General features: G+C 41.5%; 3 protein-coding genes across 5 annotated transcripts in view; all 3 read left to right on the top strand.

The window, feature by feature from the left end:
- The first annotated feature begins 23,233 nt into the window (after positions 1-23,233).
- LNP1 (leukemia NUP98 fusion partner 1) lies at positions 23,234-65,649 on the top strand. 2 transcript variants are annotated; one of them, XM_075594084.1, is made up of 4 exons: positions 23,234-23,534; positions 47,948-48,208; positions 63,255-63,335; positions 65,271-65,649. In XM_075594084.1, exons 1-4 carry the CDS (start codon positions 23,385-23,387, stop codon positions 65,376-65,378), a joined length of 600 nt encoding a protein of 199 aa, XP_075450199.1. In that variant the 5' UTR covers positions 23,234-23,384; the 3' UTR covers positions 65,379-65,649. The 2 variants fall into 2 exon arrangements, with proteins under 2 accessions (XP_075450199.1, XP_075450200.1); XM_075594085.1 differs by lacking the exons at positions 63,255-63,335; positions 65,271-65,649 and adding an exon at positions 56,009-59,684.
- Positions 65,650-69,197: 3,548 nt separating this feature from the next.
- On the top strand, positions 69,198-95,352 carry TMEM45A (transmembrane protein 45A). 2 transcript variants are annotated; one of them, XM_075594087.1, is made up of 8 exons: positions 69,198-69,419; positions 69,794-69,839; positions 70,620-70,782; positions 82,119-82,330; positions 83,732-83,944; positions 85,317-85,501; positions 90,463-90,608; positions 92,735-95,352. In XM_075594087.1, the coding sequence occupies exons 4-8, from the start codon at positions 82,141-82,143 to the stop codon at positions 92,826-92,828; spliced, it is 828 nt and encodes a 275-aa protein (XP_075450202.1). In that variant the 5' UTR covers positions 69,198-69,419; positions 69,794-69,839; positions 70,620-70,782; positions 82,119-82,140; the 3' UTR covers positions 92,829-95,352. The 2 variants fall into 2 exon arrangements, with proteins under 2 accessions (XP_075450202.1, XP_075450203.1); XM_075594088.1 differs by lacking the exons at positions 69,198-69,419; positions 69,794-69,839 and adding an exon at positions 69,991-70,133.
- Positions 95,353-100,638: 5,286 nt separating this feature from the next.
- The window catches only part of ADGRG7 (adhesion G protein-coupled receptor G7), a 76,529-nt gene continuing 32,988 nt past the window's right edge, over positions 100,639-144,179 (top strand). The window contains exons 1-5 of the mRNA XM_075594089.1: positions 100,639-100,754; positions 130,590-130,709; positions 131,522-131,641; positions 141,905-142,014; positions 142,281-142,442. Coding sequence (XP_075450204.1) covers positions 100,643-100,754; positions 130,590-130,709; positions 131,522-131,641; positions 141,905-142,014; positions 142,281-142,442 — 624 coding nt within the window. The 5' untranslated portion in view covers positions 100,639-100,642. The remainder of the gene's footprint in view (positions 100,755-130,589; positions 130,710-131,521; positions 131,642-141,904; positions 142,015-142,280; positions 142,443-144,179) is intronic.

Raw genomic sequence — 144,179 nt, forward strand, 5'->3', positions numbered from 1 at the left:
CCTTTTCAGCTTTGAAGCACTTTCCAAGTACCTGATAAAGGTCATCCAGCCCTGGAAAAATCCCTGAAGGATCTTCAGCTGGAATACATGGATCTGTTCATCATCCACTCTCCCATTGAGTTTAAGGTCAGTTTATCCAATAATTGGGTTATTTAAAAGCCTAAAACTGGAATGCAGATGCTAATGCCAATTACTGACTATAGAGATATAGTGTATGGTACAGCACCCTAAATTCCACTTGGCAAACGTAACATTCTATAAAATTCAATTTGACGTTTTTTCTTTTGTAACCACAACACACAACATTGGACTAGGTTTGCTTTCCCTTGTGTCCAGAAGCAACATACATTTTTCCTGTGTAGCCATGGCTGGTTCTGGCTACTCATCTGCCCTCCCTGACACGTAAGTCCGGGTAGCTGAAGGCAGTGTCAGGCCCAATCTTGGGTTTGCCCCCACAAGCAGCTTCCCTGAGTGACAGGGGTGGAGGCGGGACATGGTCTATGTGCGGCTCAAACCTGGGTGCAAACCTTGTACCTTCCCCCTCTGTACTTGGGAAGAGGCAATCCTAAATTGAGTAGTTGAGCTCTGAGGAGTGAGGGTGTCTCTCCCTGCGGGGTGGGACTGTATGATCAGTCCCCTAAAGAGACTGTGATTAAGCAAAGGAGGAGAGATAAGGCTTCAAGCCTACCATCTGACACAGGGACCATCCAGAGGTCTGGATGTAGTAACATGCTGTTAGCAGTGGATGCTAAAAATAGACGCTCCTGTTTCAATATACTCCTGGCTTGAGTCTGCAGTCAATCAGGGGGAGTATGGACTGGTTCTACCATAGGGGCTGCCTTCTGCAATTCTGGAACCTGCGGGGGATGAAGGGGCTAGCACCCAGAGACCGAACCAAGCATCTACCACAAAAGCCTGTCCTGTTTCCCCAACAACACCGGCGAAGCCTCAGCTCTCCTGCAAACCAACAGGTATCAAGCACCATTACACACTGGGTAGCAGGCAGATCTCCCAGAGGGTGGGAAGTACTGGGAAGCAGCGCTACATTTGGAGGTGCTGCCAAGATGCTAGCAGGACAGGCTTTCAGCACAGCACAGCAGCATGATGCAGGAGAAAGGGAGGGGGACCTCTCTGTGAGACTACACAAGGGAGGGTGTTGCCTAAAAACCCTTATTACAAAAGCAGTTGGGACAGGGCCTCTGAGGCGACACCAGAGACTCCGTTGTACCCTTTCCATCACAATGATGAAGCAAGGGAGGGACCTCTCTATGAGCCTACTCCAGGGAGGGGATTGCCTACAAACCCTTGTTAAAGAAAACCGTTGGGGGAAGGGCCTCTGATGCAACACCAGGGAACCCTACACACCCATACACAATCTGCTGAAGCTGGGGGGGGGGGGGGGAAATGTCCTTGAGGCGACGCCAAGGAACTTGTTGCGCACCCCATACTACCTGACGAAGAAGGTGGGGGCAGTTCCCTGAGGCGCCTCCAGGGAAACTGCTACCTAAACCATTGGTGCTAAAGGGAGGTGGGGGCCCTTCACTGAATTGTCACTGGAAGACGATTGCCTACCCACCCTTCTCCTCCATTCCTTGGTGACACTATCTGTATGTGTTGTCATGTAATGCCTGAAGTTTAATCAGTAAGTGTTAGAATCTGCGAATTTGGGCATGCCTTGATGTGGCTTGCAAGCTTATATGCTTTGGCCAAAGGGTTAACTAAATTACCCTTTTTCAAGAGATATATAGGTATTTCACTGTGTATTTTTGTCACATTGGATGTTGCTCTGGACTGCTTTGTTTCTTGTTGTATACATGTAGCCACGCCCAGTAGCATTCCTTTTGACACTTATATTCATATTTCTATTTTTTGTGGTCATTTTGGGGGGTTTCTTAGTGCTTGCTGGATATCTGCGTGTTTATTAACTTTGTCCAGCTGGTCTCAGCTGTTTTGGAGGTCAGTGGCTCCTCCCTCCCAGGGTTTAAGCTCGCCCCTCCCCACTTTCCAAGTAAGGAGTTTTTCTTTTCATGCAGCTGGTTGTGACAGGTTCAATGCTAGGACCATTCTTCCTCTATTAATAGAGGTAAATAAGAATTGTAATCAGTTAGTGTTAGAACCTGCGAATTTGGTCATGCCTTGATGTGGCCCGCAGGCTTATACGCTTTTGTCAAAGGGTTAACTAAATTACCCTTTTCAAGAGATAGATAGGTATTTCACTGTGTATTTTTGTCACATTGAATGTTGCTCTGGACTTCTTTGTTTCTTGTTGAATGCCTGCTGTTTCACTCAAAATGGTGGTTCCTGTCCTAGGAAACGCACCATATGGACTGTGCAACCTAAATGGGGATGCCTGCAAAAGTTGCAAGCCCTTTTTCTGCAAAAGAGTTGCAAGAGCTCGGCGCCAAGGCAGGAGGCGCGCTCCATTCACTGTGACTGGCTCAGCCTGGCGCAAAGTCACACCCTGTTCCTTTGTGCCCCAACTCTAAATTCCACCAGAGGGAGGGGGCACAGTGGGAGCCAATCACAACAGACTGTTGCTATCTGGGGAGGAGCCAGATGCAAGCTGCCACACCTCAGTTCCACAGAGCTACACTACTGAGAGGAGCTGCCGCAATACTTCTGCAATATCCTGCTCTTTCAATCTGCCTAAGAGAACAATGTCTACTTTCAAAATATCTTCCTACCACCTACCAGTAGGCTACTTGGTGGTTGAGGTAGATGGACGGTGCTTCCTGCAATGCTTATGCCCACAATGTAGGCTCCCTGGAGGCGAAGCCAACCGCACTGCCATGTGTCCGCAGTGCGGGGTCTACTACATGCGGCCTGCGAGCCCTGGGCCAGCCGAAACTATTTCACCAGAAGACCAGGTCATCATACTCATACATGCGGCTTCTCCAGACTTCAATGACGCAGACACAACCATGGGCCATGTGCCCTAGTCAACGCTTCCGGGGCCCCGAGTGGTCCAGAGTCAGTGCCAATGGCGGTGCTCGAGTCGGTTCTCGGACCGGAACCCTCGCCAACCGACCAGCAGGGTAAGCGGACTGCCCAAGGAGAGTCGGGTGGGCTTCCCCTGGTGGCGCAGGAGAACTCCATGCCGATAGCCACCAGGGAACACTGGGTGCAGATGCCGTACCCCTGAGGAGGTGTCCCTGCCCTCATCCGAGAGCGGTGCCAGCAGTCAGGAGTCTGTGGAGCGGCGCCTGACCAAACCACGATCCAGCACTCCTGTGAAAGGAACATCACCTACCGGGAGAGCAGATTGGCGGCGGAGTCCGGATCCCGAGATGTCCCTTCGGCAAGTGACGGTGCGTCCGGGGCCCCAGAGGTCTCCCACAACAGTGGAGACTCTCAGCGAGGAGAAAGACATGCCAGCAGCAGATCCGGAGGAGCCTGCGACCATCCCCGACCATCGGAGCAATGAGGCACCACCCCCTTACTCCCTCCAGGTTCCTGCTGGGGCCTACGCCGATGAGGTACCAGTCAGTACCTTGTTTGGCGTGAGGAGCAATGACGCACATCTGGCGGTGCCGCATGCAGACCAACTTCCGGTGCAGGACCAGCTCCACTATCTAGATCTCGCGAAACCTGGTCCCAAAGATGACGTCTTTGGAACAGCGACTCGTGGGACTGATGGACGCAGAGCGGAACCCATCTTTGTGAGTACCTCTTTGTCCCCAGCTGACATGCAGAGGTACTTGGCCTGACCCAAGGGAAGGCGTCACAGGATCCCTGCGGCCACTGACACCACCCCTTCACCAACACCAGTGGGCCATGGTAGGCACAAATCTCCGGGACTTTTGCAGGACATTGTTTGGCCTATTCCACCTGCACCATATACCCCCTGTGTCCCTGCTAAGCCTCTCCTATTCAGAACACTGCTCTCAGGCCTATACCATCAGCTCGTGCTGCTGATGCACTTTCTGCAACTGTTGGACCAAAAGATGCCTCTTCAAGGAGTGGAGGCTGTAGTAAATCCCCTGCATTTTCTACTGATTTGAGAGACTGGGATTTTGGGGATTTTCAGAATCTGTCAGATGCAGATACAGAGGGGGAAATACCTGCATCTAGCAGGATACCTGCTGTGGGCTCTCAATGTTCATTCACATATTTTAGAGGGTTTTCATTGCCCCAGATGTCTTAAACTTCTTGGGTGTCCTCTCGGATGGACACTAGGTCCTAAACATGTAGACACACTGGGGAAGACCCTTAAGTGGTGGGATCCCATGTTTCAGGGGTACGCTCCCACTATGCAGAGAACCCAGTTCTTATTAGTCGACTTTAGACCATTTGTGGGAAGAAGGGGAATTCTCCCCAGAGGAAATGGCAGAAGCTCTATGAGAAAGGGTGGAGGAAATTCGGTTGGGTGTAGTGAAACCCATGGGTCCAGCTATTCTCTTCTTTGAGGTGGCCCCTCAAGAGCCTCAATTTTGAGTCTTGCCAGGCAAGGCTGGTAGCCGCAAGTTGCTGAAATTAAGTAGGGCTGATAGAGCCATTGTTCATCGCTACCGTCAATCTCATGGGTATGAGTACCCCTATGTATCAGAGCCAATTATGCAAGAGATAGAGGATAATAGGTCCACTTGGCTATGGCAGGCAGTGCTGGATCTTCAATACAAAACCAGCCGCAACAAGTTCTGCACTGAATCCAAGATATGTGCGATCATGGGGGAATGGAGAGTGGGCCACAGTATATATAAAGATCGTATAGAACTTTGTCACGAGAGTGGTCCCCTAAGGGTACACTTTGTATGGGCCACTGACTTCGGTGGGCGGGTACTTAAGAAGCCTGACCCTAAGTTTTATAAGTAAATCTATAGACTTCTTCCCGTTGGAAGTGGTTCAGATGTTCTGTTTCATCGCTGTAATCAGTGTATGAACTAATGCTATCGATGTTAATGTACTGCATTGGTAGTTGTTTAATGTGTGATGTAACCACTGTCATTATATTTCAGGTTCTATGCTGGCGGATGGTCCTACTAAATTGGTTCCAAGTGGGGACCATTGGATTACCCAGAGGGGGAGTGTAGTCATGGCTAGTTCTGGCTATATGTTTGCCCTCCCTGACATGCACGTTCTGGTAGGTGCAGGCAGTATTAGGCCCATCATGGCTTTACCCCTCCCATATGTAGCTTTCTTGAGTGGCGGGAGTGGAGGTGGGACATGGTATGTGTGCTGCCCAATCATGGGTGCAGACCTTGTGCCGTCCCCTTCTGCACTAAAGAAGAGACGGCTCTAAATTTAGTCAGTCCTGAGTACTCTAGCTATGGAGTGAGTACTATGTGTGTGTCTCACCCTAGGGGACTGTGAATAAGGTCTAAAGCAAGATCTGACACAGGGACCATCCAGATGTCTGGGACCTGAGAGAGAGAAAGCAGTATTCGCTGTACGATCATGATGTATGCAGTGGATGCTAAATAAAGAGCTCCTGTTTCAATATACTCCTGACTTGAGTCTGCAGTCAATCAGGGGGAGCATGGACTAGTTCTACCATAGGGGCTGCCTTCAGCAATCCTGGAGCCTGCGGTGGATGGAGGCGCTAGCACCCAGAGACTGAACCAAACATCTACCTCAAAAGCCTGTCCTGTTTCCCCAATACCATCGGCGGAACCTCAGCTCGCCTGCAAACCAACAGATATGGCGCACCACAACACACTCAGTAGCAAGCAGATCTCCCAGAGGGTGGGGAAGCAGCGCTACACACAGATGACACCATCATTCTAGACTAGGCCCCTGAGGCTGAGGACCCGCTGCGAACGGCCACGCGCGCAGCCGCGTGTGCACGGGCCACCAGCCACTTACCTCCTGCCTGTCTGTGCCCGTGGCCTCCTTCCGATGAGGCTCACTACGCGCTGTGACACGTCAGCCGCCAGGGGATGCAAGAGAATTGCGATCCCGAGCGGTGACGCGTCACGTGGTGCGCGGGTGAGCCTATCAGCGCCGGGGGCTGGAGTGAGCTTCCTCCACCTCCAAAAGGTAGGGTGGGGGGGAAGTGTGTATGCGTGTATGTATGTATGTGTGTATGTGTGTGTGTTGTGTGTGGGGGGGGGACCGACGGGGGGGGGCGGACGAACGGACCCTCCGCTCAAACCACGCCCCCCCTTGCTCCAGCTCCCCCTCGCGCTCCCTACAGACTGCAGGTAGCGGTCAATTGCCTCTCAGCACGCCGCCTGCATGCAGCCTGAGATGGAAGTAGCAGCTGCACTATCCAGCATAATAATAATTAGTTTAGCATTATCTTGGACACAATCAAATATCGGGTATAAAAATTCTCTCCCAGAATGTAAAGGGACTTAAACACCCCTCAAAATAGCAAAAAAGCCTCGAAGGATTACAAGAAAGTAGAACTTGATATATTACAACAACAACCCTACTTTAGCAGGGGAAGGCTACTCCATTTTTTTACAAGAAATATTTGCAAGTATATATTAGCATTGATGCAGACTAAAAAAGGGGGAGTAGCACTTCTTATACACAATACAATATCATTTCATTTAGGCAAGAAGATTTTAGCCACTGTGTACTGAATGCTCCTAATGAAATTATTAGACCCTTCTTTGAGAAGTTCTTCGACAAACTGCATCAGAAAAATAAAGAAAAGTAAATTGGTCATAGGTGACTTCAATATGACTATAGATTAGGGATAAGTCAAATTCTGAACACAATGAGTCCTTGCAGTATAGTAATAGATCAGCCCCTAAATACTTTATTTAGAGGTTAAAGCTAAACTTTTTGGTTGATGCATGGAGAAGTATTTTCCCTTCTCATAAAAACATTACCCTTTTCTCTCTCCCACATCAGACATATTCTAGAATACACTACCTGTTCATAGATCACAGTCTTCTGACACATCTTAAATCAGCAAAAATCAATTATATTACTTTGTCAGATCATGAGAGTATTGAAATGACCTTAAAAGTCCTATGTTGTAACAATGGAACGAGAGGGAATAGGTGGCATAATACCTTTTATTGGGCCAACATGTAGTTGATATGTTACAAGCTTTTGAATCTCTCAGTGTCGTTCATAGGGTATGGCCAAAATGGCCTAGTGACCCCTCCCTTCCCCTTTTCTTGGAAATTGAATAACTCATTGCTCAACATACCAGACATCGCATCATATCTGGCGGCAGATATTAGTTCATTCTTTGAAATAAATCATGAAGATAGGACGATTTCAAGCCTAAATAATAAAGATGTTATATTGTCTATATCCATATATATTCAGTGTGTAACTAGTTAAAATAAGTAATTTAGTATTGGGCTAAAAATTATATTGGAAAATTATTAGGTGCCTCAGCAAAGATAAGAAGATAAATCAGTCTGAAGACAGGCAGGTGTAGAAATGCTTTATGTGATTTAAGACACTTGGTATATTTAATGTCTGTTGAGTTGAATAGTATTTGGTATTGAGTTTGGAATCAAAGGTTAGTTAAATAGTTAGCAAGAAGAGAGGTGAAGATGTGTAGCACTGCCGCAGTTTCCAACTCCCAGTGAGACCGGAAAAAATGATAAGGTAAGCACTCAATTGAGCAAGTGACCTTGATAAAGTGCCTAGTGCACGAAACGCGTAGGTGCGTTCGGGTTGCTCTGCTGTCCTTTTTGCTGCACCACCCTGCAATAAAACCTGACCTGTTGCTCAATTGAGTGCTTACCTTATCATTTTTTCCGGTCTCACTGGGAGTTGGAAACTGCGGCAGTGCTATACATCTTCACCTCTCTTCTTGCTGGCTACTTACCTGGATGAATTGCACGCCCTGGATATCTAGAAGTCCTGCAAGCACTAAGGTAAAGGGCCATAGTGCCCCCACATATATTCATATGGTTACCGGTGCCTCTGTTTATTTCTTATTGGTTACTAGGGGGGGCTGTTATGGGGCTTCAGTTGTGGAGGTCAAGTGGACCCCACTAGACTCCTAGCCCTTACCTGATAAATTGCCATATTACTCATGGACTTTCTAATGTTATCCAGTATTATTTATACATGTCATGGAGGAATTTTGACCAATTCTGATGCATCACAATTATCCTGTTCTAGTTAAATAGTTAGTAAGACAATACAATAGAGATGGGAAGACTTAAAAGATTAGGAATATAGGATTAACTATAGTTACTTAGCGACAGAACAAAGAAGGGTCTTCTAAATCAAAGTAAATATTGCTAAATGAAGAAACTGTGTTCTAATGTTGATGATTGACTAATAACATTTTGAGCTGATAGTGAGAAAAACAGGTGATTGCTATGTTAAGGAAATGTATGTAACAGGTACTTCCCTTATCCCAATCACAGATATAGTGTGTGTGAGGGGAAACCTACGTGTTACCAGGTGTGGTGCGTATATCTGTAGGTTCACAAGAGGCCTGAGCCTCCGCTTACTGGGAACCTGGGGTGAGTCTTCTGAAGCAATCTGGTTTGCAGTGCCTCCACCTGTGTAGGGTTCTAGGAATGTAGAAGGTTGCCTACACAGGACCCACATACACAATAAGTACATACACAGAGATATATATAACCAGTTTACTGTATATGCAGAATAACCGTAACACTTTCCATCAGTATCAGCAACAACCATGGTGTATTTTATAATACTACTCCCCCTAGGGGGTAACTCCACAACATGTAACGTAGTCCCAAGTGTCATTCACTCCACCAGGAGTGTACCTTGCACCCACCACCGTGTACCCCCACACCGTGTCCACAGTCTAACCCCTTTGTCCCGTGGTCAGCGCTGCCACTATGTGAGAATATATATATGGATTTGTTGGTGCACTTATAAAGGTACCTGCGGAGTGCTCCTGCACTCGGGCCTGCAAGAAACTTCGAAAAGGATCCGCCGCTTGGTGATCCCATCTGCGGTCCGGCCCTACCTTGCACGAGGGTCCACCAGGGGCGATCCCACCGTGGAGATAGGGGCGTAGGCTTGAGCCCAAGCCTCTTCTTGGGGAGCACAGCGTCCGCTGTGCCCTAACTAACGCTGGTACTAATGTGGCAGGGTCCCTAACCTAGGGCCTGTCCCTGTAGTACCACAAGCTGTGAGGGGCTCAGGACCTAACTGGGGCCTAACGGGCTGCTTGCCTAATGCAGTGGGTCACAGACCCCTGCACTCACCTCCTTCCCCTAGCTCTTCCTGGTCCTGACTGACTAGCGTGGTCTCCAGCGTGCGAAATGTATCTAAATCTCCTCTGCAGGGACATCCTACAGCCCTATTGGCTCCCTGGTGTCACGTGGGGTCTCCTAAGGCTCATGGGACTCGTAGTCCCTGTTTAGAGCCCTCTCCTGGTAGGCTAGTATGCGCGCGCGCTATCATTGCGCATGCGCAATGCCTTCCGACTGGCCACCGCACTGAAACCCTACTGCGCATGCATGCGCAACCTAAGATGGCGGCGCCCTGCTTCGAGAGCCGCCGGGAACCTCCGGAGCGCCGAAGCGCTCCCTGCATGGCCCCCTTCCTCCAGAAGTGCCGGCGGGTCTGTCAATTGACCCCCGGCAGCGGAGGTAATGAGGGGGGGGGGGTCGCGGGCACAGGGGACCTGGCTACATGTATAAAGAGTGTATTTGAATTTATAGCATTCAGAATCACATAACACCACCAAGCTAAGAATAACCAAGCTAAAGTTTCTCCACTCTATAACTAAATGCTATATGACTGAATGATGTAGGACTGAAATGATGCTGTAAAATATGTTTTCTATTGTCTCTGAATAAATTGAGAAAAGAACCGTACCGTGGACTATTTGATAGAAATTGAAAGGTGGGACATTTATTTGCACCCATCTAATGAGCAAATGTTCAAATAAAATTCTGTGAATCTCCCCTGCAACACTCTGGGTAACATATAAGGCCTTCATAAGAGTGTCTCTGATAAAGTATGCATCACATAGGGAAAAAACAGGCAGGCAAAAATAGATGATTTCTCAATGACACTATCTGATCTGGAAGATATTAACAAACTGAAATACTCACCTCAGCTAACAAACAAAATCACTACGGTTAGTCATGAACTAAATGTATGTCTTACGGATTGGGCAGAAAAGGCTTTGAGACAGATGGGTCAATGCTTCAATGAGAGGAGGAAAAAAATGATACCCTTCTGGCTAATAAGTAAAAAAATAGACATGGGTTAAGCAGTATATTTGCAATTCGTCCTAAATCTGCCCAAATCACAAATCATCCAGTTGATATAATGTCAGCATTGTATCAGTATTACACGAGTCTAGAAGATGGCAAAAAGTGGTACAATCAGATACTAGAGCCAAGGATTTTCGTGATTTCTTAACGGCCTATATACTATCTCAATTGAACTGAATGGCACTAGATAAACTAAACAAGAACACCATTAAAGAGGAGGTAGAAATAGCAATCAAGTCATTAAAAGGTCTCCACAGCTCCAGGTCATGATGGATTCACGATTATATTACAAAAAAATTCGAAACTAATAAGCCCATATCTCGTTGATCTATTTAATATAGTAATTCAGCAAAAGGCAATGACTTCCCCACGAGATGCTACAGGCAAATATAGCAGGATATCCTCTCCATGGGAAAGTAATCAGCGGGCACTACTTGGACAAAAAATGGCAAGAAGGCTGGACTGTGCAAAAAATATAAAAGCCTTTATTGGTTCCCGGCAAACATGGATAAAAAAGGGGAGAAGGAGTCCCCACTCAGCGCTCTGACGCGTTTCGTCAGCACAGTCCGGGGCTGATTACTTTCCCGGGGCTGATTACTTTCCTATGGAGAGGATATCCTGCTACTTTATTGCTCACAAGCCTGGAGCACGCCAACTGGAACAGACCAATGAAAGAACTGAGTAAGTTTATTTCTTATTCTTAAGCACCCCAGGGGAACAGCCACTTTTAGTGCACTATTTATACATTTGAGGTGTCCCTAGCAGGTTACTTAACCTACTGGGTAAACCCTCTGTATGTTGCTGCTCCCATACTAAGGGAGAGTCAGTAGACTCATTTGCTGTTCATCATATGTGTTAACCCCTTATGGTCTGTTATCATGTTGCTGATTTAAATGGACTTCATATACCTGGAGTGAATCTCTGCAGCACAAGGAAATTTGATGGTGCTCTACCCGTTCATGAGTGTTTCTGTTACAGGCAAATATAGTACTTATCCCTAAAATGGGAAAGGACCTATTAGACTGTCGGAACAACAGTATAGACTCATCTTTTTGATCAACATAGATATAAATCTATTGTCAAAAGTGCTAGCTACTAGAATAAACATCATTTTACCTCAACTAGTCCACTCCGATCAGATGGGATTTGTCCTGAGTAGACAAGCTCCTGATAACATATGTAGAGTGGTGAACTTAATAAATATAACACAGTTGCGTAAGATCCCAATGATGCTACTTCTATCAGATGTTGAAAACGCTTTTGATAGGGTCGACTGGAAGTATTTATTTATAACCCTGAAACCATATGGCTTCAAAAAGCAATTTCTAGCCCTTATCTGTCTCTCTATCAGTCTCCATCAGAAATCATTCAAAGTTTTGCTCTCACCTCTAAACCCATCTTAATTAAGAGCAGTACGAGGCACGAATGTCTTCTGTCCCCCTTGTTATTTGTTGTTTCTATAAAACTCCTCGCAATAGCAATCATAGAGTACATGTACATCGCAGGAGTGAAAATCAAAGGTAATGATTAAAAACGAAGCGTGTTTGCTGATGACATTTTAAGGACCCCCACTAGACCCCTAACTAGAGATAGGCACATTTTTTTTTAACAATTTTGAATTCACCTCGGAACGGCCAGTTCCTTTAAGCTGTGTATTTCATCAGCTGGTTTAGTTCACATTGCTAGAGCTGCTGCCTAAAATAGCAGTGGTTGTGAGTTCTAATCATATTGGGTCTGACGCCAGTACATCATTCCAGTCAATATGGTGCCTTAGGCTTATATCTGTAGATAATTGGCATAGAAATCCTTTTATGAAGTGTGGGATATGACTCATTAAATTTAGTTTGCATACTCGGCATTCCTTCTGTAACACTGCTATATCTTGCTGTACAGTATAATGATTTGCTGCAATAGCAGCTATGTCCTAATGAACAGTAGGCGGCAGTGTGAGTATGATAGAGTTCTCAGTATCCAGGTCACACTCTTCAGCAGTGCTGTTTATAATGATCCTGTTATATGGTGCTGTAGACTTCTTACAATTGTTGGCTAAGGAAAGATAATAAACTACATCTTTCCTTCTCTATCACAATATACAGTGAAGCTACGTCCAAGGAATATATTTAAATGGTACTTGATATTTACTTTAAACTAGAAAACATTGTAATTGTCGTGGACTTTATTCAGTCTAACTGGCATCAAATAGACAAAGGTGTTAGATATAGAATACAATTGAATGCAAACGTGCATATCAGTGTCCACAGGGGTATCTCACCTTCTTCAATAGCCACATTGTTTTGTTAAGAAAACCATTTCTACCTGAGCCCTTATCTGTTTATATGCCCATGAAGAGGGCCCTCTCAATCCCCATGCTTTAGGTATAATCTATCTGATTCTGACTTCATTAGAATTACTGCTTATTCCATGGCAGTGTTTCTTTTATACCATTATTATTGGTTATTTGTAAAGCGACAACATATTCAGGCAGCGTGGTCTCATGGGGTATAGAGCTACGTATATTACATAAACCGAATGACATACCAAATAAAGACAAACAAGCGCAGACAGACACAAAAGGTAACGAGGGCCCTGCTCCTGAAAGCTTACAATCATTCTTGTAAAGTGCTGCATGCATCAGTACTAAATAATAGAAAAAAAGACAAATACGAACGACTGACATTTTACTACCACTATTGTTACTTCTAGTTAGAATTTTCATCAGCGAAAAATAGTAACATTGATAAAAAGTTGACTGTTAGTTCATCAAGATCAGTCTATGGGGTTGTCAGGAATATCCTGACAGTTTAGGAGTTCTCCTGTTCTGTTCCTTGTCTGTCCACCGGGTATGCTGAAGTTTCTGGCTGCTCTGGGTTTTCCTCTGTTTGTCTCCTCTTGGGTGCTCCTGTCTTCTGTCTCTGCCTGCTTTATAGTTTCCCGTTTCCTGCACCTCCTTGCCTTTGCTTTGTTTGCGTCCAGACTCCTTCTGCTTCTGCCCCTGATCTGTTTCCGTTTTGTTCCTGTGGAGTTCTGGTAACATTATTAAAGGCCCTTGCTATTGAACTAGCTTGCACCTGTCTGTTTCCTGCTCACTGGTCCCAGTTCCTGCTCCCCTGCCTGTTCCTGCCTTCCTGCTGCCGACCCCTGCCTGGACTCCGACGATGCTGCTTACTGTCTGCCACCGAAACCTGCCTGTGATCTCGACAATCCTTGCCTGCCGCCTGCAACTGACCTCAGCCTGTGACCCCAACAATCCTTGCCTGCTCCCGAACCTTCCCTGTGACCCCGACAATCCTTGCTTTCCCTGCTGTTTCGGCCATCGAGTTCCCCTCTGCTCCTGGAGTCCCGTGACAGGGGTTTGCATTATATAAAAAAGTGTTCTATGGAGCAAGCATGTCCCTTCATTGGCTGGGAAGCCTGTAATATTGTTGCAAAGCATGATGAAGGCTCATCTGGCAGCAAACTAAAAGGGGATAAGAGTTGAACATCTGAGAATTTTAACCACAAGAGAAAAGAATGGGAATACTCAGCATTCAACTTAATCAATATAAATATTCCTTAAGACTAATGTAGATTATGCCTGATCAATCAAATGGGAGATTTTACTTTACTGGTCTGTTGAACAGACTGGTACAGAATAACTCTACAGTGCATTTATTGAAATCAGGTTACTATTAATACAGTACATTTCCATGCTGAAATGTTGTACTTATTATGGTTATCCAGAACTCTACTTGGTAAATCTCACTTACCTCATGCACAAAGAAGTGTGTTTGTTGGCATTGCTATGGAGTTTACATGACATTTTAACCCACATTCCCGTCTCTGTAACCATGTTCTAATTAGAAATGTATTTCTGCTTTGATTTTTTTTTCTTTCTTGTACAATATTTGGAATGTCTACACATTAATATGTGTTTCCATAAATGTAATCTGCACAAGGTGACATTCTTAACATTTTAATTTTAAATATTGTTTAAATACTCTGTTCGTATAACAGGTATAAAATACGGAACGGAAATATGGCAATTAATTGCAAGCAGAGGTCAAGCTCCGCTCTACCTGATTTTAACATACACCCTATTTGTTTATTCACCATGTCAACAAGTCTTTTTGATCTTTCCATACATATTCCATATTTTTACATTTATTGTTGTTGGCTTCCTCCCCTCTAAATATATCAATGGTTTGTGGGATCTTGTTGTATAATTTTTAGGGGTTTTAGGAAAAGAAACTATGGCCATGATTCATCAAGCAGGGATGCGGGATATCACACAACAATCCGCCAGTAACTGCCATTGAGTTGAATAGCCGTTATTGTTGGATGGTGCGATAACCTGCATTGCGGCTTGATGAGTCGCAGCCTATTTGCTGAATATAAAAAGATTTCTTATACTTCCTAGATTTTTCCCAAATCCACTCATCAGCAATTTATTCCAGTTAACAAACAACACATAAAGCTTGGAAGGCATTAGCCAGAACATTTACCCAATAGAGATGTGCAAAACGTTTACCCAAGGTCAGGATCCTGGCCCTTTTTCAGCCACAAAAAATATTTACCCTAAACAGTAATCAAACTTACTTTAGAAGTGGCCGGCGGTGGGGATTCCAGCGGCGTAGTGGCTGCGGTGGTGGGGTGAGTCCCGGCGAAGCACCAGCAGCCATGTGGTTGCGGCAATACGGCTGTGACCAAATTTTCCATTACGATCTAGCCCTGCCACCGAGCAATTTAATTTCATGTTAATTTTTTTAATTAAAAGGGAAATATACATACTATTCTACCTAACTAAAATAACATTCAATTATAAATTGCTCATTGTTTTGTAACATTACTACAATGGAAAGGACACTAACTACTTTTCATTCTCTCTCATGCAATCTTTATCAGCTCCTTCACAATTCCCTTATAAATGTGGCCAGGTCCCCCTGGGTTCTTGTTCGTCCCTGCGACTGGCAGCGGAGGCTTGGGAGATTGCGGGGAGGGATGCAGTGGTGTACGAACCATTGGGAAGACGAGTGCATCGCCGGAGCTATGCGGTGGAGCGAGTACCCAGGGCGCCTCCATCTTGCTTGTGCACGCATGTGCAGTCAACATTGCACATGCATGGATAGGTCTCCGGTGCGGCGGCCATTACACAGAGGCACACGCATGCACAGTAGGGGTATAGGAGCCATGTTAGGTAAAGCCCCGCAAGGGAACTACAATCCCCAGCAGCCCCTGGGGCTGTTAGATCAGGTGCTACACAGCAGCCAATTGTGCAGCCGGATATCTCTGCACTTAGTGGATACATCTGGTGCACCAGAGTCCATGCCAGTCGGAGCTGGGACGTGGAAGGGTGAGGGTGTTGGTGCAGGGTGTCAGTGGCTCCTGCACTAGGCCAGAGACCCCCATAGGCCCTATCTAGGCACGACTCCCCTGTATAGTTTATGGTTGCTACAGGGACAGTCCCCTAGGCAGGGAGACTGCCCCATTACCTCCTTAGTGTCAGGGACAAAGTAAGGGACGCCGCACAGCAGATGCGGCTTGTGGTCTGGGACCAGACCACCAACGAATAAAGAGACTGTTAAGGTGGGACCCGTCAGCTGGATACCACCCCACGTGGAGGCAGACTCATCGCTGTTGATGACGGTATGGGACCAGATGGCCCCTCTTGTCTTCAGTCGGTGCTACCAGGCGCTGGAGCACCCGGCAGGTATCACCACATCTCCAAGTGCACCAACAAATCACACTTTAGTTATGGGCAGTGCTGTCGCACACATTGGGTGGGTTGACTCTTGTGGAAACCAGGGTGGTTGGGCACCTCAGTACTTTGGAGGGATATCCCATCAGAGTGTGGACACTGTGTTAGAGGGCACTGTGGGGTTACGGCCATGCGTGGCCAATTTGGTGCGGGTGTTACATTGTTATTCCTATTATTATCTGCATGTAAACTGTTATCTATACCATTGGAGATACTGGCACTCCATAACAGGGCCTGTATTTTGGGAAGCAGGGGGTCCCCGGACCTCAAATAAATGCATTTCTGCTCCGGAGACCCCCTGCTCCTCTACACTAGTATTAAAATTGATATTAAAATCTTGCGATCGCTGGCGAGATATGGGCAGGGATGGGTAGCTCTCTCTGTGCAGCTCTCTCTGCAGCTGGAACAAATCGCCTGGTGAGCCCTTTTGAGAGAGGCGATCATCACATCGCCGGCTACTCACCCGTTTAGGGAATTTTGCTATCACAGGTAATCGAGGCTTTCTGAATACCGTGATAGCAACGCTCCAAAAACTGACTGCGTAAACGGCCCGGCGATTTCTTTTTATGAAGGCTTATAGAACAGGCCCCTATATGTCTGCAAAATAGTTTGAAGCATAAGGAGTTGCTTGAAAAATATAACAGGGATTATGATGGGTGTTATTGAGAAATTTAAGATGACTACATTAATATCAATTATTTGACTTCATCCAATGACAAGAAAGCATGAATCTTGACATTTTTATTTGGTTCAGTAGAAAAAAGCCGCATTTTTATTTTATGCTTAGATAATGACACATAAATAACTTTCGGCACATAATTCATTTAGAGATGGACACAGTGTTCTTGCTGCTATCTGGACGTAGTGACTGCAGCGTATCCTGGTGCTGGAAACAGTAGTCTTTGCTACATTCTCTATGTACTGTATCACCACCAGTATTTAAACTTAAGGTCATTATTTTGTTGCATCTCAGGCTAAAATAAACCTATGACAGGCTGCGACTACGTAATCTATTATGTGACATGTTTATGTATATCTGCGTCAGTCTATGAGGAGATGAGGGATTTATGAAATAAGTGAGAGGCGCTTTGGGTGGAGTTACATTTGGATCTTCACACAGGTCTATGTATTAAGCTTAACTTGCTTTTCTTAAAGGGTTTCTGCGTTTGTTTTCTCTGTCACCTTAATGGTGACGTACTGTAAGTCCTTAGCGCAGAATACTATGCTCAGCATGCGCCAAATTCTACAAGAGTAGAAACACTCTTAATATATATATTGCGTTTCAGATAGAAAATATGGTAAAAAAAACCTTTTTTGCGCAAATGCATTAGCGCTTAAGTTATGTGCAAAGGTGTGTTATATAAAGGGTCATATGACCTGAATCTAGGGTCATATAACTTGCACATTGACGTTTAATAGTTCATTTTTATTTATTTTGGGTGAATTTTGCCATTTTGCAAACCTATTTAAACAAAACAAGTTGGTAACATTTGTCTGGTTTGCAAATTGTATTGACTATTTCACACATCTCTAGTCAGCGCAGACCACATTCTTGATACATAGACCTCATTGTGAGTCTTAGTATGATAATGTTGACAATGTTGGTCACGACTCATCCATTCAACATACACATCCATTCAACATACACTGTTGTCAATTCCATCTCAGTTATACAATGCTTATTATTTCTACAGTTATTAGAAATAGATGGCAAGTATGATATGGAAGGTTAGTCATTCACAAGTATACATTTCTGCTGATACAGTACTTGCCATTTCTAGCCATGTGGTTATTTTTGTAGCCCAAATGCTAGGGACTACTATTAGTTAAGGGGTTAAGGACCCTATATGGTTAGCTGTCAATATGTAGTGTTTCTGCACAAAAGTGGCGCGAAAGCATAGCCATGCCAGTTTTGGACTGTTCTATGAAAATCACATGAAAAGAGCCATGTCCGCCATTAATAGTCTCGATTGGGAAGGAACTATTTCACATCACGTGTGGGTAAGTGTGATAAGAAGACACACCCTGTTGAGTGCTCTAAACTGGACTGTTTAGTTGCTCTATGTTACTGCTGTGTTCACTCAGTATTCAACCCAAGCTCTTGATTACCCATAATTTTATACCTCAGTTTAAGATGGAACCTAGTGTGTCCGCTGTGACTGTAGAAAACTATGAAATCCCGGCCAGTTTCTTTGTGATATCTGCACAGGTTAAAGTATTCTTCCAGGCAGTGTGTGCCATCTGTAGGTGCCCAGAAGGAGAATTGTCAACAAGGTGTCATCAGCAATGTGTGATGAATGTGGTACGCGATACATACAGGACACGAAGCCTAGCTATTTCAGCTCCCTCCTTGATGCTGCTTCTGCTACATTAGACAGCGGAAGTTCCAGTGAGATGGATGTCTCAACCCGTTTGCCAGGAGCTGATATTCTCTGTATTGCCGGGGAGCTGTGACTGCAGAGGAGATAAAGAGCACCCCGGATGTTCACAGCAGGGAAGACAGGAGAACGAGCCCCATGATGTCCCCTAAAGAGGAACGAGCCATGGAAATGGCTCCAGAAAAGGTACCTACAGAAGCAACGGCTTCTGAGGTGAATGAGAACGTTAGGGCAGTTCCGTCCCCAGAGAAGCTCAGCGACCTGTACCTACAAACGTCTTGGATTATACAGCTCCTACAGTCAGTTTTGAGGTTGTTCTGGCTAATAACCCCCGCACAGTGCAGTTGAGGGTTTGCCATGATGTGGATGCTAAGCTTGCGTATGGTGATGATGATGGAAATAACTGACCTTCACTTGTGGACCTTGGATCCACCATTTCATTCTCCGTCTTGAATGATGTGGTGATAAAGAAGTCACCACAAATCAAACTGACCCAAATGAAGGACTAAGGTCGAGCATTGGTGGGAGGGCCCATTAACTCCTCAGGAAGAGAATGTGGCCTAAAGAAGTGGCCAAATGTCATAGATGACTGCTGGTGATTATGCGCAATGGAACATGGCTTTAGCTAAGGTACCTAAAGAGCAACTTTTAGTTTGGCTTCTAATGGCACTTCTTTCGGAAGACACTTAACCCGGCTGAGTTGAGCCGATAAAATGGTGCGGGACAGAGTACAGGGTTATGAATATCCTTATGTACCTGTCGTGGTTATGGACATGTAGGCCGCAGTATATGATGGCAAGGAGGAGTGCAGAGAAAACGGGATTCTGTCCACTATTACTAAAGTTAGTTCTCTGGTCTATAGCAGCCCGTGTCCTGTCCCGTGCCCAGGGCCCCTTCTTTAGTGTTAAAATCATGTTATGTTACCCAGACATTGTCTATCCTCATCCATCGGTAGCCCATAGCATTGCTCTGGCCCTGCGTATACATGTATATTGGGTCTAAAAAGAAAGAAAAAATTGTGTTGTGTCTATGATGGGTGCAATTAAGTATTCTAGTATTACTCACATTATATACGAAGTACTGTACTACACTGTGCAGATGTTGTTCTGGATTGTATTATGCTAGTCAGAGAATAATATTGAATTAAAGGTTAATTGTACCTATGTACACAACTCCAGAGAGTTTACTAGTTATCCTGAAAGAGTATGGGTTGTATATTACTATTTTTCTGTATCTGCTGTATAACAAATAATGTATATGGTTTCAATTGTATGTTTATAGAATGCCATAATGAGTCTTATAGGATGCGCACAAGAGATATGTGTCTGACTGAAACAACATATGTAGGATATGTGTGTGGCAAGCGTGCAAGTATACAGATGAGAGTTAGATCCTGTTTAGTCTTATAAAATGCTATAAGTGGTCATCACAAAAGATATGTATTTAACCGTCACAGCGAGTTGTATACTGTGAGAACAGCGTGTAAAACTGCGTAGCTAATGTTATGCCTTAATTAGTCTTACAAAGATCTATAAGTGGTCGATACAACAAGATATCTATCTGACTGTCACAGTAAGCAATATTCTGTGTGAACGGAGTAAAACAGTAAATTGTGGTGTTATGCCATAAATTGTCTTAGAGAGATGCTCTAAGTATAGACTTAAAGAAAGTATGTGTTCTACCCAGTGAGGTAGCTGCTATATACCCAGAATGTATATGGCTCAGGTATTGTTTTTAAATATTGTCCTAATAAGTATGTGAAGTGTTTATTACTATTTGCTAGGTATTATGCCAGTATATTTATAGTAGTGATACTACCAGTATGTATATTGAAAGAAATGTATAGTATTGTCATGTTATATTCGTAGGATGTGGGAGGCAACATTCCATTTTTGTTAGAGGAGAGTTTAGCCCCTGTGCTAGGGAGTACTAGTAGCTAAGGGGTTAAGGACCCTAGAGGGTTAACTGGTGTGGTGTCACACAGAGTAACTTCCCTCCCAATAATGTGATACAGTATGACTTGTAGAAAGGATAGCCACTCTCCAGTAGGTCTTGGGACTGGTGAGGTCACCATTGAGAGATGGGATATATATAACTAACTAACTTTATATATATAATATATAGTGTCTTGGAATCAGGTTCCTGAAGGAGTGACAGTGGAGGAGCCTCACTGTAAGTTATCTTCAACTGTATAGTAATTGTACTAAGGATGTCTTATCACCTTTATTGTTTTCAATTAAGGAACATGCCATTTATAGTTAGAGCCCTTAGTAATAAACAAAGGTTGTTCTCTGACCAGAAGTGGAGCAGGCGAGTGTTCAGCAAGGAGTTCTCGAAGTAGAAACTCCAGAACATAGTTGGATCGGAACAACCGGAAGGTCCCTGGTGAAGTCCCAATCCAATAGGCATGGATGAGATGGGCACTATACAGAATGATGGGATTCAGATTCCAGAGGATATAGTATGTTCCCACCGACAGGTCTTCTGTAAACTGATCTGATAAGTAAAGAGGAAGAATGCCATCCACAGTAATGGGATACTGATCCCGAGAATAGAGTATTCCAACCAGGGTCCACCAAATACAGGGTATTGAGGAAGCTATACAAGAAAATGCATATCTAACATTACTAAAGGATACAAGTATAAGTACCTCTCTAAGCGTATGAGTGAGAGGTACCAAGAGACACACAACCCCCGCAAGCTCAGAACCCAAACCCAACACATCATATGTATTTGTGTCAAAAGGAGTGCTACTGGGATTGTGACCTCATGTATATAACAAAAGACAGAAAGCCCCAGTGCTACATCCAATATGACAAATGATATAGTTAAACACTTATCTGTTTTTCTTTTCATATGTGAGGTGTAAGAGATGTGTGCAGAGATACATTTAATGGCGACTGATTAGGGTGAAGTTATATTTTGGCTTTATTGTGCCTGTTCCTTTATCCAGGCAAAACATAAAAAAACCAACAAAATAACAACCCCCCCTTCCTTTGTAAAGTCTAACTTACTTTCCCAGACCCTATTTGCAGGACTGGAGGGATATTCCCATTACCGGCCTATCACCCCAAAGTCTCAGGAAGTACCTTAAGCAGGTGGCCCTCCATGTCAGTCTCTGGCAGGTTCCTGGGTCCTCTGTGTCCAGGAAATATAGGTGTTTGGATGGCTTGATCTCAGCACATCCTTTGTGCTCAAGACAGTGTCTGTGTGCAGGCTTCTCGGCTCTCCTTCTGTCAGTCCAAATGTGAGCTAAGGAATCTCTGTCCTGTTTCTCACATCAGGCTTTTTCTAAGAGTCATAATCAGCCAGGTAGAGTCTGGTTGATTGCCTGTGTGCAATTACCCAGCACACTGCTAGAGGCAGTTTATCCACTAAAACAACACTGACATTAGAGTGTTTTATATATATATCAATGAACACCCTTTGTGAGAGCGCTGAAGTCATGACATTAAGAGGTTAATTCCAATACTGATTTATAATGTTGCTGCATTCTCTATATTCTCTGTTTTAGATTGATACCTAAGTTCTCTATATATGTTGTGAACTTTGTATTCTTTTCTCGCACGAGTAATTACTATTGACTTTTGCTTAACCAATAAGATGAGGGAGGTGCCTATATATAGATAGGGACAGACATGCCAACATTAACCCCCTGAAGAAGCCGTATCTGGTGAAACGTTGGGTGATTACTGTTGGTGGCGACACAGTGAGAGGCGAGACGTGGAGAGAGACCCAGCTGAGGAGTTCCCTTGGATGACATCAGCTCCAGAGCGAGTGAGCAGAGTTGGCGAAATTTCGCGAGACTTGCAGCAGAGCAAGTGACGCGGAAGTGTGCGGTGATCAGACGCCGGTACACGGAGCAAAACGGTGTGGAAAGGACTCCAAATCAGGTCTATACTATTGGACATCAGCGGGTCGGGGCACAAACTGAATGTGAGAGACTCATTTTGGTTAAAACCTCTCCAATTGCCCGTTTTTATACTTACATAGTGTGAGTATTTTATTCATGTGTGTTTTTTAGGTTTTTTAATAAAACTGTGTTGCACTATATATGTTCCCTCTCTATAATCATGATATGGTATTCATCTGAGATCAAAATTCAATCAAGAAAGAAGGCAACTGACATCTCTGCAAGAGTTAACTCCAAAGTTCCAGATCCCAATTGTGTGGATAAAGGCTTATATTTACCACCTACGGGTGAGTGTATCTCTCACCATCTGTTTGTGACGCTTGATTAGACATACTACCCTATGTTTTCTTTCCTCCCTCTACCTTGTTCTTTCATTTGCGCCTAGGTCATTCTTCCATACACTTTTCTACTCAGCACTTTGTGGGGTCGTGGACCTTGTCGGCTGTATTTGTTTTAGGGACAGGTAATTTTGGGTGCACCTCCCCTTTATCTATTTGACATTGGTTGATGTTGTATGTAATTGATAATTATACACTGTGGTTATACGCACAATAGGTAATTTTCACTGTAGCGCTTAAAGTTCTTTTTTCGTGTATATATATATATTTATATATAGATAGATAGATAGATAGGAGAAGAAGGGAAATTGACTCTTTGTCACAGTATAGCACATTTCCCATGCAGTTTTATTTAGAACTTAAGTAACAGCTTTAGCAGCGGCTGAGAGCTCATCTTGTGCCTGTTAAACCCCCATAACAATTCTGCCAGTTTCTGGCAATTGTCAATACGTCCATTCCAATTTTCAAAGCTGCAGCCTCTTTCAAATCATAGCACATACTGTACCTTGAAGGCATGTTCTTGTCTGCTAGACTTGACAGATATTGACAGTTAGATGCATTGGACAGCAGGAAAGCTGGACCAAGCAATGCACTTGCAGCTAGAACCCTTTAGGCTGTGTGACTTTGGCATCAATGTAATGGAAAGATTAAAAGACCCCCCCTCCCGGCCCCCTGATAAATAGATTACAAGGGATTGGCTTATATAAAGACTGTGGCTCGAGCTGCTGCTTTGTCGCCCCCCCCCCCCTTAAAGTCAGCTTAAGAGGGGGTGGTTTAGAAACTATCTAAACCTTTCACCAGCAGATCAGCCCTTGAGTTCTCAGTGGCATTGCACAACTTATCCTGTCTTTTCCTGCTCCTGTGGTGGGAGATCTCCCCAGCTTGGCCTTGCTGTACATGGAATACGAAGAAGATAATGATGACATCCTCTTTGCAAAATGGATGAGTAGCTTTTGGGGCCACAGTGGGATTGAGAAGGATGCCAGAAGCCACAGAAAGCGCCAGTCACGTGCCCTGTCAGAAAGGAGAGCTTCCCTTCCCTGCCCGGTATGTAGTTTAAAGCAGCAATTCTACATCCCCACCCCCTTTTTTCCCCTTATTTTATATGTAAAGCATGTGACAATGTATAATTCTACATTCTTACCTAAGTTGGCAATCAATTGGTGCTTCTGCTATAAGTCTGTAAAAATCCTGATTGTGTGACTAACATAATGGCTGCTTCAGTCAGTGTAACTCAGCAGCTACAATGTATCCTTATATGACTTAGGTAACATTATCTACTGTTGCAGTTTACAGCTCAAACTGCTGGGAATATTGGCAACAAATTATTCCAAACAGGAAAGTGTTACAAAGATCTTGCACAGTTTGGGAGGTGGGCTAAAGCCTGCTATAGAAATCAAAGGATGATCTAAAGCTCATTAGAAATGGCATTAAAAGTTGAATAAAAAAATACAGTATTATCTAATACTACAGAACTAATTTATTAAAAAAGAAACCCATAACATGTCACATGTTTTGCTGCTTTAAGGTGTATCAGACAGTTTTTCTAGAGGTTTGGTTGTCTTTAATGCTACATTACATCTGTATAGCTACACAGAGAGATCCGTCTGTGATCCATCTCTACAAAAGAAATGAACACTATATGCTTGTAAGTAAATAAAAATGGGTGAGTGTGGTACTCAATTGAATCATCATACTCCAGTCACTTCTCCACAGCTAAACACAAGTGAAGCCATTCATGTTATGGTTTCACATTAAGAATAATACAAAAAAATAAGAAAAACAGTTCCCACATCTATCTCTAAGGGGTTAAGATTAGAGAAAATGATCAATCAATTTCTCAAAAAGAGTTTGTTTGGCAGAGAGTGGTACTCAAACGGTAATCTCTCAATACTAACATCAAAAACAAGAGTCCAAAAACTGAAAAATCAAGAAACATCATATTGTTGATGCAAAAAAGTGTTGTATTTAGATGTACAATATCATCTCACAATAGGACTAAAGAGTTCTGGATAGAATAAAAAATGTATGCTGATGAAATGCAGAAAATATAGCCAATAATAAATTAATATTGGACTAAGCAAAAAATCTATAGGCGTCAATTTAGAGAGGGCGTTCCAATGAGTATATCTAAATACTATTTTCCATCAACAATTAGTTGTTACTGTCTCTTGTTTTTTCATAAGAATAATACAACACCAAGATGTTTTTACAAAATCCAAACACCAGTACGTTCCTAACTATTGGGCAGACTACTTTGTGAAATGATAAAATTGATGATGCATCTCTGTCCTTTCATTTATGGATTGCCTTCCTTACATTGAGGGTACAAAATATTTTGTGTTTTTAGACATGCCAGATATTCAGAATGTCAAAACCGCTATCCGTCATGTTATCTTGATGTAGGGATAATGTTTCTGTACAGGGTTAAGCTTCTCAGTGGATTGTATAACTTTTAATCTAAACTATTAATCTCATTGTGTTTCCTGCAGGATCTTACAGAAACAATGTTTTAAGCTATGTAAAAATAATTATCACCCTCTCTTTAGCTACAGCAGAGTCTGAAGTTATATAAACATTCTTTTGGCATTATTTGGTTTATACAATTAAGCAGTAGACTCCTCTACTGTAGAGATATGTGCTCTCCCACTCTCTAATAATATATATTTTTTGGAGGTATGTATTTCTAACTTGCATTTTATTGCAAACAATATTTAGATTTTTTTTAAATACACTTCTTTATGTGACGAGGTACTCGGTTATTACAGTAGGAAGAACATGCAGACAGTGGGAGGGTATTCCAGTAAGTGTGTTTGCAAGGGGCCAAGGTCAATGTACAGTAGGCATGTAGCGTATCAGCCATGGAGCTACCTATATGCTCCATTAAGGAGGTGGGTTTTATGATGGGACTTAAAGGTGGAGAGAGCGGGTGCTAGGGATGAGATTTCTGAGCCACAGTCATTCCGTAGAATAAGAGTAGACAGAGAAAGTAGTGTGCACTCGTGAGTCTAAGACGTATGTTTGTAAAAGTATAATGCTAAGGATAAATGGACTGGTGAATACCAGCTTGTACAGGGTTCAACTATTGGGGGTACTAGTCGGATATGGAGGGGAAGGGCATTCTATAGGTGTGGGGCAGTGAGTGAGAGGTTTTAGGCGGCAGAGAGCTTTGGATACAAAAGGGGTAGAGAGAAGACATGCTGGAGCAGAACGCAAGAGTCGGAAGGTGTATTTCGAGAAATTAGGGCTTAGATATAAGGAGGGACAGAAGAGTGTAAAGTTTTAAAAATGAGGAGGAAATTTTGTGTGTGATACTGTATTTGAAAGGAAGCCAGGAGAAGGATTTCAGCAGGAGAGACGCGGAGACAGATTATGGAAGGAGTAAAGTGAGTCTAGCAACAGCATTTAGGATCGATTGAAGGGGAGACATGTGAGAGGCAGGAAGGCCGGACAGCAGAAGGTTACAATAGATAGTAGAGGCGGACGAGAATGAGAGCCTGCATTAGAGTTTCAGCAGGAGAGCAACAGAGGAAAGGGTGTATAAGCCTAAGAACATCCAATCTAAGCAATGAAAAAATAAGTCTGTAACATAGTATTACTATATAATTATACTAGATGGAATAGAGATAGAAATTGCATGAAAGCTCAGTAGACATGAAAATCTAGTTTAATTGTTATGGCAGCATTTTCAGTTTCAAACCACATAGTAGTGATCACACTTTATACCAGTATGTGAAATAACTACCAGGGACTTTACTATGCAGAGTAATGCGTTACTGGCTCCCCTAGTACTTCACAGGTTAATTATAGCATATTCTGCTTGCTGATGTAAGCATATTATCCTAACCTGCATATCTTTTGATGCTCTTCTGGGGTCAAATTAATGGACCGTAGGGTTTCTTCCAGCGCGTGTTTCATGGTATAGCGTGTTTCATGGTTTCCAGCGTGTTTCATGGTATAGCACCACTTGGTAAATATGGGCCTTAATCACTGTGGCAGCTACAGATCTTATTGCTAATATTTAGCCCCTTAACACAATTTGTTGATGCTTGAAGTTTTCCCTTTTGAAGTAAAGTGAAGAAACGACTCAGAATCTCACATTGGCACAGATAATATCACATTCACAAAAAGGCTATGGGGGCGAGTCACAAAGCAGTGATAAAATCAGTGCATTTGCGCCCGACTATGCATTTATTTATCGCGCGCTAAGACATGAGGCCAAAAATGGTATTCACTAAGAATGAACGCCATTTTTTTAAGGCCGATAAAAAAATGTACTATCGTCCAACCTGTTTTTTGTATCAGTGCTATCGCGCTATAGTCCTATAACTCCTATTGTGCGATAACTGATAGTACAATTTGCAGCCTGGAATAGCTGCATGGAGACGCTGCGTCACCATGCACGGCTCTTACAGGCGATTGTGCAATAAAAAAATTGATTTTGATAATAGTGTGTGGGAGTAGGGGGTCTCCTGAGCTGAACCGCATTGATTTCAGCCTCGGCGACCCCATACTTCACGAGATACAGGCCCTGTTATGGAGTAAAAAACAGAGAAAATACTGTGCGCTACTATCTAACCCAAAATTTAGAATATAAATATAGTGCAGTGACTAAACCACATAAATAAGTGACCAAGAAATAAATCACAATAACCACAGTGAGGGTGTATATATGAAGAAATTATATCACATAACCGTGTATTTGTAGAGGCGTCTGCTGCTATAAACACAGGGGGTGGCTCAGCACCCCCCACACTCTAAGAAATGGAAACAAAAGAAACAGCGCACAACGCCAAATAGTGAAGCAAGTAATGCTATATATTAGTAATTACAGGGTAATAAATCTGCGTACATCAAAACAGTGGAATAGGTACATTTAGTGTGTTTCACACAAGTTACCACTCAGCAACTGTTGTCAGAAGAGTCTGCAGCTTGCTTCTCTCAGCGGGGGCGCTACGTTGGTTCAGGAGCAGGATTAATGTCCAAAACCCCTCATCCCGCAGTACATCGCTCCCAAGGGGATTTCCCTTTACAGCAACCACGCTCCGTTGCAGGTATTGGTGCTTGGTGGGACCGCTCGCGCTTCCAAGCCGTCTGGTGCAGCTCGTGTGGCTCAGCGAGCAGATCCACTGTACGGGGGTAAGACCTCAGCTCTGCAAGGGTACACTCGGCGTGCCACGTTGTCGCTCCGTCACGGGATACTGCGTGATGACGTCACAGTCTCCGCAGCAGCGAGGGAACCGGCAGGGAGGCAGTCAAAGTCTCTCAAAGTCTCTCAGAGTCTCTCATAAGCCCAAAATTCCCGGTGGCACGCCGAGTGTACCCTTGCAGAGCTGAGGTCTCACCCCCGTACAGTGGATCTGCTCGCTGAGTTACACGAGCTGCACCAGACGGCTTGGAAGCGCGAGCGGTCCCACCAAGCACCAATACCTGCAACGGAGCGTGGTTGCTGTAAAGGGAAATCCCCTTGGGAGCGATGTACTGCGGGATGAGGGGTTTTGGACATTAATCCTGCTCCTGAACCAACGTAGCGCCCCCGCTGAGAGAAGCAAGCTGCAGACTCTTCTGACAACAGTTGCTGAGTGGTAACTTGTGTGAAACACACTAAATGCACCTATTCCACTGTTTTGATGTACGCAGATTTATTACCCTGTAATTACTAATATATAGCATTACTTGCTTCAATATTTCTCGTTGTGCGCTGTTTCTTTTGTTTCCTGTTATGGAGTGCCGGTATCCCTTGGCTTTTAAATCCCCCATGTCATGTGAACTTGGGATTTAAATCCTGCACTGGGATACCCGCACCCCACGAGGCAGAAATCAATGCGGAGACCCCTACTCCCGCACACTAGTATCAAAACTCCCATAACATTTTTTTTTTAAATTGTTACCGTAGCGGCTATCCGCTATGGTAATGAAGTGTGCTCTACGGAGGTAAAGTGGATGTGGAATATTGAGTAAGGACAAAAATAATTTGATGGGACTGAAATAATAAAGTCTTGATGGTGGAGTATGCCAAAAATGTGATGGGAGAATGCCAAGTCACAAGGAATGAATCCACAAGGTGTCTCCCTAGTAGGGGATAATAATGATGAACTCCACCTCTCCGTGTCTGGATCCAGTACTGTAAGAATAATGTCTTGTGCACTTATCCTACCAATGATACACGGTATATACAGAGGTGTGGGGAGAAGGAGAAGGACAGGAAAAGGGAAGGGAAGGGGAAGGGGAGGAGGGGGGGGGGAGAGAGGGAGACACCTGTCTGAATAGCCGATGAAAGCTTCTCCTCGTGATGAGTGAAGTGGAGCTGTAACATCTCTAGCCTCTGGTTACTCACGGGACTTCTTGCGCTGAATACTTCACCCCCTGGTGTGCTCACGGGGGGTATGAGCGCTGTGCCGATGTCCCTGAACCTTGGCTAAGAAACTCCTCACGCCGGCAGGTTTCCTTCAGTTAGACGCAGTAGTTTTTTTTAGCAGACTTCCCAGCAGTGCAACATTTTTGCAACACTTTCCTGCTTGTGATCATTTGATGTCAGGATACATTGTAGCTGCTGAGTTACACTGACGGAAGGATTGTTTGACAGTGAAAGGCAGCCATTTAGTGAACGCTGGGAAGCAGGGTCATTGCTGATCGATCTCGGAAGAATGAATTAATCAGCAGTTTAGATCATTAGTTTTCAATAAAGGTAGTCAAAGGCTGCATATATTAATATATATATATATATATATATATATTAGTGATGCCCACACCACGTTGCAGTCTCTTTTATCCCAAATAAGGCCGGAAACACTGTATTTCTATTTACGTGGGTTTTTTTTTTACAGGGTTTAAGTAACGTATTAGCAGGCCCACCATCCCTTTAAGAAAACCAAACAAAAATCAAAAACATAAATAAATACCTATCCCTGTCAGGGAACTAACTGACTTATTCAGGCTCTTACTATCAGCCTGAATTACTGATTAACACAGCAAGGGGTCAGAAGGGCTCAGGGGTTCACTAAATAGCTGTCAGTGCAGCAGAAGAGGACCAAAGATGCAAAGTTCTGTGGGGAAGATCATGTGACCAGGCAGTCACAAGATACAATTGGTGCACTGCTAAAACAAAAATGGGTGTGCTAGAGTCTGTTACAGAAGAGGAAGGGGATGTGGCTTTGTAAATGGTTGCTATCCATTTCTCATAGTACAGAATTGATTTATTTAAAAAAAACACACATGTACGATAGTGCTTAGTCTACAGCTTTAACAGAGTTAGTATTAGTGAATAATTATTATTTAACCTAATTGTAATACAATATAGAATAACAAACTTTATTCTGAATGATATATTTTTAATGGGAGTAAATCCTGGATAACATCATGTCATTTGCTTTAGTGAACACTGTGTTATGATTAACAGCAACTGATTTAAGTTGACATCGCCTTAGGCTGCGTCTATACTATGGCAGATGGAGCGGAACGGAGGGGAGGTGCACACACTCTGCAAAACTCTTGCTAAAGCCTGAGCTTTTTCATGGCTTTGCAGGGTATGCAGCAGGCGGGATTTGGGGGCGTGGCAATGAATATTTGGAGGCGTGGCAATGACGTTCCGGTGCAGACGTCACTTCCCTACCTCACATCCCGATCCACGGGCATTTCTTCAGATGCAGCATCTGAAGCACTGTGCAGACAAGTTCACTTTCCCCCGGTATGGAAATTAACTTTAATTTTGTGTGTGTTGTGTATGTTGTTTGTGTTGTGTGTGTTTACCACCGGCATACAAAAAAGAAAAATGGCGTCACTTTGAAAATGTAATTTCACTTTGATTGGAGAAGACAGGTCACGTGATCATGCCATTGCGCAAAAAATCACTTGGCTCTGTCTCCTTCAATTTCGCGCCTTTGCCAGCTCTGTCTGACGTGCGTGCTGGCACCATCTATAGGCATCCTCAAAGAGGACCATAGATGTGAACGCACAGCGGGCGCGCGCCTCCCCTCCGTTCTGCACCATCTGCTATAGTATAGACGCAGCCTTAGATAGACTAACGGAACTTAGAGAATCTGGACCTTGAACTCTAATCAGTTAGCATTTTTAAAGAGTTTCAACTTTAATACATTCATGCTGGTCTTATGGCCAATTTGGTTTGTGATATTATGGCTTTTATATACATAGACATGCTGGGCATACTTCCTTCCAGAAATATGTAAAACAAATATTATGAATTCTATTGAATACTGCAGGTCAGTTCAATAAAAAGTATGTGACTAATGTACTTAATATTCCGAAATAACATTTTTTAAATAAAAAGTAACATTTCACATGAAGGGACACTTTCCAAGAGAAAAACGTTCTCTAGAAAGAAGCTGTGCAGTTCTTTAAATTGCAAAAAGTGGTTTATCAAAAAAATCCATCCTACATACCTCTTATAGGCCAGAGGTGGGCAACTTATTTTTCAATGTAGTCACAGGTGTGGCGAATGAGAAGTGATAATCGCCACACCATGTAAAAATTGAGAAATAGGTTGCTCAATCGAACATTTAAAACAACACACACTGTTTGAACAAGTTTATTCAAAACATGAACACTTTGACTGCTCAGTTACAACTGCCTGAGACGCAAATGATGACAATTGTTAGAATTGAAAATGTAAGACAATTTAATGCGAAATATGGCAATCCTTATTTCTGACAAGTTGCAGAAACTTTGGCTGAATATCTGTACTCAATGCACATCTTAGCTCAGCCTCCAAATTGACATCAACAATTCGAGATCTGTATTTTGACTTGATGAATCCCAACTTGGGAACGTCGATTCACACACCCACGTTGATCCAAATATGGACAATAATTTTGAAATGCCCGTTTTCAGAGTTGGGAGATGGTTGTCAGTCGGAATAGATTTCCACATATCTGTGACTGAAGAATTCAGGTCAATTTTCAAGTGTTCCAGACTTCGAAGAGAAAGCAAATCATCTGCAGCCCGCGCTTGACAAGAGACAGAAGGGTGGAAATGTCTTTGCTTGAATTTGTAATATCAAAGTGGAATGGATCACACAAGAATTTAAATGTCAGTTTGAAGTAATTGAAATCAGAAAAAAGTGATTCAAACTTCGGGGACAGGTTTTTTATCCAATTTACGCAGAGTTGCCGCTTTACGTCGAGTAGACCACACTCCTAATTTTTTTCTAGAAATCTAGTCAGGTTTGCAAAATGGGTCAAATCGTCCTTCTGAGTTTGTACCAGAATGAGGTTCAGTTTTGACTTGAATTCTTGAATATGCTGTGCCAGCTTACATATTACTTTACCCTTTTCCTGCAGCTTCAAGTTTAATTCATTTAAGTGAGCCATGATATCGCACAGAACATGTAAATCACATTGCCATGAAGGGTTCTCAATGTCAGAAAAGTTTTTGTATCTGACACTTCTCAACAAGAAAATCTCACATTTGAGGAAGCAAATAGGTAAACCGTCCCAGAACTTTTCCTCTGCTCAACCATCTCACATTTGCATAGTCAGTAAGATCCTCGAAATCACAGTCACCACATTCTTTCAAGGCCTCAACAAACTGTCGATGGATGAGGGAACTTCCACTTCGGATGTTATTCTCGATTTGTCACAACCATATTCATCAAAGTTTTCAATGTGTCGGTCCCGAGCATCTGAGCACACAAATTCTCCTGATGCAGAATGCAATGGAAGGCAGGCAACATGTTTTTCACACCATTCTCACTCAAATGCTGCTTTAAACGAGAAACAAATCCCGATTTTCTTCCAATCATTGCGGGTGCACCATCCGTTGTAATAGAAGCGAGTTTTATCAGATCTAGATCACATTTTTTTGGAAGCTTAAAAAAAATTGTTCGAGTATATCAGTTCCACAAGTATGGCCTCGCAGTCCACAAAGTACAAGGATTTCTTCACAAATTGTAAATCGGGAAGCACAAACCGAACCCAAAATATTATTTGTGCCGTGTCAGTAAAATCGGTGGACTTGTCCAGCACTAAGGAAAAACACAAACAGTCTTTCACTTGTTCAAGCAGTTGCTCTTCAATGTTTTTAGATAATTTGAGCACTCTGCGAACAACCGTCCTGCGGATTAACTGCAAATTCTGCACTTTTTGGAGGATATCATTCTTCACCTTCAATTCGTATTTTTCCAAGAGAGTTTCCATCACCGTCACCAGAATGTCTTTTACCATCTCAGCATCGGAAAATGGTTTCTTTTTCCGAGCCAAAATCCAGGCTGCTTTATAACTAGCTAACGTCCCCAGCTCATTCGACGAAAGAAACTGCTTCAGGCTGCTCTTCTGATCTTGAAACTGTGATTTCAAATGGGCAATTTCACTGACACGACTACGGCCATCAACTGGAAATGTAGTGTTGAATGAACTGTGCTTATTTTGAAAGTGCTTCTTCCAACTGTCTGCCTTATTCTCACTGAAACTTTTTTTGCACAGGGGGCGCACTGGCTTCGTTTTTTTTTTAAAGCAGGAAAATATGCGAAAATCGTACACAAGAAACCGATGCAAACGCACACTTAAAAATGTGTGTAATTAGACGCCATCCGTTTAAGGTTGGGTCTAGACTCCCTAGGGTTGCCAGGTGGCTTCGCCAAAAATACTGGACACACTGGTCAAAAATGCGGCGCGCTCGACAAGTCGGTGGAGAGGTATGTTATTTATAAATTCTCAGACCGTTACGCAATTTTTTATAAATTTCACTCCACGTATGCACCACATTTGTACCATTTCAAATTCTATTTCATAAAACATTCTGGAAGGTTTGGGGATTAAGCGCCCTTACAGTATTTTTTACGAAATAGAATATGAAATGGTGCAAATTTGTGCATAAGTGGAGTGAAATATAGAAAAAAATGACATAACGGTCAGATAATGTATAAATGACATACCTGCAGTCATACATGGCGAGCTATACTAATCTTAATGCTTCTCTCCCACTACTTCCAAGATTGTTGCAACCCCCTCACCATCCCTCTCACCCCCCTCATCTCCCTCTCACCCCCTTCATCTCCCTCTCAACCCCCTCATCCTCTCACTCCCCTCCTGCTCTTACCCCCTCCTCATCCTCCTCTCACACCACCACCACTACCCTCCTCCTCATCATCATCTCCTCCCCCCACTCAGCATCCTCATCTAATTCCCCCCATCATCAATTCCCCTATCATCATCATGTCATTCCCCCATCACCATCATCATCATAATCATCCTGTCATTTCCCACTCCCATCATCATCTCATTCCCCCATCATCATCATCATCATCATCTCTCCCCCCCCATCATTATCATCATCTCATTCCCCTCCATCATCATAGCCTCAACCCTGAATTGTGTTTCTTCTTACCTTATCTCCTGGCAGACAGCACCAGAACCTGTCCCTGCAGGAGTCTCTGGCGCCGGTGCCGCCAGGGTGTGGGCTCCGCCCCTGCCGTTCTCTGATTGGTCATCTTCCACTCAGCACTCGCCTCCTCACTGCTCCCGGCCACCATCCGCAGCCCGCCCCCTCAGCACCAGCGCTTCCATCGGCCGCTGCTGCCGCCACACTCGCACTTGCTCTTTCTATATCTTCCCATGGCTTCACCCCCTTTCCCATTGACCAGTATATCAGGGAACGTTAAAACAAAGCAATAAAATACAAGTTAAAAAAGAAAGTTGGTTGAAATCACATTAGAAGTAGGGGAAGAGAGCAATGAGAAGCAAGGAAGATACTTAAAACATGGGGTGAATTGGGTTAATGTGGGGATTCTTATGGAAAAGTGAGTTACCTGGCATAGAAATACACTGAGCGGTACTAGGACATGAAGAGACACAAAGGTGCATGACAATACATTGCTGGGCTTGGATGGCTCTGCAGTCTGTGAATCAAAGCAGTCTTCGTGCTGTAGAATGTTGTAGCAAGGAGAGGCACTAATTATTGCATTGTGTGCTACATCGTATGATTTGTGACGTCTCAATAGTAAAAGTTAGGCAAGAGTCACCCGACAAAAATATTATGACAAGATTAATTCAGTACAGAAGACAGCTTTTGGATGCACTATCCACACTGTAATAAATATTAGTGCTTTGTTCATGGAGATAATGCACGTGGTGATACCTTTTAATTTAACGGTCCAACATTAGAGTTCCTGATAGATATTGTTAGCACATGATCTTTAAAGACATCAGAAGTCTTGCCCTGCAAAATAATCTATTATAAGCACAAGGAGATTCCCTGGGACTGCCACTAATGCACATGAATTATATGAGGTTACATTTTTTTTATAACTGATCATCTTACAATATAATTTCTATTGCTATAAATATCTCTTATTTTTATAGGGATGAGGTACTGGATGCCGGCATATTGCATTTTGACCATAGTTTTTGTGGAATTATATTTACGTGCCAAAGTCGACTGCAGCACGAATCTGCAGTAAACAGTAGTTTCTTGTAGCAATGTCAGTCTTTTAGCAATTCAGCAAAAAAATAATGAATACTTCAATAGTAAGTGATACCTTTTTATTTAGCTTGACTATCTAAAATATGTTAAAGAGCAGCTTGGCCTCTCACTCCATCCTCTTGATGTTTATCAGCACAGCCTTTATGCTGTGTTGTAGATAAGTACTGCCTGCCCTAAGGAGGGGAACCTTGCTATTGAAAAATACTACTAAGGGGCTTATTGTACTGTATATTTGTCAGAGCGACTGATCCGGCCATTTTCAGACGACATTCACTATTGACTTTAATGGGGATCGACCACTTCTACGGATACACAATAAACCCCTAAGTGGCATATCCCAACACCTATTTTTCTAATTCATTGGTCATTTGGATGTATTTAGCACATCTGTAGAAATTGCAGCCAAATGCACAATAAAGACCTCACATTGGAAACATGCGTTTTTAATTGGGAAACTGAGCAGCTTACGGGCTTAGTGAACATGATGCTGCAGTAAGTACCAGGAGTTTGCATTTGACACATTCCCACAATGTAGATAATAGACTGCCATCAACACTTCTGAAATATTATCCTGAAATGCTTTCCCTGTCAGTTCTATTAAGCTTTTATGTATCTGAGATATTGTTACCGAATGTCATGTTCCCAGATTTCTAAATCCTTCTGTATTAAAATCCCATACAGCAATGTTTTTTGTCACTCTACACAGTTTAATGTCATCAGCACAGACAATAATCTTTAAATCTTGTGGTGTTCCACTTACAACACCAGTGAAATCTCCGTACATTTATTCAATGACCATTCTGTGTTGCAAATAAAAATGTTGTCTTCTGCTGTGAACCTAAAATTAATAGGTTGCTCAATATTTGGTTAATAATAATAATTTGCCCACATTCAGTTCCAATTCACTTACACTTGACAAGAAAATATGTCAGACCATTAGCTCCTTTATGTGGGCAAAAGTCAGGATGGTGTATAGCGAGAAATTAGGGATGAGATGTAAGGAGGGGCAGAAGCGTGTAAAGCATTAAAACTGAAGAGGATAATTGAGTGTGTGTGATACGGGATTTGATAGGAAGCCAGCAGAGGGATATCAGCAGGTGAGATGCTGAGCCAGATTTAGGAAAGAGTACAGTGATTCTGGCAGCAGCGTTTAGGATAGATTGTAGGGGAGACATGTGAGAGGCAGGAAGTCCGGACAGTAGGATGTTACAGTAGCTGAGACGGGAGAGAATGAGGGCCTGTGTCAGAGTTTTAGCAGTAGAGCAACAGAGGAAAGGGCGTATCTTTGTAATATTGCGGAGGAAAAAATGACAGGTTTTAGCTACTGTACCTTTGGAATGTGAGAGAGAAGTCGAGTGTGATCCACTAGGCAGCGTGCTTAGGCTACTGGGTTTATGATAGTGCTTCCAACAGTAATGTAGAAGAAGGTATTAGGGCCAGGTTTGGGAGGAAATATGAGGAGCTTTGTTATTGACATGTTAAATTTAAGTCGGCGGAGGGTCATCCAGGATGATATTGGGGAGAGACATTTAGAAACTTTGGCCTGTACATCAGGTGTAAGGTAAGGGGTTGAAAAGTAAATTTGCATGTCAACATTTGTATATAACAAAATAATACTCCTTTTGTCTCTCTCAATATTATGAAAATCTACAAAAATAAATTGTTTCCTTTTTAGCTTAGCATAGACCCACAAACCTGCTTCATACTTTCCATTGCCATGCTGTACAATGGTTAAACTGTGGATAAGGATTCTGGGTAATGAAATACAAATTGGCACACAGAGTATCACTCAGGCTTCTTATGCATTTTAAACACAGCTTTCACTTGCTGCGTTGCAGCGCTATGAAAGAGGTTCAGATGCGCTCATTGGGTTCTTAGTCTTTGTTCTACCTTGTATGGTGGAGAGTTTCTATCACTTTTTTTACTTTCCATATAGTGTATATATATATATATATTGTGACAAACGCCCCTCTTTTGTAGCGCTGACGTCTGTCTGGGTTCTTCCCGACACAGTCTTCTAGGGTTAATTATACAACAAACAGGATCATGCAAAGTATTATATTGCTTAACTCAGGCTTCTGCCTGCTTTATTTTCATCCCAGTAAGGGACTGCGGCTTTAACATGTGTAGGTTAGAGGCACTCAGATATTTTCATTCAGCGGTTTACCCATATCAGTGTTATAGCATTTCACACAGTGTCACTTTTAAGAAATAAAAACCAAATCATATAAAGAAATCCTATCCCTTTCAGGGATCTAACTACACATCAGAATCAGCCTCTAACTGCTGCTGGGCCAACTAACCTGGTTCCCCATCTTAAAACAATGCCCTCTCATTTAGGGTCACTAGATACAGCATAGTCTTTTAGAAACAGCAATAAACATTTGTTTGTCTTATCTGTTCGTGGTGAGAACTCGGTACCAAGTGTCCAGGCAAATCCTCTGGTACTGTGATACTTGGAGGGGCCGTCCACCCCGAAACTGGATGCAGGGGAGCAGCGATACCCCCAGCCTCCAGGCTCTAAGGAGAGAGAGTGAAATGCAAACCTCTCTGCTCTAAATACCTGTGCAAGTGATTAGAAGAGCAGGTGAGGGAGAACTAGACCCATTGTAATCTGTGGTCTGGATTTTCCATCCAGCAGTCTGAGTTAATGTGAAGCTGTGGAATGGATCATTTTTAACTATTCCTGCACTTTCTGACCTAAAACGGGGCAGAAAGCTGCCTAACATCTTTGGACTATGTCACATATCCCCCTCCCCAGCTCACACCTACTGGGGTGAGCGGCCATGGACCTCACTGGGGTGAGCGTCCTACCTGAAATACTTATGCTAACTCCCCAGTACAATATTAAACATTCAGAACACGAATATTAACTTTTTTTTTTCCCCCACAGCAATTATGGACGATAGTTTTCGTCATAAGAGACTATACTTGGCAAACATATTTTGTTGCTCTATATTAGGGAACTATTTTGAAAAATAAATGTCTAGCACACATTCTTATAACCCAGGATATGCTAAATATACTCACAAAACCAGACAGTTTCTTTTACCTCCCTGGGTTTTTTCTTTTCTACTCTAGAATATGAACCTTATATATTTACCAACAAAAAGGGCCATCAACCCTGTATATTAATTTGTAGTTTAGCTACATTTTCAACACAGAGAACCAATATAACATTGTAATATTGACAAAATGCTTATTCTAGAGGCCTAATATACCTTAACTACAATAGCTTATTTGCATAGTTAAGTGTCCGTGACAAAGTCCACACGTGTAAATAAAAAAAAAAATCGGTCAGTTCCCCTAAACATTTATTTTTTTTTGACTTCCAGTCCATTGCATCCTCTGACTTTATTTCATAGCCCGCTGCACCCTGCAAGTGACTGTACTGTTTCTTCAGCCACTGATGAGACCCTCGGACCGGATTCTCCTTGGCTCCACAGTGTGGTCCAGAGTGGTGAGATCTGGAACTATTCAGGCGCCGTGTTGACCTTCGTTGCTTTTTCTTTTCAATCTTTGATTTCCCTTTTGTGGCCATTACCAGGCCTTTGGGTTTTGGAGACCTAGTTGCCTCTGTACAAACGTAGTCCATATTAACAACGTCATCAGGATCTGTCAACAAGTTTGTGTTTTCAGGAACTGCCACCCACTTTGCTAAAACATCTTCTGTGTTGGCCTGGGTGTGTTCACTAGTTTGATAATCTTCTGGACAACGTAAATGAAATTGAGGATCTGGATTTTTGAATCCCAGATCAGGGAGTATATTCTCAGTATTCTCAGGAGGGTGCCTATCTGTTTCTGGAATAACAGCAGCACAATCAAGGTCAATTCTTTCTCCTTCCTCTTTGTCATCAGTGGGGGCATCGAGTTTACTTTCCCTGGTCTCCTTTTGTGACCGTGTCTCTTTCAGCCTTGGAATCTCTTTCTCCAACTTCATCTTTAAAGCAAATCGTAATATTGCAACAGCAATGAAGATATGCGTTTAGGAACGTACAGCTTGCTTGGTTTGGAGGTAGGATTGATATCCCGACTGAACCACTCTAGCGGCTTCTAATTCAACTTCTTTGGAGTTGAGTCGCGATTCCATATCTGTCATCTGTTTCAGCGCAAGGTTTAACTCTGTTTCCTTTTCTCTATTCTTGACCTGCAGCTGCAGGTGCTCCTCCCGGGTCTTGTCCAGCTCCAGCAGCAGCCGGGCCCCCTCATTTGCCGTGTGGTCCAGCTGCTTGTGGATTTCGGCCATCTCACTTTCATAGCGCAATGTCAGGCAGACCACCTGACGGACGGACACCTCCTCCCTTTCGGCGCACTGTATCTCGCGCTCAGCCATCCGCTTCTGCAGCTCTTCCTGTATTTCTAGCTTTTCCTGGATCAATTGCTTCTCCACTTTTCCTGCTTGGTGAAGCTTCTTATCACCTTCACTGATCTGGTCAGTCAGGTCTGAATTTTTCTGTGTCAGAATTACATTCTCTCTCTTTACAGTCTCTAAATTACTCAGGGCATTCTCACAGGTTTCCTTCAATATTCCCAGCTCTGTGTTCAGACCGTGGCCCTCCAGGCGTAAGTGTGTCACCTCTGTGCTGAGCGCGTGAACCTCTTGTAGAGCCTTCCCGTATTTCTGTTTTAGGATAGCAATTACGGTGTTGGCCTTTTCCAGACTAGTCGTCACCTCTTCCAGCTCACTCCGTAAGAGAGACTCTGTTTTCTTCAAAGCCTCGTGCTCTTGTAAAGCTGAGAGTATACACCTCTGTAACTCGGCGTTCGCTTCTCGCTCCTTATTGTTAGCTTCTTGCTCCTTCTTCCAACATTCTCGCTCCTTCATCAATCCCTGCCACAGGATTTCATAATCATGGCGGGCAGCTTGGAGTGCAGAAACCAAAGCCTCTTTATCCTGGTTCAAGGATTCAGCTTCCCTTTGCTCCTCTTTTTCCTTTGCCACTGTTCCCGTGACAATTCTGCCGGTCACTCCGGTCTGCAGCACATCTCGGCGCCTTTCTGACGCATGTCCTCACAGCGCAGGTTCAAGTGGCTCGGTCACTTCCCCTGTGACTTGAGGAACAGTTTTCTTTTTCTTCTTCTTTCTTTTTGCTTTATTAGCTCCAGAGATATCAGTGGTACTGGGCACACACTCACTGGTATCAGCTTCCACATCTTGCTTGCACTCACAGGGCATTGCTTGCTTTTGCAGCTGTTTGTCTTTGAAGATTTGGGGGCACACATCTTCCATGTGACCTACTTCACGACAGGCCCAGCATACTAAATTCATCTGTGGGTACGGCTCTCCTCCAGGGTCGTGATCATAGTATGGCCTGAAGGGACACTGTTTTGTATGGTTACGTACATTACACAACAAACATTTCACGTCGGCCATTTTAGAAACCCGGCAGGGACAATTTCCTAGCTGCAATTTCACTCACTTCAGCAACTTACATACAGCACTTGCTAGCTGCAAATTCACTCACTTCAGCAAAAGGCATTAGCTTTACAAACAGCACTTGCTAGATGCAATTTTTTTTTTCTTCAGCAAAACATTTTGGTTTTCTGTTTGGGTTCAGGGTGCTATTGAATCCACACTTCGCACATTCTCTGTGTATGCTAGAAGCACAACTGATATACACAGTGGGACATACTTCATTCATAGCATCTGTACTTTAGTTCAGCTGGGCGGCCATTTTAAACCCCCGCATTTATTTGCAAACCCACAGACTTTTTAGTGTCGACCCACATTCTCCACCATATGTGACAAACGCCCCTCTTTTGTAGCGCTGACGTCTGTCTGGGTTCTTCCTGACACAGTCTTCTAGGGTTAATTATACAACAAACAGGATCATGCAAAGTATTATATTGCTTAACTCAGGCTTCTGCCTGCTTTATTTTCATCCCAGTAAGGGACTGCGGCTTTAACATGTGTAGGTTAGAGGCACTCAGATATTTTCATTCAGCGGTTTACTCATATCAGTGTTATAGCATTTCACACAGTGTCACTTTTAAGAAATAAAAACCAAATCATATAAAGAAATCCTATCTCTTTCAGGGATCTAACTACACATCAGAATCAGTCTCTAACTGCTGCTGGGCCAACTAACCCGGTTCCCCATCTTAAAACAATGCCCTCTCATTTAGGGTCACTAGATACAGCATAGTCTTTTAGAAACAGCAATAAACATTTGTTTGTCTTATCTGTTCGTGGTGAGAACTCGGTACCAAGTGTCCAGGCAAATCCTCTGGTACTGTGATACTTGGAGGGGCCGTCCACCCCGAAACTGGATGCAGGGGAGCAGCGATACCCCCAGCCTCCAGGCTCTAAGGAGAGAGAGTGAAATGCAAACCTCTCTGCTCTAAATACCTGTGCAAGTGATTAGAAGAGCAGGTGAGGGAGAACTAGACCCATTGTAATCTGTGGTCTGGATTTTCCATCCAGCAGTCTGAGTTAATGTGAAGCTGTGGAATGGATCATTTTAAACTATTCCTGCACTTTCTGACCTAAAACGGGGCAGAAAGCTGCCTAACATCTTTGGACTATGTCACAATATATATATATATAAAAGCAATGCTACTGTACTTCCTTTTAATTGTTCCTCAGAGCTGTCTAATCTCACATAATATAATTGTATTTTCCAATGCATATTTTCTTTGCCCCTTGCACATCAACCAAACACATCTATAATTAGATTTTATTTCTGAGTTCATCAAGTCATTGTACGAGCTTGTCCTATTTTAGGACAATCAGATCGAACATTGATTATGTCAGCCTAAATAAAGCTCAATGAGTTGTTATCGTGCGTGGTCCATGTTTATATTGAAGGGTAAAATAAAACATGGCGCTCTAAAAACTACACAGCGTTCTTACATTAGATTTTATATTTGTTTGGCATAAGCAAGAGAAACTGTTGCTGCTATGGCATAATAATCCATCTTCTTTGTATTGAACACCTGGTGACCATGCTGTACAGTACATAGCAGACTTGAACAGCCTAGCTGTGTCTGATTTGCACAATGACCACTGTCTCGCATTATCAGTTTGACTAAGATGTTTAGGTTATTAGAGGTCAGATAAATATTTTACTTTGATCTGGATCTACCTAGACAGGATTTTAGAGGCAGGTTGTAGAATACAGACGTAATATGGAATATGAAAATTACCTAAATACAGCTTTACCCCGTTATAGCACGGTCCTCGGGGGCCACCCGCGACCACCGCGTTATAATCGGGGTCGCGGAAAAAAAATGGCAGCCGAATATTTTTTTTTTTACATTTGTTTTTTGTGGTGGTACTGTGTTTGCCGGAGGGGGAAAGCTGAGAACTCTCCCAGCATTCCCAGACCCGGTGGGGCAGCGGCAACAGCACACAGCACTTACCCGGCATCTGGCAGCTCTTCTCCCTGTCTCTGCTTCCTGCTTCTGCTTCCGTCTTGCGAAAGCAAGCTCCCTTAAAGAGACAGTGTATTTCTGTGTTAGTGTGTATTTGACTGTGTGAGACTGTGTGTGTGTGTGTGTCAGTGTGTCAGTGTGTGTGTGTGCAGTGTGCTGTGTGTGTGCAGTGTGCTGTGAGTGTGTGCAGTGTGCTGTGAGTGAGTGCAGTGTGCTGTGAGTGTATGCAGTGTGCTGTGAATGTATGCAGTGTGCTGTGAGTGTGTGCAGTGTGATGTGCAGTGTGCTGTGTGTGTGTCAGTGTGTGTGTGTGTGTGCAGTGTGCTGTGAGAGTGTGTGTGTGTGCGCAGTGTGCTGTGAGTGTGTGCAGTGTGCTGTGCGTGTGTGCTGTGAGTGTGTGCAGTGTGCTGTGAGTGTGTGCAGTGTGCTGTGAGTGTATGCAGTGTGCTGTGAGTGTATGCAGTGTGCTGTGAGTGTATGCAGTGTGCTGTGAGTGTATGCAGTGTGCTGTGAGTGTGTGCAGTGTGCTGTGAATCAGTGTGCTGTGAGTATGTGCAGTGTGCTGTGAGTATGTGCAGTGTGCTGTGAGTATGTGCAGTGTGCTGTGAGTGTGTGAAGTGTGCTGTGAATGTGTGCAGTGTGCTGTGAGTGTATGCAGTGTGCTGTGAATGTATGCAGTGTGCTGTGAATGTATGCAGTGTGCTATGAGTGTGTGCAGTGTGCTGTGCAGTGTGCTGTGTGTGTGTCAGTGTGTGTGTGTGCAGTGTGCTGTGTGCTGTGTGCTGTGTGCTGTGTGCTGTGTGCTGTGTGCTGTGTGTGTGTGTGTGTGTGTGTGTGTGTGTGTGTGCAGTGTGCTGTGAGTGTGTGCAGTGTTCTGTGAGTGTGTGCAGTGTGCTGTGAGTGTGTGCAGTGTGCTGTGAGTGTATGCAGTGTGCTGTGAATGTATGCAGTGTGCTGTGAGTATGTGCAGTGTGCTGTGTGTGCAGTGTGCTGTGAGTTTGTGCAGTGTGCTGTGAGTGTATGCAGTGTGCAGTGACTGTGTGCAGCGTGTGCAAAAAAAAAAAAATTCCCAAAATTTGGGGTCGACGCTCAAACCCCGTTATAAGCGGATCCGCATTATAGCGGATCGTGCTATAATGGGGTTGAGCTGTATATCATTACAGAGAGATAGATTTATCCATTAGGAACAATTGATGTTTTAGTGACGTTGCAAAGTGATACAGCTCTGCCTGAATGTCAGCCGTTTTTAAGTTTGATTAAAGTTCGATATTTTATCATAAAAGATTTTTTTTTGGGTGGGGGGAGGTTATGAGGGTACAAAAATAAGAATGATAGGGAAGGTGGAAGGGAAGGGTTTCTCAGTATACAGAAATAACAAACTTGATGTTAGGGAAGGTTGGGGTGGGGGTAGATTTACAGACAAGCAAAAAGGTTACAGTGTAGACGTTTACTTTTACACGTTTTGAGAGATACATACTGTATACAGGTTCAAAAGACTTGCATAATCTCTTAAAATTAGCAGGCTTCTGGACAGCCCATTTATTTATGGAGAATCTCTCAAAATCCGAGTGTTTCATTCCAAGACCCATGGGTTCAATGTCATCATACATTTGTTTGAGGAATTATTAAGCAAAGCTATGAGTTTTTATAGGGCCATGATGTTACATACTTTTGTAACAATTGTAGGAAGGCTAGAAACCGGTCACTTTCAGGCCACTGGAAAGGTACATCTGGCCACTGAAAAAATATGGTTGATAAGCTTCCTCTGCCTATTATTAGTCCTAGGGGATATTTTATGCTTCCCACAGTTAAGGGATCAGTGATAACCCAAGGGTATCATTAAGAAGTCCATACACCTCCGCCAGTGCTTGGAATGGCCTGGCACTCCAACCATATATAGAAGAAAGTTCCTCTCTGGCCACCTTTCCCCCCCCCCCCAAAACATTAAGGAGCTGTTTGTTTGTGATATTTGTTTATATGGTCTGGGTCAGATACCACCTATATAAGAGTTTGTAACTACAGTATTTTGTTTCAATAGTCAATTTAGGGAAATCCTCAATAAAGTGTCCTAAGTTTCTGACCATTCCTGTATTTCTAGCTGTTTCCCAATATTTTCCTCTCATTGTCTAACGCTGTATGTAATCTTTCACTATCCCCTGTATTGGACAGGAGCTCCAGATATAAAAATCAGATAGTCTGCTTGGCAAAAGGAGTGGCGGAGCAAGTCTCCTCAGACTGTACTTTGCTGTATCGGACGGTCAGAGTACCAATGAGAGAGATAATGCGTGATCATAGCATATCTTAGGAATTCTGTACTTGCGATCTGTTTTGACTCTCTAAAATTTGTAAAAGACCTAACACCAGTATCTGACATTAGATCCAGCGCTCTGGTAAGTCAGTTTTCAGCTCACCAGGAGAACTGCTCTCTAATGAGTCCGTGTGAGAAGGTAGGGTTCCGGAAGATACCCATGTGGGAAGTGGCGACGTCTCTCCCTAGACCAACCTTATTCCATTTTTTTAAGGAGTGAGAGATAGTTGGCAGAACTTTTTCAATGTCTGGTCTAGTATTTTTGGGAAGCCATAGTAGGACTGAACTATTTGAAGTTTCCATTTCTAATTCAACCCATCTAACTAAATGGGGTGGTGGATGCCACGCCATCAATTGTACTGCCAGATCTCCCTCCAAACGGGTTCTAATCAGAGCTTTTCTATTTATTGTGAGTTTCTTCTCTTACCAGACAAAAGAGAACATATTTTTGTGGACATTTAGCAGATCTTTAATTTTAACACGCATGGGGAGTGCTCTAAATAAGTATAGAATTTTTGAAAGGAGGGTCATCTTGAAGGAATATATCCTGCCTATCCAAGATATTGAATAGAGTGACCATGACACAACATTTTGTATGTATGGAAAATTGGCCTGATATAAGGTAGAGTATGAGTTGGTTAGCTTAATTCCCAGATAATTAATGGTGTCCTTCACCCATTTAAATTGACATTCCCTAATTCTTACGCTATCGACGTTGGGGGGAGATAAATATTAAGTGCTTCTGATTTACTCTTATTTACTTTAAAGCCCGAGATTTTTTTCGAAATCCTCTAAAACTTTATATAGGACAGGGAGTGATATACTGTATGTGGGTTGGTTAGGGTAAGCATTATGCCGTCTTCAAACAGACTCAATTTATATTCTAGATCTTTGATTTTGAGCCCAAAAATATCTGGATTACAGACAAATTTACTTTTATTCGCTGTACTGTTCAATGTATGTAGTATGTATATCTTTATTTATATAGTGCCATCCAGGTACATAGCGCTTTACAATACACGTGACATAATATAACGCAATGGGAATAAGCACTTCAGACATAAAATAGGAAAAGGAGTCCTTGTCCTGAAGATCTTACAATCTAAGTGGTAAGTGGGGGAGAACATAGAGATATGAGGGTGTTCTGGTAAGTACGTCGACAAGGGGCCAAGGTCACTGCATATAAGATGTATAGTATCAGCCAGTGGGGCTACCCATATGCTTTGTTAAAGAGGTTTTAAGAAAGGTCCTAAAGGTGAAGAGAGAAGGTGCTAGTCGAATATTAAGGGTAAGGGCATTCCAGGTGTGTGGGGCAGTGAGTAAGAGGTTTGGGGCAGGATCGGGCTTTAGATACAAAAGGGGTAGACATAAGACATTCTTGAGCAGAACGCGAGTCGGGCTGGTGTATAGCGAAAAATTAGGGCTTGGGTGTGAGGAGGGGCCGAAGAGTGTATAGCATTAAAACAGAGGATGAAAATTTTGTAAGTTCAGTAATACAAGATTTAATTGAAAGCCAGGAGGAGGATTTCAGCAGATTAGACGCTGAGACAGATTTAGGAGAGAGTAAAGTGATTCTAGCAGAAGCATTTTGGATAGATTGTAGGGGAGACAGGTGGGAGACAGGTGAGAGGCAGGAAGGCCGGACAGTAGAAGGTTACAATAGTTGAGATGGGGGAGAATGAGGGCCTGCATTAAAGTTTTAGAAGAAGAGCAACAGAAGAAAGAGCGTATCTTTGTAATATTGTGGAGGAAAAAAATTACAGGTTTTAGCTACATTGTGAATATGAGAGGAGCATGTGAGGGGGAGTGAAATGTGACTCCAAGGCAGCGTGCTCGTGATACTGGGTGTATGATAGTACTGCCAACAGTAATGTAGAAGGGAGCAGTAGGGCCAGGCTTGGGAGGTAGTATGAGGAGGTCCATTTTTGACGTGTTAAATTTGAGTCGACAGAGGGCCATCCAAGATGATATAATGGAGAGACATTCAGAGACATTGCTCTGTACAGCAGGTGTAAGGTCGGGGGTTGAAAGGTAAATTTCAATTTAGCATAGAGGTGATATTTGAACCCAAGAGATGTGATAAGGTCACCTAGAGAGTGTGTAAAGAGAAAAGAGAAGAAAGAGAAGAGGTCCCAGGGCAGACCCTTGGGGTATGACAACAGAGAGATTGACAGAGGAGGAGGTGTTAGCAAATGAGACACTGGAAGTACAATGGGAGAGGTAAGAGGAAATCCAGGACAGAGATTTGTTATGGATACCAAGGGTATGAAGAATGTGAAGGAGAAGAGCGTGGTCCACAGTATCAAAGGCTACAGCGGTCCAGTAGTATGAGAAGAGTATAATGGCCTTTGTCTTTGGCAGCATGGAGGCCATTAGTTATTTTAGTGAGGCTGTTTCAGTGGAATGAGCAGTGCAGCAACCAGATTGTAGAGGATCTAGGAGAGAATGGAGCAAGCGAGAGAAAACAAGGCATTCAAGAAGTTTAGAGGCTAAAGGAGGCAGACAGGGTGATAGTTAGAGAGACAGGTAGGGTCAAGCTTGCTGTTTTTGATTAAATGTATAACTGTTGCATTATTGAGGGAGGTGGGAATGTTACAGTAGCAGAGTAGAGGGAGGAGTTTAAAATATGTGTGAGTGTGGTGATTAGAGTAGGACCAAGAGGTTTGAGAGATGGGAGGAAGATTTTCTCCAGAGGAGCGAGTGCAGGGTCGGACCATGCATGTAAGGCAGTTAACCAAGGTCTAGCGTTTCAAGGGCGAGAATAGGAGAGAAAAAGAGGGGCATTTAGATCAACAGAGGAGGATAGGGCAGAGCTGTATTTCATGACAAGGTTGTCAGAGTCTGTAGGAAGCAGGGAGAAGAGAGGGAAGAGTGCAAAGTGGAATCAAGAGCCAGTAAATTAATAGAGCGCAGGTCTCTGTAGAAATGGGGGGTAGATGGAGGTGGAGAAGGTGAGAAGGGATATGAGGTGATGGTCAGTGAGAGGAAAGGGTGAATTGAGAAATCAGAGAGAGAAAAGTTATTTTCTAAAAAACAGGTTCAGGTAGTGGCCATCAATTGGTGAAGGCCAAAAGATTCATAAGTCTCTTAGCTGAATCGTTCAAACTTTTATTTAGCATATAGCATTAATCATCTCAAACGCACTATGTTTAGCCCCAAATATACAAAAATTACATTTTCCAAAGATAATAATGGCCTTTATTCTCTGTTAAGGAAAAAATATAACAAATGTCAGAATTTCTCAAATGACCCCAATAGCATAAATACATGTATGTTTGTATGGCTTTCAGTCATTTGTTCCCTGGTGCATACCAATTGATAAGTGACATGTTCCCCTTTTCAGGCTCAGCTCTCTGCTATGCATGTGGCCAGGTTTCACTCTACATCCAAAGCGCCATCTCCTGTCTATCTGAAAGGCTGCAAGGAGACTCGAGAGGATATCGACAGCAAATGCAACAACCATACGAAGATAAATAAAGTGTCTTCAGTGGATGACTCCCTCGCGGAAAGCAGGGGACAAAAAAAACGATCAAATTCTATCCAAGAGTTTTCTGAATTGTTTGAGAAGCAACTGCACTTCAGAAGCAAACGTTCCACATCCTTGGTAGGTACAGTGAAAGAAGAACCTGCGTTAGCCCATCGGTAGAAATAGGTACAGTAGGAATGTGTCAAACATTTGCTCTTGTTTTGCACTACCGCAAACAATAAATAAATACATGTATTTAATACAGTTGACCAAGTTATACCAATGAGGAGAAAAACTGGAGAGGAATTGTAGCAAAACATCGATGATCCTTTAAAAGCACAAGTCTCTCTAAAGCAGTTGTTCTCAAAACTACATTTTTGAAATAAAGTATTGGCCTTTTGTGATTTCATATATCTATTTCAGATAAAAGTTAGAACATAACCAAAGTTGTAATAATCAAGGCTGCATCAAACATCAGCTTTTAAAATATCACAATTGCAGCCACTTTAAAAGCATTTTAAAGATGTTTCTACATTGATATGTCCCTCAGATAAAAATGTATTCCCCAATTTAAAGTGAACAATGTGCAGAGGAAATATAACATTTTTTTTTTTATTATTATTATTATTATTATGTTTGACGGACTTGTGCTTTAACAGGGGTATTTTCAAGGGCAGCACAATATTTTTCAAATGTTACTACAGGTAAATAATAAAATATATTAGAAGAAGCCAAAGATAACGGGTCATATTTATATAGCCTGAAGTTCTTAAGGCTTAGCACTGCTTAGCAAATATGGGCCTATATGTCACATTATGGACTTAAACCTCTTGTGGAGCACTAAGAGAAATACTTTCAAGTATGGATGCACTCTAAAGACATCATTTATTATAGAAAACGTTCATACAAAAGACCACCATTATGAAACATCTCTATTCTTAGAAAACCTTGAGAAATACATAAGAAATACAACCTCAAGTAAAGTACGCAGTGATATATAATATATATATATATGTATATATACGTGAGGGGTCAGCAGGGGGAAGATGTTTCCCCGTACTATGCCCAGCAGTAACCCGGGTACTATGCAGAGAAGAAATTATTAATCATCAGACATCAACTAATGCCAAAAAAACAGCATATGAACCGCACATAAAAAACACATGAAGTAGAAAACTTATATACGTACAACCAAAAATAGCTGGGATATTATTGGCCAATGTCCCTACATAGTATATAGCATAGGACCTCTTCTTAACCAGTCGCCTTTTGTAATTTATAAATTGACTAGGTATCTGTGGCTCAACAGCTCTGACTACATGGAATATGGCCTAGCTGCAGACCACAGACTAAATGGGTCCTTTCCGATACTCAACAGTCCTTGGCGTCTCCTTTTCCATGTGTTTAATGGCGCTATGTCACTATCCGCTGCCTTAGAATTCTCTGAAAGTGTAGCACCGGTCGTGATCTGATGTCATCGCCACATCTGTGATCCAAACCCAATGCGTGTTTCGCCATCTTGGGCTTCATCAGGAGTGTCAGTAACGATTCAGCGGTGAGCTTATAAAGAGAAGAGAAGCATTTTGTAAATAAAAAAAGTGATATCAACAAACGTGATCCCTCTTGTTACATAACAGTATCTATTTGGAAGCTATTCATTTGTACATACCTAGATTAAAGACCCCCAGGTTTATAATGAATTGAAGGGTAATTTCCATGTGGGACATGTAAATGTTGCGACTACATAAGACCCTCATTGTTTTAACAAAGTCTAAAGAGGACAATACGTTTTCAATGTTCTCCTATATTAACTGTAGTATCCGGGCACTTCTTACAAGTGCACCGAGGTAAAACCTCCACTTTCCAAGCTTTTGGTATAGAAAAAATATGATTGGGAATTAGAGGTAACTATGAAAAGTATTTACTTAAAAAAGACACAAAGTTGATCTTTTTATTTGATACTCTATATCCCAAAGAACTTTGTGAGGAAATTATGCTGCTATTCTCATTATTAGCCCGCCCTCAAACATTAATGATATTCCCCTGATGATGCCCAAGATGGCAAAACACACATCGGGTTAGGATTACACGTGTGGTGATGACATCAGATCGCGTATGGTGCTGCACTTGTAGAGATTAATGAGCCAGCGGATAGCGATATAGCGCCATTTAACACATGGAAAAGGAGACGCCAAGGACTGTGAGTATCGGAAAGGACTGATTTAGTCTGCAGTCTGTCGCTATGCCATATTCCATGTAGTCAGAGCTATTGAGCCACTGATAACTAGTCCTTCTTTAAATTACAACCAGAGACTGTATTCATCATACCATTTAGAAGAGGTCCTATGCTGTATGCAATCTGGGGACATTGACCAATAATATCCCAGCTATTTGTGGTTCTACTGTATATTATTTTTCTACTTCATGTGTTTTTTTATGTGCGGATCATATGCTGTTATTTTTGCATTAGTTGATGTCTGATGATTAATAATTCCATCTCTGTATAGGTACCTGGGTTACCGCTGGGGATAGTACTGTATGGGGAAACATCTTGCCCCTGCTGACCCCCTTATATACCGTATGATATATCCCTGCGTACTTTGCTTCAGGTTGTATATATTTCTCAAGGTTTTTTAAGAATAGAGATGTTTCATAATAGTGGTCTTGTTTATGATTTTTTGTGTGTAATTAATAAATAATGCCTTTAGAGTGCATCCATAATTGAGAGTCTTCAGCCCTTATACTTTAAGGCGTGATAGTGCAGATGACTGTGCTATTGCATGAAAAGCCCCATTAAAGTCAACAGGACTTTTCATGCGATAGCATGTCCCCTGGGCTAACATATCTTACAGAATAAGCCCCTTAGTATCTTAGTGTTCCACAAGAGGTTGTTATACTCTTAGGGATTGCCCTTTGATATTATAGTCTTTTTAGACTTTATATAATGTTGTAGATTTGAGTGCAGGACATTTTCGTTTTCCATATGTCACATTACGGCCCAGATCCACAAAGCTTTGTTAAGTCACCTAACGTGGCGTTCACCAAACTTAACACCACGTTAACGCCAACAGTATATCTTGAAAGGACAATAACATAATGTTAAGCTATGATTTCTCTTGTTAAGAGCATAGTGGACATTAGTGATAATGACACGTAAACCATCTGCAAATGAGGCATTATCATAATATCACATATTTACAACAGTCTGTTACGGTTAATGCGTTGACTTAACATTACGTTATTTAAGTTATACGTAAACATGGTGTTACTTGCACTGTCTGGATAGGTGTATAACACCAGAGTTAGGCATAATTTAAATAACATAGCATTATTTCCTGGCATTATTCCCATCTCATCTCCCTCTCCACTTCAGGAAAAGTCCTATTTCAGGGCCCAGAAGATAGGAGTAGCCTAAGACTGGCATACGTCACCTTATTGGAAGATATACTACAATAACATGACGATAAGCCCGTGCAAATGAGATATCTTTGGATGCTGGTTTTGCATATAGTTAGCCTTGAGTGTACCATATTACAGAGGCGGAACTAGGGGGGGGGGTCAGCAAACTAGGGGGGAGGGCAGCAAACTAGGGGGGGGGGCACCTGGGCAGCTTCCCCGGGTGCAGCCTGGTAGGGGGCTGCAGAAATCCCGCCTGGCGGTGACTTAATCTCAGTCAGTGCAGCAGCTGGTCACAGTGCAACATCAAAGCAGCATCAGATAAAAAACAAATAGGTAGCGCTATATCCTAGTGTGTAGGCAGCCTGTGATATATCCCTGAACCCCAGTCAGGTATTGAACAGTACAAAAAAAAATATATCAATGGCGCTCTGCACTAAGACATTAAAAACATATATTATATAGTAATGAAAATATACAACCAGTGGCGTGGATGTTTCTCCTGGGAATGGAAGTTCCACAAGTGATGGGATACCATGTAAGGGAAAAAAATTCACAACATAGTGTAATACTGTTAGGCATACATACAAACATATAACATGAGACGGACACTGAGAACAACAGGTGACTAATTACAAACACATTTAATAAAGCATATCATTAAAAATACATATAATACATAAAATATAAAAATGTTAGGACACTCCAACTCAGGTGGGGGTACCTGCTTACCAAAAGTAAGAAGGGTTCAAGCAGTGGATATTTAAGAGTATCCCCTCTATGGAAGGCTGCTGCTGCTGCACCGGACTGCTGGGCTCACACGTGTGTAGTGCACCGTGGGTAGTGCCTGCTACCTCTGGTTGTAGCTTCTGCCTCTATGCGCCGTGGACACGGAAGATTCTCGTGTCTGCTGGGGAATGGTAATCCCTTCCTGCTCGGCTTTATTAAATGTGTTTGTAATTAGTCACCTGTTGTTCTCAGTGTCCGTCTCATGTTATATGTTTGTATGTATGCCTAACAGTATTACACTATGTTGTGAATTTTTTTCCCTTACATGGTATCCCATCACTTGTGGAACTTCCATTCCCAGGAGAAACATCCACGCCACTGGTTGTATATTTTCATTACTATATAATATATGTTTTTAATGTCTTAGTGCAGAGCGCCATTGATATATCAAAGCAGCATCAAGTACTGTGAGCATCTGTAGCACAGAGCAGGTCAGTGAGGAGTGAGAGTAGTGGGTGGCAGAGGCTGGGGGCAGGACTGGGGCAGAGAGCTGCAGAGCTCTGAGCACCCCTGCTCTCCATCCCATCAGGGGGTGGAGTTACCGTTACTGTTACTGCTGTGAAGGTATGCTGTGTGTCTGTGTCAGTTTGCTGTGTGCTTCAGTGTTTGTCAATGGACTGTGCCAGTGTGCTGTGTGTGCTTTAGTGTCTGTCAGTGTGCTGTGTGTGCTTTAGTGTCTGTCAGTGTTCTGTGTGTGGTTTAGTGTCTGTCAGTGTGCTGGGGGTGGGGAGGGGGGGGGGGGAGGTTGAGGAGGTTACACAACAGGACACCCTTATATTCTGTTTAGTAGTATTGGTATGTTACAGTAGTTCAGTTTTCTCTCATTATGTAGTGTAATAAATATTCTACTAAGATTTATTGCTGGTGAATCACAATTCATTTATGTTATTGTGTATATCATCATAAAATGCTAGTGTAAACCAATATTTTTCCATTTTCAACCATCTTTAATCTTCACTTTAAGAATATATTTAATGTTATTTCAAGTGTAAACAACTTAATTGTAGCATTTAGTATCTATATTAGATAGTATTTGTAGGTTTCTTAATTTGTAGCAACCTTTTTCCTTTCATTAGTGGTAACAAGAAACTACAGTACAGTATGTGCATTAACGGACTACATTAACACTACCGTAAATTCCGGACTACAAGCCGCAACTTTTTCCCCACGCTTTGAACCTCGCGGCTTAAACAATGACGCGGCTAATGTATGGATGTTTCCCGCTCTCAAATTTTTTTTTCTCAAAAAAACACATTCTGTGACGTGCTCAGTTTTTTGGCGGCATGAAGCTTTCATTAGACCAGGCCTACACAACACGGGGCCCGCGGGTCGCATGCGGCCCGCCTGTACTCACTGTGCGGCCCGCGGTGGCTTTCTGCTCTTCCTCTCCCTCCCGAGTCCACTCTCCCGCGCCCCCCCCCCCGCGAGCTCGCTGTCACCATCCCCCGCGAGCCCGTTGTCACCATCCCCCGCGAGCCCGCTCTCCCCCTCGCAGAGTAGCAGCGCGCTCTAGCATTGAGGCACTTCCTGCCTGCTGCTTGCTAGAGCGTGCGTGCACTCCTGCTGGCAGAGGTATTTACTGCTTGGAGGGCAGAGGTATTTACTGCTTGGAGGGCAGAGGTATTTACTGCTTGGAGGGCAGAGGTATTTACTGGTTAATGTGAGGTGCTGGGGGGTTAATGGGAGGTGCTGGGGGCTTGATGTGAGGTGCTCAGGGGTTAATGTGAGGTGCTGGGGGGCTTGATGTGTGGTGCAGGGGGGGTTGATTGTGATCTGCTGGGGGTTAATGTGAGGTGCTGGGGGGTTAAGGTGAGGTGCAGGGGGAGTTGATGTGAGGTGCAGGGGGAGAGTGATGGGAGGTGCAGGGGGGGTTGATTGTGATGTGCTGGGGGTTAATGTGAGGTGCTGGGGGGTTAAGGTGAGGTGCAGGGGGAGTTGATGTGAGGTGCAGGGGGAGAGTGATGGGAGGTGCAGGGGAAGAGTGATGTGAGGTGCAGGGGGAGAGTGATGGGAGGTGCAGGGGAAGAGTGATGGGAGGTGCAGGGGGGGTTGATGTGAGGTGCAGGGGGGGTTGATGTGAGGTGCTGGGGGCTTGATGTGAGGTGCTGGGGGGTTAATGTGAGGTGCTGGGGGGTTAATGTACCGATAGGCACCTGCGGCTTATAGACGTGTGCGGCTTGTTTATGTTCAAAATAATATTTTTTTTTACATTCAGTGGGTGCGGCTTATATTCAGGTGCACTCAATAGTCCGGAAATTACGGTACATAAGATTTTAGTTACTTCCTATTGTGTCCATTTAACAGCTGTGTCAAACAATATAAGTATACAGCAAGTTTCATATATTAATTTGACACAACTTTGTTATTCAGACAATAAGGTCAGAACTTAATTTGTAGTTGACAAAATAAAAAATAAAGGTACAAATAAATGAATAAAAACAGAAAGTCAGAATGCAACATGGCAAATCATATACTGTAGGTAACTACTTATCTGGGTTTCTCTCATAAGTGAGAGTCACCTAGTTAAATTCTTTGGCCAAAGCCTTGTAAGCTTGCAGACACGGCAAGGTGTGCCCTCATTTTTTGCAAGTCCTAACACTATCTCTGCAAACGTTTTCTGTACCTCTCTGATAGAGGAAGAAGTCATAAAGCTGCAGACCTACCAATATCCTACTTGTTTTTTTGTTTTTTTTATAAATCAGTTCTGTACGATTAAAAAAAATCCTACAAGTTTTTCTCAACAACTCTAAATTACATTTTTTAATGTATTATAATGTAACAAGCATTTTTTGTTTCGTAGCAACCATTTACAAAGTCACATCCCCTTCCTCTTCTGAAACAGGCACACCCCTTTTTGAGCCTTGCTCTCTCTCTAGCAGAGCTCTAATTGTATCTAGTGACTGCCTGGTCACATGATTTCCCCCACAGAACTTTGCATCTTTGGTCCTCTTCTACTACACTGACCCCCAAGCCGAATCTTAGCCGATCGATCACAGGAGAACGGATCGAACAGCAACTTAGCTAATTGCTTATCATTGTGTGGATTTTATTGATGCACATATTAAAGGGGAGGGGGGACAAAAAACGACAGCTTGGACTGCTGCTTTAATAGACTGGTCATTCCCAGCTGAATCTCAAGACCTGCTATTTAAAGGTGGGCAGGGCGATAGGGAAAGCTTGGAAACAAGGAGAAGGGGGTCACATAACTTTGGCCAAAGAATTTAACGAAGTGACCCTCACTTAAGATATAAAAAATACTAGATAAGTATTAAACTATATGATTTGGCATGTTGAATATAGCATTGGGGCTTTCTGCTTTTTGTTGTATACACTGTCACAAACCCAGTAGCTCTCCTCTGTGACCTAAATATATATGGTTTGGTGGGTCTGGGGTTTTGAGCTGTCACAAATAAATGTATACATTATTACTGTATTAAGTAAAACACTCCCACTTGTATTTTTCCTCCATATGAACTCTTCTCAAAACATATATCATAACCAAGAAAATGGGGTAAAATTGGAGCACATTACATCAGCATGTTAAACCCCGCGAGTGCCAGATGGACTTTCAACGCACATGGAGATTATATCTCATCAATATGGAGACAATATCTAATCCGACTATGAGCATCTTTCATTTTTCAGTGCTAATTTGTAAACATTCAAAGCTTAAACTTGCACGTTTAACTTCCCTTTCACAGGCAAAGTGCCCACGGCATTTCATTTCCCATCTCCTGTTTTGTCCTTTGACAGGGTGAGAACTCACTAACTAGGAGGAGCCCGTCATGCAGAGAGAAGGTGGGGGGAGAAGCGGCCAAGAAACTCAGTGCCCCCCTTTCTCCCCGAAAAGAAAAACCTTACTTAGCGTTGAAAGAAACCAAAAAGTGACATTTTTACTTTAAGATGATTACATCTGGGAAATCAATAAAATGAGGGGGATGTTTGTAGGATTTTATCTTGTGCGCCAAGTAGGACTGCCCTTCCAAGAATTGAATATTGATATTACTACAAATGCATTAATGTGCTTCACACATCCCACGGTGCCTTTAAGAAAACCTGTTTTTTAATTCTTCTTTTGTGGTTAAGATTGCAACTAAAGAGGTTCATCTCAGGAATGTGTTAATTTTCCTGATTTAACGTGTTATCATATGCCCTTGATGGCTTTCTGCAGAACAAACATTCATTTAACATGCAACTGTTTTGTATTTCTTGAAATAGTGATCCGCATTTACCCCCTTGAACACCTTCAGGTGCTGGGATATACCTTACAGCGTATTCACTTCAATAAGCTGTCAGAAGTCTTCCAGAGCGGAGAGGTGTCCCATGTAGGGTTGCCAGGAGTCCGGTATTGAACTGGACTGTCCTGTATTTGCACACTCTGTCCAGTAAAAAATGAGAGGTACTGTAATACTGGACATGTATGTGTCCAGTATTTTCCTCCCTGGACATAGTGACCTGATGCACCTTTCACCATTGAGTCCACTATTTTTGGAAGCCACCTGGCAACCCTAGTCCCATGGCACACCACAGCTTAGCAAATGTGGCCCAATATGCTGTAGTAGACAAACCGGTTCAAATGCCATGCTAATGCAAAAAAAACAGCATTGCATGCAAATAGATATACTAACAATAGCTATCATTAGGGACTTTTGCTTAAATAAGTACATACGGTATAATACTTTGTTATGCACTGAGGAAATTGTTTAAAAAAAAAAACTGAGCTCAACTTGGAACTGGATTGCCAGCACTGTGTATTATATATACGATTTGTATTATAGATATATCTGAAGAAATTGCAGTGTGGTATAATTTAAAGCAGCTGTCTGTGCTGATCACCATTTTTTGCATATTTGTTTTAAATCTGATGCTTTGTTCAGGAGATACAGTATGTGCAGTTGAAATATTAGGTGTCAGGGAAGTTAAATGCTAGAGATGGAAAAAAACAATAATTTTAACACAAAAATAAAGTAACGAGCAGGAAATGCTTAGGGGGCAAACTATACACATTATAGAAGTTAAACTCATAGGTTTCTAGGGGGATTGCTGCTTAACCAGTACATCATTTCTTTCTTCAGCTGGGAACTGGTGGTTAGCAGACTTTTCCCCCCAGAAGAACAAAGGTGTTAGAAACAAACAAGCCTACACTATCTGGTATAGTAAAGAGTAAGATAATGAATTGTTAACAATGCATTCACTTTTTATTGTCTATATTAAGTAAAGGAGTTGTTGTGTGATAGGACTGGAACTTTAACCTTTGAATTACAAATGTTCTTTATAAAGCGTTTAACATAATACATTCTATGTATAAAAAATAATAATCTATTTTCATTGAAAAATTGAGGAAAAAAAACCCCTAAGAAGTGGGGACATGTATTGAAAGTTAGTGGCACCAACTATTTTGCTAACTGGTATGCTACTGATCCAGAAACATACAGTACTCATATACTGATTGATTATATAACTCTGCCTTTATAGCATGAGCATATATATATATATATATATATATATATATATATATATATATATATATATATTCTATGATATGTATAGTTGTTAAATGTAGAGAATAATAATAACTTTATTTCATACAGCGCTTTTTCTCCCAATGGGACGCAAAGCACTTCACAATTACAGAATAATACGCCTTACGCAGCCCATAGGAATTTTTACAGACACCTTCTCTGCCCAGATGGATCTTACAATCTATGATTTTTGGTGCCTGACGCACAAAGAAATTAAGGTCACAGGGAGCTGACACCAGGAATTTAACCAGTCCCCCCCATCCCATTCAAACTCAGTGTCATTGTTTAAAAGGCTTCAGAGTAAACAGAACCAGTATGTCTTTATGACTGGAATGAATGTTTTTAAGTCTCGGATTTGGGAAGTGGTAACATTTACCCTCAACAACAAAAAATGAATTTGTGGATTAACATTCTCAAACTGCTAGGTGTGCAAATTGTGTGCAAATTATCTACACGATTCAAGTCTCTAGCTACAGACAAGTGGAAGAGAGGGTGCCAAGATATATAGAAACCAGTCTTTCTTCCCTGTTGAAGACCCACATTAGCGTCATAAAGAGGACATCTGCCCTTGTCTATAGCTATTGCTTTTATCTCAGTAATTTATTTATTTATAAAATATTTTACCAGGAAGTAATACATTGAGAGTTAACTCTCGTTTTCAAGTATGTCCTGGGAGAAGCTCCAACTACTCTGTGCTGGTATGCAGTCTTTCCCACAAACTCAGCCACCTTTAGATAAAATGGCAGGTAGGTACTGTAAGTATCACTACCAATTTCTCTTACACAGGAAAGTAGTTGAAGTAAATGTGTGTGTCTGTTGTCCCCAGTAAGCACTGCACCTGCTGTTGGGATTATGATAGCCATCAATAGTGGAACCTACTAAGCCAGTGTTGAACATCGGATACAATGATATTCCAATGGTATTGTCATTTTTTGACTCTCTACCTATTTAATTGCTAGTACCCAACTCTTTAGCATGTTATAATTTGTTAAACGCAGTTTTAGATCAGCTTTTTGCTATTCCCTCCTCCCAAAAGTCTTCATCTCCTGCCTGCTGTGACTTTTTTTGCTAGTTTTAAAGAGGCTTTAATGCCTACCAATCAATTATTTTTAAAAATTTCCTATCTATAATCCCAATGTTCAAGTATGCAGTCTGATTTTCTTTGATATATGATGGCTTTTGAAAACATTTAAAGTGATGGTACAGTATAATTATTGTTTTTAAAAAAAATGGTAGAAATGATATGTATGCAGGGAGTAGTTCAGGAGTGAGAACATTACCTTTGATGTGGGTAAAGCAGGGTCTGAATTCATTAACAGCTGTATTTTTAATCCTTGGAAAATTAAAATTAAATGCTGAATATTTTAATTTCCTGCTTTCGTCTCCTGTACTTATCTTACCAAATGGTCTTGCAGCTTTATCTCCTGATAAACAATCAATATTTACTGTAATACTCAAAAGTAAAAACATTGCATTTCAAAATATCTGTTCATCAAAGCTTCTCTGTCCATTTGCAAACACTTGGGGATAGTATATTAGCATGCATTTACAAAGTGTGCCAGACTTAGCTTTCCAACCATGTTTGTTTACAGTATTATAGCTATAAATTGTATACTTTTATACCGAATAGCTGGTTACATTTAGCAACACAGAATATGCATTTTACAATTAAATGGTTTGCCTTCAAACCTTTGAACTCAGTAGTCTATTTTGTATTGTCTTTCTTATGTTGTATTTTGAAACCTCTTGCATTATTTCTCATGAGTGCGGTGTGTAGCATTTCCTTATTTTATTTACTGGAAGCCTTTATACATTGTGCGTATAGTGCTAACCGTGCCTGATGTTGTTATTACTTGTATCATTTGAGTGTATTCCTTAAAAATGACAAATAAACTTTTAAAACAAAATATTTTCTACTTTGTTTTCTTTTGTGTCCTAACTGTCTCATATTGCAGGAGGGTGAAACACAGTGGAATTCACATGACTGCTAGGAAAGGAAAGGCAAGAGAATAAATAGCCCAATAACATGGAAAAGGTACAATTGTGAACACTAATGAAGTCAAAAGATTGAGAAGGCTCATAGCACACAACAAGATCCAGTAAAATACAGAACTAATACAGCTCAAACCCCTTATAACACTGTGCTTGGGGTCCAAAGAGTCACATCGCGGATCGCGTTAGAAATAATGTACAATTATATGCATTGCACAATAAAGTATTTAAGACACCAATAATACTGTTGTAAAGTATTCATAAATACGAAAAATTGGGAGCCACCCTTGCATCGCGTTATAAGCGGTTTCGCGTTGTAACGGATCGCGTTATAACGGGGTTGAGCTGTACCTGCTTTCAATATAGCCCACGTTTGTAAAGGTGCCTTCCTGTTTAGTAGGACATCCAATACAACCTTTCATTGCTTTTCATTTTTTTGTATCCTAACCACAATACTGAGCGTGAAACCTTCCAGAAGATTTCTATTTCAGAGAAATAATGGTCTTTATTGAAAATGCTATGAAGCAGCTTCCTCTGGCGGGAAAAAATTATAATCTGAGTCTGTTACCATTGAGATTGACTCGTCTCCCGCATAGGGAAGTGGTTGAACAGCATATAGATGGCGTTAACATAAATAAACACTGTTTTGTGGAGAGTCTTCGCCCTTTTCTGCCAGAGGCAGCTGGAACAAATTATTGGGCAATGCGTTTCAGACTCCAGTGTCATCAAGGTGTTAAAAACGTCATCTTTTGTCACTGCAATTTGGAAACAATAGCTGTCCTGTTTCCTTATTTAAGAGTGACATTAGCACACTGCACTTTTAATTCATAATATACAGGATCATTAACTGATAAGTAATGGCTCAACATGCAAATATTGCAGCCAATATTAAATCCGAAGGTTCCAGGCTAAAAATGCCTAGGGTGGGATTTAACTGAAACTTGTAACACCTACAGAATGCATTAATCAGCATTGTACATGTCGTAATCATTATTGTTCCGTGTTTGTGACCTTGTAGAGCTTTTAAAGCAAGTTAAATTGCATTGTTTATAGAGGTTAGGCATTATGTTGCCATTACAGCACTCACAATTATGTTAGCTAAATTAATAAAGATATTTTACTAGGATAGATAAACTGACCTATCCATTTTATTTTCAAATGCATGCTGGGGAGGCATAAAGAGTTAAAGTAAACCTCTGAACACCAACACAGAGCGGCTGCAAGAATTGAACCAAGAAACCTTTGCATTCAGGTCGGATTTCTGGAATCGGACAATGGGTTGTGGCCATTTTGCCGCGACCACATCGGCACTGGTGTTTGGCCGATGAGGGATCCTCCACCTCAACCACTTTGCCGCTGGTCACTCAGCTGCCGGCCTTTCACCAATAAGGTAAGGGGTGTTAGCGGATAGGGCAGGGGTTTAATGATAGGGGGTTTAGGATAAGGGGTTAGGTTTTTCGGGTAGGGGATTAGGGTAAAGGGTTTTAGGGTAACGGGTAAGGTTTTTAGGGTAGGGGGTTAGGGTAAAAGTTAGGTTTTAGGGTAGTCGATTAGGGTAAGGTATTGTAAAGGGATAAGGTTTTGATGATAGGGGTATTATGGGTTAATATTAGGTTTTTTTAGGATAAGAAATAAGGTTAGAAGCTTACCTTGGCGGCGAAGTGGCCGGCACAGTGATGTCCTGGCAGTATGGTGAGTGGTGGCTAAATGCCGGTGCTGATTTGGTGACGGAAAAACAGATGCGACCAAATGTTCCAGACCGCTGATTACACACCACCTCCTGGTTTTGCCGTGTCTGTGCTCATCCTTCTATGAAGAATCCTAATCAGATTTTTTTTTAAAAACACACACACATCTCTTACAGATTTCGACATACAACTGTATGTGGAAGTTCTTTGTGTCAATACATCAATATCAGTTATGTTATTTAGATGTGACAGCATTGAGGTGTAAATGTGTTTCTTTTACCTTGGTTTATTTTAGCTGCTTGATCTTGAAATGCTAATACCCAATTTCACAATATGGGGGTAGCGCTTACTGTGCAATGCTGTTCACTGGACAGGAGAATGCACAATAAGTACAAGCAGTTTTTTGTCAATCAGAAAATAAGACTCTTTGAAAAAGAACTCAGTGAGGTCTCTAAAAAGATCCAAATCTGCAAGTATATGCTGATATGACTTGATCCAGTCTGTAGTCATTTTCTGGAATTAGGATGCATTGTTTATTTTTTTATAGGAATATGACTGTCAAATTCTATAAATGCTTTTTTGCTCATCAATCGAGTCACCATAAGGGAATCGGGTAGTGATTAGAAAATTGCATTGGAAAACTTCTTAACGATTAACAGAAAGTTTTTAAATGAAGGCCTCAAATGCGCTATTTGATTTCGAGCTCTTCAGTTTCGGTTGATGCATGTAAATGCTGGAACATTTGTCAACCCATGATGCACCTGGACATGGTATACTGTACATATCCAGGAACTTTGCATTTGTGGGCTACCTTATGTGTACGTTGCAGCAGCTTCTTAGGAATTTGGAAAATAGGAAAACACCATTTGTATTGGTGATTACAATTTCTATTGGTCTATACATTTTTGTCTATTTTTGCTCCTGCTGTCAAGTGAACATCATTCCCTTATTACATGGCTAATGTTTTCTTCCCCAACAATGACAAATTACAGCTGGGCCCATGTCCAGGACAAAATCAACCCTTCTCAAAGCTGGGGCATTCTGTGTCATTTCTGTGTCATCCGTCTGTGACCTTAAGTGGAGCTAGGGCATCTATGGTAATTATGTTGAAACCCATTTCTGTTCCTTTGAAGGATGAAGATGAGGGCTGACAAAGTTGAGACATTAGGGGGTCTGGCATAACAACATAACAGCATTTAGGATGAAGCCATTTTGTGTGAATATTTCAATCCGCCATCTTGTCTTGTCTTTGTGAGTCTAATTTCTGTGTTTCATTTCTGTATAAACAAATGTGTGAAGCAGAGAATGGAATTTTTTCGCTCCTAGCTAAATTTATTGACTCTTCCTCATCCAATCAGCTTCAAATTAAAAGAGTAAACAGGCTAAAAGTTATGAGAACCCATGAGATAAGCTTAGATTCTTTCAGTAGAACCAATTCTCACAACATATTGGTGACAGGTGACAGGTGACAGGTGACAGAATAGGCACATCCCATTTAGCCCCAAAATGGTTTTTAGCTGACAGGTAGTTATACAATATTGTTATGTATTACAAAATGACATCGACTTTAATATTGTTATGTATTACAAAATTAGGTAATATTAATGACGCACAAGCCCCCATTGAGGGAGGACACTTTTAGGATTTAGGGTATAAATATATGGCATACCATGTTTATTGTTTGGAGAGCTTTTGTTTTGAAGCTGTCTCCGTTGTGCACTTGACTTGAATAAATTCACGTGTTATTCTGTTTTCAAAATAACCTCAGACTGTGTTTCTTATTTACGTTTTTCTCAGGACCCATGTGTAATTTGTCACGATGACCTCCACACTGGAAGTATCTGGGAACTTCACTGCATGCACAGATTTCACAAGGAGGTATTGCGGTAATTTGTTTTAACATGAAACTCACATGCGTGTACTGAATATTGGTATATCACAAACATATAACAGGAGTGGTGAGATACTATATATGGATCTTAAAGCTGCAGACCAAGCAAAATCCTACATGTGTGTTTGTTTTAATAAATTAGTTCTGTACTATGAGAAAATACTTGTAGCATTTTTTTAAAAACAACTCTAAATTACATTTGTAATGTACTGTATTATATTGTTACAAGCATTTTTTGTTTCTATAGAAACCGTTTACAAAGTCACATCCCCTTCCTCTTCTGAAACAGGCTGTAAAATCCATAAAATAAACAAGTTCCTAAAGACCCATTGCCACATTGAATATTATATATTTTTGTAATTATTATTATGTAACCCCTCTATTTTCCTTAGATTGACGCAGTGGCCCTAGTCCTACACCCCTATATTGACCTGTGCTATCTCTCTTACCGAGCACCAGGCCATAGGGAAGACAATGGAAACAAAACACAGTGATACAAATAACAAAGGAGTATATCTAACATAACTCTTAATAATCAAGCAGATACACATATGATCCCCAAACGGGAGGATCATTTATCAACATGCACAATGTACAATAACACATAAGATGCTGCACAGGTATATGCCAATGTCTCTCCCCACTACCACCCGACCCTGTACTTAGGAGCCTGTGTATAGGTGCCAGTTACCATGGGAACTCTTGTAGATAGTGTTATAATGTAGCAGGCCTGCGTCTTCGAAAAACTTCGGTACCCTTTGTCAGTGATAAGGATCCCCTCTGTAGTTACAGTACTCACACCTCCCTTGGGATTCTGCAAATTTGTAAAGATCTTTGATAGGTGAAGATTAAGATAAGATAATATAGTGTGATTTAGTATTTCGGAATAATTTTTTTTATATGTTTTCATATCAAGTTAACTTCCTCTCTAAGGAGTTCTTAATGATACAATCAATCTCTTTTAACAGCAAATGTAGGTTGCCATGAAGGGGTCTATAATTGGTGGTACCGGATAATTGAGTATTTGCCTCTGTTATATAATTATCCTTATCCATAACTGCTATCTTGTCTGTTTATTTAATTATAATTTTGGGGTTCTTCTGTATCTTAGATAACACTTCCTGTTCTTTATAAGCAACATTTGAAGTTTTGAGTAGTTATGTATTATTTTTGATGATCTTTATATAATATTTTGTTATCGGTTTATACCTTGCGTGCAGTGTCTTTTGTCAACGTTAAAGGAAGTTGAAATGCAGTGTAATATAGTGTTTGGGGGTTGTGCCATCCTCCCTTTTTGAGACAACATTTTGCACCTCTTCAATTATTTATTACTTGTTTCACTGTTTTTTTGATTGAGTACTCCCTTCTACAAATATTATATGTGCATAAAATATTTGTATAAAATATAAATGTATAAAGCCCATTGCTATGTGCAATATAGTTAGCTTCATAGGTTAGATACGCTAGGATTCCAAGGAGTAGTAGATATTTTGTAAGGGTTCCATGGTTCTTTCAAAGTTCATATAAAGTACTAAGCATAATTACTTTCAAATGCATTACAGTCATATTCAGATGAAAGCAATTTAATCAGACAGTATTAGTGCAACATTAAATGCACTGTTCTTCAATATACTGCAGGCAGGGCTACTATTTCAGGTTAGAAACCCTGGGCAACTGGACCCTTTTTCCCCCCATACTCCCATGTACCCATCAATTGACTAACCAAACCAAACTTAGCCTCTCAATGTTTATTTCTTGTATTTCGTGAGTTCACCCCTGTATTGTACTAAAACAACCTATATTTATTCAGTTGCTCTTTCACCTTTTTATAACTAGGCATTGTTAAAGCATGTTAGCACTGAAGCTGAATCACAAATCACACACATCAAATAATTCCAATTGTTTCTTATTATCTTTAATAGTGCATCGAAAAATGGCTCTGCAAGAAACAGACGTGCCCAACGTGTCGAGTTCAGTTTATCACCTCCAAGTTGTTTTTCTTGTCTTCTGCTCGGATGAATGTTCCGTGAAGAAAGAGTTCTAGAGCGGAAATATAAATCATTTCTGTTTGACGGCGTAACAAAAGCAAAACTAATAATGCCTTACAGGTTTGGTCACACGTTAGCTATAAAGAGCATAGCTTTGTTTGTATGATAGAAAGTCACTTTGACTGTGGATTCAAAATGTCAAGTGAACGTCTTATGATACAGTACATAAACTCTGTATAATGAAACAGAAAACAAAATATTACTAACTTTAATACTATGTTGCACTGTAAATAAAATCAAATATTTGCTACACATGGTTGTGCGTTTACATTTTTTACTATCACAGAGTGGTACCTTTATCTTCAATGTATGTACAGATTGATATGTATGGTGTGGTACCTTTATCTTCAATGTATGTACAGTGTGACAACCACATCACGTTGAGGTCCCTTTAATCCCAAATAAGGCCAGAAACACAGTACTTCTATTTACGTGGGTTTTATTTATAGGGGCTAAGTAACATATTCGCAGGCCCACTGTCCCTTTAAGAAAGCCAAACCAAAATAAAAAGCATAACTAAAAACCTATCCCGGTCAGGGATCTAACTTACTTCTTCAGCCCTGTCTACCGGGCAGCCAGCTAAGCCAGTTCCCACCCCAAAACATGCCCTGGCATAGGCAATAAAGAAACAGCATAGTCTTTTGTCATAATGTAGCAATAGAAAGGGTTTTGCTTCTTAGTCTATCTGGCGATGTCCCTGCTTCAGCACGGCTCTTTCAGCAGTGTCTCACTCTCTCTCAGCTTCTTTACACTGCTTCAGCACGGCTCTCTCAGCAGCTTCTCTCACAATCTGCCAACTTCTTTAACCAGCCTCTGGAAGCTGGGGAGCCCCTTCTGCCTCCCTCCTTCTCTGAGGGAAAACCGGTCAGTCTCTCTCACTGCCTCTCTGGCTTTCTGGGTCAGGCTCAGCCTGTGACCAAACACTTCCTTGTTTTTCAGGAGTTCAGCCCAGGCTGATTAATTAGATTTCAGGTGTTCTTGACAACTCCAGGGAGGATTAACACTTTCCCGCACATAGATGCCAGTGCTGGTATCACAGCAGATATATATGTACAGTATCAAAGAATTTTGCTAAGTAGAAGGAGTTAAGTAGGTGTTACAATGTATACAGATTATAATGAGACATATCACATTTTTTATCTCTGATTCTTTTTACCTTTTATTTGTCTCCAAAAATCCTCAGTATGTTAAGTGACGTACGTCAAACATTCTGCATCAGATGTAAGAAACTGTTCTCACATACTGTATGCCGCAACTCTGCTCCAAAAAATAGACCAGTGCGTCTAAACATACTTTTCGCTGCATTGATACATAGGGGCCTATGCAGAGAGCAGCGAATTTTAAAATTGCCGAATTTATTAAAAAGTAGCTTTTTTGGAGAGTTTTATTCTCCATATGCAGAAAAGTGCGAATTCTGCTATGTTTAACATGGATGCGTGTGGCGAGTTTAAATTGGCGAGATGCACGCTTCAGAAACGTGTAAAAACAAATTCGCGCCTTTTTTTTCCCTTTGCAATGGCCGCGAGCGGCAGCTTCTTGCCAGTTTTTTTTGGCGAGGCAAAAAGGAGACAATCGCGCCATTTTATTGGCGCGAACAGCCGCTAGATGCCGTTCGCGACTCTCTGCATACGGATATTTTTAAAACTGGCGAGATTGAGGTTCTCGCCAGCCGCGAGGCGAGTTTTACAAATAGAAAAGAAAAATTGGCGCGTTTTTCGGAACTCGCCATTTTCTGCTGCTTTCTGCGCGATTTTCTCCAAAAAATGGCGAATTTCGAAATAGCTCTGCTCTCTGCATAGGCCCCATAGACTCCATAGAATTATCTATGGAGATAGGTCGTTACAAAAAACATCTAATTTGAACGTGGATTTTTAGGCGAGATAAAGACAGAGTATCACTGGGTGACAATCAAATAGTTTCAATATTTGTGTTATAATTTATTTTCTACCGAGATTCATACATTTGAGCACTCACGTTTTATCAGATAACAAAGTTTATTCTTCAAATTTAATTACAGACAAATGGTATTGAAATCAGTTGACGTGTTCTCCTAGATGGTGACTGGTGACTCCTCCTCTCTCATGTTGACTACTCTCTTCTCTGATTATGCTAACTAACATCGCTCATACACATAAAATATTACACACAAAGGCATTTCCTATTCTTAGTGTATTTTGGTACAAGAACTTACAGTAAGTTGTTTTATCTATCTGACATATTGTATAATAGATTTCTACATATAAGGGATTCCACCTTGTAAGCTAAATTTTAAAGTCAGTCCTTTCTTTAAGAGAACCTTACTTACCAGCGGTCATATAACCTTTCCAAGCATACAGTACTCTATTACTAGGAGGGCGAGGATAGGATTTCTTTCATTACCTCTGATTTATGTTAAAGATCATAAATAAATAAAGTTCCGGCAACAATCACGCACCATTCGTATCATATTCAAAGATTATAGAGACAGAATGCTGAGAGATAACTCGAAAGACAATAATCTTTGCTAGAGAAATTCAATGCCTTGTGTAATTTTCGTTCAATATTGTAATCTAGTATCAATATTTCTTCTCCGTGGGTTATTTGTACTTTTACCTGTATATACGTCCTTTTCATAATACATAATAAAAATAGTTAAAAAAAATACATAATAAAGGCTACACAAAGTACAATGATAAAAGAATAAATAAAACAAGAATCCACAGCTGATCCTACAGAAGATTTTGACCAGATTGAAACAGATTCCTTAAACTTTCCCGACAAAGCAGATCCTGACATTTCTGACCATTTATGTTCTATTTCTTTCAATTTACCCTGTTCATGTTGAAAAATAATTTCTGCTTCTTTTAATTCTTTCTGTAAAACTTGAAGTAAACTTTCATCTTTCTTACACTAATCAACTCACAGAAACATACCCAAATAGTTAATAAGATTTTAAATTCTGCTGCAATTGATTTATAGGAGAATTCAGATCACAGAAACATACCTGTTTGAAGAAATTAATCAGAATGTTAATCCAGATATTCAAAAGGCATCCACGATTAAAGATAAAGAAAACATCCAGAGATGATAACTCCAAAATTAACTCTGCAGACACTTTAAATGTGACACACAGCCATAAAGTACTGTACATGAAGTACTCTGAATTCTGCACCTTTCATTTGAAACATTATTCTCCACATTCTAAATGTTGTTCTACCTATTTCACTATTAAATTCCATAAAAGGACCTTTTTATAGAATGTCCAATTTGATTAAAAACGTGCACTGCCAGTTGCTAATCTGTGTTTTCTTGGGATTCTCTCTCTTTCTCTATATGTCCACCAATTTGCGACTGAAATGTGGACAAAGTAAATATTTTAAACAATTTCAGTCCTCATACCAGTGTGATAAAATGGTAATTGTTCTGTATTAATCCCACAGTATAATTTCCCTATTCATTCTCTCTATATAGGTCAGAACGTTTACAAAGAACACAGTTGTCACCCATCTCCTTGTCCACAGTACAATCTGAAACACAGATGGTGTAAACACTGACCCTTACTATATACATTTAGGAAACACAGACTTCACATGCACATACTCAATGTAAACACATGCCTACCATCTCTTCCAACAGAGACTCTTCTGACCCCAGCCTTACTGCGCTTGGCTGCAGTACCCAAACTCTAACAGTGGGAGGGTGGGGGGACACTGACCGTCCACGTGGAATATACAGGCTGTGTGATAGACAGCAGGAAAGGCCAATCACAGGGCGCAATTTAGTCCCAGCCTAGGGTCTCAAAGCCAATGAGAATTGCAATGCCTGTTGCTTTACAGTACGGTTAGAAGCAATACATGCAGTAGTTATACTGTATCCTCTCTGCCTCCAGGGAAACACCAACAGTGCCTTCCCATCGATCTTATGATTAGATTGAAGGTTTTTACATGCACCCCTGGACAGAGAGAAGATGACGTGGTGAGGAGTGATACACTGTTACAGCACAGATTGCTCATCCTGTGCTACTGGAACTGCTCTCAGAACAATGTAAGTGCAGAACAGCCCTATATCCCTCATCTATACTGGTACATCATGCAGCGGCAATCAAACGTCATACTTTTATACACACGGAGGACACTGACTAGTCTATATGCAAATAAATAGCGGAGCAAAATGTTTATTTTCCAATGTTTCAGTCATTTCAAGAGGAAAACAAATAAACGATATTGAGTAAAGACTGCATTTATTTGGTGTAAAATCATGTCATGTTCATCTTGTTTTAAACATGTATACAACTTCATATAAATAATACATATGCATACAGTATATACAGATATATGCTCCTTTTAATTCTGTAATTGTATTTTTTGTGCTGTTGATACTTTATTTTTAATTTTTAAATGAATTATGTTCCCTCTCAGAGATCCTGCTGTCTGTGACCATATAGATCCTGCTAGCTGCTGAAAGGTGTGTGCGTGCGGTGCATGGTTCTTTGGCAGGGGATGGGTCAGTGGCAGGGGATGGGTCAGAGCAGTGAGGATTGTCACGTACATGATGCAGCGGAGCAGTCTCTGTACAAGGGGCAGTCACACCCTACAGTATAGTGCTACTCACATATATTGTGGTACTTTCTGGAATATCTTTCTTTGGTTGCTAATAAGTGTTTCTGCGATATGGGTCTTTAAAATCCAGCACCAGATTTATTAAAAAAAATAATGAAATAGTCCCATAACTCCACTACTAGCCCCCTCTGGCTGATAGGTACATGAGTCTAAATGAAGAAGGGAATGTTTAAGTCTGTGTTGTTTTTTGACCCAGTTGTGCACCCGGTTTGTAGCTAGGAGACTTGCATAGACGACCCTCAAAATAAGCCATTTGCATTTAGTAGAACAAGTTTAAGAAACATGCTGCTATAAACAGAGACTTTATTATTTGATACATGTATGCCGATGTAACAAAGGAAAATACATATTGCTATAATAAGGATTTTTGTTCTTGGATCCATTTGTGTACATTTATTTAAAAAAAAATCACACTCAGTAGTAATTTTTTCAATCTTAGCCCACATTTACAAAAATAGACATTATTTTTCTGTTTTTATTACCCTTCACTTTATTTAGATAGTTTGAGTGCATATACAGTACAGGGCTGTGATTTCATAGCGAATAATAAGCTAAGTATAGTAGTAGTTGCATCAATAACATATAAAGTACCATATTTACTAAGAATGCTTTTGAAACCTCACAGGTCTCTCACACTGTCTGCTAAAAGAGTACAGAACTTGAAGAAGAGACTGGTGAGGTTTTTGAAACTCTGAACACATAATTCCACCTATGAAGAACTCACATGCTGGCCTCCTGAACTGTTTCACAGCTTACAACAAATCTACATTTCTCCAGGACTGACACAGGTATGTTCCATTCATCATATAGACTCAGTACTGCATAAGGTTAATTCTATTTTCATTCTAGCTGGCAAAGTCATTCCATGATCATTCTCTGGATTTCAGACCAGCATTTCCCACACCAATCAGTGGCTCCCATATTTTCTTTTGGCTGTGATAAATACCAGCTTGATGTTTAAAAGTGCGGTTATACTTGCAAAAAAAGTAAAATCCATGCGTGTTCAATTCATTATATTATTAACATGTGTTAAAATGCACTGATGGGTTTATTTATTTATTTGCTGTACCTTGTAAAGGAAAGTGTTTTATCACTTTTTTTTTTAACACACCATAACCTTATTGTGTCCGATATGTAACATTTGTTTCATATTTAATGATACCTTAACTTTGTAAATTTAGCTTGAAAGACAAACAAATAGCACAGAATACACTATACTGTACATACAGCTAAGGAGCTAATCGGGGTACAACACACTGAGAAACGTATGTCGCAGTAATACATCTGCAACAAGCATAAATGGACGTTTTAAAAGGATGTGTCAATGAAAAATTTGTTGATTATAGCAGATTGTAATGTTAATTAGATCAGTATAAAAATGTGCACACATGTTGTGCATAATACTTTTAGGCTATAAGCCTAGTAGCTTTAACATATGACATGTTTAAAGCTTAGAGATATGTATGAAGATCATTTGGTATATTTTTAAATAAAAATGTTAATGCCAGTACAGTGTCCTTGTTTGCACACAGTACCTTCATCTTAGTGAATGACATAAGTATCTGGCATGGGATCTTAAACCGAGGACTCCCACTTCACAATCAGTACTGTGAGCACTTAACTACTTCTTTTTTTATTAACATTTAAAAAAAAATAACTTCAAATATACAAATTATAATCTCCCCCCTATTTTTCAAACTATATATGAATTATACCAATTTTTTTAGGAACTTCTCAATCAAGATGTTGAGACATGGGAGGGTTTGATTGCCCGTAGTGTGATGTCACTATGTTTTAAACAGGAGTTTGCACAGGCAAAGCCCCTCTCCTCCTTTCATATTTTTTTATTAACTTCTCTGAAAGGAAAACCTTCTTTGTTTGCAATGAAACCAAAACATTACAATGTTTGTTTTAAGTATAACAGCATTTTATTGGGGAAGACCTGCATTTGAGTCAAGGAGCTGACAGCAGGATTTGACCCAAACTCCCCTGCTCCAAACACAGCGTCATTGTATTCAGAGTCAGCGCCCTTGCGCAGCGAGATGCTCCTTCAGCCCACAAGTGTTAAAATTTTTTATCAAAGAGAAAAAAAAAAAATCTTGAAATGATTTCCTCTCTTTCTTGAAATCTGCGCGTGTTGCATGCCAGATTTACAGTACACAGATATCACCTGGGCTATCCACACGGTCATTCCTATTGTTTTTAGCCTCGCACATTGTGAAGTGTTCTCATTTTCTCTGTGCTGATTCATATTCCACATTGGCTGCATAGCCAATGGGATGTCTTTGATCTTTGTCTGAAAAGCCGTTCTTTAAAAAAAATTAAATTTAAATACACAGATAAAAGGCTGTAAATAAATATACTCTTCTATACTCTTCTGACTGCCGTATGTATCTTGGTTAATTTATTTTAATCTTTTCATTTTTCTTCGTGCGTGAGCTTCAAATGAGTTTTGTCATAATTTCACGTAAATGTGTTCTAACCAACATAATTACAGATAACTCATTCGGGAAGTTCATGTTAGCAGTCATTAATTTCATGCTGTTATCTCTCCTCATGCACACTCACCTTTTTCAATTGAATTCCTTATATTGGACTTTAGACTGAGATTATAGGTCCCATGGCTGTTGCTATGAGGCTCTTGGCACTCCCAGGTTTGTATACTACAGTATCTCTTTTCTAAACATTGAGCAGTAAACTGTCCAATATGTTTCCACTGTTAGGCCTCGGCCATGCTCCCTGCTGGCGTGCTGAGGCGCGCTGAGGCGCAGGGAAAGCGGGTGCTTTCCCTGGCCTTGCGGTTGCTTACCGCACGCGCTGTCAGCAGCCGTCAGGGGGCGAACCGCTCACGTGACCTGTCGCGCCGGCAAGTGGGGGAATTTAAAATTCCCCTAAGACCTGCGCTTCTGCAAGCGCGCGGAAGCACTGGTGAGCCCCTACTAAAGCCGCTCTAATTGCGGCTGTAGGGGCTCAGTGCTGAGCGGGAGCGCGCGTCAGCACGCTTCCGCCAGCAAGCGCTAAACATGGCCAAGGCCTTAGGGATGGGTATTGATGCAAAATCTTGAAAACACCCCCTCCTCCAAGCACATATCACATATTTGAAGTCTTGCTGTCTTCCACTGAAATAGGCCAGGACTGTTTCCCAAATTATTTGCTTCACACTTTTCATAGGTTTGGTAACAAACTACTAATTAAAAGTGATTAGTATGTATCATAAAAATCCTGTACAGTATGTGTGAGTGCTCGGAAATGGGTATTATTCATGTGGATAGCCTTTGTAGCACAATGTGAGTATCCGTCAGAGCAGGGGAGCGCAAAATGGGGGATGGGAGATTTTTCTGGGGGGGCACCGCAGTTGCAGACGCCCCACGCTTTCCCCCCAAAGCGTTTAAATGAAATGCTGGTGGATCGCGTGAGGCCTCTGCAACATCAACTTACCAGAGGGAGCCGGGATCCAGAACCAGATAAGCACGTCCGCCAAGCCGGGTCGCAACCTGAATGCACGAAGACAAAGGGAGAGCCTGAATAGACGTCTGTAGCAGAAACTATGTCGAGCGGTGTGAGAGAGGCAGAACAGGCATTAAATACTGTGGCTGACCAATGGGTAACGGAGGCAGGCCTGGAGGAGCCCTAGGAGCAGTCCAGGATTGGTCTCCATAATAGACTGCCAGGGGGTAAGGTTTAGGGTTAACTAGTAACCAGCGTGTGGGTGGGGTGTGTGGCTTCACTGCAAGAGCAGTGAGTAAATTAGCTGGTGCTGGTATGCGCTCCGTAACAGCAGGGGATGCGTGCGCAGGAGCAACGGCAGGCACCCGAGCACAAGCCCCGCGCGGGGCAGCGGCAGCCCGACAGGGAGGACGGGGAAGCCCCCCCACCACGGAGGCCGGGCTGGAGCGGCGAGGACGGGGCCACACAGCCGCGGGAGCGGACAAAGGTGAGGGGAGGTCACGCTGGGACCGACATGACCCCCGAGTCCTCACAATCCCATATCTGAATCCTGTCTGCTTCAACTCTTTGCTGTGTGTATGTTAGTGTATGCAACTGAAACAATCTTAGGTAATTTCCCATATCTGAATCCTGTCTGCTTCAACTCTTAATTGAATTAAGTGTTGCCACCTAGGCAGGGAACACCCTGTGTAGAAAACCATCTGTTTGAATGTGCCTCAGATGTGCTAATTAAGCAGACACAACCAAACTGTCAGGTGACTTTTTTAGGCCCATATAAACCCAGATAGAACAGCCTAATGCTGCCTGCAGCCCATGTCCAAGTGGCCCATTATAAGTGGCAGGACTATTGAACAACTGAAGTTTAAAAGGAAGTTCTAAAGAAGTGAGGAAGTGGACACCCCCATCTGGCCCTGATTCCTGCATTTGAACTACGCTGGAAAGGAGGATATCATCAATACCAGACTGCATCATTACTGCTGTGATGCTGCCTTTAAATTTATATTTGCTGTGACTTCACTTCTTCTCAAATTATGCACTTCTTTTTACCAGCCTCATTATGTCTCTAACTCTGTTCATATATCTCCATCTCTCCTTCCTTCACCACTTCTCTGTTCACATGAACTCCTTTCTTACCTGCGCCTTCTGACACCACACAGCTATATCCCCAGCAATAAAGCACATCCCTACAAATCATCCTCACACATTCTCTTTCTATCCATGCTTCTCCTCCTTGCTTCTGGGGATATCTCTCCCAATCCTGGTCCCTGCCTTATTCCTATATGTGCTCGTCCTCGCCTGCCAATTGCAACCTCTACTCCTTCTGGTGTCAACCCCTCCAACCTCATACCCATCCCCTGCCACTCTCCCTCCTCTCTCCCTTTCTCCTGTGCCCTTTGGAATGCTCGCTCCCTTTCTAACAAGTTCCTCTCTGTGCATGACTTTTTTCTCTCTTACTCTCTGCTCCTATTTGCTATAACGGAGACCTGGCTCACTCAGTCTGACTCTGCTCTGGAAGCTGCCCTCTCCTATGGTGGCCTTTCCTTCTCCCACACTCCGCGCCCTGATGGCAGGGGTGGAGACGTGGGGCTCCTGCTCTCCTCTCTCTGCCGTTACCGAACCCTTCCTATTTCTCCATCTCTTGCTTTTCCCTCCTTTGAGGCTCACACTGTCCAGCTCTTCTCTCCTCTCCCTGTCCATGTGGTGGTCATCTATCGCCCACCTACCTCTACTCATCCCCCTTCTGCCTTTCTCTCTCACTTTGAATCCTGGCTCTCTTTCTTTCTCTCCTCAGACTCCCCTGTTCTTCTCCTTGGGGACTTCAATTGCCACATTGATAACCCCTCTCTCCCTTGGGCTTCCCGCTTTCTTTCTCTAACCTCTTCTTTTGGCCTTCAACAGTGGACTGCAGCCAGCACCCACAAGGATGGCCACTACTTAGACCTGGTTTTCACTAAAAACTTCTCTCTCTCCGATTTCTCCATTTCCCCTTTTCCTGTCTCTGACCATCACCTCATCTCATTCTCTCTATCTCGCTTCTCCCCTGCTCCACCTCCATCTACCCCCCGGTTCTGCAGAAACCTGCGCTCTATTCACTTACCTGACTTTGAGTCCACTTTACGCTCCTCCCTCTCCTCTCTCAGCTCTGCTACAGACCCTGACAACCTGGTCAGGAACTACAACTCTGCCTTGTCCTCCACTCTTGATCTACATGCCCCGCTTTCTCTCTGCCGCCCTCGCCCTTCTAACCCTAGACCCTGGCTAAATTCCCACACGCGCATGCTGCATTCCTCCACTCGTTCCTCTGAACGCCTCTGGGGAAATCTCATACTCTCGCAGACTTCCTTCACTACAAATTTATGCTATCCTGTTTCAACTCTGCCCTCTCGCAAGCTAAACAAGCCTACTTTTCATCACTAATCAACATGCACAAGTCTAACCCACACCGACTGTTCTCTGTCTTTGATACTCTACTCAAACCACCCTCAGCTGCCTCTCCTTCCTCCATCTCCGCTCAGGACTTTGCTGACTATTTTAAGGAAAAGGTGGAATCCATACGTCAGAACATCCCCTCTGTTTCTTCCTCCCATCCTACACCTCTTCCCAACTCTCCTCCTGCCTTTCTTGACTCTTTTTCCACTGTCTCAGAGGAGGATGTGTCGCTGTTGACCGCCTCTTCTCCCTCTACCACTTGCCCTCTTGACCCCATTCCCTCCCATCTCCTAAAACCTCTTGCTCCTACTATAATCCTTACGCTCACACACATTTTTTAACTCCTCCCTCTGCTCTGGAACCTTTCCATCCTCCTTCAAACATGCAACAGTCATACCATTACTCAAAAACAGCAAGCTTGACCCTACCTGTCTTTCTAACTATCGACCTGTCTCCCTCCTGCCTTTTGCCTCTAAACTCCTTGAACGTCTTGTATTCTCTCGCTTGCTCCATTTTCTCAACTCCTATTCCCTCCTAGACCCTCTACAATCTGGCTTCCACACTGCTCACTCCACGGAAAAAGCCCTCACTAAAATAACTGATGACCTCCATGCTGCCAAAGACAGAGGTCATTACACTCTGCTCATATTACTCGACCTCTCTGCAGCATTTGACACCGTGGACCACCCTCTTCTCCTTCACATTCTCCATACTCTTTGTATTCGGAACAAAGCTCTATCCTGGATCTCATCCTACCTCTCCCATCGTACTTTCAGTGTCTCTTCTGCTAACACCTCCTCCTCCTCCTCTATTGATCTCTCTGTGGGGGTACCCCAGGGCTCTGTCCTGGAACCTCTTCTCTTTTCTCTGTACACACTCTCTCTAGGTGACCTAATAACATCTTTTGGGTTTAATTATCACCTCTAGGCTGACGACACACAAATATACTTTTCAACACCCGACCTTACACCTGCTGTACAAACCAACGTTTCTGAATGTCTCTCTGCTACATCATCCTGGATGGCCCTCCGCCGCCTTAAACTCAACATGGCTAAAACAGAGCTCCTCATACTTCCTCCCAAACCTGGCCCTACTACCTCCTTCCACATTACTGTTGGAACTATGATCATTCACCCAGTAGCCCAAGCACGCTGCCTAGGGGTCACACTCGACTCCTCTCTCACATTCGCCCCTCACATTCAAAACATTTCTAAAACCTGTCGCTTTTTGCTCTGCAATATAACAAAGATACGCCCTTTCCTCTGTTGCTCGACTGCTAAAACTCTGACTCGGGCCCTCATTCCCTCCCGTCTTGATTACTGTAACCTCCTGCTGTCCGACCTTCCTGCCTCTCACCTGTCTCCCCTACAATCTATCCTAAACGCTGCTGCCAGAATCACTCTACTCTTTCCTAGATCTGTCTCATCATCTCCCCTCATGAAATCCCTCTCCTGGCTTCCGATCAAATCCCGCATCTCACCCTCCATTCTTCTCCTCACTTTTAAAGCTTTACACTCTTCTGCCCCTCCTTACATCTCAGCCCTAATTTCTTGTTATGCACTATCCAGACTCTTGCGTTCTTCTCAAGGATGTCTTCTTTCTACCCCCTTTGTATCTAAAGCCCTCTCCCGCCTTAGACCCTTTTCACTGACTGCCCCACACCTCTGGAATGCCCTTCCCCTCAGTACCCGACTAGCACCCTCTCTATCCACCTTTAAGACCCACCTTAAGACACACTTGCTTAAAGAAGCATATGAATAGCACTGTGGATATTCTGAACACATGATACATAAAGCTTGGCCCCCTCCAGACGCACTTACCAAAACTCCCTCCTACTGTCTCTGTACGTTCACCCTACCTGCAAATTAGACTGTAAGCTCCTCGGGGCAGGGACTCCTCTTCCTTAATGTTACTTTTATGACTAAAGCACTTATTCCCATGCTCTGTTATTTATTTGATTACCACATGTATTACTACTGTGAAGCGCTATGTACATTAATGGCGCTATATAAATAAAGTGTATACAAAAACTTATCAAAAAGTGGCGCTCAGTGTATTAGGTTCAAATAAACATCAAATAAACCCACAGTGCAGTGTAAAAGATAAGATAATTAATAGTGATACTTATACAAACACATGTGATATATGCCGCTGTGACCTGGTGCAGGACTGCTCTCTCAATCCTCGTGAACAAGTGAAGGGTAGAAATCATCAGGAAGCGCAAAACATGTGGAATACAAAAACAACAGACTGATGGTGCAGTATTGTAAAATTCAGTGGAGTAAATGGCAAAGTTTTATGTTCAGAATACTCACAAACGTGAGAGGTAAGTGGGCATGTAAAGGTATCTTTGACTCGTGGAATGAAGCCAGGTATTCAAATAGGCACCACGCTTACGATCAGGTACACTTTTACCATGGGCCCTTAGGAATAAATGGAACCGGACATAGTGCAGACTGTACACAAGAGTTTATAAAAGCAAGTAAAATCCAATCAACTCACATGGTAATGGAAATAAACAAGCGTATAGATCACAGTATGGATCTCTGCAGACCGGATGAGTGGTGTCTCGACTGTTCCTCTGTTCTGGTATGCGTGTCACGGATGCGTCTCACCGAGGACCGGAAGTGACGTCATCCGCTTCCAGAGGTTCCGGTTTCGTCTTAGGGCATCACTCTACGCGTTTCACCTTGTTGGTTTCTTCAGGAGTGATATTGCATGGTGGGTAAGCAGTATAAATACTCTAACCTCTACTCTCATAGGTGGGGAGTAAATTGGATAATCGAAACACTTAAATATAATTGAGATTGCCAAACGTTGCTAATATAATACAGACGGTAATTAAACAAATGCTATAAAAATTTTAATAGACATATCAATATATAAAAACTAATTAAGAACATAAGTATACAATTAAAAATGGCATTAAATGGCCATGACTAAAAATAAAAATTACATAGGCTATAATGGGAGTTAAATCTATTGCATCTGACATATGCATAAAAATGGTTTGAGGTCAAAATCTAAATTTAAACCTGAGTTTGAGTTAAATACATTAGCACCTTCAGGTTTAAATTTAGATTTTGACCTCAAACCATTTTTATAATGATGATTACTATGGTTTCTGATTTGTCAATTAATCATGTTTCTCTGCTTTGTTCCTTCTACTAGATTCGCGTCGTGTATATATAATATTAGTTTTAGTGACAGTCATATAACCCTTTTAATTGCTATTTTGTATTTTATACATAGGTTTTTTGGGTCTTTGCATATGTCAGATGCAATAGATTTAACTCCGATTATAGCCTATGTAATTTTTAGTCATGGCCATTTAATGTCATTTTTAATTGTATACTTATGTTCTTAATTAGTTTTTATATATTGATATGTCTATTAAAATTTTTATAGCATTTGTTTAATTACCAAATGAATTAAAAAAGTGTGAAACCCTAACTCAAGCGCTAAATCTAGATATGTGTGAAATACACGTGAAAAACAAATACCAAATGTGATTAACAAGAGGTCAAAGCTGCCATAGGTTTCCCACAAAGCAAATATCTCAATTTGCATAAAGGACTGTGAAAAATGAAAGGAGGATACCTGGCGCTTAAAGAGTCACTGTGTCCTTATGAAACAGTCTGATCTTTAAAGAGTGTCTCAAAGTCCAAAACTTGAAGTGGATGGCTGTAGTTTTTCTTCACTGCTGCTGTTCTTCAATACACCTGAAATTGATAAAAGGGTACACCATTGCGCAGTACTACTGATGTTTGATGTTAACCCCTTATTGCCAACTTCCCCAGTGTGGACTGAATACACTTACAGGAGTGTTTCTTTCAGGATACAGTGGAGACAATCTGTGCTTTATTCCCTTTCCGTTCTTTATACACCACGAATCCCCTGGGTGCTTCCTTTGTCTCTTGGGATTTCGTGATTCCCAGAATCACCCGAACTCCACGAGCCCCCAGACAAGGATTTGAACAATAGCAAAGAAGGGGGTCACAAATTTATTAAAAAGTTATTAGAAGTTATTAGAAGTTTTAGAAGTTATTAGAAGTTTTGATACGCATGTATTCATGTGAGTACATGTGAGTAACCATCCACTTGTTTTTAGTGCAGGCTAATCAGCCATTTTTAGGTTTGTTGAAGCCGTTTTTTTAATAAATTTGTGACCCCCTTCTTTGCTATTGTTCAAATCCTTGTCTGGGGGCTCGTGGAGTTCGGGTGATTCTGGGAATCACGAAATCCCAAGAGACAAAGGAAGCACCCAGGGGATTCGTGGTGTATAAAGAACGGAAAGGGAATAAAGCACAGATTGTCTCCACTGTATCCTGAAAGAAACACTCCTGTAAGTGTATTCAGTCCACACTGGGGAAGTTGGCAATAAGGGGTTAAGATCAAACATCAGTAGTACTGCGCAATGGTGTACCCTTTTATCAATTTCAGGTGTATTGAAGAACAGCAGCAGTGAAGAAAAACTACAGCCATCCACTTCAAGTTTTGGACTTTGAGACACTCTTTAAAGATCAGACTGTTTCATAAGGACACAGTGACTCTTTAAGCGCCAGGTATCCTCCTTTCATTTTTCACATTTGTTTAATTACCGTCTGTATTATATTAGCAACGTTTGGCAATCTCAATTATATTTAAGTGTTTCGATTATCCAATTTACTCCCCACCTATGAGAGTAGAGGTTAGAGTATTTATACTGCTTACCCACCATGCAATATCACTCCTGAAGAAACCAACAAGGTGAAACGCGTAGAGTGATGCCCTAAGACGGAACCGGAACCTCTGGAAGCGGATGACGTCACTTCCGGTCCTCGGTGAGACGCATCCGTGACACGCATACCAGAACAGAGGAACAGTCGAGACACCACTCATCCGGTCTGCAGAGATCCATACTGTGATCTATACGCTTGTTTATTTCCATTACCATGTGAGTTGATTGGATTTTACTTGCTTTTATAAACTCTTGTGTACAGTCTGCACTATGTCCGGTTCCATTTATTCCTAAGGGCCCATGGTAAAAGTGTACCTGATCGTAAGCGTGGTGCCTATTTGAATACCTGGCTTCATTCCACGGGTCAAAGATACCTTTACATGCCCACTTACCTCTCACGTTTGTGAGTATTCTGAACATAAAACTTTGCCATTTACTCCACTGAATTTTACAATACTGCACCATCAGTCTGCTATATAAATAAAGACATACAATACAATACACTGATGAGACCCATTAAGGTCGAAACATGTCTGTGAGTGGTTTATCTGGCTTTGAATCTGATTCCCATGCTGTGCTTAAAAGCTGTGTTAACAGCAAGCATTAGTTTATAAGGGTTCCATGTAAAAATGGATTTTAGATAAAAGGTGACACGGTGTGCTCATTTGCATGTCGTTTCCCAGAATCCATTGCTGCAGTGGAAGTGGAAGCACTGGATGGTAGGTGATAATGGTGAAAGGCAGGATTGCAGACCTCTCTAAGACAGAATGTGCTCACAAGTGGTATTTTTTGTTGTTGCTGCATGCTATACGGTTGAGGTTTTCATTTATGTATGTGTGTGTGTATATATATATATATATATATATATATATATATATATAGCTATAGATATATAGATATAAATATAGATAGATATAGATAAAAACTAGAAATCTTTACTGTGATAATAATTGCCTACAAAGATTTATGCTATGTGGTATGCACTGCTTTCACACACACACACACACACACACACACACACACACACACACACACACACACACACACACACACACACACACACACACACACACACACACACACACACACACACACACACACACACACACACACACCACCCCCTTTTTAGTTTTGTAAGGCTGCGCTTATAGTGCTGCGACGTTGCGGCAAAACAAATGCATTGCTGCCATCGCGTGCGCTTATAGTAAGCGCGACGAGACGGAGCAACAGAGCGACGGATTGGTCGCGATCGCTGGAAGTATCTCTATTTGATTTTCCAGCGACCGTCGCCTGACTGTCGCGTCACTGTCGCCGGCACTATATGCGTAGCCTAAAACTGAAGGAGAGAACTGCTTGGAGTACATTTTGAAGATCCTGCAGCGACCACCACTGAAGTCTTCAAGGACCACAGTTTGAGAACACCTGATATAAAACAAGATACTCCTAGATATCAAATAAGTTTTTAATGACCATTAAAGTAAAATGTATCTTCTTAACCTCGTTAATATATATATATATACTTTACAGGTTTGTTCAGCTATAAACAATTATGGCCAATTTTAAAGGTCATGCGCTTCCGGGAAGCTTTTTCCTTCTTTTTGGTCTCTGGTGGTCAGTGAAATACCCACTGAAGTATGCATGCAAAAAGAATAAGAAGGCTTGTTACCTTGGGTCAAAAACAGGATTTCAGCGGTTGGAAGTCATTGAAGGTGGAGTAAAAGCTGCATTTGCTCTAATTGGTAAGTACACGTTGTATTGTTTTTTTTTGTTGTTGTAGGTTTTGAAAGACAAAGAGATACATTTACAGTAAAGGTTTTGTTTACTAATCTGCACATTGTTCTTTGACACATGCTGGAGTGCAAAAGCCAAAAGCTGTATGTCACTTCACTTCTGAAACCTGTAATACAAGGAACAGACCCAGAATTTGATGCATCCCACTACATTACTGTATGTACCTCCCTGATATTGTACCCCGATATACAAACCCAACAATGTAACATGTATGCTGTAGCTTGGGATCAGCTGACAGACATCTATTTCTAGTTCTCATCTCATTATGCATATTAATAGATTTCCAATGTTTTTATTTTTTAACCTTTTGGTGCATTTTTGGTGCCTGGAAATATTCTTTGTTATGCATTGGAAAAAAAGAGCAAAACAGTGCACTGCCAGGGAGCCAGGTGGTGTAAAAGTATAAAGTCTATTTATTCAGCAACACTCAAAAAACTTACCCCAAGGGGTGAGACAAAGCTTGTATGTTTTTTGGGTGTTGCTGAATAAATAGACTTTATACTTTTACATCACCTGGTTACCTGGCAGTGCACTGTTTTGCTCTTTTTTTCTTTTGCACGCCATTTGGATGGACCATGCAGGACTATGAAAGACAGATGGAGTGGGTAAGATTTATTCATTAATTATTTGTGATTGCTATGGCTGAGTACCATTATTAGCATGGTGTTGTCTCCAATGAGGTGTCACTAGAGTTCCCTAGGGCACAATAGTCTGTCACCTTCAGGAGACGTATGTGTTGGTGACTCACATATCACAATTTTCATGTTTACCCACTCTGCCATTTATTCTGTCCACCAGTCCTGATTAATGATAATGGACATACATATTGGAAATCCCACTGACTTTGGAGCACCCATTCCATCCTCTACCCTTATTTGTTATGCATTGGAATCACATCATGAAAAGGGATCCAATAATTGTTTGCCATGAATAATGTAATGATGAGTATTACATTACCCTATGGTAGCCATGTATTATATTTGCATGCGGATTATTTGTGCTAGTTAGAAATTTGCAGTAGTGACTATTGCGGTTCTCGATTAATGCCAAAGAGCGATATGGAAATGAGTTTATTAACGTATGATAATGATGCCTATATAATTCTTAGTGAATACGACGTTAAATCAGAATTAATATGCCACGTTATTTTTTTTAGCATAATACAGACATACAGTACAGAGTGTTATCACTAATTTAGAGTACATTAGTGAATCTGGGTCTATATGTACTGATGCACAGAATAGAATATGTAACAATATGTAATATTCTGCGCATGACGACGTATAGTACTGGATTCACTAAAGCTAGTTAAAGTGGCGAACATTTACATGTTTTTTTCTATTTTTCAGGGATGATAGCAGAACAATTCGTACCTGACGGACCTCACCTGAAGTTGTACAATTATGAGGAGCAACGGTGGGACCATTTAATGAACTGGCAGCATTCCACTATGTATCTATTCTATGGCATCTCAGGACTGGTGGATATTGTCACTCATACCACTAACATTGTCCCACTGGCCCTGGATAGGTTGATGCTCTCAATTGCTGTCTTTGTTGAAGGTACAATACTTTTTTTTCTTCGTTGTTATGCTTGCACACTAGGAATGTTTTTCTAGTGTCAAGAAGGCTTTCCAATTTGAACATATGCTTCCAGAATAGTACATATTCCAGTGCCATACCTCATGGTTTTCTATCACAGATCTGTAATTTTACACACTCGTCTATTGATATTAAAGGAAAAACATAATTTACCTGCTGCAAGGAAAATTATTTTCTATATATTTCTTTATTAAGACCGCGTCAATCAAAGAATGATAGTAAAAACAGAAAAAAGGGGGGAGCAAAGGGACAAATCAACGGCAAATAACACACTTGGTAAATAAAATCACATCTCGGTCACATAATGACCTGTCAGAGTGGGGTGGGGGATTGAATAAGAGATATATGAAAAGTACTACTTACAGGCCAATAGAAAGTTCTGTGAGGAAATTCTAACTGTTCCAAAGCACTGGAACACTTCAAGATTTTCTCACTGTCCCACTGTGCACTGCCTCACAGCTCCCCCGAATGATCAAGGGGATAAATAGAGCGTATTTCAGATCGGCATAAACATTTATTGACACAATAGCAGCCAATGTACACTCACATATATAAAATGTCCAGAGGCTTCTTATTGGCCCGCGGGATACATAAATGCTGCCATTTCGATAGCCCCACACAGCTCCTTCGGAGCTGCTGCTAGGGTTGCCAGGTGGCTTGTCCAAAAATACTGAACACAATGGTAAAAGATGTGACCTACCCCACAATACATATAAAAAGATACCCTCCCCCCCCCCCCCCAATACATATAAAACGATCTTAACCGTATTAGGAGCAGCTCAGATATTTAATAAAATATAAAAATAAAGTTATTGACCTTGGGATAAGTTGCACATGTAAAGCAAATGTAAAATGTAAAAATTAACAGTTGAAATCCCTACTAGATCCCTGAATCCCACAGCCTGATATATATATATATATATATATATATATATATATATATATATATACAGTGTTCGACAAACCTATACATTTGCACGCCCCGGGCGAGTGGATTTAACATCGTGGCGAGCTCCTAGTGGCCCAAGCAGCACACGTGTGGTACTGGTGGCGAGTAGATTTTTTTGTTCGGCGAGTAGATTTTTTGGTGATTTGTCGACCACTGTATATATATATATATATATATATATATATATATATATATATATATATATATATATATATATATTATGTTTAATTGGCAAATAAAGCTAATGCAGAGAAGAGAGTCAGATAGAGATTCAAGGACATAATAATACTAATGAATAACATTGTTTTAATATTTTCTGTTTATTAATTCTAAATAAACATTTTTTCCTTATATATGTATACTGACAATCCTCTCTTATTTTAGGGTTTTTGTTTTTTTATCATGTTCATGGCAGGGCAATGCTAGATGTCCACGTACACATCCTCCTCTTGTTTGCTGTCTTTGGTGGAGCTTTATGCATATTTCTGGAAGTCTTTTTCCGGGGTAACATCATCCTTGAACTCTTTCGGTCCAGTCTGTGTATACTACAAGGCAGCTGGTTTTGGCAGGTAAGTTTGGAGCTGCACTCTGGGCTTCTGCATATTATATTTTATATGGGCATAGTTACTTAATGTAAACCCCCATCCTTGGCACTGATTGTTGACCAGAAGTAACATGTAAATGTCGAATTTAGTCAGAACCTTGACCTTAACCCTCTGAGAGGTCATGATGTCCGAGTGCCACGGTCCCTTCGGCACTGTGCGGTCACGCGACCGCTTTCAATAGCGGTCATTGATGTCGGCAGCCATTTTGTAGAGATTCTCCTCTGTTTCTTTACTGGTGATATCGCACCCTGTGCTCCATGCGAACACAGGCTGCGATCTGAGCTTAAAAAAAACCTTCCCTGGGCATTATATAGTCACTACGTCATGGGGCTGCCAGAGTGCCAGTCCCCCTGATGAAGTGACTACATCCTAAAGGAACATTGCCTTTTTATCAAAATAAATATATCTCCCCCTCGTCGGTGGGAAGCAGGGGGTCTCCTGCTCCCCGAGATACTTACATTGGAAGGTGATGGATACCTGTTTAAAGGTCCCGCGACACGCAGGCCAATAGGAAGCTGCTAGGGATGATATTGTGGATGCCTATTGACCCACGGCACCTTTTTAATAGATATTTCCTGCTCCCACAGTAGCTGGGGCTGCTACCGACAGCTTTTTCTGAGGTATGTATCTCAGGAAGCAAGGGTTCCCCAGAGCTGAAATCAATGCGGTTCATCTCCGTAGACTCCCTGCTTCAAATTTAGTAAAAAAAAATGAATACATAAAAAACACCCCAAAAAACGAGCTAAAGCTACTTTAGCTTGAAAATTTGCCTCTGACTTTTTGAATTGAAACAAACGTTTTTCTGAGTTTGAATTTCTGACAATAATACTCAGTGTTTCTGAGCTTTCTATATCAAGGCAGATGAAAGTTTTTTTGATGCACTTGCACTGTTCGCTGCCTCAAGCTACATGTAACCCCACTGACTTTGTCTGTGGTCGAGGTTTGCCAGGCAAAAATGAACGCCCTGGCACAGAATTTGGCGCACCTCATTATAATCTGTGCATCATGTAACTCGTCCCTCGCTTCTTCTATTAATGTTCCTCAAATCTCATGCGACACACATTTGTCTTTGATACATTGACACTAAGAGGAGCAAAATGAAAATGATGCTCTTATGTATTTATTTATAAAATATTTTACCAGGAAGTAATACATTGAGAGTTACCTCTCGTTTTCAAGTATGTCCTGGGCACAGAGTTAAGACAGATAATACATGTTTACAAATACAGTTACATAATGAGCAGGGTATACATTATATACAAGACATTGCATGCACAGTTAAAGATAATTTGTATTATCTTTGCATCTGTTGTGCTCCAGAATTGCTGCTGTACATACTGTAGGATGGCTCTACATTTGACTGACTAGATACATTCTACTCATCGCTTTCTTTCTGACCTTGAGCCATGTCACCTACAGTAATCTCCTTTTGCTCAACGTTTTTCTATCTTTTCTCTGTCTTTTTATTTCCTATGCTTTCTTCTATCACTGTCCAGGGTGCGCAAACTGGGGGGGAGGGAGATTTTTCTGGGGGGGCGCGGGCGGTTGCAGAGGCCCCACGCTCTTCCCCCAGGCATTTAAATTAAATGCTGGGGGATCGCGTGAGGCCTCTGCAACTCTATACTTAACAAGATTCAGACGCTCTGTGGCGCGTCGCCATGGCAACGCAGCGTCAAATCGTAAACCGCGGGGTCATGTGACGTGACCTCACACTTGTCAAATGACACCACGGGTCACATGACATGACATCACATGAACCCGCAGAGTCATTTGACGCAGCTCTAAGGTAGGGAGGTGGGGGGGGGGTGAGGAAGGGTGACAGGGGGGCGCAGCAGCAGCAAGTTTGCGCTCCCCTGCTATAGTGCAATGGGCTGGTGTATAAGCAATTGTTGCTACACCATCATTAAATGTAAGTACTGTATCTTTTAAATCCATCCTATTGTTCATTTTAATCTTGTAAGTTGATTCTCTGTTATTATACAGATTGACTTGTATCAGATGTTAGAAATCATAAGATAATGTGACAAAAAAATGAATCGATTTAGCATAGGTATAACAAGCTAGCTTTTTACTGACTTTTAGAGAAATCGCAATCTGACTATTAAATTCACACAGCCTTTTTATTTTTACTTACTAAAGGATCACGAAAAAGTTCTATCTGTAAGTGTAGATGTACAGAAAAGTGCAAATCATTTTGGAATTGGATATGACGCATATGTTTTCCCTTTCTCACTACAATAACATTTCTCTGGTGAATAGGGATGCCAGGTGGTTTCCAAAAAAATACTGGGCACAACACACACATAAACACACACACACACACACACACACACACACGCACGCACGCACGCACGCACACACACACCAAACACACACACCAAACACACACACCAAACACACACACCAAACACACACACACACCAAACACACACACCAAACACACACACCAAACACACACACACACACACACACGCACGCACGCACGCACGCACACACACACACACACACACACACACACCAAACAGACACACACACACACACACACACACACACACACACACACACACACACACACACACACACACACACACACACACACACACACACACCAAACAGACACACACACACCTCTCTCTGCTCCATGAGGGTTCCTCCTCTCGTTGCCCCCCCCCCCCCCCCAAGGCTCCTGACACCCTGCTGATGGGTAATGTTTCCAATCAGGATGGAGGAAGCTGCCCAGCCCCTTAGAAAACAGCCCTGCTGGGGGAAATCCACGGCTCCCCAAGCCAATCAGGTCACTATGACCAGAGAGGTAATACCAGACACATACAAATCCTGTATTACCTCTAATGTCGAATTACTGGACAATCCGGTTCAAAACTGGACAACCCTTTTGGTGAAATGAGAGTTGTTGGCACAATTTGCTTGCTCAAAATAAAGTGTTTTTGTCACAATACTTGCTGCAACGTACTGGCTTAAAATAAATAATTATTTACTGATGTACAAATGTAATATTCTGTTCTCGCATGTTGTCACTATCCTTACAGTTTATAAAATATATAGGGGCCTATGCAGAGAGCAGCGAATTTTAAAATTGGCGAATTTATTAAAAAGTAGCTTTTTTGGAGAGTTTTATTCTCCATATGCAGAAAAGTGCGAATTCTGCTATGTTTAACATGGATGCGTGTGGCGAGTTTAAATTGGCGAGATGCGCGCTTCAGAAACGTGTAAAAACAAATTCGCGCCTTTTTTTTCCCTTTGCAATGGCCGCGAGCGGCAGCTTCTTGCCAGTTTTTTCTGGCGAGGCAAAAAGGAGACAATCGCGCCATTTTATTGGCGCGAACAGCCGCTAGATGCCGTTCGCGCCTCTCTGCATACGGATATTTTTAAAACTGGCGAGATTGAGGTTCTCGCCAGCCGCGAGGCGAGTTTTACAAATAGAAAAGAAAAATTGGCGCGTTTTTCGGAACTCGCCATTTTCTGCTGCTTTCTGCGCGATTTTCTCCAAAAAATGGCGAATTTCGAAATAGCGCTGCTCTCTGCATAGGCCCCATAGGCTTTTTTGAGTTGCACGAAAATATTGAAAGCAGAGGTATGCAATTTGAGCACACTATTTACACCAAAAGCCCTGGTGAATCTAGCATTAACCCAGTTTAGAGAGTCAGTGCTAGCAGATTGTAGGAGCGTTGAAAGAACAAGAAAAAACTCAAACATATGGCATGTGTTTGATATTGTATATTTCATGTTTCGGAGCACTGATGCCCTCCTGTGGTAGAAAGAATTGCACATTAAAAAGAAAATGTATTGTTACAGCTTAATTTCCACTTGTGTAAAAACATTTTGGCCCAGATGCACCACGCCTAACGTTTTGGCTACCCATTGGAGTCTTTATCAAGAGCTCCTGATAAAGGCTCCAGAGGGTAGCCGAAATGTTGAGCCAATAAAATACACTTTTTTTTTGCATATTTTTGGTGTGCCTATCCTTTTGTTATTTTAGCATCACGTTGTCATGGCAAAGCCTAAGGTGTAGTGGTAAAGCGTTGGTACCAGTATATAGAAGGTCCTGAGTTCGATCCCTGCATGTGTATTATCTCAAATGTATTAATGTTCAATTCCCACATGGTGTAGGTGTGTGTATGTGTCCGTTAGTCAATAAAGCATTGAATTGAATGTTTAAAAAGAAAAAAAAATAAGCTGCGCATGAGAGCGAGGAGAGCACATGGACACAGTCCTATGAACTGAGGAGAGAGATCTAGATGCCTGTGCAATTTTAATGCGATCCCGGTTATAACGCGGTCTCATTCTGTGGACTCCAAGGACCGCGTTATAATGGGGTTCAGCTGTATATATATATATTTTTCATATGTGTGTGTGTCATTTGTAAGGGAATTTTGGAACTGAATGGAAACATGAATTGAGCCCTTCTGACTTTCAAAAAACCACAATAAATAATTTTTATTATGTGCAACTCGGTGTACAGATATAGCTGATGTTACCACTCCTGTTAACGTGATGGTTTCATCAACCTGGCGCGTTATGTAACAGTAGCACTATTGAAACCAATGGTTAATGGGATAACACTCGTTATTTAATGCATTATATAATTAGTTCTTTCACAATAAAGGGTGAAATAACATCTGCTACGTCTGTAAGACCAAGTCACATAGAATCTCTACTCCTGAAATGAATACACTTTAAATATTTACCTACTGAATTGACTTTATTTGCAAAATATGTTGCCAGGCAAGATTCCTTGAGATGTTCATGTTATTTTTTAGGTATGTTGTCATAATTGTATCTATATTTGCACACACACACCATAATGTATGATACGATCCAGCACTTTAATTATTGTCAAATTTGCAAAATACAATGATGGTAAATTACACGATTTACTTTCCTACCCTTCAAAAATTATATTACAGATTGGCTTTGTACTATACCCCCCTAATGGAGGCCCGGAGTGGAACCAAATGGATCACAGTAACATGATGTTTATCACAATGTGCTACTGTTGGCATTATGCATTTGCACTCCTCATAATTGCAATGAATTATGCTATTGTCACATGGTAAGTATCTTGTATTATATTATTGTTTTACATCCAGCATCAAACATATGTGCACTGCTTGCTCAGTGGCTCTAAACACGGTTTCGACAGCCCATTCTATATCTGTTCTTAACTGGTATAACATTAGCAGAAAAAGAACCCTAATCTGTATGCAATATTATTTTTGCTTTTGTTTGGTTTTAATAAAAATAAACACTTTCACTGGAAATACAGGGCTAAATGTACTAAGCAGTGTCATTTTCTATAGCACCTTACAACCCATTCACTTAATTTTAGAAATTAAGTATGCTAGGCAAAGACTTTGCATAGTTTTTAGGGAAAATCTTCACCTTTGCTGAGTAATTTAAATGTAAAGTGCACACCTAAACATATGGGTATATTTACCAAGGCAAAAGTAGAGCTACTTTGGGTCATAAAAGTTTCACCATAGGTGTCAATGAAATAAACCCTATTACTTTTAATGGAACATTTTCTTTTGATGCACACTGTCTAGATTATTTTAACCAGAACATCACTTTTGTCTTGTTACATAACCCAACGTCTTGAGGTCTTTTTTTTTTGTCTTCTTTCTTGTGGAAATTGTATTACTCCATTGCTCTGGAATGTCTGTTCTTCAAACAGCATATAAAGAGTTTTGGAAGGTTTTGTTGTACTTCTTCCCCAGCTTCTATCAAGAGTCCAGTTGTAATCCAGTTGTATTCAGCATACTGTTGTCAGTGCAGCATGCTGCAGTAAAGAGTCCCGTTAGGCAATCTCCCACGACGACCCGGTCAGAATCCAAGAGGTGAGGCAGTGCAGAGGGAGGACAATGACAAAGAGGACAGCCCCACTGGGCACTGACCACAGTATGCTGATGTCTGCCAAGTATATACAGCCACAAGCAAAACTTTCGACTGTGTCTTTCTGTGCTTTTTGATGCTGCTACTTTTTGAGATTTCTCTTGTATATCAGTGCTTTTACCATCTAGCATGCAGCTCATACAATACAGTATATCTTTATGTCATGTCTGTTTTGTCTGGTCATGCACTAACATTTTAGTGAGTCAACCTTCCATAATCAGGTTATCCTAGTCCTAGTATTTAGGCATTTTCAGACCGGCCGGTCCAGTTGGTGAGGGGCACATTGTGCCTTACACTGATTATTTAATTTAGACATTGTTCCTACAGGGACCCAATTCTTTATTACTCCCTATCATCAGGGGGATAGGTCTTTTATTGCCCATTACCTTTAGTGTTTGATACAGTGCAGAGTTATTGTTTTAATTGTATGTTTTTTTTTATGATGTTTTAATGAATACAGATGCAGCCACCAGTATTAGAACTCTTGCCTGGGAAATTCTGGGGCAGTCTCACTGTAAATGCCTCAACATTGTCTCAACATTTTTTTGAGATTCTTAATGGCCCATCGGATTAAAACAGCAGGGGTCCCTGGAGTCCCATTCAGTTTGAGGGACCCCCCGCTGTGTTAATCCGATGGGCCATTAAGAATCTCACAGAAATGTTGAGGCATTTACGTGAGACTGCCCCAGAATTTCCCAGGTAAATGTTCTAATACTAGTGGCTACATCAGTAAATGTATAATCATTTTGCTACATGCTTGAGTGCTCCTTTTGGGATCTGTCCTTGTGTTTTCATATATATAGACAGACAGACACTTATTTCGGGCTTCCTCTTTCCTCCGTACACAGGTTGCCGGTCCCCAGCTGCTGCCTCTCTCACTCAGAGGGTTGCCGGTAGCTGCGGGGAGCGGCCGGTTCTGGCAGGCCTCTTGTTGACTGACCATGCCTCCTGCATTGTCCCACGCCGGGCTGCTATGTGACATCAGCACACCGGAAAATTGTGGCGCGTACATCTGGTGCGCGCCGGCATCAGAGAGGCACAATGCAGGAGGCCAGCAGCTGGGGAGATGCCCATAGGCAGCAAGAGGCCCGACCAGCGCTGGCCACCCTCCCAACCCCGCAGCTACTGGCAATCCTTTGAGGGAAAGAAAGCAGCTAGGGAGCGGCAACCTGCGGACGGATGTTGGTGCTGAAAGCCGCAGGTTACCAACCCCTGGTCTAAAAGCACTGTAAGCAGCGGGAGCTTCCTTTTTAACTCTTATAATTGATAAATTGTTTACTTTCTCAGGGTGGTTCAGTCGAAGTTAAAGGGTCCTCAACCGATGGAAATTGAATTATTGAAATCATCTGAGAGGGAGCAAGAGTCAGAAGATGATATATAGCACAACTTTCCTTCTACATCTCTCATTTCAAATTGTGTGTTGTTATAATTGACAATCAAGCCACATGTCTCATGTATTGTACATTTATTTACTGTTCATACTGTATAGGGTTTCTGATTTGAAAGATGTACTTTAAACATTAATTTATACTGATATTCTCTATGTACAAAAAATGCTTTTCTCATTTGAAGTTTAAGGATCAGTATGTTTGAAATATCATTGACCGGTTAACATTACTGTGAATCCATAAAAGTGATAGTTGAACATGCTAGTTGAACATCTCCCCAATAGCTATCTACTGTATAAGAAAGTGCTTCATTTTTGTACCGATGTAGCATGCTTCTTTGTACTCTCTCTCGTGGTATTTTGGGGTATACTACATTATTCTGTAGCAACTTTACCATTGAATCCTGGGGACCTTTGTGATATTCCGAGGTATACATGGGTATGTTGAGATATTTGACGGACCAAAGTAATTCACTACATCTGAATTTCATTTGTTAGCAATAACAATGTTTTAATAGGTTAAAAAATATATTGTTAGTTTTGATTACAAAATAGAGATGCATGCATTGTGTCATGCCATGTTATCTTGTATAGGCATAAAGGTGACACTTCTGCATATGTGGGCACAAAAACCTCTCTGTAACAATCAAAATGGCCAAATTAAAAAATGTAAATCTTTTTTTTTTACATGATATATTTTTAAAGTTTTTACCAATGCATTATTGGTAATGTAACTGTTGATGTTTTAATAACTTATATGTGCCATACATGTATCAGAAATGTCATGTCTGAAAAATGTCTTTGTAAAAGAAATTACACGATGACCAAATATATTTATATGTATATATTTAATAAGTTTTATTGTGCCTGGTTTCACATTTGTCAAATATAAGAAGCAAGCTGTTGGTGGGAAAGGACACACCTGAGACCTGTTAATAATGTTTACAGCCCTTCATTGAGTCATTTGTGTATGTTTTTAACAACTTTGCTCAGGAAAGATAAGCAGTTTGCATTTGTATCTGCATCTACAGTACTCATCATTAGTCACTATGGGTAATGAGTGTTTCTCAATTTTGTTGCCAATCTATTCTGAGATATATATATATATACACTGAATATATATATATATATATATATATATATATATATATATATATATATATTCAGTGTTTAATGTGCCTTAAGTACTAGAAATGCTAAACCTTCAAAACATGGAGACAAAGCCAGTTGGACCTAATTTTGCTTCAAACACAGAAGGAGATTTTTTTAAATAAGTAAAAACAAATTAATTTGATTTTTTTTTTTTACACTTTTTCACTGTTTCCATGACACGTGTATATTAATATGTATTACTCATTTAATTTTCATAAATATTCCTGGAGTCCAAATAAACTAGGAAGTATCAGAGAGCTTCACACTCCTGAATTTCGCTTTCATAGGTTGCAGTGCTGGAAGGCTTTCTAAGCATGCCTAGTTATGGTATTCTTGCAATATGAGACTTGTAAAGAGACACTTATTATTATTATAATTATAATGAAAGGTCAGGGACTGATGGAAATTTTATCATACATTGCTCTCATTTTTGCATTTTAAAAATGTATGGAGTAAAATTAGGCATATAATTTCAAAATGACCCAAGCAACGTATCCTATTGTGTTTCTTAAAAGAACACAACATAAGAATGGTACGGATTGCATTATTTCAATGTTTCCTAGGTAAGACGTTTACATAGTATTATGTTTCACTTGGGTCTCAGCATGTGGAAGACGGCATCACAGCATATTGATCAGGACCTTAAAACAGTACAGAGGATAATAAAATAACTTGACAACTAGATTTTGAGTTTTATGATATCTAAATTGCAGCGAAGAAAAGTTGATGGTTCAGAACAGCAATGTATAAATGACTTGCCAAACGTCACACAGTTGTAATGTATTGTTCCATATGTAAGTCTTATTTCGTAGGCTGTTTTCCAATCAGTATGTGTTTAAATTCTTTTATATATGAAATGTGCTTCTATTTATAATGCATAGCTTCTATATATATAATTTTGTATGATGGCAAAATAAATAAACGTAAAATAACATCACATGCTTCTCAAATTAATTTATCTGTTTATAATTTAACGTTTGTAATTGATACATTACTTTGATTGGGAGAATGTGACAAGGAGAGCGCTGTGAATATGGGCAACTTCTGTGAAACATTTGATAATATGTAATACATTTTTTTAAGAGACTGAGAAATTAGGTTATGAAGTTGGGTGAAAGGCTTGCCAAAAGACAACCTTATGCACAAAATGTTTATTTACTTGCATGTGTCAACGTAATGCTCAAACATCCGCACTGCTTCACCTTACCACATACCAAAATAGATATTTAGAGGCTTATTCTATATTAGCTGAAGTGGCCGATTGCGTTGTCTTTAGCCAAAAATCCCCATTGACTTAATTTGGGGAATTTTGGCAGAAGAAAACCCTTTAGAGATTAAAGCAGCAGGCCGAGCTGCCGTTAATAAATCGTTAATAAAAAATCCCCTTTAATATGTGCTGATTGATTTGGCCTCCTATGATTGATCCGCTAAGATTTGGCTCGGGGGTTCACTAGCTGTCAGTGCAGCAGAAGAGGACCGAAGATGCAAAATTCTGTGGGGAAGATCATGTGACCAGGCAGTCACTAGATACAATTGGTGCACTACTCTAGGGCAGGGCTCAAAGGTGTACCAGAGCTTGTTTTAGAAGAGGAAGGGGATGTAACTTTGTAAATGGTTGCTATTGAAACAAAACAATGCTTGTTATGTTATAATACATTAAAAATGTAATTCAAAATTGTTTAAAAAGAAATGCCACAAGTATTTTCTCATTGTACAGAACTGATTTATTTAATTAAAAAAAAACCACGTAGGATATTGCTTGGTCTTCAGGTTTAACATGGGTTAATTATGATGGCCTCAGCTTCAATAGAACATCATATTCTTTGTAGCAGGTTGTGAGAAGTAAACCAGCAAATGTTTTGGGGGTATAAACTGCCCCCTTTGTTAGGTGAAATTAAAGAACACCCACAGGTTCAAACTAAAAAACCTGACATCAAATCACACCCAGTGAGATGTCACATAAATTCTGAGATAACAAAGATCTTTAGAAAGTAGAGATTGTTATCATAAACATTGACTATTGTCATGATAATGTCAGGAGATATTATGTATTTTAATCCATCTGGTGCTTAAGGGGTTAATGGTGCAACAAGTTGGATTTTAAAAATACCATAAGTTGGGTTTGTAACAGGTCAGGATTTTTTTAAGGTTTGTGCTTGTCTTCAAAGAGAGCATCATTGGGGTTAGGCTATCCTGTATGGCCCACTAAAAAAAGTGCCAGATGGGTTGTATGGTGCTGATAGTCTCAAGCTAAGGGCAGTTGTTTTGACAGAGATGGGTATAAAATATGGCTGTCCTGACAACTTTATAAACATGATCATTTCAGAGCTATTTTCAAAGGCATTCTCTGGAGAGTTTTGCAAGATTCAGGGGGCATGGCTAAGAAAGTATTCAACATGAGAGTGTCTTTATTAAAAATTAGAATATCATGTGATGTCATATCCTCTGCATAATAAGAGTTACGCATCTGTAATCGTGTCACAGTGTCATTTTCTCACATCTCACACTGCATGTTTAAGAGGAACTAAGGGACAGATATCCATTTGTCCCTCAAATTTAGGATTAAGATGGTTGTGATTAGTCTCGTTGTTACCATGATGAGCGCCCCCAAATCTATTAATGTAGCTCACGTATCTAAGTATTACAGAAGGGAAGTTATGGGTACATTTAGATATTGAGGCAGGATCTAAACGTAATTTTTGTGGAGTTTTTTTTACTCTGATTTACGACGGGGGTTTATGTTGTTTTATATGGGGGAAGACTGTACTGAAAGCTTAGCAAGCGTTTATGAAAATCAGATTTCAACAGAGGTGTATTTTGGACCAAATACTTGATTTCTCTTTCTGTGCCAGTGACCTCTCTGGGAGAAAACTATGGCATTTGGGTAACGTATAGGGTTTTCTTTTATGTTATAGCCATTTATTTTGAGAAACTGTTCTGCATTTATTGTAATTGTATGTTCTTGTAATCCCTTTTCTGTAATCTAAACATTTAATAAGTGATGCATTGGGCTCTGAATTAACTGTTACACGCTCTGGAGAGAGTATTTACATTTTCGGACACATTTTTCTTCAACAGATTTTTGTGTATTAAAGTGCATAGTTTTTACTATAATAAACAGGGACCTGGGACCCTAGCAAATATTAATTTTACATCTTATCTTTATTTGCATATCTCGGGTGGTGGCAGCATATAGATATGATTGCAATTGAGTAATGGGTTAATATTAACTCATTGGAGGTTTGCGTAGGCGAACAGTGAGTTGGCTAGAGTAGCCGTGTGTATTAACCCTGGTTGCATATCTAAGTCACGTGCACACTTGTGTGCTGTTCGTGACAGGTGGTTAATGGGGGCGGATACAGGGGCGATATTGTCCATTTGATGGACCTTTGTGGAGGTGAAAAGTGGAGCGGTTTGCGAGCTGGGTATTAACCCTTGTCCCATAGGCAAGTCACAGGCTCACAGGTGTGTCATACATGACAAATATATTTATCTTTCTAATTAAACTTGTATGTGAGAATGTATTTCACTTAATATAGTATTTTCACACTTTCTATATTCAGTCCAGCTAGTGTTTTAATGGCCATTAGTTTGTTTTTTATTGTTATGTTGCTGCCACGGAGGACGCGGAGGAAGATGAGGAAGAAGATGAGGACAGCCTTCATCCTGGCTGGGGTACTTTTATTAACTTTATTCTGGCTGGATAATGTTTTATTTTTAATGGGCAAATTAGCTAATATCCAGATCTGGATAATAGGGGTTTTGCCCATTATTGTACTGCATCTGTTGGGGGGTGGGGGGGAGGGGTTGTTGGGGGTAGAGGAGGTGTGTAGTAGGGTTTTTGTATTTGAATGTTTCTTGATGGTAGAGGGATTGGGTGAAGGGGGTAGTTGCCTCAAGGGTGGGTGGGTGGTTAGGCCTCTAGGTTGGGTAGGGGTTAACCCCTTCATTACCATAGTAGTTCCCATATGGTAGTAATAATAATAATAATTGTTTGTTCTTGTATAGTGCTGGTAGTTTTTACGTAGCGCATTACAGAGACATTTTGCAGACACAGTCCCTGCTCCATGGAACTTACAATCTATGTTTTTGATGCGTCAGACACATAGAGATAAAGTGACTTGCCCAAGGTCACAAGGAACCGACACCAGAAATTGAATCAGGTTCCCCTGCTTCAAACTGTGCCAGTCAGTGTCTTTACTCACTGAGCCCCTCCTTCTCTAATAAAGGGGTTAACGCCTCCCGAAACCTTCCTACAAGGCCTAACTACCTACCCTGGGGCAACTACCCCCTTCATCCACCCCCTGTACCCCCAACAAACTGGGGTCTCAGGTTTAACCCCTTAATTGCCTTAGCCGCTAGCCGCTAAGGTAATTAAGCTGTTTTTATTTACATTTTAATAATAGTGTACTGTAGCAGGGGGTCTCCGGAGCTTAACCACATTAATTTCAGGCCCGTAGACCCCCTTATTCCCGAGTTACAGGCCCCGTAATGGAGTGCCGGTATCCCAGCAGCAGTACTTAAATCTCTCGTATCACGTGACCGGGACATTTAAATGCACAGGAGATAACGGCACCCCATACCGGAGCTTGTAACTCGGGAAGCAAGGGGTCTCCGAGGCTGAAATTAATGCGGTTCTGCTCCGGAGATCCCGCTGCTACAGTACATTGTTATTAAAATGTAAATAAAACACAGCAATCACCTGTAAGAGCTGTGCAGGGAGATGCAGCTCTCTTTGTGCAGCCCTCTATGCTGCATAGATTGCAAGAAGATCACAGGGGGAGAACTTAGAAAAAAGCTAAGATAAGGTTACTGCTATGCGGAGCGGTTTTGGCATTTCCCTTCCTCACGGTTTCAGATGGTTTCAGATTGTTTCTGAATACCCTGATAGCACAAATGACAAACCGTTCGGTGAGAACATGCTACATCGTTCGAGATGGAAGCACAGTTATCTAAACTACTAGAATAGGCCCCAAAGAATATTTAAGCTACTTTTCTAAGCTCTGTGCCCAGTGCTGATACTGTGTCTGTCCTTGTTGCAAACATGTCTCTGGATATGACTGAGTGCAGGAGTGAGAGACAATCATTAGCACAATGTCAGTCAATAGAAGAGTGCTTGGATAGATACGTGTCATTGATTAACAGAATATTTTACTTTTGTATGTGGAAATGGGCTGGGGAATCACCAGAGCCAGAAGCTTCCCACACTGAAAGTGAGACAGAATTTTTTAGATACGGTTTAGAAGAAGCGGTTTACAATAGAGAATAGGGTTTTTTCCTCACATTTCATTCCACTACTTTTGATCATGCCAACTGTGCGGTTTGGCAATGATAACTTTGGAGCTACTAAGATAAGCCCCAAAGGCTAGCCGGGAGATCCTTCATGAGACGTAGATGTAATATTAAAGGCTGGTTGTTCTTATCGTACTCTTAGGCTGCGTCCATAGACACTTTGCCTGTGCGGAGGCGCGTTGAGGGAAAGCGGGTGCTTTCCCTGGCCATGGTACGCGCGCTGACTGTGGGCGTGTCTAGGGGCGTGCTAGTGACATCACAGAGCTGGTTCGCCCTCATTGGGCGAACCACTCACGTGACCAGCCCGTCGCGCCAAGAAATCAGTTTTAACGTGCGCACCCTCCCGCTTCCGCCCGCACGCCGTATAGACGCGATGACTGCCTTTAGGCAGTCTGATTGCTCAGCGTGCGGACACGTCCGCCCGGTCGTCTCTACCATGGATGCAGCTTTAGCGGTAGAGAGTTTTGACGCTTTCCTCTGATCATAAAATTATTGTGTTTTGTTTATTTTGGTTTTATGAGTATTGTACTGCACCGACACACTTTATTCAAGCAAATACCCAGTATGTACCTGGCAGATACCTGGAATACGCCGCTCCTCACCTCTGACAAGCCCCGTTGCGTTTGCCTTCCCAGCCTGGGTTCATGCCTGGCTGACGGGCGGCTGATCGGTTAAATGATAATGATTAGGATTTAATAGGCTGCAATGCTTCGCGTGTCTACAAGATGGCATATATTCATGAATTGTAATGCAGTATATATATATATATATACTGTGCAGTATTGCAGCCAGCGGGAATAAAATGCTTCAATCCCTGCCTGGAAAATAACCCAATGCACTCGGGCAGAAAACAGTCACAAACCTCAATACACCCGGGTATACCCGAATTCGTGGGACTAGCCGAGCTCGAATAAAGTGTGTCGCCAGTGTATGACTGGGCCTTAATCTTTATTTCAGAATGACCGTGGCAATTAAGAAAAATTCCTCAGTTTAAGAAACCACCTGACTATTTCATTTTGATGTTTCGGTTAACATACTGTACAATCGTGCATTTTAAAGTACGTAGGATTAAGTAAATTTGACAAGCACCAATTATTTTTAATATAGTAAGAAAAGTAATACTTTGGTATTTTAGTTTTTTTTAACAAATACTTTTCAACACAGTCTGCTGTATAATGCTGATGAACGGCCTTTTAACGCTTTGTTTTTAATGGATTTACATTGCATCAAAGACTTTGCTAAGCACTAAGGAGGGAAATCTTGTATAGTTAATAATTCTTCGGACTGATAAGGCAAACTAGCTGATTAACTCTTACGATATGTAGCATGTTTAAGAATGCGGAAGCAGTATCATTTTCTCCAGAATGCCTGAGACGCACAGTGGTTTTCAAACTTTGTTAAAGATCACTGCGTGCCTGCTTGGTGCTTTTCTCCTCACTATATGGACATGGCTTCTTATATCCGAATTTTATCAAGGTATGGCCGATGTGATTCTTTTAAAAATCCAGCGTTACTTAAAATAGATGATGGTTTGTCATTCTTGTAGTACAATTATTCGTTTAGTATGGGGCTCTTACTTCAAATCTGTTGTTTTTGGAATTCACAATAACAGTTTTCTTTTGAATGATACTTTATGTTGAATGTTTTTTTTTGACTGTGGAATCCTGTTCATTTCGGAAAGGAAGTGTCTATTTACCTGGCTTTATAACCTCCTCCCTCTTCCTTATTTAGCTGGAAATTATTTTCATTCAGATCATTAGGCATATTAGTGCTGTGGTTAATGTAAGAGTTAGAATGGCATATTGGGGTTATGCTGGCATGTTAGGGTGTGTTAGGTTGGTATATTAGGTTTAGACTGGCATGTTAGGGTAAGGGTTAAGATGGTGTACTAGGGTTAGGCTGGAACTATTAGTGTAAGGGTTAGGCTGGAATTATTAGCGTGAGGGTTAGGCTGGAATTATTAGCGTAAAGGTTGGGCGGGAATTATTAGCGTAAGGGTTAGGCTGGAATTATTAGCGTAAGGGTTAGGCTGGCATATTATGGTAAGTGGTAGGCTGAACAAAGTATTTTATTTATTCTGCTGCCGATTAAATAAGGCTGAAAAAGTCCCTTATTTATCCGTCTGCCACTTAAATAAAGCTGAACAAATGCCTTATATACTTGGCTTGCCAGGTAAATAGCTTCTACCTTTCACAACTGTGCAACATTTGTTCCCTGGCATGCAATAAATGCTAAAAAAAAAAATGACATTTTTTCTGAATAACAAGTTTAGAAACTGTGAAATATCTAATGTGCCAGTTGAAAGAGGGAAAAGTAACGTTTAAAACTGTCTATTTAGTATCCACTTCTCTGTAGAGCAACAAAATATAATCGGCGCCTAGAATAATAAACCCATAAAACACCAAAGGTGAACTCTGACCAAATAAAAGTGCAGTCCATAAAGAACAATCATAGTGTAATACTGACAATATATATATATATATATATATATATATATATATATATATATATATATATATATATATATATATATATATAATAAAATCAAAACACACCACTATACATAAAAACAACATACCTATAAACTAAACACCAAACGAAGAATAGCTGAATAACTGGTACAATTTAATAGTAAAAATTACAATTAAAAAGACAAACAATTGTCTATAAGGCAGAGAACAATGGCTGTGGAGATCTCATCCGGTAGGTGTAAAATTGAAATCCTACTCACGAAAGGGCAAATGTTTAAAACAACTTTTTCCTCCCTCCGTGTCAGACCTCAGAAGAGACTCCACAATGTGCTTCCAGGACCCAGGTGCCACCGCCATGCTCACCGCTGCTCCGATCACAGACCTGCTAGTCTCGTCGCACTCGGGTGATGTCACTCGCAGGCGCACCGTCACTGGAATTCATACCAGCTATCTGCACTCTTGGCACTTAGCCAGAAACAGTCCCATAGCCAAACAATGCTCTATTCGGGGGTTTGGGCTGCAAGATAGCTATACCAATGTTCTCAATAGTAAAAAAAAAACACCATACGCATTTCGTGCCGCTAATCACTTTGTCAGTGGCATGATGGGTACTATTGTATACTCATATCTTCTTGTGTTTGAGGAGGAGCGCTGAATGTGTCCAGTGATATATGAAATATAAAAGGAGCAAAAATAGTGCAGATGGTAGTTTATAATACTAAGTTAGTATCTAGATCTAGTAAGGTTGCACTCACAAAACTTTCTGTAGTTATAGGTATGTCAGAGATTCTTCTCTCTCTGACTGGATCCCTTTAGCAGATGACAGATGTAAGGCAGGATACCCCTCAGTGAATATGGTTTGTGACCGCCGATATGCAATAGGAGAGAGATACCAATACTGTATACTATTTCATAAAATTGTATTAGTAGTACAAGGTAGAATAATTACACTCACATTTTCCAATAAAAAACTTTCATGGGATGGAGTGATTGACCGGTGGATGCTGCTATGCGTCTCAATCGCGTCTCTGCTCTGCCTTCCGCATATGTCACTTCCGGACGACGTCACAGGTGAGAGCGGAAGGTTGTCTTGCCCGTAGACACAGCTCCGGTTACCAGTATCTCCAAAGCCCTTGGTTCTCTCTAATCTAGCTCTGACTCCTGAAGAAGCAAAGAGTGAAACGTGTTGAGTCAGAGCTAGGACTTCCCTAGTTTGCAAGTCCTTTCAATCTGCTGGATATAGACCCACTGTGGTCTTTCTCCCTCCTAATAGAGGTAAATGAGAATTTTAATCCTAATAGAGGTATATTAGTATTTTATCTGGTGGTGTTAGGCCTTGCGAACGGGTGTCTGCTTTGTCGTGGCTCGCAAGCTTACAACGCTTTGGCCAAAGGGTTAAACTAAATTACCCTATTTCAAAAGAATATATAAGTATTTTACTGTGTATTTCTGTCATGTTGGATGTAGCATTGGGCTTCTCTGTCGTCTTGGTATTAAGGTATGTAATAAAAGTGTCCAGCAAACCAATACTCCCGTTCCAAATAAACAAAATGTCATCTATAAAGCGGAGCCAGAGCACAAGGTTTGCACCGAGGGGGCAGTTGTTCCAGATATATCTATCATCCCATTGCCCCATAAATAAATTAGCATAACTCTGTGCAAAACCTGGTCCCATGGCAGTTCCGCACACCTGCAAAAAAAACCTGTAAATTAAAACAAAAATAATTATGCGTAAGAATAAAGTAAATACAATCCAAAAGAAAATCTTTTAATACCTGTGACATATTACTATCTATATCTAGCGTGTGGCATATAGCCTGGCACCCACCCATACCCAGTAACCCACACATACCCCGGACGCCACTCCACATCACACAGAATTTGTAAAACATGAGTGGCATCCCTCAGATATGATTTAAGGTGAGAAACAAATGGCTGCAAATGATAATCTATAAATTGTGATACGTTGGAAGAAAGCAAACCAATCCCAGATATTATGGGTCTACCGGGAGGTTCCTGTAAATTCTTATCTATTTTAGGAATTGTGTAAAACATTGGAACACGAGGATGTGTGATGTTCAAAAATTCATATTCTTTCTGTGTAATGGCCTGACTAGCCAACCCTCTGTCTAATAATACAATCAGTTCAGCATGATGTTTCTGTGTGGGATTGGCAGACGGGGGAGGTAGGTAGTGGCATCTCCAAGTAGTCTCTCAGATTCCTGGATATAATACTCCTTATCCATTACCACTATCCCCCCCCACCCCCCCCCCTGTCTGCCAGTTTGATCACAATAGATTCGTTTTTTTCCAGTTGCACTAATGCCAGCTTTTCTTGCTGGCTCATGTGTGACCGTGTCTATGAAAGTATTTATGAAATGTCCCTGTGTGTGTCTGGGGTAAAACGTAGAACTCTTCCTAAAAGTTCTGGGTATGGTTATGTCTGCACTGTGATCATCTGGGGCTAGTGGAGTTTGGTTACTCACACTACTGATGGCATTGTTGACAAAATATTTCTTGAGTGACAACTTTCTTGCAAATTTATGCACATCAATATAGAGATTAAAACTATTAGGCCCACAGACTGGTGCAAATGTTAAACCCTTACCCAGAACTTTTTTCTCAACATTAGACAATACAAGTTTACTGATATTGAAAATATTCTGATAGTTCACATTAACCCATGAACTCACACCGCATCTTCTACTACCCCCTCTTCTTCCTCTAAAACGCTTTTTGTCTTTTTTGTGTTGCTTAATAGCAGAGAATCTAAAGGGAGTCTGGACACTTTTGTAACTTTCTCTTCCGGGAAGATGTGCTCCCTCTCTTTGTGCCACTCTTAAAAAGAGAGCGCGTGTTTTGTTTCCTGTGATGGTAAGGATTCATAGCTGTTGCTTTCCTCCTCCTCATTCAGTTCTCTCTCGGATAAAACCTGAAACTGGTTACTGACAGTAATATTATCTTGTACCTTAGCCGGTTGATTGACAGTATTTTTAGTTGAACGTTGGGTAATAAATTGATGCATGTTGTGTAATGGTAATCTAGACTGAACACTAGGAGTAGATCACAAATTAGATTTACTGTATGAGCCTGGGAGTCGGCTCCTTTAGATTTGTCTTGAGGGTGACATATTTTCTACTAGTGGAACACTGTTTTTTACCCTCACGTGCCTTTCTGTTATTAGTTGACTCCTTGGAATATTTATTGCAATTACTATAATAATGTAGGGAAAAAACAAGTGACGCGACGGTCACAGCTCCTCCAAAACAGCCATACGCATCGGAAAAATAAAAAAACTTTATTAAATTGACAAAGTGAACATCAGCAAAAATACACTCTGACGCGTTTCGTCCAGGGATGGACTTTTTCAAAGAGTGAATTCCCTTGTCATGAGACCCTCCTTATATAGGTGGTGATACAACCTAATTGGCTAGGAAGTTACAGGGATAAACCTCCCCTTCTCACCTGCAGACTAATAACTTTAGATCTTAAATCACGTTCCGTCACCAGATACATATAGGAGGTATCTCATGCAAAAAATACAATACATAATAAATGCTAAAACAGACAATATTAGGTTAAGAAAAAACTGAATAAAAACAGGAATTAAAAACAACGTTGCTAATTGAGCACAAGTTATAAAAATAATGAAAATGATGGATGAGTTTAAAGATATACAAACCATATAGAAAATCTTATAAGAAAACTCATATAGATAGTTGATACATAACCAATGACTCAAATAGCTGAGAGGACAGTAAACAATGCTATGAAAAAGAATAATAAATGCGTTCATTGCTAAGTATATAAAATGACGAATATATACCATATACAGCAAGTATACAACAATTAAATGATAATTATAAACATATAGTATAATGGAATACACTCCGAACACCCCCCACAACAAAGTTAACCAACCAGGAAGTGTTTGGATGAAGGGTGCTCAGGGTGTAAATCCAGTACATTTCTCGCTTGTTCAATGCATTCTCTCTATCCCCACCTCTAATATTTCAAGAAATGTGCCCTATGGCTGTATAAGAAAAATTCTCAATTCCCCCCATAGAGCACATAGAAAAGTGTCTGGCCACAGGATGTGTTAAATCCTTCTTTTTAATCAGACGAACATGTTCTGCAATTCGCATTTTTAACGGTCGTATAGTTCGTCCGACATATCTTTTGTCACATCCACAATACAAGAGATATATTTCAAAGCTGGAATTGCAATTTAAAAAACTTTTCATGTAATATTTATTTTTGTTCTTATTAAAGTGTATGACTATGGTAGTTTTTGCATATTTGCACATGGAACAATTGCCATAGGAGAAGAAACCTTTGGGTATTCCCCGTACCTGTGGATATTCTGACTGAGAATTAAACAAGCTAGGCGATAAGTGGGAAGCAATTGGTTTGGCCTTACGATAAATAAATCGGGGCCCATTTTTTACAAATTCGAAAATGTCTTTCTCCAAGGACAATGTTTGCCAATGTTTCTTAAATATATCACATATTAAACGTGATTGACGATTATAAGTTGTAATGAACAATGGACTTACATCACCGTCATTGGAAAAAGATTGAAGTTTATCTTTACGACTCCATGGTTTCTTATTTTTTATAAGAGTTTTTCTATCAATGGAGTTCGCAGATTCAAAGGCAGAATGAATGTCAATATGACTATAACCTCTGGCTGCGAATCTTTCGGCCAGTACCTTTGACTGTTCAAGGAAGCTGTCATTATCCGAACACAGTCTCTAGAGCCTAATGAAGTGTGCTTTGGGGATACTTTTTATAAGTGAACGTGGGTGACAACTTTGAGCACATAGTAGGGTGTTTCTAGAGTTAGGTTTTCTAAAGATATCCGTTTGTATGGTCATGTTATAGTCGATGTACAGGAGAAGGTCTAGGTAATTAATGTGATTTATGTTGTGTTCATATGTAAACCGAATATTTAGATCATTTTTATTCAATATATCAATAAAGGATATGAGTGATGCCTCATCACCATCCCATATCATTATGAGATCATCAATAAATCTCTTAAAGAAAATAATATTAGAACGGAATAAAATGTGCTGTGCTTCCCAAAAACCCATAAATAATTATTTTGCGTAAGAAGGTGCAAAACTCGTGCCCATTGCAGTGCCTAAATTCTGTAAATAAAATTGTGAGTCGAATAAAAAATAATTGTGAGTTAACAAAAATGTGATAGATTCAAGAAGAAATGTGCAAAGTAAAGTAGAAAATTCTGATAAATCCAAAAAGTGACTTATGGCCGAAAGGCCGTGATCGTGATTTATAATTGAATATAGTGAAACTACGTCAAGTGTGATCCACCTATATTGTGTCTTCCAGACCAAGTCCTGTAAATCGACCATAAGATCCGATGAATCTTTAATAAATGATGGTAAACGAGATACCAATGGCTGCAGAAAGCTGTCCACATACCGCGATAACCCATCTCCCAAAGATCCAATGCTTGCTACTATAGGGTGACCCGGAGGGTCCACCAGTGATTTATGGATCTTTGGGAGATGGTGGAATACCAGAATCACGGGATGTGGACAGCTCAAAAAGTCACATTCTTTTTACTAATGAGACACAAAATTTTTCCAAACTCAATTAATTCATTGAACCGAGAGTTAAATCCTGATGTAGGATCTCCCTTAAGAAGTGAATAATTAGTTCTATCCCCTAATTGCCTAAGTGCCTCACGTTTGTATTGTTCAGTAGATAATACCACAAGGGCACCCCCCTTGTCTGCATTTCTAAATACAATATCATGTCTTTTTTCAGAAAATGTCAGATCTGTGTATGTCAGATTATTTGAATACATATTAGACTGGGAAAAACCCTGAGCCAGTAATCGTAAAACCCTTTCCACTAGTTTTTCGAACGTAGTGATAAAGGGGCCCCTGTTATAATTAGGGCAAAAAAATTGACTTTCTTTTAAGACCTGATTCATGATTACCAAAGAATGGTTGTGTAAAAGTGTTGAGTGGTTCACCATGTTGTTCCAACAATGCATTCATATCTGACAAAACACATGTCTCCTGAAAATTGAAATTAGGATTATCAACCTGAACCTCAGAATCAATCAAACAATTATTTGTAACACTAAATGAATCTGCATCCAATGATTTAACATCAGGTTCCATTGTATCAAAGCGTCCCCTGGAAGAAAAAAAACTTTTTTAAAGTCAGTGACCGTTTGAAACAAATGAAATATGTAATATGTAACATGTAATATTCCATATAAGTATTTTATGAACCAACCAAGGTGAGCCACCAGGTAAGTAAAGAACAATAGGGAAAAATTAGGAAATGACCCCCAAATAAACCTGGGCTGTAGATATATCAGTCCATAGTAACAGGAGAAAGACACCACTTCATCATAAAATGCTGCTATAAAAGCTTAGAAACTTCATCCGTTTGGACTAATGCAGGGTGGGGCTGGAAAGCGCTGGTAGAAGTAAAGAAGGACATGTCCAGAGAAATGCCCAAAGGTAACTCCATATAATCCGGTAATCATAAACCTCACCTGCACCCTGTGCCCTGCGGTGTATGAATCAGCGGTCAGTACTCACGGTGAACTTGCGTGATCTGCCTGCAATGCTGATGGATGAACAGCGCGGTTGCCAGCTGTTTGTGGTGTCGGCGTTAATTACCTAGACCTTCTCCTGTACATCGACCATAACATGACCATACAAACGGATATCTTTAGAAAACCTAACGCTAGAAACACCCTACTGTGTGCTCAAAGTTGTCACCCACGTTCACTTATAAAAAGTATCCCCAAAGCACACTTCATTAGGCTCAAGAGACTGTGTTCGGATAATGACAGCTTCCTTGAACAGTCAAAGGTACTGGCCGAAAGATTCGCAGCCAGAGGTTATAGTCATATTGACATTCATTCTGCCTTTGAATCTGCGAACTCCATTGATAGAAAAACTCTTATAAAAAATAAGAAACCATGGAGTCGTAAAGATAAACTTCAATCTTTTTCCAATGACTGTGATGTAAGTCCATAGTACATTACAACTTATAATTGTCAATCACGTTTAATATGTGATATATTTAAGAAACATTGGCAAACATTGTCCTTGGATAAAGACATTTTCGAATTTGTAAAAAATGGGCCCCGATTTATTTATCGTAAGGCCAAAACAATTGCTTCCCACTTATCGCCTAGCTTGTTTAATTCTCAGTCAGAATATCCACAGGTACGGGGAATACCCAAAGGTTTCTTCTCCTGTGGCAATTGTTCCATGTGCAAATATGCAAAAACTGCCAAAGTCATACAGTTTAATAAGAACAAAAATAAATATTACATGAAAAGTTTTTTAAATTGCAATTCCAGCTTTGTAATATATCTCTTGTATTGTGGATGTGACAAAAGATATGTCGGACGAACTATAAGACCGTTAAAAATGCGAATTGCAGAACATGTTCGTCTGATTAAAAAGAAGGATTTAACACATCCTGTGGCCAGACACTTTTCTATGTGCTCTATGGGGGGAATTGAGAATTTTTCTTATACAGCCATAGAGCACATTCCTTGCCATATTAGAGGTGGGGATAGAGAGAATGCATTGAACAAGCGAGAAATGTACTGGATTTACACCCTGAGCACCCTTCATCCATTGGGCATCAACCAGGAGTGGGAACTCAAACACTTCCTGGTTGGTTAACTTTGTTGTGGGGGGTGTTCGGAGTGTATTCCATTATACTATATGTTTATAATTATCATTTAATTGTTGTATACTTGCTGTATATGGTATATATTCGTCATTTTATATACTTAGCAATGAACGCATTTATTATTCTTTTTCATAGCATTGTTTACTGTCCTTTCAGTTATTTGAGTCATTGGTTATGTATCAACTATCTATATGAGTTTTCTTATAAGCTTTTCTATATGGTTTGTATATCTTTAAACTCATCCATCATTTTCATTATTTTTATAACTTGTGATCAATTAGCAACGTTGTTTTTAATTCCTGAACGTGAATCCCTTGCTGCAGTGGAAGCGCTGTGTGCTGGGTGATAATGGGGAAAGATAGGGTTGCAGACCTGTCTAAGACATGCAAATGAACATACAGTAATATTTACAGTTGCTTTATGCTTTACTGTGGAGGGTTTCTGTCACTTTTTTTACCCACCATAACCTTAATAATTGTGGTGAACACCTAGTCTAGTCTCAAACCAGCTTAGCCAGCACAACCAACCTCACACTGATGATACCCATCAAGGTTGAAACATGGCTGTGAGTGGGTTTACTGGCTTTGCATCTCATCCCAGCCTCTGTCTAAAAGCTGTGTTTAAAACAATATGCATTGGCTTGAGGATTTGCTTGTGTAATACGAGCTTGAGACAAAAGGTGGCACTGTGTGCTCATTTGCATGTCATTTCCCAGAATCCCTTGCTGCAGTGGAAGCGCTGTGTGCTGGGTGATAATGGGGAAAGATAGGGTTGCAGACTTGTCTAAGACATGCAAATGAACATACAGTAATATTTACAGTTGCTTTATGCTTTACTGTGGAGGGTTTCTGTCACTTTTTTTACCCACCATAACCTTAATAATTGTGGTAAATATATATATATGTAAATGTCCCGCGTCACGTGATCAGGACATTTCAATGCATAGGATATACCGGCACCCCATAACGGGTCCTGTATCTCGGGAAGCACGGGGTCCCCGGACCTCAAACCAACGCGGTTCTGCTCCTGAGACCCCCTGCACATCTACACTAGTAATACAATTTAAATGTAAAAATATTTTTATTTCCGGCTATATTTTCGCAGAGAGAGGCGGATCTCTCTGCAGCAGATACAACTCGCCGGATGAACCCTTTTTCGAGGGCAGGTCATCTTGGCGCCGGCAACTTGCCATGTTTGGAAATGTTGCTCTCCCTTGGATTCGGGCCTTTCTGCATACCGTGAGAGCAACACGGCAAAAAAATGGCGAGTTCAAAACCCTGCCGATAATTTCTATCGGACTTTACTGCATGAGGCCCTTTATTTGATACTGAACCTGTGCCCAAGTACCAATATTGATGCTGCCATTTACAACCTCTTTCCTCATTTTTCTTTCTGCCTCCACTTCCTTCCAGCCTTCTTGCTCTGTGCTGGCGCTCAGCTCTCTCAGGACTTTTAACCATCTGCTGTTTCTCTGGCTCGTGCTCCACACAGAACATCTCTGTCCTTTAACTTCATGTTTTCAATGCTTAAGCTCCTTTGGGATTTCTTATTGGCCCAAGGTTTGGGGGTCCTCTTGAGTGTAAGTATCTTGAGAACCAGGATGTCCCCATAGCTGAAAATTCCACTGTCAGATCCGTAAGATTATCAAGTTAATACAATTATTAACTAAAGTATAATCTGAACCTATAACTTTTTTGCTAAGCAACACAGAGATATTCCTTCTCAGAATGCTCTTGGACTCTTGAACTGACAGTTAAAAATAAATAAATAATATTATTATTGTAAAAAAAAAAAAAAGGGAAAGAATGAGTATTGCAAAGGGAGATACAGAAATCTTCCAAGAAACGGGGCACACTTGAGATGTATCAAAGATACAAAAATTATTTATTATACCATAATAGGCAACGGCGCACAAATCTAAAAATATTTAAAACCCAAATGTTGTAGAGCAGAGACACCCAATTATAATATCAATATATAATACTAAACAAATTGTGACTATTGTAAATGGTGCAGCAGAGGTAAATCCTCCATGCGGGAAACCTAAAGGATCCACGTAAGTAGTAATAACAGTACTGGGGTACTAAGAAAGGACACAGTAGTAAGCAGGCTAAATGTATATAGAGAAGACTACATTATACTGTATCACTCAATATAACTTAATATAGGGACAATGTCCATATATGAGTGTAGGAAAAATGTGTTCCTAAGATATCACCACATAGTGCGCAGATACTGGTCAAGTGGTAATACAAGTTCAAGAAGTCCCAGATCAATACTCAAAAAGTTGTCATCAGAAGGTAGTAAGGCGCCCATACCTCCATGCTGCAAGGGGTGTCTACTTTCTGCTGCGACCCGACATATGTTTCTCAGTTTGCTTCATCAGAGATGTGGCTTAATTTGAGTGCTCGCCAGCATTTTATTCCAAATACGTGGTGATGTCATATCAAGAACAAAGATAAAGAAGAGAAAATAGTCAACAGATATAACACATTATTATTACATAAAATATAAATATAAAATATATACATCAATGATTAAAGTTAATATTTGTACAGACCACAGAAAGCATATATATATATATATATATATATATATATATATATATATATATATATATATATATATATATATATATATATATATATATATAAATATATATATATATATATGTAGCCAGGTCACCCCTCTCACCTTGCGACCCCCATCGCCTCCGTGGCCAGGATTGATGGCGGGTGCTGCCGGAGGCAAGCGGCAGACCCGACGGCCATTGCGGAGGGTGGGGGCCGAGCAGGGAGCGCTCCGGTGCGCAGGAGATCTTCGGCGGCTCCCGTGCAGGGCGCCGCCATGTTGCGCAAGTTTGCGCATGCGCGGTAAGCCCCCGGCGGCCCGAGATAGCCGCGCATGCCCAGGGCTAGCAAGTCCAGGCAGCCTTTAGAACGTCGCGCGAGAGTAGGGACAGGTAGGGAGATGTTGCGGCGGCCATTAGGGAGTTGCACAGGCGCAGGGAAGGCGCACACGCGGCCCCAATGTCATTGCAGCCTCCGCGGGACTACAACTCCCATGAGGCTTAGGGCCAAGCACACCAGGTGCCTCCGTGTGGCCAATGAGGGCCAAGGATCCCTAGAGGGAGCAAAAGGATACATTTCACGGACTTGGACCACGTTAGGCAGTCAGAGCCAGGAGCAGCCCGGGGAAGGAGGTAGGGTACAGGAGTCAGGGACTCCTGTACTAGGCCAGCACCCCCAGGGCCCGAGATAGCTCTAAGTTACCCCATTAAAGTGAGTGTTGCCAGGGGTTGCCCTAGGTTAGGGACCCTGTCACTCAGGTTTGGCAGTTGGAGTCAGGGAGCTGTGAGGGAAGGAAGGGTGTGGGGAGTGAGTGCAGCTCCTGCACCCACATAGGTACCCACACCCCAGGTAGGCCCCAACTCCCCACTAGGTTAGTGGGTAAGTGCTGAGGGAGGCCCAAGATAGGGACGCTGCCCTTAGTGTAGTGCTGCCTTGTCAGAGTCACGCTGTCAGTGCTGTGAGGTCTGACAGGCAGGCACCTTGTTGCGCAGCATGTTGGCTGCCAGCATCCAGTGGGTCACAGCTTGTTGCTGTAGGCGCTGGGACTAGTTTAGTAACAGTCAGGACTGGGAAGAGTTAGGGGAGTGGGGCAGGTCACACACCCCGTTGGCCCTAGGACTTTCCCCAAAGCCATTACAGGTTGCTGTGCTGTAGGGACAGCCTATAGTATAGCGCGTGTCACCTAGTGTAGTTAGGGACAGGTCCTATGTTAGGGATCCTGTCACAGTAGGGTAGATTAGATAGGGACACAGCGGACGCTGCGGTTCCTGCTAAGAGGTTTGGACCCAAGTTGGGGTCCTCAGAGACTGTTTCCAGGTTGGGATCACCCCTGGCGATTCGCATGCAAGGAGGCCGGTTGGGGATCAGATGACGTCATCCTACGACTGATCCTTTGTGAAGTTATTGCTGATCCGAGCACCGGAGTGCTCGGCAGGTATTATACAGTTCTAAGTGCACCAACGGGCCCTTAGTGTAATTGTGGCTGCGCAGTCACCCATTGCCTCTCTCTGCAAGAGTGCGGGACATTGGGTGGGGTTCTTTGGACACTGGGTGGGCTCACCTGGTGTTGGGGAAGCGTCCTGCTGGACTTCGCAGTAAGTGTCTCCTCGAGAGAGGGACACATGTTCTGATATGTTATGTTGGTATTGTCATGATATGTGTTATCTTATGTTCCTAAGTAAATAGTATTAGTTATTATACCTCACCGTGTATGTGATTATTGTGATTGTCCTGCGAGGAACCACTCCCCCTCTGGTGGGAGCCATCGCAGGTGGAGGCGCTGAATTGAGTAAGTGGTTACCCCTAATATATATTGCCCCAGGTTCCCCGTGGCGGAAGCTCAGCCCTCCTGTGAACCAACAGGTAACGCACCACCCACCCATGGTAACACCGTATGTCCCCTTTCACCCCACACTATATCTGCGATTGGGGGGGGGGGGGGAATACCCGTTACATTTGGAGGCGCTGCTGAGATAGACCTGGGGTGCCCTGTTTCCAATTTTTCCAAATTGTCCAATTCATATTTTTTGCCATGTTTGGGCCCGCAAGCCATGAGGCCCACGAACGGGCCAAGAGGACAAAAGTATCCCCGCGACATGTGATAGTAGTAGGGAATGTTCCCAGTAGTGCAGTGAAGTTGAAGGAAATTTCTGAGGCCCTAGGGGGACTCCTGGGCATAGACCAAAGGTGGAAAAGGATAGAGCACCGGTACCACTGACCAGTGTAGTAGACTATGGCTAGTAACGGATCAGGAAATATGCTGGGAAAATGTTCCTTTGACCTTACATTTCCCAGAGGCCCCACCAGAAGGCTACCATCTTACATACGCAGAGAGCCTTAGTGAGATTAACAGAACTGTGATCAAAATGGAGGCTCCCTCATCCAGTGAGTCACACCTAAAATGGCGTCTCCCGCCAAAGCAGGAGAGCACATGTGCTGCTGACTGCAAGCCTACACTAAATTGTGTTGCAGAAATCCGTCCGGGACTGGCGGGAAAACCAGAGCCCCGCCCCCGCAATGTGAGTGACTCAGTGCAGAGCCAGAACCAATCAGTGATAGAGCGGGCCCCTCCTTTACATTTTACCAGGGGGAGCAAGCACAGTGAACAGCCAGCAGCAACTGCTGTTCCCATTAAAGACAGTACAGAATGCAGAGAAACACACCCTCATTTATATGGAGCATGGCGCTCAAAAGGTATGGACTTTAACCACTTTAGGCTACCAATAGAATATCGGGTGGCCGTGGTGGAGGACGAGGGGTGTATAAGATGTGTTTGTAATCAGTGTGACTTCCCAGGTGGCAAACAGACCTGGGGTCCCAAGTGTGCCGGCTGCGGGGCACAGTTTCTTAAGCATGTGCTGCTGCAGTCTACAGTCCCAGATCCCAAGCAGGAATCTCAGATGGCAGAACCCAGAGATGAAGATGTTGCTAATTGCTCTACCTCAACCACGGAGGTGGAGGAGCTGACGGACAAGGCTGCCCTAGTCCCCCGTTGCAACCAAGCGGGAAGAACTGAGGCCTAGCCAGCTACAGAAAAGGACGAACCATCGGTGGCGATGCGCCTACTGGCGAACCACCCCAGCAGTGATACAGAGGAGACAGAGGAATCACAGGGTAAGGTGTCTGTACCCCTATCTTCTTTCAGTGATTTTAGCAGCCAGCGCCTCGTGGTGATGCGCCAGCAGGCGGACCACACCTGTGAAGTTGGGGCCAAAGAATCACCTACCTCAGTTACAGTGCATCCAGATGCTGTGGGCCCATGTGCCCTACAACGGCCAGTCCGGCCTACAGAGGTACCATCGGTCCCAGGCGTGGGATCAGTACCTGTTAGCGACGACAAGGGTGAGTTGACTGCCCCAGGGGTGTCGGGTGTGAGCCTTCAGGTGACCGCGGAGCACGGTAGCTCCTTAAGTCTGGCCACCAGGGCGAATGGCTCCACTCGGAATCACGTCCTGGTGGAGGTGTCCCCCTTAGGAGATAGCTGTCCCGCTGTACGAGTGGACCAGTACTCTCCACATAACATTCAGGTGAAGAAGAAAGACAACAGCCAACCAGCTGTGGTGATGCGCCTGTCGGCGGACCACACCCGTGAGGCTGAAGCATCAGCGGTGGACCCTGCTGTAGAACCGCTGTGCATCGATATTCCCCAGCAGCAAGCAGTGGTGCGACCGGAGCGGCAGAAGAGGCTCCCAGCCATGGCGACTCTCCGTGTACAGGAAGGACATCCGGAGACGGTTCCTGATGAAGAGAAACCCATTGCAAGCCAGCTGAGTGGTAAGGACTCCCGTTGCTCGCCACAGGCTCTGATGGAGGTGGCCGTGAAGAGGGCCAGAGTAACAGCTCCTGATCTGAGTGAGAGCCCGTGCCTTCCAACCCATATGGTCCCATGACTGGGATACAACGCTCCCGAGTTGCAAGACAGTGAGTGGACTGTATCAGAAGTGTTGTGGACAGGCCCCAAGACAGTTGAGGTGGGAACTGACAGCGTCCCCGAGGACCTGTTGGCCACCGGGAGTCACCACGGTGGTAAGGTATCTACCCTTTACCCCCTGCCAGGTGAAGAAGAGACTTTGAGTAAAGAGACAATGTTCCATTCCCGCTTCTCAGTGGAAGCCTCGCAAGTAGGTAGGAACAAGGACTGTGTGGCAAAGGATCTAATAGAAGTTGCCTCCTTTGGGCCCAAAAAGAAGCGGCCCATTTACCAAGTAGTGGACCGCGGGAAAAGTCCTGGCCGCCTGGCCTTCTGTTTCCAGGCCGTGGATGACCGGGTAAAGGCTGGTTTGAAAGACACTGTGCTATTCCTTCCACCAGGGGGAGGAAGTAGTACTGAACCAGTGACTGTTATCCCAGAGGGTGCTCTCCGAGCGTTTCACCCCGGGGAGGCTCACGGATGCAAAAGTGAGGTACCCCCACCTGATCAGTTAGGGGCACCCCACAAATGGTCTCAGCTAGCGTCGGGTATTACTGGGTGTGATATGCCATATTTTGGTGAGGTTAAAGTCAATCTGATAAGTGTGCCGATTATTCAATGTAATTTTTCATATATATATATATATATATATATATATATATATATATATATATATATCAAAAAACAAAACAAAGAGAAGCGTCAATTCCGTAAAGTGTGTAATAAAAACTGGACTTTATTAATAACCAGAGTAGTCTCAAGGACAAATGCTAGACTGGTATGATTAAAAAGCAATCATGGCAATAGTATAATTAGCAGCAAAAAGCAAGTGACATATATGAGGAACTGATGAGCGAGGAAGCAGATGATAGCGGAGAGGAGGAAACCACTGGGGTGAAAATGGGTGAGGTGCAGTCCATATAATTAATTACAGCTAGAAGACAATAGTCACCAATGGGAGAATGATCCTTCTCAGATGTGGACTAGGTGTATTGTTAACAGACTTGGTAGAGCACGGATCTTTTCAACGTGCAGTCTGATTCCGCTGCAAAACAATAATCATTCCTATGGGGAAAAAAACAAATCCCTCCTATGATGTGAATGGACCTGGCCGCCTGCCAAACCTTATAGAAAGGTGGTAGCTTCCTCCATGTCAGACCTCACTTGGGCACCGAACGTATGTTTCCAGTGTGTGCCTTTATCTTCAGATGCAGAGTGACAGTCTGTGATCAATGTGCCTCCGTATTCAACCTCACTCAGGTACCGAGTATATGTTTCCAGCATGTATCCGGATGCAAAACAGAAATCTGTACTCCAAGTTCCTGATGGGTAGCATCTGTGTGAGGTTGGTATAAACTTGCTTTGAAATATTTCTAGGCTGGGTAGGTTTATCATACATTTTAAGTTATGGTGGGTGAAAAAGGCGACAGAAAACCTCCACCGTTAGCATATAGCCAATAAAGAATATCACTTGTGAGCACATTCACATGTCTTAGACAGGTCTGCAACCCTGCCTTTCAACCATTATCACCTCACATACAGTGCTCCCACGGCAACAAGGAATTCTGGGAGATGACATGCAAATGAGCACACAATGTGTCACCTTTTGCCTGGAATATCCATTCACATGGATTTCTGTCGCCTTTTTCACCCACCATAACTTAAAATGTATGGTAAACCTACCCAGCCTAGAAATATTTAAAAGCAAGTTTATACCAACCTCACACTGATGATACCCATCAAGAATGAAACATGTCTGTGAGTGGTTTAAACTTGCTTTGCTAGTCCCATGCTGTGTTTAAAAGCTGTGTGAAAGGCGATACATCAGCTTAAATGGGCTCCATGTGAATGGATATTCCAGGCAAAAGGTGACACATTGTATGCTCATTTGCATGTCATCTCCCAGAATCCCTTGCTGCAGTGGGAGCACTATATGCGAGGTGATAATGGTTGAAAGGCAGGGTTGCAGACCTGTCTAAGACATGTGAATGTGCACACAAGTGATATTCTTTATTGGCTATATGCTAACGGTGGAGGTTTTCTGTCGCCTTTTTCCAGGACATAATAACAATCATCTGTTCCTTAGCAGGTCTACAAATTAGGTCAATACAACCTCAGATGAACAACAACACATGACATATTACACCGTGTCATGATTTATTTAACAAAAATAAAGACAAAATGGAGAAGCCATGTGTGAAAAACTAAGTATACCTTATGATTCAATAGCTTGTAGAATCACCTTTAGCAGCAATAACTTGAAGTAATCGTTTTCTGTATGACTTTATCAGTCTCTCACATCGTTGTGGAGGAATTTTGGCCCACTCTTCTTTACAACGTTGCTTCAGTTCATTGAGGTTTGTGGGCATTTGTTTATGCACAGCTCTCTTAAGGTCCAGCCACCGCATTTCAATCGGGTTAAGGTTTGGACTTTGACTGGGCCATTGCAACACCTTGATTCTTTTCTTTTTCAGCCATTCTGTTGTAGATTTTCTGGTGTGCTTGGGATCATTGTCCTGTTGCATGACCCAATTTCGGCCAAACTTTAGCTGTCGGACAGATTTATTTATTTATTTATAAAATATTTTACCAGGAAGTAATACATTGAGAGTTACCTCTCGTTTTCAAGTATGTCCTGGGCACAGAGTAAAACAAATAATACATGGTTACAAATACAGTTACATAAATGAACAGGGTATACGTTATATACAAGACATTGCGTGCATAGTTAAAGAAAATATATATTATGGGCGTATGAAACAGTTACAGACCAGATTAAAGTGTGAGATAGCCTTAGATTTGAAAGAACTTAAACTGGTGGTGGATGTGAGAGTCTCTGGTAGGTTGTTCCAGTTTTGGGGTGCATGGTAGGAAAAGGAGGAACGTCCGGATACTTTGTTGAGCCTTGGGACAATGAACAGTCTTTTGGAGTCTGATCTCAGGTGATAAGTGCTGCAAGTGGTAGAGGTGAGGAGCTTGTTCAGATAGCTGGGTAGCTTGCCCATGAAGAATTTAAAGGTAAGACAGGAAAGGTGAACTTTGCGCCTAGACTCTAGTGATGACCAATCTAGTTCTTTGAGCATATCGCAGTGATGTGTGTTGTAGTTGCAATGGAGAACAAAACGACAAATTGAATTGTAGAGGGTGTCAAGTTTGCCAAGGTGGGTTTGAGGTGCTGAGCCATATACTATGTCTCCATAGTCAATAATTGGCATTAGCATCTGCTGTGCGATATGCTTTCTGACCAGGAGACTTAGGGAGGATTTGTTCCTGTAAAATACCCCTAGTTTGGCATAGGTCTTGGTTGTCAGGGTATCAACGTGCATCCCGAATGTTAAGTGGGAGTCAAACCATAAGCCCAGGTATTTAAAACTAGTGACAGGGGTTAGGGTGGTGTTAGCGTTGGTTCTAATCAGGAGCTCAGTCACTGGAAGCTTAAAAAATTTAGTCTTGGTCCCAAACACCATTGTTACAGTCTTGTCAGTGTTTAAAAACAGTTTGTTTTGGGAAATCCAGTTTACGAGTCTCAAAAAGTCAGACTGAAGTATGTGTTGAAGGTCAGAGAGGCTATGGCTGTGTGCATATAGGATTGTGTCGTCTGCATACATGTGTAGTGAGGCTTCCTTACAAGCTGTGGGAAGATCATTAATGAACACTGAGAAGAGTAGGGGCCCCAGAACGGAGCCTTGCGGGACACCACAGGTGATAACCAGGGGGTTGGAGTTAGAGCCTGAGATGGACACATGTTGGGATCTTCCTGATAGGTAGGACTGAAACCAGTTTAAAGCATGCTTCCCTATTCCAGAGCTCTGGAGTTTGTTAAGCAGGATAGCATGATCAACTGTGTCAAAAGCCTTTGCAAAATCTAGGAATACTGCACCAGTGAGTTGTCCCCGTTCTATTCCACACTGGATTTCATTGCAAACTTTTAGCAGGGTAGTTACAGTGGAGTGTTTGGGACGAAACCCAGATTGGAATTGGCTATGGAAATTTGTCTTGGTATAGAAATTGCTTAATTGGGAGTGGACACATTTTTCCATGACTTTGGATAGAATTGGGAGAAGTGAGATTGGCCTGTAGTTTGAGACAGTGTTTTTGTCCCCACTTTTGAAGATTGGGACAACTCTGGCAGTTTTCCAGGTCGTAGGGATATGGCCTGCAGACAGGATAGAGTTGACTATGGACGCAATTGGTTTGGCAATGGCTGGGGCACCAAGTTGTAGGAACCTAGATTGTAGTTAGTCAGGTCCACATTGGCTGCTTAGTTTTAGTTTGAGGAGCGCTTGTATAATCTCCTCTTCAGATACTAGGCCAAATTGAAAATTGTGGGCAGTTTTGGGAGGGGGTGGGACTATAGGGGTACTCCCAGGATGAGATTCAGGTTTGTGGTTTGGGCTGCGTTTTGCTAATAAGTTAGTGGCACACCCCACAAAGTAATCATTGAATGCATTTGCAATGTCAGTGGGGTTTGTCAGAGTAATATCCCCCTTAGTGATATTACTTGGTTGTTGATGGTTAGGAGGCTGGAATATATTGTTGATAACCAGTGGTTGACAAATCACCAAAAAATCTACTCGCCACACAAAAAAATCTACTCGCCACCTAGTACCAAACGTGTGCTGCTTGGGCCAATATTTACTCGCCCGGGGGTTAAATCCACTCGCCCAGGGCGAGCAAATGTATAGGTTTGTCGGACACTGTAATGATAACCTTCCAGAAGTTATCTGGGTTTGTTGTATTTTGGTGGAGATTGTCAGAGTAATATTGTGCTTTTGCATGCCTTGTTTGCCTTGTGCACATGTTCCGCATGCATCTATAGTGATTGAGATCCTTGGTAGTGCCAGTTACTTTGTAGCTTTTCCACAAGGTATCCCTGAGCTGGTAGAGTGCAATAAGGTCAGTTGTAACCCATGGAAGGTGGGACCCTCGTACCCTTATTTTGCGTAGTGGTGCATGGGTATCGCAGAGTTTTAAGAACTCGGATTGGAAATAGTCGAGTGCAGAATCAGGGTCAGGAATTAAATCGATTCTGTGCCATGGGCAGTTGGTGAGGTCATCCAGAAACTGTTGTGGGTTAAAGTTTTTAAATGTTTTAGTGAGGAGAACTTTGGGGCTTGATTGGGGCGGTTTAATTTTCCTTACACAGTACACTATTGCATGGTCACTGAAAATGTCAGGAAGGATGCCAGAGGATTGGATTCTGCTGTGGTTTGAGGAGAGAATCCAGTCTAGCAAGGAATGGTTATGCAATTTCAGGTTTATCCGTGTGGGTTGGGAAATGAGTTGCGATAGGTTAAGTGACTTGAGTTGTATCTGGATTTTGTGGTTTTTAGGGTCAAGCCAATTGAAGTTGAAATCCCCGAGAACTAGCAGCTCACTGTTCTCATTCAGAGAGGAAATTGAGCCAAGAAATTGGGTAATATCAGTCAGGGATTGTAGAGGGGCTTTAGCGGGGCGGTAGATGCCAGCAAGCAAGATGGGCTTAGAAAAGGGGAGGCAGATTTTGCCAACTAGAATTTCAAAGGAGGGTGGGCTTGGTGGGCAATTTAACAGTGTAAATTGTAAGGTGTCTGCAATATAAAATAACACCGCTCCTCCTCTCTTTGACCTATCTCTCCTAAAAATGGAGTATCCCTGAATGGCGATATTTGCATCAGGGGTTTTAGGGGATAGCCATGTTTCTGTAAGAATGATGGCTTTGGGTTTATGCATAAGGCACCATGCTCTTAGTTCGTCCAATTTGGGCAGCAGGCTCCAGATATTTATATGGGCGACAGATAGGCCTTTTTGGAATTTAAAGGTGGAGTTCTCAGGGGCATGGGGCAGAGCTGAAATGGGAGGACCTGGGTTAGGTTCAATATCACCTGCTAAGGAGAGTAACAGTATGAGTAGGAATTTGGGTAGTTTGGAGGTTGTAAATTTGTGGTGTTTGCCATTAGAGTGAGCAGTGGTTGGTGTGCTGGTTTTTAGAGTTCTCCACCAACATTCAGTAGATAGTGCAAGGCTTTTGAGTAGTCCAGTGTGTATGGTGATGTTGGGTGTGGGCCAGGATGGAGGAGTTTGTAGTGTATAGAGAGAGTAACATCTCCATGAGGCCAGGAGAAAAAAAAATGTTAAGATACAGAGCAGGTTCATTTTGCCAGAGGTAGGCAGTGCTGCAAGGAGCTGTTTTGAACAAAGTGAGTGTGTGCAGACTAAACAGCAGTGATGTGCCTGATACTTGTCAAATGTTTTGGTGCATTGCAATGCTAGAGTCAGTTCAGGGTTTCAGTGTTTTGTGCGGTCAGTTTTGGGAGAAGCTGCAGTGAAAGAAGTTGTAAAGGGGTGGGGGGTTAAATTATGCAGGTTAGCAAGAATGGGATCATAGTATGAATTGAGTAGCTTACCGTGTATTGTCGTGAGTCAAAAAGTTTGCAGAAAGATGCAGTCCCCAGTCACCTCTAGTCCAACTATAGTCTAACTATATTTATCACTTAAAAAGCTCACTTTAAATGCCTCACTATCTAATGCCAATTGCAGTTTCTGAAAATTGCAGGAGAGGTGTTGGTTTTATACAGCTAAAACAGTCACATGACCCTCCCCCTCCCCAATCAATCAGCTTGTTCCAGTTGGTCAATTAACAGCACAGAGTTAAGAGGGGCAAAAATAAATAAATAAAAAAACACCTTTTGAAATTCAAATATACTAACTTATTTCAATGCTTAAGGCCACAGAGCAAATCTTTTACACAGGACTTGCACATCAAGGGGCATACTTATTTCAATGCTTAAGGCCACAGAGTAAATCTTTTACACAGGACTTGCACATCAAGGGACATACCTGTGAAGAGAATACAATTAGATCCATGTCATATCAGCTGAGGTTATTGATCTTGCATGAAGATAGTAAGTGTATTAACTATAACTATAGTCTAACTATATTTATCACTTAAAAAGCTCACTTTAAATGCCTCACTATCTAATGCCAAATGCAGATGGCATCACATTTGACTCTAGAATACTTTGGTATACAGAGGAGTTCATGGTCGACTCAATGACTGCAAGGTTCCCAGGTCCTGTGCTACAAAACAAGTCCAAATCATCACCCCATCACCACTGTGCTTGACAGTTGGTATGAGGTGTTTGTGCTGATATGCTGTGTTTGGTTTTTGCCAAACGTGGCGCTGTGCATTATGGCCAAACATCTCCACTTTGGTCTCGTCTGTCCAAAGGACATTGTTCCAGAAGTCTTGTGGTTTGTTCAGATGCAACTTTGCAAACCTAAGCCGTGCTGCCATGTTCTTTTTAGAGAGAAGAGGCTTTCTCATGGCAACCCTTCCAACCTTTCTCATGGCAAACCATATTTGTTCAGTCTTTTTCTAATTGTATTGTTATGAACTTTAACATTTAACATGCTAACTGAGACCCTTAGAGTCTGAGAAGTAACTATTGGATTTCTTGCAATTTCTCTGAGCATTGTACAGTCTGACCTTGGGGTGAATTTGCTGGGACGTCCACTCCTGGGAAGATTGGCAACTGTCTTCAATGTTTTCCACTTTTGAATAATTTTTCTCACTGTAGAATGATGGACTTTACATTGTTTGTAAATGGCCTTATAACCCTTTCCAGATTGATGGGCAGCAACAATTGCTTCTCTAAGATCATTGCTGATGTCTTTCCTCCTTGGCATTGTGTTAACACACACCTGAATGCTCCAGACCTGCAAACTGCTAAAACTTTGGCTTTTATAGAGGTGGTCACACTTGCTGGTGATCAATTAATTAAGGGCATTTGATTAGCAGCACCTGTCTGCTACTTAGCATCTTAATTCCTATGGAAACAGTAAGGGTGTACTTAGTTTTTCACACATAGCTTCTCCATTTTGGCTTTATTTTTGTTAAATAAATCATGACACGGTGTAATATGTCATGTGTTGTTGTTCATCTGAGGTTGTATTTACCTAATTTTTAGACCTGCTAAGGAACAGATGATTGTTATTATGTCCTGATATGTAAAACCATAGAATTCAAAGAGGGTGTACTATCTTTTTCACACAACTGTATATGACATAAATTGTTAGTCCAAAAAAAAAAAGGTATCACCTAATACTGAAGAACTAATTTATTCTGCACTATCGCAACTGGACTAACACGGCTATTTCTATATATATATATATATATATATATATATATATAGATGTATCGGTACCGTGTTAGCTGAGCTTTAATAATCAAAAATGAATAGACGATACCGTTCTGTGGCTAACGAAATGCATTTATTTGTGCGAGCTTTCGAGATACACTGATCTCTTCTTCTCACGTTGGTACATTGAATAAAGCAGCAAAGTTAAACTTAAAAACAATGCTTATACTGTAGGAATATTATCTGTGATAGGGTGTTAGGTTTCAGTCACAGATAACATTCCTACAGTTTATGCACTGTTTTTAAGTTTAACCATTAAACACAGGCATCCGATGGGTCATTACAGCGTCTATGGACTATACTGCAGAGTGTCTGCGAGATGCTTGTGAATTTTCCTCACACGCTGGCTGAAAACTGGCAGTTTTCCTCTGTATATCAAATAATCATATTAGCTGTTATAAAATACATCCATATGAAGAACTTAAGAATATTCATACAAATCCGTATCTTTGATACAATACAGAGATATGCAGATATACACATGATCATGAATTATAATAATATCTCATTGAATTATCAGTTAACAATTTGTTGGTGCAAATCATACAAAATGTAACATCCACATAACACTATTCATATACAGTAAATGCAGAATATAGGAGTGCCTTGTTTTGTCCATTGGGGACAACACAATGTAGGATAAAAATCCATCTACATTCGTTTTGTAATATGAGCTGTTCCATATTACCACTTCTACTTTCCATTGATATTTTCTGGATGCCCCGTACTCTTAAGCAAGAGGGTGCAACACTACTTTATGTACAGATTTAAAGTGTCTATCCCCACTAGTTAGCTTTTTCTCATTCTTATTACCCGTAACAGCATTTTTAATATTACATTGTGACTGTGAGGGGGTAACCAGGCTCACTAATAAAGGTCAAGCCCACTTGGTGGCCCTTGATCCATTTTTGGTGTCCTAGAGTGTCAGCTCTTGTGCCTGACTGTTGCATATGTACTGCCATGCATTGTATGTAAAATATGCAACAATAAAGATTTATATGTCTTTTGCCTTTCCAGGAGTGCTAACAGTTAAGATTCTCAGAATATGAGTTTCAGGGTGGACTTTGCGGTAAAAGTGTTGTTGGATTATGTCTAGTTAGCCGGGGACGAGAGTTGCTGGCCACCCCAAAAATGTATCCGGGATCCGAGTCAGACTCCCGGGTACATGTTGACACAGACCTCCGGACAAAGTCCTCCCTGGAAAGCAGTTACGCGGCTCACCGCCAGGATGCCCTGCTGCGGCACAGACCAGAAAGGTAAAAGGGGGCATAGGGATACGCGTATCCTCGGTATAGTCAGGGGTCCCTAGTTTAGTGGGAGTCCACCCCAGTATATGCCCCGCACCCTGGACCCGGTAAAGATGTTCGGTGTGTCTCCAACCATTCATGAGGTTGTGAGAGTGAAATTATTTCTAAGTCTAGCTACGGTACATTAGAAACAACTCTGAAACTTAACCTAAGCGTTATTTGAAGCAACTTTTTAGCAAACGTCTTATAGGAAGGTCTAGGAGCTCTAAAAATGAACGTGCATGTCTTTTCAGTAGATCCTAGGGGACGAGGGACTTCAAAGAATTTTGTGATATTTTTGTTAACATGATGTATAAAGGTATATATGTTTTATGCACTGTATATGAGCTGGGGAATTTCCATGTCCCTGGTTCTGAGAGTCCAGACAATATTAGAGAAATGCTGCACACCTCAGAGTAGAAAAAATATTAATACAGTTACCGGTGCTCCAGTGTTTGCACGAAAGCCTGCAATCAGTCCTGGCAGATGAAGAAAGGAACATAGGGCACAACGGATTTAGCACATTCAAACTCATTTATGGAGCCAACACAACATTTCAACCATAATGGTCTTTTTCAAGTGACAATGGCCATTATCACTTGAAAAAGACCATTATGGTCGAAACGTTGTGTTGACTCAATAAATGAGTTTGAATTTGCTAAATCCGTTGTGCTCTATGTTCCTTTCTTCACCTGGTTCCGAGAGACCAGATGGCAACCAGGCTTGGTGTCACTGAAAAAAGAAAAAAGTGTGCAACCCAAAAAAGACCAAATTGTGTTAAGAGAACAATGTCTATACAGTGAAACCTCTAAATTGAGTAAACCCTCCTTGATAATTTGTTAAAAGCAATATTATCAAGCACAACCCTACTGTGAAAGTGATAAGAAATAACCATACAAAACCGTAGGTTCGTTACGTATGCTGCTAGGGTTACAGAGTGGCTCAACACTCCCAAGACAAAAGACAAAAAAACAAGCGCAAAACGCAAATGGTGAAGTATATCAAAACATATTTAGTGTTAAAAAAGGGTAAGTATTCTGCGTACTTCAAAAAAATAGAACATAAGCATTTTGTGTAATATTACACGAGTTACCACACAGCTGTCAACAGGATACACGATGGAAGGGGATGCCTCAGGTATGTGGACCTCCGCACTTTCCAGATGTCATCTGGCTTCCGTAGTTGTGGTCAATCACCAGCATCCAGATCGTCTCCAGGTCACTCTCGTCGTAGCCTCCGTGATGGTAACGGGAAGTCTTTGCTCCAACAGGGCACACTATGTGTGCGTTAGGACAGAGTCTCTCAGTCCATTCAAGTGTATACCGATACGAGCCGGACACAGCGGCGTGTTGGCATCCACGCCTAGCAGTCTGTCAGTCGGCAGTGACGTTACACTTTGCGCATACGTGTGACGTCACACAAGGGGCGTACCTCCAACGGGAGACACCCGACGGGATAACTTATGTGCAGGATAACACAAAATTGGCATAAAAAGGTATCAATAAAAGCAGTAATCCTACGCGTTTCGTAGCTAGATGCTACTTCTTATCCCTGAAGAAATCCGTGCCCACCCAGCTTCAGGGTACCGGCAAATCGTTGATAGGCTGGTGAAAATATTCCCATGTTCTGATTGGTTGGGGTATTCTGTGAATGGGACTGAAATCCTTTAAGAAACCTAGCAGCCAATCAGCTCAAGAGATTCTAAGTGCCAAGACAGCAGCGGCAAATTTGAAATCACCAAAAGATACTTTGTGAGAAATAGCAGCGAGCCGGCTTCAAGGATCTTGAGCTGAAATATTTTCTAAGTCCCGACTTTTTGCGGCCAAGTTCTACAAATCGAATGTAGTGGTCGCGGCTGGAACTACATGCTCATTTGAGTTCCAGGAGGTTTGGGACTTACTCACGGTCAAACTATTTCAACGCTCTGGAGCTTATCCAACGGTAGCGTGTGGAATTTCATGCCGATTTTAGTTCCAGGACATTTCGGGACAAGTCCCGGTCAATGGCAAACTTTGTTTTAAGGACTGTAAATGGCTAGGAAAGTCTAATTTTCCCCCCAGACCCCCAGTAAGTGTATTTTCTTGTGCATAATTGTAATCCATTGTGTGTATGTCTGTTTCAAAGGAATAAATGGCAATTTGTTTTACTTCTTGGTTTTGCTCAGTAATATGATCACGGTATAAAGGTGTAATTGCCTGGTTTCCCATGACATACATACGGTACATGTTCTAACACACATCTACATACTTAGCTCCTTTGTCATCATTCCAAAATGTATTAAACCGCAAGGGCAAACTAATCACTACCATTGATAAACTATTTTATATACAGTAATATTGCTTACAGGCTGTACTGTCCCCCCCCAAAAGTGGTAATTTTCATATAAGAGGCAGATATGGAGAAACCTCACTCAAACTTGAAAGATTATAGTATATGAAGGTGTGTGCTACCCGGGAGGTTATGAGAATACCTGCAAAAAAGTACACACGTGTACTTAGAAAAGAAACCCCTTAATGGGGCACAACAACCAAAGTGGAATAATATAATGAATAAAACTTCACACTTTAATTGGCATAATTAAAATAAAGGCAGAATACAGGAGAAACATAGTGCTCTAAATACAGTGATTACGTATAAAAAGGTGTACATTCCTTCTATATGGTACCAAGTTATGTAGAGACGTTCACATTCAGAATATAAATGTGTATATATGTGTATACGCACTAGTATATGGTGGTCTGGGGGCTGTGAAAATTAGCATCAAGGCTCAGCCTGCATACAGACTTAACAAAGGTAAAGTATACCTGTGTGAGTTTCTTGTGGTATCTCTAGTTTTAAACAAATATACTGGTTAGTACCACAGTGTCTCTCTAGATTCTGTCAATCAGTGGAGCCTCTCTAGAGTAAGCCTCTCTAGAGTCAGTTTCGACAAGTTCCTATTTATATATGAAAAGGGGTATAACCTTGGGTGCTCTTTCCTGATAATCAGGGAGACGGTTTAATGTGCAACGGGGTAGGACGGAATGTCCAAAGATTTAGAAATAGCTTTGTAATATGAGCTGTTCCATATTACCACCTCTACTTCCCATTGATATTTTCTGGATGCCCCATACTCTTAAGCCAGTTGGTGCAGCACTACTGAATATGAATATGTCTAGCCCCACTAGTTAGCTTTTCCCCATTCCTATTACCCCGTAACAGCATTTTTAAATATTATATACGGTACATAAGGGGAGCGCAAACTTTTTCCCCTGCGCCCCCCTGCTGGCAGTTCTCCTCTCCGCCCCCCCCCCTTACCTCGGCTCCGGCATCATGACGTCACGTTTCCCATTTCATCTAGAATATTTCATTAGTATCCCATGTGAGTACCACTATCATCCGACCACAAACCACATGGGATCATGTTAGCTTTTATATATATGTACAATATAAATATATATGTGTATATATTGAAGTGAGTCTGCCACATAGTAACTCTGACGCGTTTCGTCCACCAATAGGACTTTGTCAAAGTCCTATTGGTGAACGAAACTCACCTCAATATGCACTGAATAAACAACCTTTTTTCTGATTGCGTTTGGACACATTTGATTGTACCCCTACGGTGAGCTGTGAACCGCCCAAACCAACTTTTTCTTCTTACCTGATTACTCGGCTGGAGCACACTCTATAGCGCACCTGATCATATTCCAATTTGCAGTGTTTGAGGACTGAACTCGACGAGTCAAGATCTTTGCGGGTTTGTGTGGCTGTGTATGAGACGCCGGGATGTGTGAGGGTAGTGGCAGAGATTTGCTGTGGTGGGCCGGTATATGGTTCCATGTCGGGAACACGGCTCCACTGTCTACTTGTCTCCCTACCACATTATGGCCCCATCCTGATGTTCAGTTTTGGGTACACAGTCTTACTCCCTGGTTCATGTTTTTAAGATTCAGGACATTGATCCTTGATCCTTGATTTCTTTATTATCACCTTTATTGTGGACATTGCAGAAACTGTTTGCACTATTTGGAGCATCGGTCTTAGGAGTCTTTTCTCTGTTTGTCATACACCATGCATATTACAACCTGTACAACATATCAGATACAAATGAGTCTTCAGTACTTCAAAATTCCTAATATACAGGGCCAGTGCAAGGGTATTTGGTGCCCTAGGCGAACACTCAATTTGCACACCCCTCCCCCCCTACACACACACAATTAACTTTTGGATTTATTTTATCCTACCTAACTAAAAATATGTAAATTGTATTCAGTACTTAATAGATTTTTTCGAACATTCATACTCTTCCCTCCTCTCTCCCTGATTCTCTCGCCCAGTCATTCACTCTCCCCAACCCCATTCTTTCTACCCCCCTCTCTCTCTCATTCTCACGGCCCCCCTCATTCTTTCCTCCAGTCATTCTCTGTCCCATCTCCCTCATTCTCTCTACCCCTTCTCTCATTCTCTCTCCCTCTCCCCCATTCTCTCCACCCCTCCCCCATTCTCTCCGACCCTCCCTCGCTCTCCTCCCTCCCTATTCTCTCTCCGCCCTCCCTTTCATTCTCTATCTCCTCCTTGTCATTCATATTAAAATATACCTTTTCTATAAAAAAAGTTGCCTGGCTCTATAAATTATGAGTGCGGGAAACCTCATATCTATACTATTCTTATAATGTAGGTAATTGAGTCCAATATCTGTGATGTTTCAAAAGCAGAAACTTTTAGTGTAATGTACTGTACATTAAAAACAGAAATCACAGTAGCATATTAATGCATTAAAAATTGTTTGCGTCAACATGCGTTTGTCTTTTACACCAAGAAAAACTTGACGGCCAATTTTGACACTTTCATGATGCACAAAAATACTTCGATTTAGTTATTACATATAATTTGCATATGTGTGTCTCCACCGCTTAATATATGCGCTAGAATAATATTTTTCTGTGTAAACATTTTTGGACACACACACCACCCAACACATCAAAGTCGTTTTTCTACATTGGCGCACAAAGACACATATATTTGCTACTCTTCTTTAAGTGACTTCTATGACAACATTACTTTTAACATTGGTGTATACTTACTGTAGCCTCCCACAAGTTAAAATGGATAAGGACCACAGGCTAAAGAGTATTTTGGCAATGCATTTTCAAGGATACTGTACAATGGTTTTCCAGCTCGATGAATAATCTAACGTACTTGTTTTAACAGCGCCTTCTCCAACACTTCCTCCTCCCTCACTTCCGCCATGCTATTGTGAAAACAATGGTGTGTGTGAAAATGGTCTTTGTCTTTGTTCGGATCAATGGACAGGAGAACTTTGTACGATAGGTAAGTTAACATACTACTTCATCTCTCTGTACCTACAATATGAATAAGCTTTAATAAAACAAATAATAAGATTCAGCACTGGAAACATTGATGAATACAGTAGGCTTACTTTATTTAGTCATTGTCTTCTGTATTGCTTTTTAAATTCTTAACAACACATCTAATTTTTAAAACAGCACACAAGTCTCCTGGAGCTTTGATTATGTTTTATTTTTTTGTTATTTTTCGCAAAAATCAACACACCTGTTTTTCAAAAGAAATATATTAATATGAAATATTTTTCCTCGTCTTGTATTACCTACCACTTAAGTTTGTCGCATTTGTACAGCTTTTTACATAATGTATGTTAATTCCATTACGTGTAAGTGTACATGCAGGGTTTTTTGTTTTTAATTCTTATAGGTCTCTTCTTCTTGTTCTCTCAGTATAAAAAGTTTTAAGTACCACACCCAGTATTAGAAACACATTTGTATTTGTGGCAAACTTTGGTCACCTGTGCTTGTTAAAAAGTAAAGAAGATGTGAAAGTTTAGATTAAAATTATTATTATTTTTTGTTTCCAAACATGTCTTTTCTAAAAACGTTGTTTAAATAAAATAATATATACACATTTTTAACAATAAGAGCTGTTACCAGCACTCAGTAAGATAATGGTCTGGAGATAAGCCAAAAGAGAATCACAGTCTATTACTTTGAAGGGGCTAGGGCCCCCTTGTTTCCGCTGCACCACACTGTATCATACTATTATTCTATTTAAATTCATAGAGTGCGGTCTACTCTATATATATATTGATATACACATTTTTATTGCAGCCAACTTCTGTAATGCAAGTGAATATAACAACAGTAACCATGAAAAACTGACATTCGAAATAATTGTGCTAGATAGATATGGCTATTCCAATGAAAAATGTGAACCCAACACAATAAGTGGTAAGTAAAAAACATGTAATTTATAAAAGATACGAGACAGTTAGAAAAAACGGGTAAACACAAGGTGAGGGAGTGGTTGATTGGCAGACACGGTAGATAAACAGCAGCCCATTCGTAATGTGGCAGTTGTGGGTGGAATGATGGTTGTAGGTGCAGGTACAATTGGATCTTGGCAGGAATAGGAGAAAAAGGGACTAACAGCGCAATATGTAAAAGAAACTTTAATACAGCATGAACATATCAAATAGTCCCTCTGGATGCACACTCACATTTGGTAATGTCATTCGGGGCATCAAAAGGTATCTTTTAGTTGAGGATTGTCTCTCTCCCCTCCGACGTAGGATTCCGGTGGAAGTTTCTGCTCTCTGGTTTGCCTCGTGTTCTTTCCAAGTGCGGCCGATGGAAATGGCACTCGGCTCTCTGTAGAGCTTTGGCGTCATGATTCTCCGCTTCCGTCCGTTACTTCTCCTCCTCTTGCTCACTCAACGCGTTTCGTTGGCTCCAGTCCAACATCGTCAGGAATGATTGGGGATCCGGGCTACCTACACTAAAAATTCCAGAGTCCTTCTCCTATTGGTTGGGAGGGAAACTGGGACAGGATACCTGCACCTACAACTACAACCACCACCCGCAACTGCCACACTACGAATGGGCTGCTGTTTATCTACACTACCGACACACTTTATTGCAGCACGGCTAGCACCACAAGCCGGGGGATGCCCCGGCGTGCTAGCCGCACTCCCTCAGCGTGCTCGCATCACCGATGCGCGGTCACGCGTCATCGGGCGCCTGCGCCCCCTGCACGCGCGTCCAGGGCTCCCCGAGGGAGCCCTGGTGTCCCGCGATGTGGGGGACGGCGGCAGGGGGTTCCGGGGGACCCGGCGGACCCGGCAGCGGGAGGGAGAGCGCCCCGATCGGTACTGCTGCGGCCGAGAATGGGCAAATGCTCGAATAAACTCGGCCGCAGCAGTACTATGTCTGCCAAACAACCACTCCCTCACCTTGTGTTTACCTGTATCTTGTGAAGAACCTGGCTGTTTCTTTTTAGAGGTTGAGTAGTTGTCACAGACCTTATTATTATTTTACGTTTATTTTATTTTTTACATATACTTTTACAGTTTCTATTGTATTATTGTATGGTTTTGTGACCTTATTTTTTTACGTCTATTTGATATTGGTATTATCCATCACTGGGTGGTGCTGTTGCATTAGTTTTGCCGATGGAGAAGCGCCTATCAACTTATTTCTCTCTCAATTTAGAAAAAACAGACTATTTTATTAAATGCTGAGTATTATATATGGTTCGTCAGAAGTACAGTACTTATTGTCCTCAAGTCAAACGAACAAGAACATCATTTAATAACAGTTTGAAAAATAAAGACCATTTTTCATTTACAGTTTTGAATATGGAGAAAATATAATATCTAAACAGTATTTTTACTGATTGATGCAGCAAAGAATGTGTCTGTTGTACCAGTGTAATATATGAATTTAATTTACTGTTAACCTTCTCTATCGACTATATGATGTCTATGTATCAACGCACTGAAAAGTTTATTTTGATACAATGGACCATTTTCTGCTTCAAGCTATATGATTATGAATGTATACATCTTTCTTTATATAGCACCATCCAGGTACATAGTGCTTTATAGCCGTAATACACGACATAATATCATAACACATAATGGGAATAAGGGCTTCAAACAATAAACAATAGGAAAAGGAGTCCCTACTCCAAAGAGCTTACAATCCAAGTGGTAAGTGGGGAGAACTCACAGAGACAGTAGGAGGGTGTTCTGGTAAGCGCGTCTGCAAGGGGCCAAGGTATGTGGGAAGTGCATATGAGATGTATGATATCAGCCAGCGGAGCTACCCATATGCAAAGAGGTGTGTTTTAAGAAAGGTCCAAAAGGTGGAGAAAGAGGATGCCAGCCGGATATTGAGGGGAAGGGCAGTGAGTGAGAGGTTTTAGGTGGGAGAGGGCTTTAGATACAAAAGGGGTACACTGAAGACATTCTTGAGCAGAATGCGAAATTAGGGCTAAGATGTAAGGAGGGTCAGAAGAGTGCACAGTACCGCCTTAAAAGAGAGGAGGACAATTTTGTAAGTGAGACAGAGTTTTAAAGGAAGCCAGGAGAGGAATTTCAGCAGGAGAGACGCAGAGACAAAGACTGAGCCACTGATTGGTCCACCTGTGCTGAAGCAGGGATATTCTGGAAACCTGACTTTTGGAGGGTCTGGAGGACTGAATTTGAGAACCCCTGTGCGAAGCGTTAGAAGAGACTATTAACACTATCAAAAGGCTTTTCTTATAGTAACATTTTGAAATTACCACCACATTTCATATCAACTTATTTCACAAAAATGATTTAATCTTAAAACATATTAAAACGGATTCTTTATAAAATACACTAGCCGGGAGTCATGAAGCCGTGATGCAGGACATTGCGCCCGATTTTGCGTTAACTGCCATTGACTTGAATAGTAGTTACCGCCAGATCAGAGGCGATGTTCGGCTTCGTGGCTTGTTGATCCACGTCCTTTAACACATTTAAGTTTCTGAATAAATATATCATATAATTACATTGCTTTACTGTTGATAAAAGCAGTACAAAAAAAGAAAAACTATTTGGAAAACCTAGAACAATAGGGTTATTTTACAGGCATAATGTAATCAGTGAATGTTTCTTATGCATTGCATGGCCACCCTACACATTCCGTCAGCTGCTTAATACAATGTTATTACATATCCAAGTGCTGCAATACGTCTATACTGTACTCCGCGTTTATATGGAGAACACTGTGATGCACAGCTTAATTACTCATTCTCATCCTTGTATACATGGACTTTGTAATACCTCTATAATTAGGGTGCACCATAAGTTTATCCTTACCAAAATAGTTATTCCCTGTAAGTCAATACAACGATAACAGCAAATTAAAAAGCAAACAAAAAACATAAAGGTAGAAATAAAAAATAAAAAACAGCAATCCTATTGTGTTTTCTACACTCACAAATACATCTGTTTGTCCAACGAGCATTTCACCTGAACAGTAGGCTCCAGGTTACATATATAGTTACATAGTAGATGAGGTTGAAAAAAGACTTAGGTCCATCAAGTTCAACCTATGCTAGACAACAGATACTTTATCCTTTATCTATACTTACTTATTGATCCAGAGGAAGGCAAACAAAAAACCCCATTAAGGGGAAAAATTAATTCCTTCCTGACTCCCTGGATCAACATCCTTCCCATGTATACTTATTTGGTATATCCCTGTATACCTTTCCCATCTAAAGAGATGTCCAACCTTTTTCTGAACAAATCTATTGTATCTGCCATCACGGTCTGCATGGGTAATGAATTCCACATTTTAACTGCACGTACTGTAAAGAACCCTTTCCTTTGTTGCTGGTGAAATTTCCTTTCCTTCAATCTTAAGGGATGGCCCGAGTCCTTTGTACTGCCCGTGGGATGAATAGTTCTTTTGAAAGTTCCTTGTATTGTCCCTGAATATATTTGTATATAGTTATCATATCCCCTCTTAGACGCCTCTTTTCTAATGTAAATAAATCTAATTTAGCTAGCCTCTTCTCATAAGTTAGAATATCCATCCCCTTTATTAATTTGGTGGCTCTTTTCTGCACTCTCTCTAGTTCCATAATGTCTTTTCTTAGGATTGGTGCCCAAAATTGTACTCCATATTCAAGGTGTGGTCTTACTAATGCTTTGTAAAGGGGCATAATTATGTTTACTTCCCTTCCATCCATTGCCCGTTTGATACAAGATAAGATCTTGTTTGCCTTTGCAGCTACTGCATGACATTGGGCACTATTGCTAAGCCTGCTGTCTACAAGCACTCCTAAATCCTTCTCCATCAAGGATTCCCCCAATATATCTCCAGTTAATTTGTAAGTCGCCTTTTTATTCTTGCATCCCAAATGCATAACCTTACATTTATCTGTATTAAACCTCATCTGCCATTTACCTGCCCACGTCTCCAAGTCCATCTGAAGAGAAATTACATCCTGCTCTGATTCTATCACCTTACACAATTTAGTATCATCAGCAAAGATGGAGACTTTGCTCTCGATACCAACCTCAAGGTAATTAATAAACAAGTTAAAAAGCAGGGGTCCCAGTACCGATCCCTGAGGTACTCCACTCACGACTTTAGCCCAACCTGAAAAAGTTCCATTTATGACAACCCTCTGTTGTCTGTCCTTTAACCAGTTTTCAATCCACGTGCATATATTATTACTGAGTCCAATTTTCTTTATTTTGTACACCAACCTCTTGTGTGAAACCGTATCAAAAGCCTTTGCAAAATCTAAGTAGACCACATCAACTGCATTACCCTGGTCTAAATTCCTACTTACCTCCTCAAAGAAACAAATAAGGTTAGTTTGGCAAGATCTATCTTTCATAAATCCATGCTGACTATTACTAATAATTTTATTTTCCATTAGGTATTCCTGAATATTATCCCGTATTAAACCTTCAAGTAGTTTCCCTACTATTGATGTCAGGCTTACAGGTCTGTAATTTCCCGGTTGTGATCTACTGTAGCTCCCTTTTTAAATATAGGCACCACATCTGCTTTACGCCAATCTTGTGGTACTGAGCCTGTGGAAATGGAGTCCTTGAATATTAAATATAATGGTTTTGCTATTACTGAGCTTAACTCCTTGAGAACTCTTGGATGTATGCCATCGGGGCCAGGTGCCTTATTTACTTTCATTATTTCAAGTCGCTTATGAACTTCTTCCTCAGTTAACCAATTGTTCATTAATATGGAGGTTGTGGCTTCCTCCTGCAGCACTACGATTGAACTTGATTCTTCCCTGGTAAACACAGAGGCAAATAATTTGTTTAATACCTCAGCTTTTTCCTTATCTCCAATAATCTGCCTACCCATCTCACACTGAAAGGGTTCTATGTTTTCTTTTCTCATTTTTTTGTTATTAAGGTACTAATAAAGAACTTTTTAGGGTTGACCTTACTTTCTATTGCAATCCTTTTTTCATTATCCATTTTTGCTAATTTGATTGCCCTTTTGCAATTTTTGTTACATTCCTTATAATTCTGATACGATGTCTCTGTCCCTTCTGACTTAAAGATTCTAAACGCCCTCCTCTTATTGTCCATTTCCTCCCCTACCTGTTTATTTAGCCACATTGGTTTTGACTTATTTCTTTTATACTTATTACCCAAGGGTATACACTGATACGTGTGCTTTTCTAACAATGTTTTAAAGATTGCCCATTTATCTTCTACATTTTTCCCTGCAAAAACATCATCCCATTGTATTACTACTAGATTAGACCTCAGTTTATTAAAATCTGCCTTTCTAAAGTTTAAAGTCTTTGTTGAACCCAAGTAATCTGTTTTTTGATCATTTATTTCAAATGAGACCATGTTATGATCACTGTTACCCAAATGTTCCAGGACTTGAATATTTGTTATTACTTCTACATTGTTTGATATGACCAAATCCAGAACTGCCCCTCTCCTGGTTGGTTCCTCAATAATTTGGGTCATATAATTGTCTTTAAGCACCCCCAAAAACCTGTTCCCTTTTGTTGTAACGCTAATCTCATTGCCCCAGTCTATGTCAGGATAATTAAAATCCCCCATTATGCAAACATGACCCAGTTTTGATGCCTTCTCCATTTGCAAAAGTATTTTAGCTTCCTCAATCTCACAGATATTTGGTGGTTTATAGCATATTCCCACAAACATTTTCTTTATACTTTTATCTCCACTGCTAATTTCTATCCACAAAGTCTCTACATTTTCATCATTCCCTTCATAGACATCATCCCTTATAATAGGTTTAAGATCCTGTTTAACATATAAACATACTCCACCTCCCCTTCTATTTGTTCGATCCTTCCGAAATAGAGAATAACCCTCTAAATTAACTGTCCAGTCATGAGTTTCATCCCACCATGTTTCAGTAATGCCTATGATATCATACTGCTCCCTTGCAGCTATTAATTAAAGCTCCCCCATTTTATCTGTCAGGCTTCTTGCATTAGCAAGCACGCATTTAAGTTTTTTTTCAGCCTCTACTATTATCTTATCTGCTCCTTCCTTTCTGCTCCCACTTGGTTTAGTCTTTAGAAGTTTTCTAGTATTATCTGTATTTACTATGGGTGTCTCACTGCTTGTCAAACTTGCACTTGCCCCCATTGTACCTCCATACCACCTTGTATCCTCATATATTCCATTTAGTTCATTATCAGTTTCATTCCCCTCCCCCCTCCATCCTAGTTTAAATCTCCTCCAACCTTTTTAGCATTCTCCCCCCTAGCACAGAAGATCCCTCTTCATTGAGGTGCAATCCGTCCCTAGAATATAGATGGCACCTCTCAGAAAAGGAGTCCCAGTATTCAAAAAACCCAAACCCCTCCTTCCTGCACCACTTTCTTAGCCATGCATTAACCTCCCTGATCTCTGACTGTCTCCCTGGGGTAGCGCATGGCACTGGTAGTATTTCAGAAAATACTACCTTGGAGGTCCTTGCCTTAAGCTTTTGGCCTAGATCCCTGTAATCGTTTTTTAGGACCCTCCATCTTTCTCTAACTTTGTCATTGGTGCCAACGTGCAATTTAATATCCATATCTGGGTGATTCTTCCCCTCAATACCCGACTAGCACTCTCTCTATCCACCTTACGACACACTTGCTTAAAGAAGCATATGAATAGCACTGTGGATAATACTGGACACATGATACATAAAGCTTGGCCCCTCGCAGACACACTTACCAGAACGCCCTCCTACTGTCTCTGTACATTCTTCCTACCTACCAATTAGATTGTAAGCTCCTCTGAGCAGGGACTCCTTTTCCTAAATGTTCATTTTTATGTCTGAAGCACTTATTCCCATGTTCTGTTATTTGTATTATTTGTTATTTATATAATTACCACGTGTAGTACTGCTATGAAGCGCTATTTATATTAATGGCGCTATATAAATAAAGACATACATACTGTACATATATACACACATTCTTCAAAAGAGAGTGTGACCCTTGCCCTGACCCTTACATCATGTGTTGTAATCCGTATGTAAAATTTCTCACAGGTGCAACTTAATAAATACAAAACACCAGTGCTTCTACAGTTGTTGGCTACAAGCCCTCCTGCTTACTACTGAAGGTTCACTATTCAAGATTTCTTTTAAATCCTGATCCATTAATACACCCTATTTTTCTTTATTATTGTCCTTATCTGATGCCACTGTCTGTTAAATGTTCCAAACAATTTTATATTTTTATTGATCTGTGGCTAATCAGTTATTGATTTTTTCTCCTGTAATAAAGCCTTTCTGTATTAAATTACATTCTGTTTGCGATTCTATTCTGCATTACATTCCATGTTCCGCTAGCAGCATGTGTTCTTCTTGGAAACAGATGATGATCATGTGATTGGCCTCAGTGGTAAGATACAATGACCTTATTCTGTGAAGGGTGAATAGTGCTGATCCCATTCGATCACACAGAAAGCCCTATTGAAGTCAATGAGACTTTCCATGCAATAGCACTGAATCTGCACTATTCACACTTTACAGAATACGGTCCGATATCACAGTATATTTTTGACTTTTCTTAGGATTTAATGCTAATGTTGGCATACTGCCTCACAATATTATAACAGTGGTTTTCACCCGGGGGGTTCTGCAAGTACCCTCAGGGGTTCCGCGGCCGCCAGAAGGGGAGAACTGGGACAACTCTCTCAGCTGTCCCAGGACCAGCGGTGCGGTGGCAACCCAAGCAGCAGTGACCCGGCGGCTCCTGAGCTAAGCAGCAGCAGCCGGCAGCTCACTGCTATTCTTCTCTCTGCCTGCTCCGGTCAGCGTGCGCTCTCACAGGGAGGGAGAGGGGGAACACATTCCAAGTGGTTCACTCCTGAACGGGTCCTGGCAGGAGGTCAGAGAGTGAGAGAGAGAGAGTGTGTGTGTGTGTGTGTGTGTGTGCAAGTAGGAGTGTGTGTGTATGTTGGAGTGTGTGTGTGTAAGAGAGAGAGAGAGAGTGTGTGTGTGTGTGTAAGTGGAAGTGTGCGTGTACGTGGGAAAGTGTGTGTGAGTGAAAGTGGGAGAGTGTGTGTAAGTTGCAGAGTGTGTGCATGTGTGTAAGAGGGAGAAAGTGTGCACGCGCGCAAGGGAGAGAGTGAGGGGGAGAAGGAGTGTAAGGAGGAGAGTGAGGGGGGATAGAGACGGGGTGACGGGAGGATGGGGAGAGAGACGAGGGTGATGGGAGGGGAGGGAGAGACAGGGGGGACGAGACACAGGGGGCGAGGGTTGGGATTCCCCAGAATTTCAAAATTGAATTCTCGGGTTCCCTAGCCAAAAACAAGTTGAAAACCACTGATATAACATATAGCAGAATAGAAACTTTGGAAGGTACACTTAAAATGTTAAATGTTGAGAAAAGCAATGCACCTATATGAGTTCAGTATTCAGTAATTACTTGGTATTATATTCATCAGTATTATCAGTATCTGTGGTATGAAAGGTAATTGCCATATAACACTTCCTGTTTGCAACTTAGGGGCCTATGCTATAAGCCTCGATAAGCCACTTATCGAGGCCTTTTCGCCAAAAAGGCCTACTGCTATTCAGTAAGCCTCGATAAGCTAGCCGATAAAAGGCTAGGCGAGCCGCGATAAGCCACTTATCGGCAGGTTTTCACATTCATGCAATTCTAGTAGCCTTGAGTAGGTTATCGGGGCTAATCGAGGCTTTAGAATGGTGATTTCCTCTGAAAATCCTCCCGCCAGGAAAAGTTGGCGTGAAGGTGGTGAGAACCTGACGATACGGCGGCGAGAGAGGACTTAGAAAATAAAATGCATTTTTTCTGCATCGGACTCATGCCGGGAGTCTCCGGAGCTGATACACATTAATATCAGCACCAGAGACCCCTGGCATGAATCCCATGCAATAAAAATGCATTTACAGGCAACTTCATTACCATGACAATGAAGGGGTACACTACCAGTGCCATGTTTATTTTGGGTAGCTGGGGTGGGTGATGGTGGTATTTGACCCTTGGTGGGTTTTTAGGCCTTGCGGGGGGTTGCGGGTGGAGTTAACCCCTTCATTACCTCAGCGGTTAATAGCGCTAAGGTAATGAAGGGGTTAAGCCCGCCCACTACCTCCGGTAGGCCTAAACATCCATCCCTCCGGCTACTACCCACCTCACTCAATCCCTCTACCCATAATAAACAAAAATAAACACATCAGCCCTACATCCCATCTCCTCTACGCCCAACAACCCCCCGTCCCCGTCCCCTCCAACACATACAGTACAGAAATAGGTAAAATGACTATTATCCACATATGGATAATAGTGCATATGCCCATTATAAAATCAAACATTAGCCAGCCTGCATAAATAAAGTAAATAAAATGTTCAACTTACCCCTGCCATATGAAGGGCATTCTCGTCAGCTTACTCCAGATCCATTTCTTCCGATGCTAGCAAGAATACAAGAAAAAATACAATCTAATGGTCCCTAACCCCTTAATCACATTAGGGGTTAATAACCACTATATTAATTAAGGGGTTAACCCACCCTCCCTGTAACCAGACCGCAACCAGGGAGGTACCTGTGCACCAATGCAAGAGGGAGGGTAGCGCTGCCCTCATACACACATTGGGAAGGGTTGTTTGCTGGGCACTAGGGTATAGGTGCCCAAGTACCCTAGGTATCATTGGGGCTAGCTACCCAAGGGCGTTCTACAATTATTATTGTGTATTGTGTACTGTAGGTAATTGTTGGGGCCTACTGTAGGACCGAAGAAGTAAAGAAGTTATTATATAATCCTGTTGTGTTGCATTATTGGGGTATACCATAAATGTACACATGTTCTCATGAGGAGCCATCCCGCTATCCGGGATCCTCATAGGTGGAGGCACTGCACCAGAAAGAGAGAGAACACATCATCTCCCCAGGCTCCCCATGAGCAGAGGCTCAGGCCCCTGTAAGTCAAACAGGTAGCACCAGTACCGTAATTACTGCTATTTCCTATAGGGATAGAGAAAGGGTGTTAGATACTTTAATGGAATATCAGGCAGAGAAGTCAGTTTTATTCCATCTAAATTATTTGGTCTAGAACCTCCCCTAATCTAATATATTCTGATCCTTTGACCTTGAAACCTATACATTTCACTGCTGCAATTTTTCTCTGACACCTTTCAAAGCAAATGCACATATGGTATAACATTAATACTGTTTATTTATATCTACAAAGCCAACACTGCAAAAGCTACTCGGCTGTGTTCTCTGAATAATGGATTTCCAGTTTTACAAAGCCCTACAATTCAAAATTGCAACGAAAGCCTTGACAACTTAGTGGAAAAGGTAAAAAAAAAAAATGTTCTTTATACTTTGAAGTGTTTGATGGCAGAAATAAATAAAGCATTAATTTATACAAAAGGCAGTTGTAGATGAATTTTACTTGCAATAGAATATTGTTGTGGAATACTTTGAAATATTACATGGCTTTGCAGTCATTTACTAATACATGCACGCTGAAATATTTTGCCTATATTATATTGTTAGTATATACTGTAGAAATGTAAAATGATAATTGCCAACATGTAACTTTTTTTTCTTCTTTAAAACAGATAAATGATAATTTGACAGAGGAAGCACTGATACAGGTGGCCACCAGTACTCAACTTCTCACCTCTCAACCCCAACGGCTGAGTACACAGGACATTTCCTCTGCTTTAGAGATTGTCTTCAAAATATTTAACAATTCTCAAGTCCCCACTGTGGCCCCAGAAGTAGGTTAATCATTCTTACTTACTGTATCTTATTTGTTCCTTTTTCCAACAACTCTATTTCTATCCCCCAGACCCATTGCATTGATTTTCCTTAGATCATATTAAGATTTCCACAAAATAATCTGATACTATTTTTGGAGCTGTCTTGAATTGAATTCTCAAAACTTGAATTAATATAATCTATTTATAGTTACTGTAGACCATCACCTTTGAGGGTTTAAGAAAAAAAAACTATTCCATGTGCTTTAATTAAAGTAGTATTCCTCTACATCTTCATACAATGACCATCAATTGCAGTATGACACCTCTCACTATATTACACTTCTATAATCATTTTAGTGAGTCATTTTCTTTAGATGTAAAAGTATGTACAAAACCACCACAAACTCACAGGTCTTTTCGTATATTATTACAGCTCAACCCCCTTATAACGCTGTGCTTGGGGTCCAAAAAATCACATCGCAATATAAGCGGATTTTATAGAATGTAAGAAAAGAATTCTATGACCTTGTGTTAATTCATTAACCTTTTAATGAGCTTGAGTGCTGCCAGTCTTTCTGCACAGTAACCATTTGATCACTTATGTCACTTATGTCGCTACAGTATCACATACAGAGTCTCTTTTCTATTTCAAGTATGATCACAATTCCCTGAGAGTTACACATGCGATCTGCCCTTGAACAACCAAAAAAGTCCCCTCATTGTCATAATAACCACCATCATGCCAGCTCTTGTGACATGTAGTAAACATCATTAGGGCACCCAAAAGTTTAAGTAATGTTTTTTTTATTTTTTATTAGTCAAATGGGTAATACAGCTCAACCCCCTTATAACGCTGTGCTTGGGGTCCAAAGAATCACATCGCGTTATAAGAGGATCGCGTTAGAAATAATGTACAATTGTATGCATTGTGCAATAAAGTATTTAAGATACCAATAATCGTGTTGTAAAGTATTCATAAATATAAAAATTGGGAGCCACGCTTGCATCGTGTTATAAGCGGATTCGCGTTGTAACGGATCGCGTTATAACGGGGTTGAGCTGTATTTCCTTTTATGTGTATGGGACCCAACATTTTCTGTATAACTGTACAATGATGGAAAGAGGATAATAACATTGTATAACACAAAGGGTACATATAAGTTAAGGCAAATTGAGACAAGAGGAAGGATGTGCCTGCTCCAAGGAGCTCACACTCGCTTCTAGGATAAAAGTAAAAGAAAGTAAGGAGAGTGTTGCATGGGCCTCCTTGAAAAAAAGTGTGTTTTAGGGAACTTATAATGTATTTAGGGAAGGGGAGAGTCTGGTCGGGCCTGGTAGAGAATTGTTGGTAGATAGTTGGTGTGCAGCACAGTAAATGTCTTAGAGGTAGGACGGCGAGGAAGTAATAAGGGAGGTGGTTAGATGAGCTGAGCGTAGAATGCATGTGGGAGAATGAGGTCAGACATGTAGAGAGGAGCAGTGTTGTTTACAGCTTTGTACTGTAAGTGAGTACGTGTCTTGAATTTGACTTTGTAGAGTATGATAGCCAATGTAGTGATATGCACAGTGAGGAGCAGAGGAAGAGTGGTGGGTGAGGAAAATGAGCCTGGCAGCAGCATTTAGAATGAACTGTAGAGGGAACAGGTGGCAGAAGGGGAGACCAAATAGTATCAGGTCCTAATAATCTAATCAGGATACTGTATATTGTATTCTTCAGTGAGGAAGGGGTATATTTCAGCAATACTGTAATGCTGA

Source organism: Ascaphus truei, chromosome 3 (genome assembly GCF_040206685.1).
Source record: "Ascaphus truei isolate aAscTru1 chromosome 3, aAscTru1.hap1, whole genome shotgun sequence".
In the NCBI taxonomy this organism is placed as follows: domain Eukaryota; kingdom Metazoa; phylum Chordata; class Amphibia; order Anura; family Ascaphidae; genus Ascaphus; species Ascaphus truei.

Coding starts and splice junctions, on each gene's coding strand:
- LNP1 (XM_075594084.1), top strand. CDS start 23,385: ATGGAATACGAAGAAGATAATGATGACATCCTCTTTGCAAAATGGATG. Junction 23,535..47,947: donor GAGCTTCCCTTCCCTGCCCG/GTATGTAGTTTA, acceptor TCCCCTTTTCAG/GCTCAGCTCTCTGCTATGCA. Junction 63,336..65,270: donor TGCACAGATTTCACAAGGAG/GTATTGCGGTAA, acceptor TATCTTTAATAG/TGCATCGAAAAATGGCTCTG.
- TMEM45A (XM_075594087.1), top strand. CDS start 82,141: ATGGCCAATTTTAAAGGTCATGCGCTTCCGGGAAGCTTTTTCCTTCTT. Junction 82,331..83,731: donor AGCTGCATTTGCTCTAATTG/GTAAGTACACGT, acceptor TCTATTTTTCAG/GGATGATAGCAGAACAATTC. Junction 83,945..85,316: donor AATTGCTGTCTTTGTTGAAG/GTACAATACTTT, acceptor CTCTTATTTTAG/GGTTTTTGTTTTTTTATCAT.